The 143,385-nt window shown below is 43.1% G+C and overlaps 2 protein-coding genes across 3 annotated transcripts; one reads left to right on the forward strand and one right to left on the reverse strand.

Annotated features, from left to right (window-relative positions):
• The first annotated feature begins 29,556 nt into the window (after positions 1-29,556).
• Positions 29,557-121,413, forward strand: ABCA1 (ATP binding cassette subfamily A member 1). 2 transcript variants are annotated; one of them, XM_082301598.1, is made up of 50 exons: positions 29,557-29,653; positions 44,575-44,718; positions 50,854-50,947; positions 54,189-54,330; positions 55,208-55,329; positions 73,504-73,625; positions 78,123-78,314; positions 85,427-85,513; positions 89,967-90,207; positions 90,773-90,912; positions 91,147-91,263; positions 93,558-93,746; positions 94,588-94,793; positions 94,886-95,062; positions 95,672-95,894; positions 96,249-96,470; positions 96,844-97,048; positions 97,577-97,690; positions 98,149-98,320; positions 98,853-98,984; positions 99,507-99,646; positions 100,664-100,801; positions 101,347-101,567; positions 101,993-102,065; positions 102,587-102,789; positions 103,797-103,845; positions 104,529-104,642; positions 104,972-105,123; positions 105,561-105,685; positions 106,046-106,144; positions 107,321-107,510; positions 107,666-107,760; positions 108,142-108,174; positions 108,724-108,829; positions 109,544-109,618; positions 110,022-110,191; positions 111,105-111,282; positions 111,824-111,939; positions 112,026-112,170; positions 113,492-113,615; positions 114,213-114,342; positions 114,481-114,601; positions 114,776-114,838; positions 115,294-115,400; positions 115,787-115,928; positions 117,041-117,175; positions 117,406-117,509; positions 117,636-117,728; positions 117,910-118,153; positions 118,357-121,413. In XM_082301598.1, the coding sequence occupies exons 2-50, from the start codon at positions 44,653-44,655 to the stop codon at positions 118,495-118,497; spliced, it is 6,789 nt and encodes a 2,262-aa protein (XP_082157724.1). In that variant the 5' UTR covers positions 29,557-29,653; positions 44,575-44,652; the 3' UTR covers positions 118,498-121,413. The 2 variants fall into 2 exon arrangements, with proteins under 2 accessions (XP_082157724.1, XP_082157725.1); XM_082301599.1 differs by having other exon boundaries at positions 104,975-105,123.
• A 2,418-nt stretch (positions 121,414-123,831) lies between these two features.
• NIPSNAP3A (nipsnap homolog 3A) lies at positions 123,832-135,114 on the reverse strand. Its single transcript, XM_082301970.1, has 6 exons — positions 134,927-135,114; positions 130,474-130,675; positions 126,928-127,089; positions 125,294-125,443; positions 124,831-124,917; positions 123,832-124,720 (listed from the first exon to the last, which is right to left on the reverse strand). Exons 1-6 carry the CDS (start codon positions 134,999-135,001, stop codon positions 124,644-124,646), a joined length of 753 nt encoding a protein of 250 aa, XP_082158096.1. The 5' UTR covers positions 135,002-135,114; the 3' UTR covers positions 123,832-124,643.
• Positions 135,115-143,385: the final 8,271 nt, after the last annotated feature.

The following is a 143,385-nucleotide window of genomic DNA, read 5'->3' on the forward strand; positions in this document are numbered from 1 at the left end:
AGTAATCTAACTGTTCTCACAGAATATTAGTGGGCCTGATTACTCCTGATAGACATGGATGAACTTACTTTAATGCCCTATATGTGTATAAAATCAGGAATCTGTTATAATATCTGTTACAATAAGCACGAAACTATGCTAGCCAAAAATCAGGTTTTTGACTCATGTAAGATCAGAGAAAAATGTTCTTGTTGCTTAATTGCAGAAGTTCTCCACTAGCACATGTGACTCCAATAGACATGCAAATACAAATTACTTGTAAAACTAATCTATGGCATTCATGCCACTTGCTCCCTCAGCCTCGCTCCCCTCACCCCTGCCCCCAGGTATTCTGGAGACTGTGAATAAAACTTTGAAAGATGAAAATGACTTCTGAGGGTTAAGGACAGAAAACGTGGAGAAGCTGAGCTCATGAGCCTATTATTTTTCACAGAATCAACACTGTTGGACTGCCAAAAGCGTCACGAGTTGTTCTCTAGTGCTCCCTCTTGTTGATGCCCTGAACTGTGGCTTCAGGGAAAGCACGTTTGCAACGGGAAGCGGAGGGATGACTGAAACTTACATGAAGTGAAGGGCAAAATGTGAAACATAATGAAACTTCCTGAAAAGCCTAAGGTGCTATCTTCCTCTGGAAATAAATGATCCAAACGGGAGATGACATTCAAACCCGCTGAAGTAGAACTTGCTCCAGGATTAAACTTGACCACACCCACACGTCTTTCATGTATAGTTAATGAACCATGATAGACATACATCAGGTCAATGAGGCTGACACTAATGGAGCTTTTTCTAACAAACTCCCTGAATGTGATGTGCACATGGTAAGTGCTGCAGATATTATATTTCGATAAATGCAACCAGACATAAAGAGTGATAGGAATTTGCTTTAGGGGGCTGACTCATTTATTCAGGAGAAGGAAATAATTATAATCTATTATTTTTATTTAGTATTCATAGACATTCCAAGAATTATATCTCTGTGTTGGGCAAACCTATTTATGTGCTTGAGACTCGTGAAATAACCTAAGCACATGGTGGGGAAGAAGAGAAAAAAAGCACAAATCCATGGGAACTTGTTGCTCAAGGCAGCTCTGGAGTTTATGGTTAAGTGGCTCTTTTTCTGCCCACCTTGATATGTAGCTAGAGGCTCTGGCCCTGTCTTGGCATGCTTCTGTCCTGGCATCTGTGAAGGATTATTTTGGAGAAAGGAAGGTTATAGTGCATGCTGTAATCCCATAATGCATATATGTGAAATAGAAAAGTATCAAGGGACTGCAGCAAGGGCCAAACCTTCCTGTATCTCTGCTAGTAGTTACTTGGGTTTTGAATAAATTTGCTTTGTTTGGAATAAAGAAACTAACTACTTCTCTCAGCACTGGGACAGTATAAGAGATGTTTGCACCATTCTCCCTGTTCTGGCCTCCTGATTCTCTACTAGTGTTTCAAATACTTATTTAATTATAAAACCCAGCAGTAATGGTCAGATGTACCAAGGCAGCTCAGGCTGAAGGGTACAGGGGAGTCCTTCACAGCCAAGTTGCAACAGAATGCCATCACTACCCACCCCTGGTTGACAGGCACAGCTTTACAGCTATTTTCCACCATTCACCAGTGTGTAAAGGCACTCAGGGAAGCACTCAGATGTTTGGACTACTGGGTATTGTCGTTTCACTATTTAAACAAGGGGGTTTGGAACTCAAAGGAGAGTGTTTGGCTGAGGTGAAGGCAAGGATATAGGTCAAATGACTGTGGGATGCCACATATGAGTCCAGCAGGTTAAACCAGTCTCCTGGAGACAGTGTGCCATGGTTGTTTGAATTCCACTCCTCTTTGCACTGAGTTCAGAGTCTTTGAACTAAAGTTTAGCCTCAATCTCAAAGTAAGTAAGGCAATGCCTGTGATTGTTGCACTCTTGAACTTGCAGAAAACAACTTCTAGTTCCTAAGCAAGGATCAGGCAGCTGGCTGCAGGGTGCCTTCAGTCTTCAGAATCACTCTGCCCAGCAAAGCAACTGAGCTTTCTCTAAACAGTTCTCTCCACAAATCCTGTTTAGTTTTCAAAAGACTGTCCTTCTAGTTTGTTTGCAAAATCACGCAGTGAGAAAAAAATCTCCAAAGGAAACAGCTGTTACTTTGATTTGGTAGGTCTCTGCCTTCATCAGATTGCTATTAGAAAATGCAGTCAGTACATTTAGGGCTAAAATTCTGCCTGAGGTGAGATTAGGTAAACATTCATATTTAAAAGCCCTTCTGTTTCTACCTGGTTTGTTGCTATTGCAAAGCAGGCACTTCAAAAGCCTTGGGCTCCTAAACTAGTTTTGGATTTCATTGTAGAGGAGAGCCTTTAAGATACATTTACAGGCAAATAAAAACCTACAAGCTGTTGTGTCAGTGAAGTCCTGTTGGTTCACTGACTGCAAAACTCCTGTCAAAATTTGCTGATAGCACTGTTAAGATGAGCATTATGAGATGATACTGCTAGTACACTAGGGAGAACTACAGAAACACATTTGCCAGAGTATCTCCATATCCAGGCTGGAGAAACATATGTGCCTCTGAGAGGAAGTACAGAGTGCTTAGGAGTCTGAAGAGGCCAGTAAGCTCTTAGGGAGATTTTCCACAACATTGAAATAGCTTTTAAAATTTGGCTCTTCCATCCCTGGAAAATTCCTTACATTTGCATCTAACAACTAGATCATTAGTTCAAAAATGATGCCAGCATGTTTCAGAACCCAGCTGTCCCTTGCCCCCTCTAGCATGTATTACCTTACAAATCAGATGCCTTTTTTGGCTGTTTAATGCTGAAAATAGGATTTTGTATTTCCCTATTTTTGTGACACAAGGCAGGAAGATCTGGTTCTGCTGTGTGGCCTCTTCCAGCACTCATAATAATGAAAGAGTTCTCCATTGGGGTTACTTCAGTTCAGAGATATTACACAAATGCAGCATGCTGCTTTATCACCGAGCACGAATCAGCCACTTCTAGGCTGAAATGGAGGAAGTTCTTTAACAGCAGAGTGCTGAGGATACGTAAGAACAGAAGACAGCTGAGTTAAGAAAGAGAAATACCCTAAGTATGCATGAGAGTAGTGTGTGCCTTGTGCAACAACAGCCTGCCAACAGTGGCTATAGGCAGAACCAATAGAAGCTCAATGTCTGTCTATGTAAAAGCAGCTAGTACCTGGGAGTTTTGCTAAGGAAGGATGAGGAAAGGCTAAGGCCATTCAGTAAAAGCAAGCACTCTCAGTTGAAATGAGATCTCAGTCTTCTGGGAAGAACTTGGAAAGACCAGATATGTAAAACACAAGGACTGGTTCCAGCAGAGCAGATACTTGCATGCTAGATCAATGAGAAGCCTGAAAGTACAGCTGCTTCTAGTGCAGCAGGTATGCGAAGGTCAGGGAACTGAAGAATTCTGTGTGCAATGATCCTTTATACAACACATTTGGTGACTGTCTGACAGGACCCTCTGGTATAAACTGAAGATAATCTAACAGAGCAGCTGCAATTATGGTACAAATACTTCAGGGAAAAAGTAGAAACATGTTTCCTTGACTTGTTTCCTGAGTAATGCCAAAGTGAGCAGGCATCTGGAAGAAGCAAACTCAGGGCAATAGAGACATTTTACTTAACACTGTCATCTCCTTTAGTTTGGTCACTTGCATTCCAGTCTCTTCCCTATCTAAAGTGTCATGGTAAATGCAGCCCATGTAGCTGCAGTACTAGGAACATCGTACATTTAAAAAAAAAAAAAAAAAAAAGCATATGCCTCCAAGAGGTATTTAGTAAATGGGTATAATAATCTCATTCTACACTGAACTCACTTGAGATGAGATGATACTCTCAGCAAGCACAGACTGGGGGTAGGCTGAAGAATATGAAGTGCATGTTCTCACCAGACTCCACCTATTTGTATCAGTCAGACTCCATCTATTCATAAAAAACAAGATGACAGTTTTGCATCTCTCCAGAATGGAAGTACCTATCTTTCTTCTTTTATCAGCAAAGGGATCCCTTTCACTAGGGATATTCACCAATGATGGTGAATCTGATCCCCTGAGGTGACCAGGGTGTGGTTTTGGAATCTGGTTCTCATTTGTTGAAACCATAAAAGATAAGGAACCAATGTAAATCCTGGGATATGACATATGACCATTAAAGAAAAGAGCTGGCCTGCTGAGCCACAGCGAACTTGTCACGATTTTGGAGATACAGCTCTCTAAATAAAAGGGAGCTGGGGTTAAGATAGCAGCAGTAGAGGGGAAAGTTATAGCTCACCTAAGGTAAGATGGATGCTCAGTTTCATCTGTTAGTTCAATGGGGAGAAATGTTTGAAAGTAGATACTGCTACAGTAGTATTGTTATACACAAGCATGGTGTGAAAGCTTAGCCCCTTTCCTCATGTTTTTATATGTACAAGAGATACAGATCCACAAGAATTTAACCAAAACACATGTAGCAGATGCATGACTCACCCCTCTTTTGCTACAGAATTAGTTCTGCGCCTGTCATGTGTCAGCCTGTTCTGTGAAACCACTTCCTTAATTTACTTTGTCTCGATGTCACGGCTTAATCACTTGGTGTTGAAACCAATCTGGGGTTACAATAAGTCATTCACCTTATGTTTGAAAGCAGGCGGTGTGCTCAGAGCAAATTAGAGGCAAATTTTCAGCCTAGCATCCATATGACTTCATCAAGAATAATGTGCTGTGTTGCAGAATACATTTACATTATGTAGGACGGATTTTTTTAACAGCTCAGCACTAAAAAGCTCCAGAGAAATGAAACTGCCAGATATGCCATGCAGCTCAATCCCCACTGAGCAGTAGGCAGCTGCATGGTTGGGGGGGATATGAAAAGAGCTGCACCCTCTCTTCTCATAATGCAATGAGCAGAGGTCAACAGGGCATGAGTATTTGGGCCTAAAATCTAGCACTTTTAAGTTGCCAGATGTGAACTGAGGCCTGTATTTCATTTCCATTCTGTGACTCTCTTGCACGCTTACCTTCCTTTCTCATGCTTTTCTAAATATTCTTCTGTGACTGCCTGGCTCAGCTGTCAACATAAAGGACAGGCGTGTGAGTAAATCACCCTTATGTTCCAGGGGCCTTCCAGAAGCCAAAACAGTGGGAAAAACCATAGAAGGAAGAAGTAGGTTTGACAGAAGGCAAAATCAGCAGCACAACACTTAAGTAGCTGCAATGAGGCATGATCCATCTTAAGGTCAAGAAAACAAAGCTGTGCTTTAACTAAACACACTTAATGGAGGGTCTAATTTTAATGGGTGAGGTCAGGCCAAGCTTTTGCTGTGAAACAGTGCTAACAGGTCCTTAACAGTAAAGTCAGATTGCAACTTTACTGGTATTCAGCTTCAATTCCTAATAACTGAGATTTTCAGCAGTGAATTGGGCGAGATCAACTCCTCTTTCACTGGCTTTGGTAAAAATTTAACCATTCATTCAGGGAACAAAGCAAGCTGAACACTTGGAGAAGTTTTTTGTAAACCCAACTCTGAACCAGCATCCTGAAATGAAATGCTAAAATGTCTGCCATTTACCGCTTTGAACTGAATTTAACATCACTTGCTCCAGTGTTAGAAAAATGGACTGTAAACACTTCAAGCCAGAACTTACTTTCAGATTGTCCTGTGAGGTATCTAGCACTTCCGAGGGTGCTGTAAAAGAGAACTGGTATGCTTTTAGGAATGTCATTGCCCAAATGCCTGGACAAACATGAAGGATTTTGAAATAATACATTTTTTTCCTGAACAATTTGAAGCTTTATTTTTCTTCCTCTACTGAAATATAATTGCAGCCCCCCTGTGCTGTCCTCTGGGGCAGCTGTGTTTTGTTTCAGCATGTTCAGGTTGTGGGAGAGCACTTTGTTCTGTGAGGTTAAACACATATAAATGTGTTTAGGACACATAGTGTTTAGGACTGGCATAGTACCTGGAACAACTGTTTCTGAGGCCTCTGCAAAGAAGACTAGTAGACCCAGGAATGAGAAACGCCAAGTGTGCAGTGAATTTTCATTATAGAAGAAACATGGTCATGTCAGTCTTGGAAAAATGTAGATGATCTCTCTACACTTAAAACAAAAGATGGAAGAAATTCACATAGATGTAATTTATACACAGGTTTAGAAACCTACTGTATTGAGTAATGGCATAATATTTTCTACATGTTGTTACTTTCACCACACCTACTCAGTTTAAGACACATAGTTAAATCAGGCAATGGCCTAATATGCAGTCAAATGCACATTTCGAGGTGAAATCTGCCCAACAGTCTCTTATACACTGTGTTTACAAACGGCAGAAGTGGTGATGTAGGATGAGCCCACCAAGGTTTTCATTCATACAGCTTTACGCACAGCTGTAAAGCACCTGCAGAATTCCTGGCACTGTATTTTTGTTTGGTTATAATAATCACTATCTCCTATCTCTTGATTTTCTCAAAGCTCAAAAAATATTAAACACCAGGGCTCTTTGTGCTCTGTGAACTACAGTACCATTTGAAGGTTGCAATAGCTGCAGTAAGTTATTCACAGTTTGTAGGAATTAAATTCCAGAGGAGGGAGAGGAGATGAAGACAGAGTGTGCGATGCTGCAAGCCTGTCTCTGTTACAGCACCTGTGCCGTGCCATTATTGACAGTAGCAACTCTCCTCCTAATGTTTTACAAAACAAATGCCCCCTACAGCACTGCGTGAAGGAAGAAAGCAAAAAAAGCTGGAGATTTATTAGCGTCCCTGTGGGATTTTAAGTTCCTTGTGTGGCTGTTTACAGAACAGGCAGCTGCCCAGCTGGAGCGCCCCGGCCCTGCCCCAGGCAGGATGCTTCGTCGGCCCAGTCACACCTCTGCTGGCTGGCCCTGCGACAGCACAGCAGCTGGCCGGGGACACCCCTCTCCCCAGCATGGTTTTCACTCCCTAACCACAGTCCACCGGGTACATGTTTAGGACTATGAAGTCTAGCACCTAAGATGCTAATTATATACATAATCATACATACACATACTATTATATGTATATGAGAGTTGATGACTGTTTTTCACATGCTGGAAACTAACATGGAGGTCAGAGCCTCTCTGGGTTAGCAGCAGCATGAACTACCCAAAGCTCCTCAAAGGAGATCATAAACAACTAAAAAATAAGTCTAAAGACACGCCGTTTGTCTTGTCTCTGTCACCTTAGAGATTAAAATCTGTTCAAATGCCAATAATTTATTAAAGATACTAAATACAGCCTTACAGCTAGTAATAAAGGTCTACACAGAGCGGCTCATAAAGCAAAGGCGGCCGCAGCTGCTGCCAGGTTCGGCGCAGTGCGCGGCCGCCCGGAGGCTGGGGCTGGGTTTGAGCGGCAGCAGCACATTGTGTCTGAGTGGGACACTTCTGCAGCCCGGACCAGCGGCAGGTCTCCCGAGAGGGGAGCGTTCGTAGGGAGTCGGTGGAAACAGACCACTGCTTCCCTTTGTCCGGAGGGCTCCCTTTGCACCCCTCGCCCCCATCCCAGCAGCTCGGGGACGGCTCGGGGCAGGAAAGGGCAGGCACGGGGCTCCGGCCCGCCTATCTCCTTCTCCCCAGCAAACTCATGCACCAACCACTTTTTTTTCCCCGTGAACGAGGCTTTTCGGGAGAGGAGGATCGGCAGAAGGCGGGGGCGCTGACTCCTTTGTGCTACGATACCAGCACCCCCTGTTCCGTTGTTGCCCCATCCCCCGTCTCTACCGCTGTTCTGCCTCCCCGCATTTCCTGCCCCCATCCCGGGCAGCCCCCCCGTCCCCGGGGGCCAGGCGGGGCGGGGGAAGCGCTTCCCGCGGGCGATGACTCCGAGTTACTTTTCACCTACTTGGCGGCTGCGCTCCCCGCGGGGTTACTGCCGGTCAAGCTGCCCGAGTCCCGAGCACTGCCGCGCTCCCGCAGCCTGCTCCTCCGGCCACACACCCCGAGCCCATCTGCCACCCCAGTGGCCCCCAGGCCCTCAGCCTTTCCCCCGGGAAGCCACGCAGATGGCAGTGTCACTTAGCAGGGACGCGGACTCTCCCGTGCAGCAGGAGCCCGTGCGTGTTACATTCGTTCGGCTCCCACTCTGCTCCCACGACCACCACCTATTTTGCAGCCGAAAGGTTATGTGCTCGCAGGACTCGCTCTGTGGATACCCTGGAGCTTGCTCATCCCAAGCGCTGGCAAGGGGAGCGCGTGCTTTTGCTGCTCGCCGAGGGCGGCTGAGAGCGGGGTTACTGCCGGTCAATGCCGCAGGGCGTGCGCCGCCTGCGCCGCTCGCTTTCCGCTCCTGCAGAGCGCCTCCGAGCCTGTAAGCCATACTTCTGCATTTCCTTTAAATGCTGCTAGCAAAATCGTAGCGCCAACCCGTCCTGCACCACAGTTACCTTGCAAAGTAATTTTCAGTAGTCCCAGCGGTAACGCTGCCTGAATGACTCTTCTGTTGGGCACAAAGCTTGCAGCAACACTGTATGGATTTTAGCATGAAAGGATTACTTCTACTGAGAATTTTGATCTTGGATCAACCATAAGTGCTCAAAACAGACTTACAAAACCTCCAGACCAACACCAAACCATTCTTTTCTGAGCTTGCAGTGAAGGATGGAGAAAACAGTAAAAAGAATACTTTTCTGAGGTTTTTCTATGAGCGAACTGAAATGTTTGCTCACTCTCTAAGAGCTGGATATCTCTACAGTGTTAAAACCACAGTGGTGAGGCATGCACCGCAATTTTTAAAAGAGCTAAAATAAGTACACTGTAATGTGTTTACTGAGACCAGACATGTGAATCCTGCAGCTGGGTTGCATTTTGTGCTTGAGGAGGCTTAAATACATGCTTCCTGTAGGTAAAATTTACCCAGTCTCAATTTGGCCTTTTGTATTAATTCCATAAATTTACCCTGTGGTCATTAGCCAGGAAAATCAGGTGAGGAGTTTGTTCTTTTTTATTGTATGGAGTTACAACATGGCTGTTCCTACCTATGTTTCAAGGACAATGCTGTAAAGAATGGTAAAGGTGACCCTAAGTGGCCTGTGAACTGAAGATAAGGATTATCCATGGGGACTTCTAGCTCAGTTTCAGGAGTGTTTGTAGATATTTCTGACACTGTAATTACTTTTTTCTTTTTAACTGTCTTAACAAAAGGATAAGCTCTCAAAGGACAACACAACAATTCTCCTTTGGTCTAGAAGAGACCAAATTGAAGGAAATTTAATGCTGCAAGTATTTGTAACATAATACATGTTCATGGTTTTTGTATAACGCTCCATAAAGGAAATGTAAGTACAGTTTGTCATTAAACACAAAAGAAATGAACGAATATTTTTATCCTTTTATGAGGTACAGATTGCTCCTATTTAGCTATTTAAGCTGTGGCATACACTCACAGAAACCACTATATTGGACAGCAATGTAAAATTAAGCAATAAAGAGGAAGAATGTCTCCTCACTCTTAGAAGTGGCTTTGTGATTTGCTATAAACGCTTATGATGTTTTTCCCCCATTTTGTGGGGGGGGTTTATGTGTGTTTTTCACTGGAATCCCATCCATTGTCCCCTTACATACTTTCTTCTCTCCACTTCTAAAGCATTGATCGGCTTCTCTCTCTCTCCCTCTTTCTCTCTGTACTCTGTTGTTACCAGGTTGCTGATTAAGATGTTTACTGGTCATCCCTCTACTGCAAAAAGGCACAAATACAGTGAGGAGAAATATTTTGATTTGCTATAGGAAGTGAAGGGAGGTGGTAGGAAAGTAACCATTCTATTAGGTTTACAGTCTTTGATGTTATTTTCCCCTCCCCCTCCTCTTGCACTGCCCACAGCTGTTGATGTAGATTTTCCACCTGCATTTGTTTTCTTTCACTTCAGGGATATTTAAGGGAAACTGCACAATTGCTGTTTACTAAGTACTGAACTGTCTGGGGCCCGTTAAACATAAAAGTGAATCTTCTGACTTCCTAAAATACAAAGTTTACTAAAGCAGTAATTTTTGTGTCTCTAGTGGGATAATTAGATTGTCTGATTTACAATTATTCACACAATTTTATTGTCTCCTGAATTTTGTAGTAGCTGTGGATTTGTGTACCAGTGACAAAACAGTTTTTATACCTTAAAAGAAGTGTCAGCATGGTTGGGAGGACAGAATTACAAGCTAAAATTGGTGTAGATAAAACAATATTTTGAAGACTAGCATTCCAAAGCTAGTATTGCAGTCACTTTCAAAAGACCCTGCCTGTCATGGATTGTCTTCTGGGTCTCTGCTTGTGAGTGTTTGTATTTTCTGTGCTTCCGTTCCATTCTTTTCATCTGCCCTTACTCTTTGTCCCTCCTTGTGTCACATCAGTGGTGACTCAGACTTGGAGCTAGCAATCCCAGACTGCAGCAGTGGAAAATGTTGTGCTCCAGGCACGTGCATCTCCCAATCCGTCTCACAGTGATTGTGTTGAAAAGCAGGTAGATGCACAGCACTTTCAAACATCATTCCTGTCCTACTGTATTTTAAGATGGTTTTACATTTCTAATTTAGACAGCTTAAACTGCAAGAGAGCTGTTCTTCAGAAGGATGTTTTGTACTGGATGGTAGAAAGCTCATGCCCCTATGATGTTTCTGACAAGACTGGACATGTCTCTTCAGCTTGGAAACTAAGCCAGTTGAGCTGGAATTTTATTGTAAGCTGCATTGTCTTTAAAAATAGCACAGATTTCCAATTCAGTTTCCTTGCAAGTGTAATTGAAGTCCTGTTTAATGGAATATTCATTAGCTGGCCTACAAAGGCAAGAACTCCAATTATACCTCATGTAGAAGTCCTGTGCAGTAAACACAGCAGTTAGGCTCTTTAAGTGTTCATTTTCAGCTTCCCTTGGAGAATTAGGAATTTAGCGTTAGGAACTAGAATGACACATTCTTATCTCAAATGTGGGATTTTTTAGACAGATTTTTTTCCCCGTTAGCAAGAATATCCCCATTAGCCTCTCCAAGCTGAAATTAAGACTTCAGTCACGTAACTAGAATTTTATAAATAGATTTCTGAAATGATTTTATGAAATATATGAGGCTGGGTATGGAACTAAAGAGATTTAATTTTTTATAAAAGTTCACAGTCTGAAAATACAGTGCTTCAGGTATGTGAAAAATTCTTATATGCTGCAATAACTGTCTTCATATTTGGTGCTTACATGGTACATGACTACTAGCTGGAAGTCTTACGTGTTACTAAGTACAGACAATAAAATGTGTTGTGGCAACTATCACATGTAATAAATTAAATGATAATAAATGCTTTTGCATCAGAATGGAGGTAAAATAATAGAGTAAAATATGAAGAATTTGAAGTCAAAAACAAGATAAGTGGAAGTCAATTGTTGTAACATAAACTTTCCTCTCTCAGATAAATGGAGTTCTCTGTTTCTTTGCTCTCAAATGGATGTCCAATGTATGATTAAACTAAGTGGTGAACATTTCTCTGTAAGTGCGAGAAATCTGGGTACTTTTCTCAACTGAGCTCCCTTTAAATTTGCTTTAAATGCTCAGACTGTCCCACAATGTGCACACAGATGCTGCGGATTGAGAGACTGCAAGCACACATGCACTTGCATTCGATTGCAAGAGCAGAGCGTTCAAAGAATGTCTTTTGGTCATGCCCACCTACTGTTTGGGGTTTGTCAGCACAATCATTGGCACTGTACAGGCCTGAAGTAGCAGTGAACTGCAGAAACTTGGCTGTGGATGTGTCTTACCTTGTAAATAATTCTTCTATTAATACTGTGCAGCTTTTCTTTTTTCATGCCAAAATAGTAACATACACTGATGAGCGCAATGAACAAGCTCATTTCTCTGGTACTAACTGTTCCTTACAACTTACAGATCTACACTGTCTAAACAGTCTTGTGCTCTGAACAAAAGCCCTCCTATTGGAGAAGTAACTCCTTTTGACTTCAAGAGCTGTGCTGAACTCAATAATCTCTTCCTGTTCTATGGCTGAGGAATTGAGAGGTTTAATACTGAAAGAAAACTAAACAAAACAAACCTCTGCAGCATAGCAATTTAAAAACACGTGGCTAGTTCAGTAGCAAAATGAATGTGGAGACAAGCCTGTGCCTAGGGAAACAAGCACATTCATTTTTATTTCAGTAAGGGCAGGATTATTGCTTTACATCATATGTTCGTTATTTAACTTTCCCTTCAGAGCCTGTAGCATGCTCTGGGCACTATGTAAGTAACAATTCTTTCTGTATAAAAGAAATGCTGTTCTCTTATTTTTTATATGGTTACCTGTTAGCAATAACTGAAAGCCTTTGCCTGGGTCTGGGACCAGCTTTACAATCCCAGCAGGTTGAGTAGTCTAAAGACAATAAATGCAGCTATCTAGGAGTTGGAAATGTGTGGGACATGCCTGGTAATTTTCTTTCTTCTGATTGCCATTAAAAAATATAAATTAGACATTTTAATGTTGAACTGAACAAAATTCCGAATCTTATGTCTGAACCTCTTATCTTTTAATTTATCCCAAAACCTGCAATGCAATACAGACCTTATCAAGCAGTTTCAAGCCTTCTCTTTGTTCCCCTGATTTCAGTGATCTTGACACTGGTGTGAAGCCATCACAGCTCATCATACCTTACCAGGAATTGTATTATTTCAGGTATTCCTAAAGGAAATACTGGATTGATTAAATGAAGGTAGAGTGCCCATGCCACCGAAACACCATTTGTAGGTTTAATGTATGCTCTTCCTTTTTCTATTCAATTGTTGTGGCAGGGGGGATACATATTGTTCCTGCCTTTACATTACCTCATTATATGACATAGGAATCTTAAATGTGGTGCTTGATATAGTTCAAATGCAGAACGTGGGTAGGAGAATTGTCTTATGTGCTGATGTCAGTGGCATTAAAAGAAAGGTGAAGTATATACATTTTTCCCGGCCTGATATTAGTAACAAATATATGAATGCAAACAGATGCAAGAAGTCTGGATTTGACTGCTGAACTGCATACTGTGATCCTATTTAATAAACAATGTAGAAGTTCTCTATTCATGAGTGATTTTTGGCATTCCTGTCTTGCTACTGAAGCAGTTCTCTGAATTGACCTCTAACATGCTAAGAAGAGTTACAGTAAAGTACACAAGCATCTTGTACAGCTGTGTCCCCCTTGGAGTCACCTGGAACTTTGCAGAATGTAGGGCAAAATCCACTTCCTGAAAAGAAAAGAAGGGAAGGGTTTTGTGGAGATGTTTTGGTACCAGTACAAATTGCCTCACCTGAACATGCCTGAAGGAAGAAACAGATCAAAGTTCCTTTTGATCTGTTTGATGAGGGGAAGAGGAGGGGCAGACACTGATCTCTTCTCTCTGGTGCCCAGTGACAGAACCAGAGGGAACTGCCTGAAGTTGTGTCAGGGGAGGTTTAGGTCGGATATCAGGAAAAGGTTCTTCACCCAGAGCGTGGTTGGACACTGGAACAGGGAAGTGGTCACAGTACCAAGGCTGATGGAGCTTAAGAAATGCTTGGAAAATGCTCTCAGGCACATGGTGTGACTCTTGGGGATGATCCTGTGCAGGGCCAGGAGTTGCAATGATCCTTGAGGGTCCCTTCCAACTCTACTTATTCTGTTATTCTGTGAAGCTTTTTTCTGTCATTCCCGCATATAAAGAAGGATATTGACTTCTGGCTGAGCATATGGATAATATTGATTACAAAGGTTGTCTGTCAGGATGATTCTTCACTGACAGAAAGCTACGTTTTTGTTGCAGTAGTAGCCATACACACTTTGTAAGAGAAGTTCTGTCCATTTCTAGGTCATAGGGCCATCTTAAATGGTGGCCAAACCTTTGGTGACAGTAATGTTTTGCATTTAACAGCATAACATTTTTTGTTCCATACATACACCAAACAGAAAAAATTAATTTGCTTTGCACGTCTTCGCCAATTCTAGGAAGCATTCAACCCGTTTCTGCTCAGTCACTGTCAGAAAAACAACTAAAGAGGCTGTTAAAAATAATAAAAAAATCTCACCCAAGAACAGCAGCATTTTCAGCTTTGTCTGCTACGGTGGAGCCTTTGCTACCCTCTGAGTTCTGAAATGCATCAGTACCTGAAGTCCCTGTGAGAAGGGGAAAAAGACCTACAGTTCCAAACTCCAACTGCACCTCCTCTGCTTTTCAAAAACAGTGGCCTTGCCCAAGGCTTTAAAGTGCATGTGCACTTTTGTTTTTTTAGAACAGAAGGGACATAATATCCTTTCATTTCTTCCGGTAAGTTATTTGGAACTTCCTCTTCGTATTATTTTTAAATTTCCCTTGTGTAGCCTGGGCAAAATGTTGGTTTTGGTTCTGGTTTCTTTTTATTTGTCAGGAGTAAGGTTGTAGGGGACTGAGGGTGTCTGTGAAGGATAGACCTAAACCCATCTTCTTTTACACACTGTTAAGGGATCTGCACTATGCCTAGGGCTCGCTTGTACCATGGCTTTCACAGCAGAAGAAATCAGATTATGTTCATTGTAATTTATATCAGACAGCTTCTTCTGTCTTTTTTGCATCTAAATGTACATGCAAATCACAGAATCATAGGGGCTCTGTGTGGAACTCTAAGAATTTGTGCTAGTCACAGTCTAGTGTTGGCAAGAGAGCTCAAGCTTTATCTTTTATTACTTACAGATCACTCAGAAAGGCACCCCCATGTGCAAAGTGTTCATGAAATCTAAGTCTACATACTTTGAAGCTGTCAGACCATTATCCTCATGATTCCAGACCTCTATTTTAAAAAGCAAAAATTAAGGCCCGTATATATATGAAAATAAGATTATTGTAACTTGTCTTTTGTCTATTTCCTCAGCAGCTTAGCTAGGATTGGAACTAGACTTCACTTGTGATGCGTATGCAATGACCAAAAAAGTGAAGTCAAAATTCATGCTAATTTAATGTTTCCATGTCTAAGTATTGTATGAGTTGCTCTGGGTAAGAATGAAAACTTCTCTGTAACTGATACAACTGGAAGAGAGGTATCTTCAGACCATGCTACCATGTCTTGAAATTATCCACTTCCCACTGAGTACTGGTCTTATTCTGTTATGTTTCAGGAAAGTTTAACTGCTTGCCTTAGTGATAAGTCAGAAAGGATGGGACATCAAATGGGACAGAAAAGAGAAGAGCTGATGGGTAGAACAGTTAAGCTGAAAATAGAAGAGCTGGACCAGTAAGAAGAGTTCAGTTGACAAAGAAATCCTGATGTAAGTTTTAGGAAAGGAATGGTAGAAGGCCAATGGATTTTGCAGCATAGCATGGAAAAGGAAATGAAGCACCAGGAAGGCTTCATTTTCCTTTGAAAATGTAACGGTTCTGTTAACAGCTGCCTGACTAACAGCAGAATGCACCTCGTATGTGCCTGTGCACCTGTGATATAACAAGAGCCTTTGCCTAGGCTGCTTAGGAGTTACCTTTCAAGCAGTTAACCTGCCAACTGTTTGGCAAGCTGCAGAGGCATATCAAGAATGGATTACTATGGGTAATAAACATAACTTTGAAGGAATGCCATGGTTTTCTTCTAGCTTTTTTCATCACTTTTTCAAAACTGCGTGTTTCAGTATGGTCAGCTGATTAGTCTTTACCAGGTCTCACAGGTCTGATCTACATTGAATTGGATAGTGTTCAGGGGTTGAATCCCGAGCAAATATTCACTTAAAGCTTGAATGAGCAGTAGCTTATTTCATGCACACTGAATGTGTCCACAGAAGAAGATTACCCAGCCGTAAATTAACTGTCGTCCTTACTAAGAAGTAACTTCCTTGTGTAGACAAGCTCTGAGTCAGTTTGTGTTTAAACCAGCAATATAATGGTCTATGGAGATGGAGGAATGTCTTGCAGTAATTAAGACATATTTTCAGCCTGTCCCAGCAATTCAGTGATTTGCTGACTTCAAAAAGTAAACTCCCCGTGTATATAAGCCAGCCTTTCACACTGGTCTGGAATGATGTGATGTAGCTAAGGGCACACTGGTTTATCCTTTCACAGAGTCCAGCTTTATGTGCTTCTATTAACTGGTGAGGGATGTTTATACAAGCTGGGCATACGCAGAAAAGAAGTTCATTTTGCGGGGAAGAAGGTAGGAGGAAAGTGTAAGTGAGGGTGAGGGCTGACCTGGCGTAAACAATAAATCACATTAGTTATTCTCTCTCTGTTCACATGGAAGCTTGTTGATATTTGCTTTGGTACTACATTTTTCCTCAGGATAAATATTGATTTGATGGTTTAGAAACCAGTCTTGTCAAAGAGAAAAAATAGGGTGCTCCACATAATTTGAATAGTTGCAGTAACACCAACAGATGAGGAGTCATCCATTTATTTAAAGCTCATTAAACATGTGAGTAATTAATTAAGCTCATGAAAAATTTAAAAGCACAAACTTTGCTATGAGAGATTAATTTTTAATCACAGCTAATATTGTCGTGCAGCCATAGGCATGCAGGATTTGGACGCCATTTTTATGTGGCAGAAGGAAGTTTTTAACTTAGATTGGTTTGACAAATAATTTTGAAAAGGTTTTGCCTTTAATATGCATGAGGCCCAGGTTCTCTAATGCAGATTCATATAAATCAGTAGTAATATTGGGGCAGATGAAACTGTTACTTCCAATTAGAAGAAAATACTGTCTTCTTGATGCATGAATATATGAAAGCCTGAAATGAAGTTCACCAGCAGTTTAGCAACTGAACTTAAACTTGGTTTTGTTGAAAGATAAAGGCTTATTTTTGTCCTCTCCTTTATTTTGTGTTTATATAGAGCTGAGTACAACTTGACTTTGTCTGTAGCTGGTCTCCACTGATATCACAGAATCACTTCTCTTCTCCAGAGCAGCAGGGAGGAACTTGACTCAGAGGTGAGTGACAGTGATGTGTGAAGTGTCAGAAGTGGGGTCATTTGTGTGTTGCTTTGCAGCCCCTCTCTCCTACACTGGTTGCATTCAGCCTCTGCCTCATGGCCATCCACAGCTCCAAGTCAGTCAGTGCATCTTAAAGAAAGGAGAAAAGCCTGCCATCTGCTCTGTACCACTGCTGCCAAAACGACACAGAATACAAACAGCAAGTCAGAGCTTAGCTGCCGGCAGTTTACATCCTCCTAGGACGTGCCAGGGACTGTAAGTGAAAAGATGCAAACACAGAAACTGGATGTCTGCAAATTAGCCCCACGAACAAAAAGCTGGAAGAACCAGGGTTTTGAGATTCTTGTTAAAGTATAGGTAAAATAAGTGTATGCAGGATTTGTGATAACTCAGAGTGTAAGGGAACATGTCGTTTAGTGCAATGTATATTACTATTAATATTTGAAGACACAGGTTAAAAACTAGAGTTTACTTCACAGAAGATTCTGAGTTGGAAGTGAAGGGACCCAGAAGGATCATCAAGTCCAAGTCTTCTAAGTAAATGCCCCATATGAGGATTGGACTCACAAATCTTTTTGTTATTAGCACCATGCTCCAACAAACTGAACTAATCTTGGCGTGAATTGCTGTTTTTTATAAAAACAGCCTTACTTTTTCTTCACCAGTTTTCCACAGCAAACAATTTAGGCATGCAAGAGCACATGTTCTCAAATCTTAGACACATGCCAGAAAATTGGTCAATGAGGATGTTCTCTACAACTTTAAGTGGCCAAGAAATGCAGACTTGAAGTGACAAAGAGGTATGTTTAACTTCTATTACATGCTAATACCAAACAGATGAATTCCATATATCAAACTGGTTTTTTGTGCTGGTTAACTACCAAAACAGGGAGAGCGCCTGCGTACAGCACTGGATCATTCAAGTCTCCGGAATCAGTTCTAGTTGGTGGGGGAGCCAGTGACTCCTGTACTGCTGGAAAATCTTAACCTGAAATGCAGTGGCTTGCATAAAGCTTTGATAGCAGTGACAGCAAGCAGTAGATTTACTCTGACATTCCCAAGGTGGCAGATATGTGCAAAAGGAGGAGTGTTGCTGCCTGCTCTGAGCTTCCCCTCCCCCTCCCAAGGACACATGCTCCTGCCCATGTGCTCCGAGCTCCTTTGTTCCAAGCCCGGGCAAAGCCAAATGTAACTCAGATTCTTTAGCAGTGTCTGATTGGCCGCTCACCCCGGGTCCGCCCCCAGCCCTCCCCTTTCCCCTTCTCCAGATAAAAGATGGCCGAGGGGAGGCTCCACCTTTCTCTCAGCTCAGCGGCTTTCCTGTGAACATCTCTGGTTGTCTGTCTGGTTTGAAAGTTTCTAACTGCAGGGAATTGAGCGGGCAGGGAGCTCTATTTCTCCCTCTTTGCTTCTGCTGATGGTATTTGCTCTGCAGCTGATTCAGGTACCGATTGTAGAGCTACCAAAGTGCTAGATCGCCCTTGCTACCTCTCAAGGCTGCTCGAGGCTTTCTAAGGCATTGAAATACAAGCGCTAGCCGGTATAAAGCTGAAAAGATACCTTCCACAGAGGAGGTGACACAAAACTCCTGACTGCTGGTCCCCCTCCAAGTTACCACATAGTAGGATTTTTTTTACTGTATATTTTCCTGTGAGAACAGGGCATCCAGCCATCCAGTTGGCTTGACACCCCCTCCAGCTCCCTTGTGTGTGCAGCTGAGTGTGATGGTGATGTAGCAGTGTGCAGGTGTACTTAACAGTTATGCTCTGTTCCTTTGCAGGGATAGTAACATGGAAAGACAGAGTGGGAAGATCCCTTAAGAAGTAATTTTTTTCCACCGTGTTTTACCGAAGTAGGATCTACCAAACAGAAACTTTTCCTAATAGCATAGTTAGCCAAATTTCCTCAGAGTACAGGGTGAAAAATTGCCATGGGTTGACACAGTGAGGGAATTAAAGATACACTAACATAAAGATAATAATCAAGATGGATTCCTGCTCTTACTGTCCTTCTGTGGTAGCTTGCAGCCCGTTTCTAAGAGTGGCAGCCTATAGGAAGGGCTAGAATCCTGCTGTAGCCTTCAGGGACACACCTGCACTGGGGCAAAAGTAGCCAAGCTGCTCAACGCATAGAGGATGCTCACTTCTCCGTGAAAAATGCCCCAAAGAAACCCTTGGGGGAAAAAAAAAAATCTTTTTTTTTTTTCCCCTTTTGGAAGGAGTTTGTTCTTGTGTAGGCAGGGTCACACTGCATCCACCAATCACTGCTGTGTCTATGTGTCCACAAGTAACAAGCTAACAAGGAACAAGCTAATTAGACAGAACTAATAAAAAGCATTGGTAATTATTCTCTGAAAGCTCTGATCTGTGGCTGATGCAAAAACGAAGAATTTGTGCTTCTCAATGTGTTTCCCGTTTGCTTTCTCACATTCTTTCTAGCTCTACCTAGATTTTCTTATTTGTTTGTTTTAAATTCCATTGAAACCATGGCAGCAAGGGCAGTGGAAGGAAAGAACAAAGAAGGTGGAGAAGATGGAGTCCTTTTATACCTGAGTTTAGGGTAAGATTTTTTTTTTTAAATTCTGTAGACAGCAGATAATTTTTCATTCTTACTTTGCTGGAAAACCCATCTTTGATTTTTAGAGGCTAATTTGGGGGACAGCAAAACCTGACTGAATTTTCCAGTTATTTCTACAACCTTTGTTCTATCCATGCAGCCTGAGATTTCCCAGCTGTAGTACCCTACAACTCCCATTACTACATATGATCTTATATACAGGAATCTATTCAGGGCACAGTATTATCTATGCAGTGTTACATGTTTATATGTCTAAAGCATAATTGAACATGGAGGAATATTGCATAAGCTTTTTGCTATCAGAGATTTATTTATAATGCATACTGGAACATGTGTAAATAGATCATTAATATTGCCTTTAAACAGCATCCTAATCATTGTGTACAATGTGTGGAAGTAGAAGACAAAAGCAGGTGAGACATTGTGGCTCCAGACCTGTAACTCTAGAGTGTCCCAAAGAAATTCTAGTGATTGTTGGTAGCTTCAAAAGTACTCATCTGTGAGAGGGTTATAAAATCTCTAACTGGAACTGAAAACAACATAGGGAAATGAAACCCAAATGTCCAAACTCAAACATTTCCAAAGCAGTCTTGGAGATCAAGAGTGAAATTCTGAACCTTTAACTCTGAATGGATTTTTTGAAGTGGCAAAAATTGGGACAAGCACTTAATTGAGGACTAAATCACTCGGCAGCATTTAATATCCAGCCTTAGTTTACTTTTCAGAGTCAGTGAACTGCTTTACCTTTATGTGCTAAAGGGACTGCAGAACATTCAGGTGAACTGCAGAGAATCTTTCTCTGTCCTGAGAGAAACACATTGAGCCCAATGAGTAGCAAGCAGGTTGAATCTGAAGAAGAGTCTGAACTTCTTCTGTAGAATAAGTTCGTGGATGATAAACACTTACTGCAAATGAGAACCCTTCTGTATTTTAACAGGAATCCATGTCGTTTCTTGTCTTTTTATGACCAAAAAGTGGTAATGGAATGGGGAAAAGAAAATGTATAATACCTAGATGGGCCTGGTTCAACATGAAAAATACTCTGTGAACAAACTCTGTATCCGAAGTTAAACTACTGAAGTAAAACTCATTTAATCTGAACAGTGTATGCTTAGAGGGAGTAGAATCCTGCAGGAATGGAAGAGACATAAAAGTCCAACTAATTCATTTCTAAAAGCGATCACAACCATGTGTTAAATATGTGTGTGAACACTGAAGGTATATTTAGAGCTATACAAAGCTATATTAACTCCTACCTCTCTAAGATTACCACAAGATATGACATAGAAAGTATTAAGGACACTAATGGAAAAAGATGTTTTTACAGAAATGAGATAGTATAGGTTTCATATATAGTTTTCTTGATCATAGCTTCTTATGAGGTAACACTGTTACTGGCACTTGGATTCCAAAAATTTGTCAAGGTAATATTTAGTTGATTTTAATAAAGAAAGTAAAATATGCCAAACCCTAGAATGCATGTTTATCTTATGGCTAATCTTGGGAGAGCTTTATATGATAGCAGACAAATAAAACTTGTCTTGCATCTTTCTGTATGGTCTGCATCCCCTCCTCTTAACACTATATATCCAGTTGTCTCATGCCTTCCATTCCTTTATACATCTCTTTGGAAAACTGATTGCTAGGAATCATTTTCACTACAGATTTCTTCCTGGCAGGCTACAATGACTCAGTAGATTACCCACTACAAAAGAGAAGTCCTGGAAATCTTAGTCAAAAAGGTTGTCCCTGATCATAACTGCTTTTAGAAAGATATAAATGTCAATACTGATGAGCAGTTTAGGGAGCAGCATGGACAGAGATCACAGAATACAGCAATTGTAATAAAATTCTTCCCTGAATATGCAATAAGAAAGTGAACAAGTTTCTACAGCTATCAAGAAAAACAAACAGGTATCTCATTGCTCTGCAATTCTGATGGGGCTGATGCTGAAGACATTGCTTTTCTCAAGAAGAAGAAAATATTTTACTGGCTGCCTGGGAAAGGCCTGATCTAGTAGATCCTGACTTGGAGGAAAAAATGACCAGAGTATTTTTTTTCCTTTTAAGGTAGTAGAGTCAGCAAAGATAGCTAAATCCTGTACAATTATGAGTGATACTCTGATGCTTACAAAATGGAGGAAATAGCTAATAGGAGAAATAAGAAGCCCCAGAATTACTGTTTTTTGTGGAAGGTCTGTCTAGCATGTCCAGCAGCATGTGCAGCAGGAGAGAATGACTGTGTAAAGACATGAGGACAGAGAAATGGAGGTTGATTGTTTTGTCCTTCTCCAAACAGGGGCAGGTGGGAATATGCTGAAGCAGAAGCACCAAAGTGAGAAGAAGGTCTTCTAAGGTAGAGAGAAACAGAAAGAGCCTCTTTTGAGGGAGGGGCAGGATCTGGATACTGAAGTCAGTGAGTCTGGATGCTGGACAATCACAAGGCAGTATTTCACTTGGGCATGTCATGGTGTAAAGAGGGAAACTGGCCAGGAATGAAAAGGCATAGCTTAGGCACTGGAGCCTCTGTGAAAAGGCATGATAGATTGTTAGTCCATCAAATCCCCAGGAAGTTTGTTGATATCTTGACTAGGGGCTGCACAGACTCTGGCAACAACACTGGGGGCAGGTTAAGGCAGCAACAGCATTAGACTCTCCAACGACCTCACGAGATCCCACAGTAATGGATGGGAGGGTTGAAGGTGCACCAGGGAAGGTTAAATTTTTGTCCTTTTGCTGCAGGTGCTAGAGCGACAATTAACAGACACAGAGATACCTGTTCTTCATATAATGACACAATGTGCAGAAGTAGGAATTGGCCCATCCTGAAGACAGGAACAGGATTGTGTCTGCAGAGCAAGCTGTCCGCACCCTAGATCCAGCCCCAGATGCCTGCAAGCAGCTAAAGAATGTAGAGGTCAAACTGTCTGCCTTGATAAAAGTGCTGGAAATAGTCAGAAAGTGCAGATATTTTAATGGGGCAAAATGTAACAGCTGTCAGAACTCAACAGTTGCCTGATTGTTTAATGTGCAACAACAGCAAACCTCAATTTGAGCAATCAAGTGAGGGGAAAACAAGTTAGGCTCTACAGAGAAGACTGCAGGTCTCTAAGCATGGAAATCAACTGGCAGTTCTAAGCAGCTCTGGAAAGATTTGAGTTGGAATAGAAGTGCATCATTCTGCATTGAGTTTTTCTTGATGTCTGTGGAAAGACAAGATTTGAAAAGACACCTCTAAAGGTCACTTTCTGAATGTATTTCTGCAGATGTATAAAGAGAACAGAAGCAAAACCTGGTCTCAGTCCTTTCTCTGTGAGAAGGAAGGAAGTGTAAAAGAGGCGGTTCTTGCCTCCTGGGAAGCAGTCCTTGCTTGTAAGCATGGACACAAAAAAGCTCAGTAATGCGGGGTACTCATGAGCTCAGTAGAGTCCAGGAGATGGGAGGAGGATATGGTTTTGACAACAGCAAAAAAGGGTGACTCTTCCTTTGAGGGCACTGTAATTTATGCTAGACAAGAGGACTTTATCCTCCCTTCTCATAAACATGGGCACAGGTTGCACAGCGAGGTTGCAGAGTCCTTTTGTGAAGGTATTCAGAAGTCATCTGGAGACATTTCTGAATGACATGCTCAAGGGGACCCTGCGGAGGGAAGGGATGGTGGACTAGATGACCTCCAGTGGTGCCTTCCAACCCAACCCATTCTGCAGTTTTGTGGGATGCTGTCAGAAGGACTGAGGCACTCCTTCCAGCTCCATGAGGGATACAGTGTGAGCTGGGGAAGCTGCTGGAGAGCCTGAAAACATAGCTTAGCTTGTGTGGAGGCCACAAGGCTCACTGACCTGTGTATTGCAGTGAGGCTAGGTAAATAAAACCTTCCAGGGCCTGAGGATAGCTTGCTCTGAGTGTCACTTTTAAGACTGGAGGTGAGGGACAGCACACTTTCCTCCACGGCCTCTGGTCATGCTGGCGCTGAAGCAAGCAGTACACTTACGGGCTAGTTCTGTCCTGTCTTTCCCTCTGGTTCACAGACTGGTTTTGAACACATGATGGTGCATTTTCTTCCTTTCTGGAATGTCATTATCTAGTGAAGGAAAAACATCACTTCCTAAAACTTATCCCCTTTGCCACTAATGTTGTTGTCTGCAGCTCCAAAGCTGTGGGTGAAAGAAGTTTTGTTAATCAGGGACTGACTTTATCTCCATTTAAATCTATAGCCAGCACATGCAGTCAAAATCCCAGGTGCATATCTCCACTGACTTAATTGGGCTGCTCAAATATACACTGTTTATATAAGAGGCTGAAGCTTTTGTAGTACAAACACAATGTAGGAGTCCTTATTCAGGAAAAAGTTGTATTGAGTTCCATGAGAATTGATTAAGGATCTTAAACAGGCAATTTTTGATCTTTAAAAAAAAAAAAAAAAACGTTTAAGAAACTGAAGTAATGCAACTGATGTGGAATGACATTTGGCTGACCTCAAGGAAATTTGGGTAATTGACCATTTTAACTTCTATCTCAAGGGCTTAATTTGGTGAAGTTTATAGCCTGGCTGATCCATGAAGATTCATCCATCAGTACTTAAAGTGAGGTTAGATGAAAATATACTGCATCCTTTTATGGGGCTTTCTTTGCATTTGATCAGGATCTACATCTACTAGGCTTCATTTCTGTTTTGTGATGAATTTTTGCTTCCTTGTTCCATGCACTGGGGATATTATTAGCATTTACATTTATAACAGGAGATGAAGTGCAGAATTTTTGAAGCAGTTCATATTGAACTTTAACATTCTGCATAGCTGTCCATCCAGTTCCATGGCTGGCACAGAAACCCTGGCTCATGCAGGCCAGCCTATCCCTGTATTCCTGTCTGGCAACACACATGTAATGCTGTGCCATTTTTTTTTTTTTCAACCCACTACAAATGCACACTGAAATATTTTCGCAGGAGTTCTATTTTGGGCTAATTTTTAGAAGATAGACAATTGCACAGAGGAAGGGTGAAACGTTAAAAAAACATTCCTGCTGCATGCCATTACAAAGTACACATCTGGGGAATCTGAGAAAAGAAAAAACTTCATATCAAATTAAAATTGCTACCTTATATAAACTTCCAGTATTTTAATTGGCAACTCTACATATTTTCCTTGCTCTTCAAACTATAGGTTAGGTCCGTGGTTGGGAAAATCAGTTTATTTCTGTCAAAGTCAAAGAATTTTTACCACCTAAGTATTTGGCTGCATGTGTATTTTACATCTAAAAAATAGTAATTTTGTTAACAATGAGCTTCACAGCACCCTAGTTTCTACAGCTAACTGCAGATGTAATTTTACTTACATTAATGTTAAGTGTTTGTGAGAAATTACAAGGCAATGCTTGTAGCGATGGTCTTTCTTCTTAAAACAATGTCAGTTATCTGGCAAATAACCCACATGAGAGATGGCTTTTAAATCACCCTTCTTAAACACAAGATAACATTAAAAAGTGTCTCTCATAGCTGCTTAAACCGTAGCTTGCTCATATCTGAGCTACAATATATTTTATTTAAAGGACATAGAACCACCTTATTATAATGACTGCTGCCAGTTTGAAGACTATGTTTATGCTGAAAGATGGAGAGGATGAGCACAAGCTCTTTTGTCTTCGTCAGGCACTGGGACAGGCCTGCAATATTCTTTGATTGGAAGGCAGAAACTTCCCAGATTCACTTCTTCTCATGGCACAGATAAGCACTTCAAAGCTTCCGCACTGCAGGGCTTAGTGGGGGATGTATTTAAACCTTCTGTTTCTTTGCAGGTGCAATAACTAAACAGCAACTCTATTACCTACTTTCTTCTGTAAATAGGATGGGAAGAAAAGTGTGTGTGTAAGGTTGCAGTAAACATCATGATGTAGTCACTTCTACTCACTGGGCTGCAAACCAGGCTGGAGTGACTCACACTTCCATGTTAGGATGTTGAGTGAGAGCCTAGATTGCTATAAAGTAGTAACAATGCAATTGCTTCTTTCTAAAAGTTAGGAAGCTTTTTCTAAGAAGACCTTACAAAAGCTGTCACTATCCTCTGAATCAGGTATTTCAAATCAAAGGAAAGTAAAACCAAGACAGAACAGATGCTTGAAATACAGAATAACCTTCAGTGTGTATCCCAGAGATAAGAGTGAGGAATCTCAAAGCTACGTTTCTGCAACAAGAATGCCAAGTAAAAAAAGAGGTGAGCCAAGTTCTCTGAAAAGTAGGGGTTTTTTAATGGAAGTATTGCTAACCTGCTGTCTTTCCTGCTTGAATTTAGTCCAAACTAGATCATCTAGGGCTAAAAAGGGCATGGATTTCCAGATGAAATATCTTAAAAGCTGACAGCTAAAGGTGTATTAAACTGTGACTTTCTTTATTGCTGAAACATGTCATAGATACCTTTGGTTTATACCAAGACATTTCTTGGTGTGCTTGTCTAAGCCCACAGGATTCTGTAGTATCCTGACATTAGGAAACATCAATCTCATAGAATTAACAATGGTGTGTTTTGCCTTGTAGAAGCTACAAGTACAAAGAAACAACTTCCTCCTCACTTCCTCCTGTGAGAACACAGCGTGTTTTCCTATTTTCAGTTCCACCCCTTCATTCCACTACATAATGTCTTTTCCATGACCAGCAATTTACATGTCCTCTGACCTCTCAGTAATTGGTACAGCTAACAGTCCCTCTGTAGGTCTGTAGCCTTCCCTTCCACCCAGCCTTGGACCCTACTGTGGGCTGCTTGTTCAAAGTCAATGTAACGAGGGAATGGCTGGAAGGAGAAGACTGGCCTTTGGAAAAAGACAAAGGATAGGTCTTATCTGAAAGTGCATGTCATGTAAACTGCATATTGGGCAGGTCTTTAGTATTGGAAGCTGCAAGGGAAGAGGGCATGAACTCCTTCCCCTGTGTCAGTTACAGCTGCTGTCAGCCAGTTTGAAAGGGATGAAAACAATTTACTGCATGCCAAAACCTCAGCTAGGTGAAAGCAGCACATGGTACTTCTGCTCAAACATATTTTAGAAAGAGCAGCCCCTAGGACAGAAGACACTGGAGAAAACATGAGGATATCTGTGAAATGGAGGAAGTGGAGGAGACAGATGGAAGGAAGGGAGACAGTCTTGGAAGGAGCCACTCCATGCCAAAGAAGGGACACCCTGTAGGGAACTGGCACATGGAGGACTCACTGTGAAGCAGTGGAATAGTAAGGCAAGAAGCAGTGGAGGAAAATGAGTAAGAAGCAAGGAAGAGCAGAAAGAACCATTACAAACTAACGCCAACTGTCCACATTGCCCAGTGCCGCACAGAATTGGGGCAAAGGGACTGATTGAAACAGCTATTGAAAGAAGGGGTAGGAGAGGTGCTTAACTGGAGCTTGGGAAGGAAGGAGAAAGGTCTTTCCCTAAGTGTTTGTTTATGTCTGCCTTTTTCCTCTCTGTATCTGAATCAGTATCTGAAATTTTGTGTTAGTCATCAATAAATAAAATTAAGCAGGAAGTCCCATGTGAGACTGCTTTATCTGCAAAGATCTGTCATGCCTTCCACAGGACACATAAGCCAGTGTATTTGCTGTGCATGAAGGAGTTGGGAGGCATAAATGTTTTTGAGAAATCCATAGGGTCTATCCTGAAATCTCAAACCACCTAAATGTAAAAATAGTTATTCTTAGAAACTATTTGCAGTGTGGCTATTATCTTTGTGTTTGTACAGTACTCATTGGACCTAACTGTGCCCCCTTCCCCTGTCATCCTTCTTGTACCATTTGCCAGTGCTTGTCCCTCAGCGAGCTCACATCACTGCCATGCCACAAGGAGAAGCAAAACTGAAGAAATTATATCCCGTGGAGCACAAAGATTTCCCACCATCCTACAGGTATTTTTTTAACAGAACAAACTCAATCAAATGCTCCATTCACTTCTTCTGAACAGCTATATATTAGCTGTCTTGTTGGAAAATGTTGTTCAAATGTTTCAACTGTTGGCACCAATTTCCAGAATTTAAAAAATTCAGCCTTCTGATGATGTTGCAAAAGCTCACACTTTCCTTAGAGGAACCTAGGTTTAAATAGACATCAGTAACAGAGCAATTGTCAGCACTTAGGTATTGACATAGCTCTGTTTCCACTGAAGTTAGATCACTAATTCTTTTAAAAATTCCATCCAGTATAACCTCTCTTTCAAACTCCGTTTTATGCGGGATGAGGCATAACACTTTGTTGATTGTAAACTAAATGTGCTCTTTCTCCCTGTGTACTGACTAACCATGCAGAAATTCTTTGTTTTAGAATTTAAAATTACAATCCAGACTGTTTGGAAATGTGTAAAATGCAAAGCTCTAGCATATGGTGAAAAACACACAGCTGCATTTATACACTAAATAAAGATCTTGTTTTTACATCAGTTTTACCACCAGACGCAGGTACAAACAGAATGAATCTGTTGAAGTCAGTGACATTATGTAGCAGTTACACTGGGGAAACCATGGTCAGAATCAGGAGCTTTTTTATTTTGTCCAGCTCTTAGCCTGTTTGTGAGGTGTTGAAACACAGGTACTAAGGGAAGGAGCTAGGATCACTGTGAAAATTAAAGTGTCGTCTTTTATTCTCTGTGGAAGAGTCTGCATTATTAATTTGAATATTCACTGCTATCTGTGATACTCCAGTGCATTATTTTAGATCACAATCTGCCCGAGCTCTCTGGAATTTGCTTTCAGGTGTTTGTATTTCTGTGCCACTTGAAACAATACCATGGTGGTGGTCTGAGCATGGAAATAAAAGCCAGGAAACTCAAAGATAGGGTTCCCTCAGTAACTGTGTATCATCCAGATTGCTCACAATAAGGCAAAACATTAACAGCATGAACGATAACATCAACTACTTCACTGCAGAAGGGAAATGGCAGTGCATTATGTCTGTAGAAGGAACTACAATTTAGAGTTGCCTGCCTTTCGTGCATTACTTGTTTTCATTCATAGAGAATTTTATGCCTTGAAAATGCACTGCTATACTTTCAGAAATTGCACTGCATGATTTCACAGTACTCCTGACATGTAACAAGCAAAAAATTTGGAAGGCTTTGCATGATGCGTGATTTCTAAGGGAGGACCCCACTTGGGAGGACACCTTCAGCCATCAGACAGTAATTGCTAGGACCAGGCCATTTCTCCAGTAGATAAAACACACTCTCATTTATGGATTTTGTATTTGGAGCAAATCAGCTTGCTGTGAACTATTAAAAATAAATTGAGATTTGTTTTCATAAAGTTTGTGACTAGTTGTAAATTTCTCCATAAACTGACACAACTGAATTCATCCTTATTTGAGGCTATGTATCCAAGTGTTAACATTTCACAGTTCCTCGCCTTTTTATTGCCACAAGTGACATGGAGTACAGGACGTCTGGTCCTGTTGAAACTGTTTGTTATTGATTGATTTCTTTCAGGCCAACACTGTTGGTACACTCAGTACCTCAGCAGCTGTACAGCTGAGGACGGATCTGCGCCCAGTTTGTACCGGCTCAGCTCAGGAGATGCGGGCAGCGGTGCAGGCCCCGAGACGTGGGCGGCTGGAGCACAGTCACCTCGCAGGTAACTCCGTGCCTGGGTTTCTGCTCTTTCTTCCCACAGTCCCCAGGAAGGGACGCCCGGGGGGTAGGGGCGGGAGGCAACGCGAGGGGCTGGGATGCTTCTCGACGCACCTGAGAGCGCGAAGTTTCATAAAAAGCAGCGACCGCGGGCAGCCCACAGAGTGCCGTCCCGCCGTGCAAGGCCGGATCAAACATACCCATCCCCGCAGTTTGTTTTTGGCTGCACGGTGCACTCCCACATGCAAATCGCCGCGCCCTCCCCCACCCCCAACAGCAGCCGCTGCCGAGGGAAAATAAAAAAAAAAGGGGTGCGGAGGACAGGAGACGGGGAAAAGAAGAAAGGAAAGAGCAAAGAGAAAAGGCGACAGAGAGAAGACCCCAGAGGGAGGGGAAAAGCAGTGTGGGGGGCGGCCCCGGCCGTGGAAGGGGCGGGCTGGCCCGCCAGGGGCAGCTCCGCGCCGCCCTATAAGAGGCGCTGCGGGGCGGGGGCGCCCGGTAGCGGCAGCGGGGCCGGCGTCGGGGCCGCCAGCGGGGCCGGCGGGGATCGTGGCGCGGAGCCGGCGGCGGCTCCCCTCGGGACCGACGGCGGCTGCCGGCCGGGGAGGTAGGCGGGGGGACGCATCGCGGGCAGCTGTCGGGGAGGCTTCCCACTTGTCCCCGCTCCGCTTGGAACAGGCGGCACAAAGCGAGAGGAAAAACGCAAATGAGTGTGTGTGTGTGTGCTTCTGTTATTGTTTTGGTTTTTTAATTTGTTTGTTTTCTTACTGTTTTGGGGTTTTCGTCTTCCGGCGTGGTGCCACTCTCTCTCTGTGCCCAGCCTGGCGGGAGCGCGGCTCGGAGGATGGTTTACGGCGTAGCGGGGGATCGGAAAGGCGCTAAGAGTGTTTGTGTGTGTGGGAGGGGCGTGGTTGTGTGTGCTTATTTTTTAAAAAATTGTTATTTTAATTTAGCTTAGCCTGAGCGAGGCGACTGTGACTTGGCAGCGCTCACGGAGGGTGGCTCACCTTACCGCTGCCTCTCCCAGCCCCGGTGGGTGCTAGAAGATAACGGGAGGGTTTTCATCCCCTTCACTCCTACGTGACTCCTGTGAAGTCGCGGGCGTGGGATAAGGGGAGGGCCTTGGGATGGGGGGGAGTGTAAAAATAAAAAATCGATCTGGCTGCCTTTGTGATGGGCAGGAGGCTCAGCTGCATGCAACAAACCATGCTGCTGCGTGCCAGACTGTTGTGAAGTCTGGAGTGCTACGCTGCAACCTATCATCAGGCTGTTACAAAAGACTGGAGCTGCACAGCAGCCCAGATGCTTAAAACGTGCCTGGAATGATACTCTGATTCTAAATAAAAAGTTGGTATTAAACCCTGTTTTTGCCTGGTTTTAACCAGAAGTGTCCCGTTTCCCCCAAGCTGTTTGCCTTGGAGATTTTAAAAGTCTGTACAAAAGCATACTTAAAGGACCAAAGTTGATTTTAAGTGTATTGGAATAGACCTCACTGAAGCCAGAGGGGTGTAAACATCTTCTAAATTAAATTTAAATGAGTTAACTTTTTTGAAAATCACTGCAATGGGTTAATGCATTAAAATTTATTTTCACTTTTGGATATGAGTTGTACTGCAGAGAACAGCCATGTCTTGGGGATGTTCCATTAACAACAGATGGTCAAGCCTGCTGTCGAAAGGCTATTGTAATGGAGCAGTCTTGCTCGGTTTTGAAAGGGGGTCATGGTAGTAAACATACAGTGCAAATGCTTTTTGTGCTTGGTGCTTGTGGCACAGCTTGATTCCCTAACAAGTGGGAATGGCAACGTATGCTGTCACTTTTCTGTCACTCAAATCAGTGTGTGATTCTGTGATGACACAGTAGGATATGAAGCTAAGTGGGTAGCACTTGGGACTCTGCAGTGTTTTACTGATATAACAGATAAAAATGGTGTTGGTGGGTCTTCATTGTGTGAATTTTAATTTTAATGTATGTAAGAGTTGTGTGGTACAGTCCATATCTGGTATGGGCAGGAGTTTGATGCCTTCACTCATGACATGAAGCACCTTGTTTCCCATGATCATAATTTGGTAGGGCTGATTGTGGTGTAGATTAGAAGTCAACCCTTAACAAAAAAGATGGGGATATAAGTTTGGTAGCATGGAACACAAGCATTGCGTGGTAGGATTTAAGTTGAACCTGTTAAGTTGGGAATGCTTAGCATTAAATAATAAAAATCATGGGTTTTTTATGCCCATTATAGGTGTTCGGAGAGGGTTACGAGCTGGCCTCTGGGCTGAAGGAGATCTCAGTTTGCTGTACTTTGACATTAGAGTGTAGGAATCCAGCAGCTAGCCCAAAACTGTTCACAGTAACTTTCCTCTGATAAGTCGTTTCTGAAGGACATGTAGCCGTTTGGTAGTTATGTGACATAAACACCTTGGGTGCAGCTATATGTAAGGTTTCCAGGAGTCTTGGTAATCTTTTGTATATTAGTTCCAAATTTCCTCTGAATAGAGCTACATAGCAGTGCAAGCAGGTATGTTGGAAGTTTCTTAATGGTCTCTTCATACAGTGATGTTGAGGCACATTTATAAATCAGTGTGCCACATGCAGCTGCTAGCAAACATTTTTGTAATGCTAAATTTTTTTCAAACCCAGACATCACTCAGTGCTGTATTGGTGTGATCAGAGACTTGATCTGACACCAGATTTGGTACATAACATCATTGTGTATATAAAGAGTAGCTCCTGGTCAAATGCTGAACTACTGAAGATGAAATGCCATTAGCTTAAAAAAAGGTCAGTAAACTTATTTTGGCCTTTTTTCCAGGAGCAGCCTTTTCTGTAGCACTCCTTAGGCTGAACTTCTCCCTCTCTATACGAGGGTAAACTAGTCTTCTGTGGATCAGGAGTAAGCCTTAGTGACTTAGAAGATCTGCTGTCACTTTGCTTATGCAGATTCTGGGTTGAAGCATTCTCACCTGTTAATCAAGTGTAATACACATGTTTCAGAAGGCAAGTCTTCCCTTGCCTACATCTCTGCAAGCCTGTTCTCTCACCAGTGAGTTCACCTTGGCAGAGTTAGACTCAAAGACAGGGTAGAAGGAGGATTTGTACTGAACTCATCCGACTGTGGCCAAATATGATCAGCTCTGCTAGTGTTTTTTGTGCATTGCACTATGCAGGCACAGTATTTCTTAGGGTGTGGTTTCTCCAGAACTTTAATCCAGAGTAATTGAAGGTTGCTAGTAATGGACCTGCTTCATTTCCCCTGGTCTGCCTGTTCTTTTCTCTCCTTGTCTGTTTCATCCTTTGTGCTGGCACTGGAATTCACCAACCCAGGGTCAGTAATTGAGAGCAAAGTCTCTTCTTTTTGCCTGCTGTTTTTGTTTTTTCACCCCAGCATCCTGTGTTCAGAGTCTTCTCATGGTTTTGGGAGCACTGGTGCCGGCACAAAGATGATGACAGAAGGGAGCAGAGAGGGACCCAAATTACCACTTTGTTTGAGTAACCTTGAAGCAGGCACCCTCAGTGTTTATATAGGTCTTCTAGGCTGGGCAACACACCAAATCCTGAAATAAGTCCAGGGGCTATGGTTAACCAAACATTGTTATGTTTCTCTTAGGCTGGTTATTCTTGATGACTCCTGTGAGAGGAGCTAGAGTCAGGGTTTACTGTGTTTAGCAAAACACATTTTATACATAAGGTATATTTTCCTTGATCATCTGAGGCTGCTGGGGACTCTGCCTGCTTTCTCCAGGTCTGGCATGGCACAAATTCACTCTCTCTAAGATTATTTCATATTTATGTCAGCTGAGGATTTGAATTCTGAATGCTTGAAACTTTTTTTTTGTGTAGTTGATGAGCATGCACATCTGCAGTTACTGATAGTAAGAGTATAGATAAGAAATAACATGGCAAGACTCTGTTTATAGTGTTTAAAAGATGATCACCACAAAAAAAAGTTAAAATGTCTCATTCTCTAGCTACATGTCTTGCTAGTATTGACTGCACAAAGTCATACAGGTAATTCCGGAGAAATACCATGACTAAAACTACTGAATGGAGTACCTGAAGTACCCTGTTCCCTTTCTTTGAAATAGGTGGCAGCAAAGCTGGTCCTGTCTGTTTTAGCATTTGTGATGGGGAGAAAAAGTATTTTTGCTTGTTTGAAGGACTGAGAGAGACATAGAGTAGGATGGAAAACTGTTGATGCAGCTTTCCTGACACAAGAGGCTAACACTGTAGGAAAAATGGGAGCATTCAGATCTTTATTTGTTGGGTCATTAGCAAAAAAAGCCTGATCATACATAATAAAAATGGATGTCAGTTTGAATGGTATAAGTATCCACATACAAGCTGACCTTTTTTCTCTTCTGTTTTTTTTCTGGAGGAGTGTTGCTTAGCAGAGCTCTGTCTAAAGCAGTGAGCTTGGTTTGTGTTATGCTGACTTTGTTAGAGAACAATTGGAGTTGGACAGAAAAAGGAAAGCAAGAGAGCCTTTCCAAGACTGTTCTGGCTTGGGGTAGATAGCAAGGTTATTCTCTGTGAAAGAACAAAGTTAGAGCCTTTTACCGCACAGTTCAGAGATCATTCTGGGGATCTGGTTTCCTTTTTAGCAAATAGCAGGCAGTGCTGTGTGGAAAACAGAGGTGGCCAGAATCTGTTAGCGCTCTGCTTGCTTAACTCTCTGAAACAGTTTGCAGTTTCACTAGCTTGTTTCCAAATGAATGGTTGTTACTGGGAGCAAGCAAGCAAGCAAGCCATGCAGCTAATATTCATTAGCATAGTACTTGTTAGCCTAGTAAAGGTCAAAGTTAGGCCATGTGGAAGGTCTTGGAGCAGCAGTTTTGGTGATGTAGGTAACAAGTGCAAGGTTAGGGACCAGGAAAACCTGGTTATCAGCATGTCTGCCCTTCTTGTGGTGACTTGACTGTTTCCTCTCAGCTGCTTTCACCATTGTTATAATAATGGCATGACCAAAGTTTATATTCTTTATGGTAGAAGTCAAAGTATGTTTCTTCTCACATTCAGCAGGTAACACATCTTTTTTTAAAGACTTCAGGCTGTGTTGCTAGTGACAGCAACCTGGTTTTAAGTCCAATATTTTTAGAGATATGCCTGTTTTTACAGGTGAATTTTTGTGCCTTAAAAAGAAACAAGCAAGTTACCATAAATGTTCTTTTTCTCTGACAGCTGTATTCATGAGGAGTATATTGATATTCTGGGGATCTGTTGGTGGCTTTTTTTCTCTTCCTATTATTTTAATTATACTCCTGCAACGAGAGTTTGGCTATGACTGCCAATAAAAACAGTTAGGACCAAACTTTAAAAAACTCCAGAACTTTCCTCATCCAAACAATAAAGCAGTACTGAGCTTTTCTGAGTGCAGATCCATGGACATTTCTTTCTGGTACTAGTACAGGAACCAAAGTTCAAAATCTACTCTTCCTCTGAATGCAGTATTCTTATTTAATAAACTGAATTAGTGGATCCTGCATTTGTATTTTTGTTCTGCCAATGGGAAGAGTGCTTTTTATTGAATTTATTTGTTTTAAGGTATTTTAGATATTTTAATTATTCTTTACCCTATTAAATCAGAGTAGCAGTTCTTACTCCTTTGTTTCCCATCTGTCTCAAACCTGTATTTAAATATTCATGCTAAAGTAAGCAATAGGAGTTTTTCTACTGTGTTTGGAGAGATCTGGACTTGCTTCTTTCTTCTAACAAACTGATGCAATCACCTGTACACCATCTGTTTTCAGATTTCTACAGATTTTATTTTTCCCAGATAATTGCTTTTTTTATTCTCCTGATTGCCAGCTGTCTCCCAGAGCTGCATTCCTTGTTCTTGTGACATACTCTTCTTATATTCACATCTCTACATCTATCCTCCCAATTATGTTCATATATAAAACCAGACATAACTGCAAAATGGGGTTGTCTGTTGGAGTGTGCTTTGGCTTCAGTGGAACTTTCTCAGCACCATTAAGGATATTCTAAACTTAACGTAAAAAAGGTATGTTTTGGATCCTATATCCGTAAAAAAACTTGAAACATTTCTTTTTGCTGACCTTGCTCTCTTGTAAGCTTATTGCTTTTCCCATTTCATGCTACTTCTGCACTTGCCTGAAGTGTTTTCTGTTTGCAGTCATTTGGCTGAAATTCAGTCAAGCACAGCTCTTCAGTTCTGTGCTTGGTCCCTTGAAGCTTTAGGAGCAAACTGATGGAGCTCTGTCCTGAAAATACTTCTGCATTGTGAGATGTAGCTTAGGACTTGAACAATATCTTTCCTGGATATGTCTGTATATGATGTTGAATTAGGCATATTTGAACAATATCTTTCCTGGATATGTCTGTATATGATGTTGAATTAGGCATACATTAGCCTGCTTTGCATGGCTTTAACTGCCACGCTCACCCTAAGGACTGAAGCTGCAGCAGCAGAGGTACAGCTGGAGCTGAAGAGTAGAATGTGTGAGTAACACCTGTTTGCTCTGTGGATCAGGCAAAATGGGAAGATTGGCACACACTTTCTGGCAGTGCTCCGAGCTAACTGCCCTGTGCCACACCTGACTCAGCAAGTATGCAGGCCACCTTATCCCGTGTGCCAGCTATTTTCATATTCTTCTGTGAATAACTTTAGAGATGAAGTTATAACTTTAGGGATAAAGTGATTATTGAAGTCTGTATGGGTTGCCAAGACTGATCAGCAATTCATTCTTCTTCATAGCTGATACTCACTGATTTCGAAAGTATTTGGGTGTCTCTTTATCACTTCAGTGTATTACCATCTTCCTTATCAGAAGAGTTGGATGGTAGCCACATGGGAGCTGAGGTCTTGTAGCCGTATCTGTTGTTGGCTTTACAGACTCCACCTCTACTCAAGCTGACAATGGCTGCTAAATACTAACTTTGCCAGTTTGTTGCTTTCTTTCGTCAGTGTCATTTCCTTCCATTGTGCTAGAGGCTTTTTCTTGGCTGATGGTTTTCTGCATATTTCAGTGATATTTTTGTTTCATTTGCTGTTCCTTATAGCTGTGCCACAGATATCAGTGCAGTTGTGTAGATACCAAGCTTAACAGACAGCTTATTCTTTATGTCTCTGAATCTCAAAGGCACCACTGTGAAATTTTCTACAGTGTAAGACATGTTGTGTTCTGCTCTGTTACTGGAAACATGCGCTGGTTTATGGCACGATGTTCCCAAATGGCAAAGATGAAGAGGAAGATTACACTACAGTTTCTCTTGATGTTACAGGGCAGGCATGCATCTCAAACTGCAGTTTAATCTTGTTTTGGACACCATTGGTGTCCTCCTCTTGTTCCAAGATAAACAGCAAGTTACAAAAGCAAGATATAGGAGAAGTCTCTCCTTTCCAAAAAAGTCATTATGAATGTGATGACAAAGCTACAAGTCTTCATAACTTTGTGCAGTAGAAGATAGAAATATGCCAGTGATGCTTGAGTGGCTCTGCAGTAGGATCATGGAGCACCTGTCAGTGTTGCACTTTTAAAAACCAGTTACCTGGCTGATTAGTATAAATGATTCAGTGACCAGGATGTCCTGTGGAAGGGGTAGTGATTCAAAGTGTTTTGTGTCCTAACGCTGTATGAGCTTGTGGGTTTCTTCTGGGAAAAGCTGCTTTCTTGGAGGCTGTGTCTTCCTTCCCCCTGTTGTGGTTGCTGCCAAGCAGAAAGGTACCTTTTGCAATGTGAAATTCTTTCCCCTTTTTCCTAGTTGCAGATATATTGTCCTGAAACCGGATGTGTCAAAAGCTGGAAAAAGTGACTGGGGCTGTGTAGCACAGCTTTTTGCAGACTGTGTGCTGACAATACTATACTCGCTCAGAGATCAAAGCTTAATGGCATGAATTGAGCTCAGATGTCGCAATTATTATTTTAGCAGGATGTTCTATTATTTCTACATTCTTCTAGAAAAGAGCCATTCTTTGAGAGCCAAAAAACCAAAATCTGCTAATATGGACTATGGATTTTTGGACATTGGCCGTGATAAAGCAAATCACATTTTATGTTTGTTTTTGCTGAAGAATGGACTAGATTTTTGCCTTTTTTTTTTTTTCTTCCATAGGGAAAGTAGGGGACACAGTGTAATGCTGAAAGTTGAAATGCTTCATGTATTTCACAACCTTCTAGTGGAAGCTATTTTTTTTGTAAAATAGATTACTGCATTTCATCTTGCGTATTAAACTTGACACTTAAGCAATCCTCTTGCCTAAGTGCATGCCACAGACCCTTGCATGTGCATTCTTTTGGGTCAGTCCAGCTATGGTGCATGCAAACTTGACATCTTTCATTGCATTGGAGTTGTGCTTGTTTTCATCAATGAGCCGTGTAAGCACGCTAAAGTCATGACAAAACAGTTGTTGTGGTCATTCTGGTAGGCAGGTATTGCTGACTTGTGACAGGTTTTTCAAAATTACTTGGCACGTTGTATCACAAGGGAAGGTTGTAAAGCAGCAGCCATTTCTGAAAATGTGTGTCTGTGTAAATGTTAAAAGGAGGCACTGAGGACTCTGAAAAATGTAGTCCAGTCTTTATTATGGAGTAGTTTGTAAGCTAGTGCTTTCTTCTGTGAGGAACTATCACATGTGGTTTATTTCTGATTGGTAAGGGTAGGCCCACCAGCATCTCAGAAATACATCCTAGGAGTTTGGCTTTGACGGGAGAAGCAAGTTAGACACTCTAAAGAGTTTAGGGCCAGGAATGTCAGTGCTCATGGTGTTAGTTCTGGGCCGGGTCTTTCAAAATGATCTGCTCATCTGTTCACAGTGGAAGATTCAGAAGAGCTCTGCACATAATATTCTGACTTATGAAATATCCATTTGCTCAGTTCTCATGCCAAGGCTAAATAACTTTAGATGCCCCTTGCCGTTTTGCCTAAAGAGTTGGGAAGCCAGATTTCCACTCCTAACACGACATGTTAAGCCTGAGTGTTGTCAGAGCAAGATCCAGGCTTGCTTCTCTGTGTAGTGCATAGTGCAGCAAGCAGAACCTAGTATTTGGCTTGGGTTGTTTTCATAGCAGCAGTTTGAGCACGTTGTGAATAAGTATTTTATTGTTGGCCTGTGCTGAAAGGAGTCCCTTTCCATTGGTTGTCTCTGGTCTTTTGTGAAGTTGGAGCCCCCTTACAAAATAATGTGAAATAATTTATTCTGTGTTTTGTAGCTGTGTGCATGCTGCCTTAAGGGTCCTGTGGATGAGTGAGAGGCTGCGTGTCTTGGACCAGAGGTGGCAGGTTGCTAGAGGTATTCCATGAGACTGTTTCCTCAGCTTCCTGATATTCTGGTATTATCCTTTAAATGGTGGTTTTTACCAAGTTTTACATGCTCCTCAAGGAGGAACAATGAGTTAAACTGCATGGCTGTGTTTGAAAGCCATGTACTAGTTGCCTTCAGTATTAGTAAACACTGGAGAACAAGACCAGAACCTGTTTACTACCTAACTCCAGGCCAGGTACTCAGTGTGGGAAGTAAACCTGTAGGAGGATCTTTCCAATAACTGCCAGTAAAATATTATTTGTCACCCTAATCAAATTCCTGCCTCTGACCCAGAAGCTCTCCAGTCACATTGCTAGGAACAAGGAGTCGACATAAACTCTGTGACATGACCTGGGTGATTTTGAAGAGGAAAGCACTTCTCACTGAAGGACTCTTGAGAAGGAATAGGAAACTTTGTGTCCTGTATTCGTTTGGCTAAAAGGAAGAGAAATGTCCTCTGTGGGGAGGTTATGAAAGACCAGCTATTAGCGTCTGTGCGCCTCCACTGATAACGATCCTGTGTCCCAGGCAGGAGCTGGTAGGTCCAAAGCTCACACCTCCACTGCTGATCCTGCACTGGTTGTGACTGCTACAGACTCTAGCAGGGCTTAAGCCAGGAGATAGACGTGTGGGATCTGATGGTTTCATTCTAATCTCTGCTTTTGCTTGCTTGTGGCTTTAGGTGAGTTGCCTGAACTCTGTGCTGCTAATGCTTTTTATGGCACCTTCTTGTAACCTATTTCAGGCTCTTTGGGTTAAAAGATTACTTCAAAAGTTCAGTACTGTTATTTATATGGAATTGTCATTGTTCGGGTGGCAGTTTCCCCTCTTTCCTAGAGCTCCAGCAGATGTCATGAGTCTTTTGACTGCTTGAAAGTTTTAGAGGTGGGAATGTCAGATTTGTTCCTTTGGGTTTTAAAAGCTCAGTGTGACTTTGTCACAGAATGGACATTACTTTTCGTTCTTTATGCACTGCCTGTTTCTGCTGGAGATTTTATGTCCAATTAGATCTCTAGCAGCAGAACAAAAAAATTGCTTGTTTGCCCACCGCTGCTCTTTATCTATCCTAATCTTAACATAATTGGGATCAATACTGTTTTTTTGTTCTAGTTACAGCTGCTCTGCTGGAAGAAGGGAAATCTTGGAGTTTGGCAGAGAAGTGGCCAAGGCACTAGACCTTGATTTAGGAGATGGGGATTTAGTTCTCAACTTTAGACTTAGTCTGTACCTCTGTTACACTAATGCCCATCCAGGCCACTAGTCCTCTGGTGGTTTGTCTTGTGTGGCTCAGAATGTCAGTTCATGAGTCAGGCACTTCTGTCCTGCCTTCATATGCACAATTGTTGGAGGGATCTGCTTTCCACTGATGGCATACGGATCGCTGGGGGACTCTAGATCTGGGCTTTGCAGAATTCACACGGCTCATGGTATTGTTTCCTTCGCAACATGCAGCTTAACACTACCTAACACAAGTTAAATGTCAAGATATTATCAGTGTTCATAAAGATGACTATATTTCTGCTGAAATCTGATGTTTGTGCTTTAGTTGCTCATTTTCTTCCAAAATGAGTCTCATTTGACTTGATACTTGTGTAGACAAGATCTATTGGAGTTAAGCAGATGTACAAATTTTTTGTCTAGGGCAGGAAGCATGAAGTGCTAGATCATGTTTGCTTGTGAGAAAGGAGAGTCCTGGCTGTTGTAGCTCATAACATGTAGCTGTTAGATTGGTGCTCTCCATCGCCACTTGATCTGTGGAGAGTTGCCAGTGGCGGTAACTTGTGTGATAAGGAAAATCTGACTGAGAGGATGGAGGCTGCTGGCTTATTTCATGGAGGCCACTGAGCCTTCCATCAGCTGGTGAAAGCTTTTTAGCTCTGCTGACAAGGACTTAGTTTAAATTGCCTATAGTGTCTTGCCGTAGCCCTGAAGTGTTCCAGTTTCGTAAGGTTTGGTAAGTTCACTTTGTTCCCTCTTGAAATAGTGATTTAATTTTTTCTTCTCTAGGGGAAAGGTTTTTTTGCCTCCCAAAAAAAGCAAACAGCTGCATTGTTTGCAGAAAGCTGCTTTTGAAGGCTATTTTATGTTTACTTAGTACAGACACCAGGCGAGGGGGTGGGGAATGGATTTTATGCCACTTGAGCTTTTTATTCTCTAAATCTACAGCTGTAAAAATACATTTATTTAACAGGGATTAGGTCGGGAGACTGTTGGTATACCAGCTAATGGACTTTTCAACAGCCGTTCTAGTTTGAAATAGCGGCTAACACCCTTCTAGAAAGAAAGGGCTGGCCAAAGTATGTGTTTCATTGTCATCATTTTCAGAGGTTGCCCTGTAGCCTAACTTTCTCTTGAGTAATTTTCTGAATTGCAGAAAATGAGATGAAATTGCAGCCCTATTGGTCAGGAGGCTGTGCAGGATTTCTGCAGCAGGGCAAAATGTCATGTGCAGGGAGTCTTCTGCAAAGGCAGACCATGGGACAAGTGCGTGGAATCTGTGCTTTAGTTGTGCAGGTGGGAGTTGTACTGTGGTACTTTATATCACAGGAAAACGAATGCTGTGGGGATGAATTCCTGAAGCTTTTCTTACTCTAGACAGAAAGCAGTATTACTGCTTCAGGGAGTTCTGGGTGAGTGTCAGGAGTGATCACTGATACCTGCTCTTGGCTCAGTTTTACACAGGTGAGACGTAAAAGCCTGCATTGGAAACTTAACAGAGTTTTGGCACAGCAGTACTAAATGTCAGGTTGTATTTCCCAGCTATGTTGAACTTACTGGACTGGTCCGCAGTGGTGATACAATGGGACTTCAACTCTGAGCTGGAAGTGTTGGGTTGATCAGTTTTCTGCATCTCTGGCTTACAGTTCTTGCCTATTGTGAGCTGGAAGAACATCTGAAAGAATGCTAAGCTGTTTTCCTCTGATATTAGTTTGCTGAGTGCTTTCTGATGGATTAGTAATTCAAGTGAATTCAAGTAATTCAAGTTAACTTGTGTCAGCGGCAAACCAAATATGTCAGCCTCTGTGGATGAAAATCAGAGGTGACTACTAACAAACCTGTTCCACAGTCTGTAACAGATACTGGGGCATACACTGTCATTGCAGCTGTCACCCAGCATGGCTGGAAGAACTGTATACACTTCAGGCTCAGGTGTTGTGATCTTGGGGATTAGTCCCCTGTTAGGCTCCATGCCCTACTTTGATGCAGGGACTTAGCTGGTATGCCTGCATTTGGGTAGTCCTTAAAAGTTAGTATTTTTATGTATTTTGAAACTTTTGTTCAGGCAGAACAGACCAGATAATTTGCTTTATTTCCAGTAAAGGTTAGCTAAACTCCAGAGAGCTAAAGTTCAAGCAGATGGCACAGCTGAGTCTTCCTGGCTGTGCATGCTTCTGCTGGTCAGCTGAGATGAGTTAAATGATAAAGTATGTGCCCTTAGCTCACTACAGTTTGCTAATGTGATGTGAATGTTACAACTTCTATAAAGCAGTATTTCCATGTTCTGTATCCTGGGGACTGACTGCAGTTGCAAGGGATCAGTGTCTGAATTTTCGCTGATGTGCGTTAAACCAGCTACCCTTTGATTTGCTCATTCCACAAACTGCTTGGACTTCTGTTTTGCCTCTGTGCAGGGTATTAAGGTGCAGGAGTAGGGTCTAATTCCATTGATGAGAACACCAAAAGTCTCTTCAACTCTCCATGGGATCCTTTTTGTACTCTTCCTGTGACACTTTATTCTTACAGATTTTGGTGTTTGGCTTTAATTGCCGGAAAGCACTGGAAATCAGTTTTTTGGAGAGTTAACAGTATTGGGGGCCTGAGCATGAGGTGTGGAGTGGGTACTCTGAACACCCTTCTGAAGATACAAACCACCTGTTGCATAACTACCAGTGACTGTAGAAGGCTATACAGTCCCTTCCAGTCCTCTACTTCTGTATGCCAAACTTGTACAGTGACTGCAGGATTAGACTTAGGCAGAAGATTTTCCATTTTGTGGCATGGTGGACAGCACAACAAATCAAATGGAGGTCTGTGACCTACAGAGCAGTACCAGTATCCTTGTGGAAAAATGCTTGAAAAGAGCAATTCTCTTAGTGTTCATCAAAAGATTTTTGTACCACAATTGTGGTCAGTGAGTGCCTGTGTACTATTAAGTAGTAACTCTCTTCAGAGTGAATAAAAGTGTTGCCAAATCCCCCAAATTCTAAGCAGAAACTTCACAGCGGAGGTAGTACAAAGGAGATGTAACAATATTCCCTACCTAGTTTTGTTGCTAGGTTGATTGCAGCTTTAGGTATGTAACATTGACATGCAATGGAAGTGTTTCAAAGCCCACCCCCTCCCATATCCAAGCCTGTAAGCAGTGGGGTGCTTTGGGTCCATGAGCGTGGATGCAGTCGTCAGCCAGGATTTGTCCTCTGACATTCCCCACAAAGGGCAGGTTTTTTCCCTACTGTGGGTATGCCAACAGCCTGTCAGCTGCCTTGCTCTAGGTACATCTGGGAATTCAGTCTACCAGCCAGATGTGCATGCATCTGGAATGTGTGAGTGTCAGGGTGCTCCAGCCAGCAGGATGCACTGGGCAGGGAAGGATGGGTCTCCTGTCAGACGAGTTGGGCATTCCTCTGAGAAGGAGAATCTGTGGAGGTTCTGTCAGTGAGTTAGAGCAGCATCTGGCAGAAGTTAATGAGCCCATGCTGACTGTATACTCTGCTGCCCGTGTGCTGGTATGAGGGTCAGTTTGTAAGGTTTCATGGGCATCTATTACTGCTCTTTGGTTCTCTGTACTGGCATTAAGGAGCACTGTTGTCCTATTGTAATACTACAGTGTAATCATCTACAGAACTCAGTGTAATAGCTTTATTTTTGTTAGTCATGTTGGAGATTTTTTTTGTAAAACAGATCTATATTATTAAGAGACAAGTTTTTAATCTGCAAGTCATTGCAATAATGGAATTTACTTTTGGTGAGACTTGAAGACCACAATTGTTCATCATCTCAAAGCTCACATCCAGAATTTTTCATTAGTCTTACTCCGGTGTAGGACTGGTCAGAGCATTTCCTGAGGAAGTCTTATGTTCCTAGCATGTTTGTGGATTTTTTGGAATCTTTTCAATGCAGTTTGCAATCAGACAGGCAACTCTTAATCATAGGGCTAGGGTACTGTTATGTGGGACACCAGAATCAAAAGCCTGTGTGTTCCCAGTTTAACAGGTGTTGGAAAGAGTGGTTCTCTTGGTGTGTGTTTGAATCAACTGCTAGTTGTCTTCTTAATGCTGATTCTGCTAACAGAGTGTATTCAGGTACATAAATCAGAATCAATTTAATGTGGATTAACTAAGTTCCCGTGTGGACACTTATTCAGGATTAAACTGCTCTTAATTTGAAGTGGCCTTAGAACTCAGAAGTAAATTCAGATATGCTGAATTAATTCTGGAAAATTAAATTTAACTAATGTAGTGTAAGCTCATCCTAGAGCTTAAAGATTGAGCTGTGGTGGAAGACTATGTGTACCAATCCTATACTATGCTCTTATTAATCGCCACCGAAGAGATTAATGTATTTTTTAATCCTTTAAACTCTCATACTGTAGTGAGACGCACACTCAGTGCACCTAATTCACAACAGTGTTGGAGGCCAGGTGGTTGCAAGACCTGAGCACTGACTAAATAACAATTTTCCAGGTACTTCAGCTAGATTTGAACAACTCTAGGGTCTTTCTTAGTCACTTACCTTCAAGGGAATGGACATTTCTCCCTTGCCTGTTAAATGCACAGCGCTTTCTCCTCCGAGTGATGGTGTTGACTGGACTTCCGAACAAAGGCTTTCCTAATTTGGCAGCTGGCTTTTCACCATTATAAAAGTAAATATGGAAAGAGATTTTAAGGAAAAGGATTGAATTTTATGGTTCAGTCTTATTCAGAGGGGTCTTTAAATCATTTTTCGAAGCCTGTTATTTTTTCTCATTTGGGGCTATCCTTGCTCTTGGAATTTCTGGGGCAGAAAATAGTGTTGTATTGCAAACCTCTTTTTGTGCTTTGGAGCTTTGAGGTAAGAAACAGTGAGCTGAATCTGAGTTTAGTGAGACCCATGAGACTTGGCTGGAGTCCATGGGCTAAGAAAGAAGACGGTGGGGTGTTCCATGGGGGGGCTGCAAGGTCACAGAGTGCAGCCTCTTGTCTTTCCCTATCTTGTTGCCTTTTCTGTTTTGAATGACACAACTTTTCCCTTCCAACTTTTTTCTTGTTTTTCTTTTCTTTCACTAGTTGATGCCTAGCCACAACATCTGTACTGTGTACTGCTGCTGCTACACAAAGAGAGCTTCTAGGCTTTGCTGAAGGAAGATGGCTTTCTGGACGCAGCTGGGGTTGCTGCTATGGAAGAACTTTACCTACAGAAGAAGACAGACTGTAAGTATTAGCCCAAGGGTGTTCTGGGATCTTAAGTTATAGTCTTGTAGCTTACTTTTCGAGAAAAACAGGGAAACATCCTCTATCTTACTTAGTGTTCCTCCTCTAGTGATTCCTGGCTGAGCAACTGGTCTGGCTTTGAAAAAACCTGTTCAAATTGGAGAGAGTGGTGGGTGGACAGAAACCAGAGGGCTTGAAGGCACTCAAGACTTCTGTCCTGAATTCCAGTGTGAGAGTGTTGGAGTACTGAAACACTGATGTCAGATCAGGCAGAGAGGAGGGTGCACGTCTGCTCTGTGCAGCAAGGAAGATGTGAAATGAAAACCTGTACTGAGACCTGCTCCACTCTGTGGGTGAGGCATTGCCAGGCTGCAGGGATGTGCCCATGAGTCTAAAAGCTTTTGAATGCTGCAAGTTGCAACAACAGCAACAAAATCCTGCCATTTCCTAATGGCAGAAGTGGCAGAGGCAATAGCAGACATCTCCAGTCACTTAAATCATTGAGAGAATCCCAAACCTGCTATGTAACTTTACAGCAGAAGCTATAGATTAAATGGATGGCATGAAGCGTGTTCCTGTATCGGCATGAGGATAAACCCAGGCAACTGATGTTTTCCTGCCAAGGTGTCTTCTGAGTGGCTAAAATGCTGTCCTCACCATATGTTAACAGTGTGGAAATTTACCTGTTAAGAATACACAGTATGTAAGAAGAGTTTCTCCTTGTGATAACAAGGACACAAGAGTGTGGATCCAATGTGGTGTTCTTAAAATTCTTTTGCCTTTAGCTTAGTGAGACCTCATAGGATGCTATAACTCTTGAAAACAGCTAAAAGTCTGAGAAAATATGGTATTGGACCTCTAGCGATTTAGGAAATACCTGTGTTGGACAAGGCCATGATTTGTGCAACAGGCTTGTTCAGAGGATGTGGCCTGCTAGATTTGACCTTGAGGAGGTATCAGTAGGGAATGTGAAGGGAACACGGGTTACTGAAGTGGTGAGTGGAAAGTGGTCTCTGATAAGGTTTTTGAACCCTGCAAATGTCAGGATGCCTGCCAGCCAGTTGGGTTGTGTTGTTTTAGTAACTCTGTGTCACAAGGGAGGGGAGGCTGTCATATTCACCGCTGGTAATGGTGACAGTCCCTGAAGTATTCACTCAGGTGTCTGAGGCTTGTTTTTGTAAGACTTGGGTCCAGTGAATTCAGAACTGGAATTAGTCCATTCTTAAATAAAACAGGCAAAGGGGGCTCATGGCCTCTTTGACTTTTCCTGTATACATCTGTGGTTATAGAACTGCCAGTGATGACAAAGTTTTTGTTTTGTGTGTTTTTGCCTTTCATGAGTCTTGATCTCATGGACTGCCCACCAGAGAGGTCATGGACTGTGTCAACTGCAAGGAGTGAGGCTGTCTGCTCTCTGGATGTATGGGTCACATCCTGGCCTTGTGAACAGACTTATGGTTTAGAAAAATGTTACAAATGAAGCTGGGGAAGTAGTCTCAAGACTGGCTGTGGCTCCTTAAGATTGGCTCTTCTCAGCTATTGCCCATGTAACCTAGGCTCTAAGAGCTAAAAGCACTCTTCCTACCTTGCTACTAGAGGTCTAACTTTTGCCTACTACCAAACTGCCTTTAGAAAGTAGGGCATTTCTAGGATGTTGTAGGATTTTCTGGAGTGATGTTAAACTGAGTAAACCAGGAGGGTGTTTCAGAGCCGCTGAATTTTATGCTGACGATGATAGCTTGGTTTTCTTCAGTAGGATCTTCTGAAAATAATAGAATCGTAGTCATTGTGGTTGGAAAAGACCTCCAAGATCATCAAATCCAGCCTTTGTCCAAACACCACCACACCAACTAAGCTGTAGCACTAAGTGCCATATCCAGTCATTTTTTTGAACACTTCCAGGGACAGCAACTCCACCTACTCCCTGGGCAGCCTGTTCCAATGCCTGACCACCCTTGCAGTGAAAAAACTGTTCCTTATGTCCGACCTGACCCCTGACACAGCTAGAGGCAATGTCCTCTGGTCCTGTCACTGTTTCCTGGGAGAAGAGAGCAACCTCCCTCTTCCTACAACCTCCTTTCAGGTAGTTTTAGAGAGTGGATAAGGTCTCTCCTGAGCCTCTGTTTCTCCAGGCCAAACAACCCTAGTATTGCATCAGGCGTGGAGAGGTCTGAGTTTAGCAGACCTTGTGTCATGTCAAGGTAGCTGTGCTGGGCGCAGGGCTGTGACTGGGAAGCAGGGGTGCATTATATCCTTCGGTGGTGCCAGAGAAATGCAGCAGGCTAACCCTTTTGGATCTGCTTAGCTATTTCTTGGCGCCTTCTGGCGGTTTCTATACCAGTTTCCCATCAAGTACCCCAGAGGGCATGAAACCGCTCAGAATCTCTATTCCCCACTGACTGTTAGTCAGTTAATAATGAAAGCCTGAGACACAGCTTGTTTTTGTGGGGCTCCTCAATTGTGCAGGGGTTTTCTCATTGACAGTTCTCATTTGGGCTTTACCTGAAGATGTCAGGAGGGGAAGGCCACTTAACAGAAAATGGCAGAGAAGGAGCAGAACATCTCTTTTTACCATGCTGTTATCATGGCTGCACAGTTTTTCATCTCTTTGCTTTCCTGGTAGGAGATCATTGTCCTTGAGTTGGGTTGTGGTGATGAAGGCTCTCTCCCATTTGTACTTACTGAAGGTGTAGCCTAGAAATATTTTGATCCTTACCCTTCTTCTCACGAGAAGTGTGGGCTAGCCTTGGCTTCCCACTGAACCCCCTTGTTGGCTGCTGCGAGTTTGGGCTGAATTGCGAAAGCTGGGTTCAAAGCTCACCCTGACGTGTGCAGTTCAAGTGTTACTTTGTACTGGATAACTTCCAACAACACCGGAGTGGGGGGAAAGAGCTCACATGGGGAGAGAGGAAAGAAAAATCATGTTCAGGGGTCACTGTGTAAAAACATTTCTCTCCCTGCTTTCTTGCAAATGAGGAGACACCTCAAAGTTGCATGGAGAGACTGGTCAGCTGCTGGTAGCTCCCTGCACTGAAACTGGATCATAAAGGTGTGGAGGGGAGTTGACAGTGGGATGGGGTGATGGTCTTGCTCAACAGATTTCCTGTTGACACAGTGTAGAGCTCAGTGTTTAATGGCATTCTGCATCATGCAACTGGTATAAATTTGGCATGCTTTAGGTATTAACCTTGGTAAAATTAGGACAAATTTGTTCTTAGCTGAACTCACCTGCTGTGTGCAAATGGGATGTTCCTACTTCAGCTCCAGGTGGAGCAGGGATAGCTGAGGGGTTGGGTGCTTGAAGATTAATTTCATTATTTACCAGGCTGGTCTAGTAGTTGCAGCAGAAAAGTGGCTGAGGAGACTTGATCTTTCAGTATCCACTTAAAATGAAGCTCAGTGAGACGTGTTCCCTTTTTAGTATCTTTGTGTCCTTGTCTGGAAAGGCTGCAGTGGATGAAAAGTGCTGTCATGGCAGGGGAGAGAACCTGCTGGCCTTTAGGAGCAAAGGAAGGTAACTCAGTTTTTGTTGAGCAGCACAAGAGGCTTGCTGAGGAGTCTCTGCAGACATGCTGCTGACCCTCTGATCTTGTCCCTGTGTGAGCCTCTGGTGCAGCAGTTGCCAGCTGTCTCTCACTTGCAGCATTTTGCTGCCTGCTGTGGTACCTGCCTTCAGCTGTAAAGGTGCAGCTTGGTCAGTATGAGCTGCCTCCCTCCTTTCTCTGTCCTCCCTGAGCTTGTCAATCTGCCAAGTTAGGTGTGTTGTGCATGTAGCCCACATGTGTTTACCTTAATGACGGTGTAGTTACCGGTAACTGGGTGTGCAGAAGAGGAGCTGTGTGTGCAGGTGGCCAGTTCCCCCTTCAGCAGCAGGGCCACTCGGGCACTGCTCTCCCCCCCAGTGTCATATGGCTGGGGCTGATATTTCTGTGAGCAAGCCAGGGCTTGAGCTCAAGGGCAGGATTTTCTCATTGGTTCTGTAGCAGTTGCAGGGCTGTGAGAGGCCATCTGTCCACACCGGTCCCCCCAGGAAGCCTCCACAAGCCTAGCTGACAGTGCTCTTCCCCAAACAGTGTAGCAGCAGTTGCTTGGGGTACATGCTGCTTGCCTACAGCCACTGTGGCAGAGGGCTGTGACATGTGCAAGAGCATGACCATTGATGCTGGAAGAGGGAATGGACTTGTCTTGGTTTCATAGCCACTTTTCTGTGAAGAGGAGGAAAAGTCCTGCTATGCCATCCTGGCAGCTGCTATAAGAGTATCCTGGAAACAGAAGGAGTAGACAAGTTGTCAGTGTCCTCGCTCTGAGCATCTTTGATCTCTGGGAGCCATCTTTGATCTCTGGGAGCCATCTTTGATCTCTGGGAGCCAGAGCACTGTTTAATGCAGAAGGAAACAGGCTGTCAATGTTAATGGCTGAGTGTGTGCTGCCACTACATTGTTTGTTGTAGTAAGAGATAAAAGATATGAGGCATCTTCCTGGCGCCTTTGTTAGTGTGGTCTCAGTGGAGTTTCTTACCCAGTAATTGTACAGTGTGGGCATGAAAATAACAGATGACAGAATATTCTGAGTTGGAAGGGATCCACAAGGATCATCAAGCCCAACTCCTAAGTGAATGGCCCATACAGGAATTGAGTCAGCAACCCTGGTGTTATTAGCACCATAGCTGGTTCTAACCAGCTGAGCTAATCTCAGGATCCAATGGGTAACGATATCCCAAAATTATCTTGCAGAGACTGGCACTGTTACCAGGAGTGCCTGGGAGACTGATGCTCAATTTTTATGCCTTTTAGATAGAGCTCCTATTGGATGTTTAATGTCAGCTATTAAGGGTATCTGGGAAAAGCCATCCTGCATCATTTCCTCTGCTGGATCAAGTGGCCTTTGTTTTAATGCCCTATTTTTACAGTGTGAGCTCATTTTGAGGTACCATAGTCACCTAGAAGTCTCTTACCTCAAAGTTTGCATGGAGTGCCTTGTGCTGAGTGTCAAGAGTCCAATTTTAGCTGTTAAGGATGGAACATGGAAAAACATGTTTGTGGGTGGGGATTCTGTCTCCCACTGGGTTGCAGGTCTTACACTTTGGATTTTAAGGAGAATGATGTAGACCTCTTATTAGAAAAGACTGAGTTTTTCAGGAAAGAAGTGGAAAAGATTTTTCTTCACTTGACCAGGGAAGCACTCTGTTCTCTTACTGCTAATGGATGAAAAACATATGAAGTAGCAGCATAAAAAGCTTTCAGGTTTTCCTTGTCTCATAGCTCACTGAAAATAAATGTTTGGGCAGTCTTTTTGGAGTGGGAAAGTAGGGGTGTGGCTAGTGAAGCTCAAGTCTGGGAAGCTTCGCTTGTGTCTCAGAAGCTCTAGGCTGGAGAGCTGCTTTTCCCACGTGCTTCTGTGGGATGTGACACATCTCAGTGAATTTTTCTGCACTTCAATTCTCTGTCTAAGAAATGCTGTGTATTTAATAGCACACTGTTTTTCTTCTTGTCTCATCCCTCTAAATAACAGAATTCTTTCTTTATTTACCTGATACTCACTGCCTTTCTATAGATGACCTGCACCAGTGAGTGCTGCCTACCTTCAGGAAAAAATATACATTAGAACAGAAACTAGATATGAGCCTAATCTTAGTAACTCTGCTTTCTAGATACCAATTTATTTCTGCAGCACTGAAAGAGTTGGCATAGCATGTATCAGCACAGTTTCCATGTCTGATGTGTTAGGGTAGAAGCTTAATGGTCTACTGTGAGAATGGGATACATGTACCCCACTACTTGAAAAAATGGGATAAAAAATTCAGGTTATTGCTAGAAAGATTGATTGGGAGGTTTCTTTCAGTAAGGGGACAGAAAACTATAAAAAGAAGCCAAAAATAGCCCTTTAGCACATCCATTTTAGTTGAATAAGTGGCACATGTTAATGAGAAAAAACTAATTCTTTGCAGATTATCCTCTGAAGCTGGAGGAACAAACTTCTTGATCCGGGAATGCATAGGCAAAGCAAAGACAGTTCTAACCAGCAGAGACAGTGCTTACAAAACTGTTCTGGCTTACAAGTGGATTGTCCTAGAACTTCTATTCTGACCTTTATTTTGAATATAATGTCTTAATACTTTGTCTTTATTGTTTCCAGTTCCAGCTGCTGATTGAAGTTGCCTGGCCTCTGTTTATCTTCTTTATCCTGATCTCTGTAAGACTTTCATATCCGCCCTATGAGCAGCATGAATGTAAGTACCAAACACAGCAGCTGTACCCAGAATGCTTGTTGTTTCATGGTTAGAAGGTAATAATACAGCTGGCAAGATGCAAAGAGCAGTGGTTCCATACTTCAGTCAGAAATCTGCAAGAGGGTTTAATAACTCCTTTGCTTCCACCTCAGGAACTGCAGTTAACTGATGATGTTGCTCCAGGACTGTACATTGCTGCTCTTTTTCCTGCTGTTTCTCATTTTGTATTCATATTACCTGAGAATTCGCTGTACAGCTGTGACAAATCTATAAAACCTGCACAGAACCTGTATCTTATTTTTCATTTTTGATCTGTATGTGACTTAGCATAAAAGAATGCAGTGTTCTGATCACTAAGAAAGCAATTTTGTTTCCAGGTAGTAAAGTGCATTAATGTATCACATTAAAGAGCGCAAGAGCCATTCTATTCCTTCTAGCCATTACAATGTCAGCTCTGCCTTTAGTAAATTCAACAGTCATACATTGCTGAGAAAAAAGAATTCTACTTTTCTCTTTGCACCCTAAATGGGCAAATTTCTGCTTTTCTTTCAAAGGAGGCTTGTTCTTTATAAATGGCTATAGGCCTCTTTGGTTGACATTTGATTTAGGAAGCATGACTTGTTTGTTAGCAACATGCTGCTGTTTTACTGTGTTTGGTGATAGCTTCATACTGCAATTAGCTGATTGTGGAAGAGCTCTTTGTTTATCTTTCCTTAGCCTGATTACTGCAAGGTACGGTTTAAGGGTCAGCAAAACATATTTCTGAAGGGCCCTCTGAGGTGTTTCTTTCTTAAAATGAGGAAAGAACTTGCTTTTACAGCACTTATCCTGTCTTTGCAATGGCTGGGGCATTTTGTGCTGTTTGCTAGGTGTTCAAGCTGGTAAGTGTCTTTTAAAGCTGAGATGTCAGTGTTTGCAGTTTCCCATTACACTTTGGACTCTGCTGGTCCTAGGTACTGCCTAACTTGCTTTTTTCAGCATTCAACAGCACACTTGAAGCTTCCTTAAATATCTTACTTTACATGGTATTTGAACTGCCTCTTCTGACTGAAAGTTACAGTGACATTAGGAGAGATACCTGTAATAAGACATGAAGCTGAAGAGAAGCAATAAGCACTGTACTCAGTTGTTATAAATAGCTAGCAGCCTCAATGGTAGTTTATTTCAGGTACAGCAGGGCTGCATATAAAATCAATCCTAGCAAGAGCTGTGATTTCATAAAACTACTTAGATTGATCTTGCTAGTCAGTAGCCTTCTCATAAAACATTTGCTCTGGCACCATGCTGTCATAAGCATAATTTTGAGTCTTTTACCTGCAATCCTTTTCCCTTCCCATTTATGTTGACTGTTATTGCTTTGTCTGCCTTCTTACGTTGTCCTCAGCAGTTATAGAGTGTAGGGCATCTGGTAATTTTTAATGCACATTTATGGCTAATTCCTCTTCATTTTTTGAAGAGTTTCTGCGAATAGGTTTCTAAATTGTGTTGTCTGGATTGGTTTTACTGAACGTTCACTCATGCTGACGGATGTGGATGTACTGTGAAGTGAAGCAGTTTTTGCTGCATTTTGAGCAGAGATAGAAAGGAAGAAGGCTTTTGGGTTCATGGTGAACTCTTTGGCAACCCTGTGGATGCCTCAAGGGAAGTAGGATTGCTCTCTGTAGTGGCAGTGTTCTATGCTGTTCTGAAATCACTTGTAGGTAATGCCTGGTGATAGCAGTAGCAGAGCTGTGTGCAAGTGCAAGCCTCCAGATAGCCTCAGTATTTTAGTGATAGTGTTTTTCAAGAAAATAGTAAAATTTTCAGTTTTCTTTCCCTGTTTGAGAAGAATCAAGAATTGGACTGTTGTCAGGGTTTCTTGTTTCTAATGGCTGGGCTTAGTGTGAGGAAGTTTCCTCCTAAAATATGGAGGAACAATTAACTTTGAAGTGATAGTTACGTGGCTTTCACCAGACCAGTCAGAGAAGGTATCTTAGATTGCTATTGAGCTAGATTGTGTCTTGTAGAGCTCTTCTTTTCTGTTCCTCTGACTCTTCAAGGTATTCAAAATGCGCTTTATTGGGAGTGGGAGGGAGAGAATCTGACAAGAAGTGACTAATCTTTTCTGTTTTCTGTGTATCTCATCTGATTTACAACCAACAGATTCCCGCTTTACTCTCGGAGAAACTGCTGTTACATGCATCACTGTCTGTAAAAAGTTACTATAAACTCTTGTGTGCCATTCCTCTTTCTGTATTGGCTCTGAACATTTTCTTGGAGTTACTAACAATGTAAAATGAAAGGCATGGAGGACAGAGAAGGTGATTCTCTGGGAAATTTTACAAAAAGAATATGAAAGTCTTAGCATTTTTCTTATTCCTCCACCCTCACCTCCTCCCCAAGCCTCTCAGCCAAGAAGGACAAAAAAAGGAAAATCAAACGAAAGTCAGACAGCTCAGGTAAAGAGCTCTTCTGTTTTAAACAGACAACTAGGAACAAGGGTTCCCTGGGTACTGGAAACAATAAACCTTAGTTTCCTTCATCTTTCTCCTGCACAGGTCCTTGGCTTTCTCCAGGGAGGGCTAATAAGATTCCCGTCTTCCTTCAACCACGTACATTAACCATTCTTGCTGTAATTCAACAGCTTTGATACCTCTTTCTTGGCCTTTGGTACTTCCTTTGGAGTAGTGGAGGAGCCAGCCCCCTGAGTGATAGCAGGCATGCTGGGAGGATGAGGTAGACACCAGAGGGAAGAGTGGGCATCTGATCCTCAAAGTCTTGAGCTTTGAGATACCGAGGAAGGGACACAACCTTCTTCCAGGATTCCTTCCTCGTGCAGGGGTGGGGAAGTGAGCTCACTGCAAAAAGCAGCCTGACAGCTTATCTAACATGCAGGATTATACAAGGGAGGCCTTTCCTGCCCTGTCGTTGGGGGTATGGGATTCAAAAGTACCCAAGTGGCATTACTGGTGGATATCTGCCATGAGTAGTTTGTTACTGCTTTGTTCTTAAACAGGATGTAAACTCTCGCCTACAACTTCAGTAGTTCTTTAGCAGAAGGATTTAGACTTCAGCAAAAAGATTTGAAAGAGCAGTGTGGAGAGTCTAACACAAGCTCAGTCCTTCTTAGTGTTGGGTGTTCTGCTCTTTCATGAGCACTTTGGGGCAATACCCAGTGCAAGGTTAGCAGTGCTCTTCAAATACAATGTTGTGTAGTAAAAGCTTGTATCATTGTCTCCTAACTCCTGTGTTTCTGTTCCAGGTCATTTTCCAAATAAAGCTATGCCTTCAGCAGGAACCTTGCCATGGATACAGGGGATCATCTGCAATGCCAACAACCCATGTTTCCGCTACCCAACTCCTGGGGAATCCCCTGGTATTGTTGGAAACTTCAATGCCTCCATGTGAGTCTGTCTGCTTTTGCCTCATCCCTATTCTGGGGAAAACATGGGAAAATGGGGTATTTGGAAATCACCAGCTAGTTATGAAATCTTATGCTAGTGGGGGTTTTGCAATTTCTACCACCTCTGAAGTACCAGATTCTTCAGTTACCAAGTTCATAGGGCCTAGCAGACAGGTGGTAGGTGTGCAGAATTCTCAAGTCCGAGCACCTGAAGCTCTTGGTGAATGAAAAGCGCTGCCTGGGTAAGGACTGAGTCCATTCTCTTACCTGGGCTCAGAATTTGACCCATAAAAAGGTAAGTCTTTTTAAGATGTTCTTTTTTCAGAGCATCTCTTTCCCTGTTTAATGAGCCTGTGAACAGTATAGAGTGTGAGGCAGTTGAACAGGTTTAGGGGATACTCTCTGACATTTATCATTTATTACTGGCTAACATGATGCGGAAAGCACAGTTGATGGCCAGCTCTCCTATACCTTGCCTTACTTGCTACATTCATACTGTCAGGAAAGATAGGCTTAGTGCAGAGTATAATGTGTCTGCAACCTGGAGAAGCATTTGAAAGGAGCAAGGAGATTCTTAAATTATTGTTCTTCTAAGAAGCCGTAGATTATAGGCAGCAGTAAGCCCTCTCCATCCCAGCCCTAAAAATGCTTTCAAATGCATGATGTTCCCAATGTAACTTACATTGACCTTGCATTAGCAGATATCTTCTGTTGGGCTCCTTGGATTGTCCCAGGGTGTTCACTGAACAAAGAGTTTTTTTGTGCTGGAGTGACATAACCAAAGGGGATTAAAGTTTGGAATTGGTATATAAAACTGTATCTGTGGATGGTGGCTCACAGAGCTGATGACTGCTAGTTGTTTTTCTGTTTTCCCCCAGTGTTTCCCGCCTGTTCTCGGATGCCAGGAGGTTACTGTTGTACAGCCAACAGGACACAAGTATAAAGGATGTCCAGAAGGTCCTGGGAAAACTACACAAGTTGGGAAATTCCTCTGCCTTAGGTAAGAGTCTAAAAGAAAGAGTCAATATCTGGTATTTCTGGTCTGTTTAATTCCATGTGTGTGTGTAAATTTCAGGAATGTGCCATCATGTGAATATATGCAATTATAACTCAGAATTTTTTCGCACCTTTTCCAATCCTGCAGAAGTACCTTAAGCCTCTCCTGTGTCAGAGCTTTTTGTGCTCTTTGTTTGGTGGAAGAGAAGAGGGGCGGTGTGTAATGCCAAGAACAGCAGCTGTTTTGGATGTGAAACTATAATCCTGGGCGCGCTGAAGTTAGTCAAAGTGCTCATTTTCTCAAAGGAGTCCAAGTAGTGTGTCTTTTTGGAGAGTGCTAGTTATTTTGATGTTCTGTCAAGCAGTGAACACAATGTAGCTACAATTTAGTGTTCTAACGCCTGAGCTCCAGAGGGAAGTGTGCTGGAAGAACACAGATGGGGAAAAGCTGATGTTGGCCTCCAATTTACAGACTGAAAGCTGGTTATTTTCTGACAATGAAGTATCCATTTCCCTTCTTGTGTTTGATTTTTGGAGGGGTTTTTTTGTTCCTATAAGACTGTTTGGTGTAGTATACTTCACTGTCTGATACTGTCTGGCAGGATTTTGAATGGCAGGGTACGAAAGAAAACTGTCTAGGGGGCTTTCACAGCCCTATTTCCCATGAAAAATTAGAATCCTCCCATTTTTAGCTTGTGAGAAAAGATGATGTGCCTTCCTGTCCTGTGCAGATGAATGAGTGACTAGTGTGAGATCGCATGGGAAGCTTGCAGCAGAGCTGGGACGTGAAAGAACTCTGTTCCGTCTCAGGAAATGTGGCAGATCTCTTGCTATTGCCAGGTCTCTCTGACATGATACCTTGTAAAAGGTTTTTGGGATATTCATCCCAGAAAGATTATCTATCTTGGCTGCTGTTTTAGTGTGGCATGTGTCTAGTGGAAGTGATGGAAAGTAATGGTTTAGAAAGAAATGGTTTAGAAAGACATACAGCAGGGAAATAGAAAAGGGAGCACAGCCATTGTGGGTCTTCACCTACCACCTTTGTGCAGCATGTGGAGCTCTTTGGACACAGGTAGTATTTTAGTGTTTTGTGAAAATTGTCCTTTGTTTCACAGCTGTAGTTCTTCTTAGCTCTCTTCATTTGAAGATGGCTCAGGCAAACTGCAGGAAGAAAAATATCTGACCTGGTATGATGTGAATAGTGTCACATAGTGTCTGATGTGTGCTGAGCACACTTTAAGCAGAGATGGTGTTTTTACATTCTTTCCTGTGTTGCTCAGTACATTGCAGGTTGTCTTGGAATAATCTGTACTGTTAGTGACAGGTGGACAGGTATGTGCTGAATCTATGTTCAGACATGGACTGCGCAAGGTATTTGTCTTGAGTATTTAACCCTCCTCTCTCCCCTTCAGGGCTGCGCAGAATCCTGATGTGACCAGATCTGCACATAATACTGTGGTCTACTGACTCTGAGCATTAGTTGATACTTGTGTATAAAGGGCACCTCTCCTTGCTGAGGAGCTCAGTATCCATACCACCAGGCCTCCTCTCTTTTTACTCAGAGAACTGGTGAGCGGCATCCTCAAGCTTTTGTCTAAATCTGCAGCAGCTTCAGAGGGGAGAGGATGCAGAGTGAACCCTTTGTGCAGAGATGGACGCATAAGGAACACAGCCAAAATGAGTTAAGATGACTGTTTCCCAAGGAAAAGTTTAATATTGTTTTCTTGGATATCTTCAGTTGTTTGGTTTGATTTGCTGGGAACAAGCTCTCTCCATCAGAATGACAGATATTGTTGTTAATGGTTTTACACTTCTAGCTGTAGTATTTTACACTTTAGTAGTACTACTTTTACACTTATATTGGCAAGTTAACTCTTCCAAAGAGAGTAGATGCTGGTGTGGTATTTTTTGTTAGGACTTGCGGTGAATGTCAGACATGGCCATTTATAAGAACACTATCCAAGCCATAAGCTGAAGCTCTTGCTGCTGGGAAGGTTTGAGGGGGAGGAGTGATTCCAAGAAGAGTTTTGCATATGGAGTACTGTACAAGTTGAAAGTCAGAAGGCTCATGTTTCTCTCCACTGTAAAGATTAGTGGACTGTCTGCAAAAACAAGCCTCAGACCCAGTCATCAGATTATATTTCTACAATAAAATATTTCAAATGTGTAATCAAAAAATCAAGCCAATGTGTCATTAGAATGACAGAATGTCCACTGTTGGTAAGGCTTTTAGAGAACAAAGCCTGTTTGTCCTTCTTATGCTCACTTACAAAGCCTTCCAGCTTGATGGACCCTGCTGCCCACTTCTTGGCTGTGTGATTCATTCTCTGACAGCATGCATGGAACAGCATCCTCTAATCTTAGAAGTACTCATGTATTTATACTTAGCAGTGCTTAGATTCCTGTGCGAGGAAGGTCAACTCTCAGTTGCTGTTGACGATGAGGTGTGAGAGATGCAAATCCTCTTCACTCTGGGGCATTTCCTCTAGTGACTCTGGGAACCTAAGGAGACAGTATGAGTGGATGCCAGATGTAAGTGCACCACCCAGCCTGAAAGCACTGTCTGTATACGTGTGTTTCCCCCAGTAGCAGGAAGGCTAATTATCAATAAGCTAATAATTGAAAGCATTATAATATTCTGTATGTTTTAACTCTGGCCTGGACCTGAATTTGTGTGAATTGGTGGTGCAGACAGGTGCAGCTTTGCAGCTTTCCCAGTGGGATGGACTGTATGCTCCCTGGTGTGTGACATGGGCTCTGTTGGAGTGTCTTCAGCTCCCTTCTCCCGTCACACATTCTTCCTGCTGCTGCCTGATGACTTTGAAACAGGCTTCCAGGAGTTGATCCCTCATTGCCAGCATACAAACTGGAGCTAATGCTAGTCACGCAGAGTATTCATGTCTGTATCTGGCTTCTGACACTGGAATCTGTTTAGAGACCATTTGCCAAAGTCCTTCTGCTTGAACCTTCTTTAAAACAACCCTCACAAACTAATGGTCAAGGTGTGACTCTGTCGTCTGATCTGAAGTTACGCATGAGCTGAACCTTGGGGATGAGAGACCTACTTAAGATGGGAGGTTGCTTGAGGTGCTTGCACAGGTCTTTGTTAAAGACAAGGTAGGACACTAAGGTTTTGTTCAGGCCATGCTATGCACTCATTCCAACAGGCTTTGTCTCTTAGGCACTTCTTGATGAGGTGGGAGATAATTCCTCATAACAGGCCTGTTTGTGCAGGAGTTTGAGAAGGAACAGCAGAGAAGAGCTCTCTGTTGGAGAGGAAGGTGTTACCAGTAAGGAACAGTCCAGTGCTGCTTCATGTAGCACCTTTTTTGGCCAGGATAAAGTGCTAACTGGTGGTGTGAGGGAGTTCAGCACATGCAGCTGTCACGTTCTGTGGGCAGTGCTGTTGTGCGGCCGCTTCCAGCAAGCCCTGGGCAGTGAAATCTACGTGCAGGCGCACACATACCATAACATGATCAATTTTGCAGGCAGGTGCCAGGTGCCCTCTCTGTTCCACTTGTTACGTGTCTGTCCAGCAATGTCACCAAGGTCTTTAACACTCATGATAAGGCAGAGTGCAAATCAGAACAGAGAGTCAAAGACCTTGGTGGCGGCACTTTCAAGAGCATGACAAGGTTGCTGGGATTGCCAGCTGCAGTAGGTTTGGATCGCTGCTTGCAGGCACTGAATTTGCAGCTGGCCTCAGTGTCATTTTATCAGGTTAAGTGTTTGCAAGAAATAAGCTTTTTTTCTGTTTTGAAAGATGGAGATACAGCTTGCTATTGATACTGAAGTACATTTCTTTATTTTTCCTTTCTGTTTTCAGGACTCCAAAATACTTTGTTCTGCAGTGCCACAGGGTAATAAATTATCAGGTATAATTAAAGCCATCTTCTTTTGTTATCGCTGAAAGTTGCAAATATAAGCCAACCTGGCTATATTTACTCCATTGCTCTTAGTTTTCAGTGATCCCAAAGGGCATGTTTCTGTTTTTCTTGAAGCCAACCCAACTAAACAAAAATGGAACAATGCAATAGGCAGAGGGAAACAAACATTGCCTAAGAAATTGTATCAGATCTCAGGCTATTACTCCACACGTGCCCTGCCTGTCCCTGTTGTTTGCTGGATTAGTATTGCTCGTGGTAGGAGAGAAACATCAACTGGGTGGCATTCTTTGCTGATGTTGCACTCTGCTGCACAGAGAGATGTTGAGACTGAAGGAGTTTGCAGCCTGTCTGGTCAGTGCTATTAGTGCTTCTTTTATTTAACAGGTGAAGGATTGTAGAAGGCTTGGGCTAAAGAACAGCCTTGGGAGGGGTTTTCTGGTGGCTTGTGTATTACTGTATGATTACAGGCTGCTCAGGGAAACAGGATGTCATACATTACCTGCTAGGTGACATTAAGGTGATGGCTAACTCCCTCCTCAATGTCTTGTCCCTAACAAAATTGTCCCCACACCCTCAAGCTAAACATTTAGATTGATTCTTATACCCTAATTAAACTGTTTCCTCCATGACTTCCTTTGGGAAGAATCCTAGCAAAAACCAGCCAGGCTGGAATGAAGACTAGCAAACCATGCGTCCAGGTGGCCTTCACCCCCAGAAACACCAACTGTGGCAGGGTGGCATTCCTGTTGCTGTGCATAAATATACACCTGGATTCTCTGGTAATGTGCTCCACAGTGACATTCAGGTCCTTGCCTTTCCTTTAGGTCGAGAAAAAGTGTTGCCAGAAATGTTGCCCTGTGGTATCAGTAGAGAGATCTTGATTTATTAGGGTAGGTAGGAAGGCTACTTTACCTTTTTCAGTACCAGTTACCTTGCACTAGCCCTCAGCAGAAATCCCTAGGATATTCCTGGCTGCTACTTCCTCCCAGACCAAAGCACCCCTCCAGGAAGGGGAGCCTGGGACCATGTGGGGAACCACTGTGATTTCTGCTGCAGTCAGATGCAGCCTGTCACAATGAGCAAGTGGAAGAAGCGGCCAATACTGGGTGCTTGGATTATGCAAAGATTGTGGTGTGCCATGTCGATTGGGTAGGGGATTCAGGTACACATGGAAGTTTTCCCACATTTGTCTAATTAATTTTTTCTTCAAATCTGTGTTGCTGAGCAGGCACAGATATGAATGTCCTTAGATTTTATATTTTTAAGTAAATGGAAATTGTTTAGGCAGCTGTGGATCTTCTGGAAAGACATTTCCAAAACATTCTTGGAAGGGCGCTTTAAGTCCCTTACTACAGGTAGTGAACAAAGCCTCTGTGTGAATCCAATGGGTCTGTTATTTCTTCTGTCCTAAACTGAAACTAGGAGGCTGACAGTCAAGAGATGTGCAAAGGTGGACAGACTCTTACGGCAGCGTTTTTTATAGGGCAGTTAGTTATGTAGCTTTAATTAGTTAGGTGGCATGATATTTGCATTATTCAGAAAATAGCATCCTGTGACTACAATATAACTGCATATGGAATTACCACTTTCAATGGAGCCTGCTTCTGCTTTCCTTATTATTTGGTAGCCAAGGATGTGATTATCAAGATAATAAAATTTCTTGATAGAGGTCAAGGTACAAAGGTCTGCTGTACTTCTAAATCTGTTCCCAGGCAATCATCCTTGTTTTCCATGGGGCTGTTCATGAGCAGTTGTTACTATGTGACTTTGCTTAGAGGTTGAGATGGGTAAACACATATAGCAAAATGTATATTGCTGTATTCTGATTCTGTAGAACTGGGCTTTAGTGTCTGCTTTTGGTCTAAACTTCGTTTCTACAGAGATGCTTTGGAAGAGATAAGTTTAGAATTATGTCAGCTTGGATTCTGGGTGGTAGATATGTATGGATGTGAGAGAGTAAGGCTCAAATCTCTTAGAATGGGGAATTGAAAAAACACATGCAGTGTTAAGTTAAATCTGGCCTTGCTGTAGTGTCTGCACTATACTAGGCGACAGGAGCTTGAGAAAAACGTTTCTGAGAATCCTGTCGCAGAAGATGGTGTGAACCCTGTTGAAAACACACAAGGAGAATTGCGAGCTTGTCAGCATGAGGCTGTGCTGGCGGTTTGGTTACTTCAGAACCAGCTAACCCAATAGTGCCCGTTAATGGTTTGACTGCATGTAGGGGAGTCTGCAATGCCCATAGCTACAATTAGCAACAGAACTATTCAAATAGATACCAAATTGCCGTTTCTTGAGGGCACCACCTTTATCTTTCTTAACTTAGCTAGATACAGACACAATGATAAAACAAGAGTTGCTTGCTTGGCTTGTCAGTAATTAATACAAGTATGTGCCTCAGAAGCAGGACCATCTTAAAAAAGTTATGGGTGTTTTCTTTAGTCTGTAGCCTCGTCTGTCAACACTGACTTTTACTTTAAATCAGCAAATAAAGTAGAGAGTGTTAAGTGAACAGTTAAACCTCTCACACTTTGCTATTGTCTCCCTCTTTGTATGCAGCCTTGTCAGTACAGCTTGCTAAATGTCAGGACTATGTTGCCAAAACTTACACTGTTTTAGCTTCAATTTGCATTTATTTTCTATGTTTTCCACTGTGGCAAATTCTGCATTTGTTTTCATTGACTTCTAATCTCAGAATCTTAATATAATTGCCTGATTTGTGGAAGACTGCGTTCAGTTTATTTAAGCTACAGTCTGAGGTTGGTTGAGACAGCAGGATAGTGACTTTTCACATCGAGCTTAGTGTTAGTAGTCCCCTAGGAAATTTGTAACACTGTTATCTGATGAAAAGTTCAGCTTTCTCAGGGGATTTCCGTGTGCCTGAGCTCTCATGCGAGTGGAGATTATGAAATTGCCCCATTTGGAAAAAGCCCTGTGCACTTCTGTGTTTGATTGGTACTGAGGCCAGAGTGCCTAATTTGGGTCTGACCTCCCATATCTTTCAAGTTAATATTCAGCTTTGGAGCTATACCTAGTAATCATACATTTTATCTTCAGCATTCATTACAAACACTTATTACCTAATTTTTACAGCATTCCTGTGAGCTAAATAAATAAACAGCTGCCCTCATTCTGAAACGCAGCAGGATGTGGCAGTTTTCAATGCAGTCAGGAGGCAATAAAAGCTGATGTCTTTTAAAAAATGTTGATGATGTATCAAGTTCATTTTTACACAGGCAAGAAGATAGAGCATTGATTGACTGATTTTTTTGAAAATATATGTCAGTTCAATTTTTGGGCAGTCTTTTATGTTCTAGTTAAATATTTTGGGTCATAAAATAAGTGAGTGTTAATACCAGGATCCTGACTAAAATCAAGCAAAATATTCTGCCATCTGTTGCTGAATTTCTTTGCGGCTTCATTAAAATGCAATAGTCTCTACTTCCAGTCCTAGAGTTTTTTTGCGGTTTCTCTGTTTTATAGAATAGCAGTTGTGAATTGTTTGAAATACACTTTTAATTCACTTTACAGGTTTTGTGCTTATACTTTCATATGTTTTGTTTTCAAAATTCTGGAAAAATCCATTGAATTAAATGCAACAGTTGCAGAATTTTTAAAAAATGCATCTGTTTATGTATTTACTAAGTGTCAATAATTGAGTTTGTTAAAACTGCATATTGCTTAGGCCTGTGTATCAGGAATCCTCAGCTGGTGAATTGGTGTAGCTCTGAAAATTTAGTGGAATGTAGGTCATCTATTAGCTGAAGATCTTGCCCTAACTTTTTTTTTATGCTGACCTGGCAGCACTCTGTGTGCTGTATGTGGGGGAGATTCATGCTGTTCTCTGATACACATCCTCTGTAAACAGCCAGAGTTTCTTTCCCTTTCTAATTTAGCTTTAGTTTTAAGGATGGTGCAATAAGCGACCCTTTAAAAGGATTTAAAATAAGACTCTTTCCTGTGAGTTTTGGTGTTTTGTGGTGGTTTTTTTTCCTGTCTCTGAACCTTTCTGTTCTTCTAAACATATATTTTTAGAGGCACATACTACCTGAGGTAATATTTAGATGTATTTTTGCTTGATGTTGTCAGAAGGTTTACATAACCACAGACAATCAGAACTCAATAAACATAAACTGTTGTATCTCGGAACATCTTTTCCTTATAGTTCTCTATCTATTCTAACATGTGCAGCTGAAACATAACTGGACCATATCTGAAGCTGACTGAACATAGATACATGCCAGAAGGAGATTTGCTTATGGGACAAAGACAGCTTACTGCAAAGATAGCAATATCTTAACTCTGAGTGCCTGTTCTGGCTTGTGCCAACCAACTCCTTAGGAAAGCAGCAGCTGCTGCCTACCCAACAAAACGTTACTTCAGAACAGTAGGGAGGAAAAAAGAAAAGTGGTTTTGACACTTGATACATTATGTGAACTTGGAAGTCCCTTGTCCCAACAATTTCCATTGTAGCAGAGGCACAACTGTATGAGAACATGGTCAACAGCCATCACCTATGGTGTTACCCTGCTCTGTTCCACATGCTTGGTGCCTAGCAGGTGGGGAACAGTGTGCTGTCAAGCCAGAGAACACAAATCAAGACAATGAAGTAGCCCTTTAAGACCTCAAGTGTCCTCACGTACCTGGTCTTTTTCATTGTTTTTCATCTTATCTCTGCTGCTACCTTAAGGAAGTGTAAGGAATTTTACCAGTGTATCCATAGAAATAATGCATAAGACCTCTCCAGCCGTACACATTCCATTTTCTTCAGGTAATTCCAGTGCTTTGTGACTCTGGTACATGGAATCAGGTTCCTAAAGTACTAGCGAGCACTGTTCTTCTCTGTGTCTAGAAGTAATCCAGCCCTCTGTGTAAAACAGTGTGGTGCAAATGCTCCAGGGTGTATTTTCAGCCAGCAAGTTCTGTCATTACCAAAGGGAAGGAATGGTTAGTATATTGACAGTCCAATAGAAAACCAGCTGGAAGGATGAGCTTCTGAAACTACCAAGACAGGGTCTGTTGGGACCATCCTGATGTAGTGTAGTATAGTGTCATGCTCAGAATATGAGAGACACGGTTTCCAGTCAAAACTTCTTGTGAATTTGGGCAATCCTTATCTTCTAACATCTGTTTTTCAGTCTTTCCCAAAGATTGAGAAAGTTCTTCAATTATTTTGAAGTGCTGTTGCTCATCAATCTTTTCTTTAGTGCTGAAGTTTGAGGGTTTTATTTCCATCCATTGGACTTGAGACTCAAAAGCAAACCCAAAGAACTATCCATAAGGGTAACTTTGCAATGACCAACTAAATTGAAATGTAGGGAGCAATCATGGGAGGTTGAAATAATTTAGATGTAGGTATGTTTTCAGTGGAAATAGACAGTGTTTCTGGTTAAACTAAGTGCAGTATAATGATTGGCTTATTGTTGTTAATCTTTAGCATGTTAATCTTGGTTGCTTTTACTCTTTGTTCTGAAGGTGGCTTGTGCTGCAGTGTGCTAGATAAGGAGCATTAGGACGTGGCACTAAATTCAGAGCTGTCAGGTCTTCCTGAACATAGGAAAAGTAAGAGCTACTATGATCTGCTGACTGCAGACATGGTATCTTGCTAAACTATAGAATAAGTCGTATGTCAGCCAGGTTCCCCGAATTTGTGACAAGTAAGAGGAACAGATATCTTCACACCCAAGGGAGGGGCAGCTTTTTCTCTTCTCATCAGCCTTTCTGTGTAAGAAAGAACAAATACAAGTGCAGGACAGTCAGAGTGCTTTGATCCTGGAAGGCTCTGCCTGCCATTTTGCTTGCAGGTCCTCATTACCCATGCCAGTTTCATGGGAGAAGCTCTTCAAACTGGATAGGTGGTGCTGTGATAATTTTCAAGTTGGAGGGTACTACTGGATTCGTTCTACCTGCTTGTTTTGGGGATTCAGAATGATTCTCATATGTGTCTTCTAGTTGCATTTGAACCAGCAGTCTCACAGATGCATGCTTACATAGCTGGCTTATGAAAACACTTCATTACTATTAGTAATGGTCATTTGATTAAAATGTCCAGTCCTCCTTTTTCCTGTGATTTGAATTTCTACTAAATTTAAGGTCACTTGCTCAAGTACAAAGAATTCTGGACAGGGTCCTCCTTGGTCACAGCTTATTCTGTCAACTTCTGTTTAGCTCCATGCATATGCCATATGCATAATGCCATTCCTTATAAGCTTGTTTGCCATTAGAATAGTGGTATGTGACTGGATGTGACCATGGCATTTGGTTTTCGGTTTCTCTATTGTTTGGGGTTTTTAATATATTTTACTTTCTGAGTTGATGTTTTGAAACATCTAAAACCTGCATATTATGTAGAGCATTATATTCCTCATGCAGTGAAAATCAAATCCTAACAGCAAACCCTTACTTTCTGCCTCTGTAGAAGGACCCATCCTGCCCTGAGCTGGGTTTGACCTTTGGAGGACCTTCTCCATAGTCTATACCATCCCTGAATGTGTTCCATTTACCACTCCTGAAAATACTTTTATTGTAATAATGAAATACATTTTATGGTCACATCTGTGGTCTGTTATCTCTGTAACTGACAAGCCTGTTCAGAGGCTAATAAATTTGCAGTTTGTCCTTATATTGTGAACATTAGCAGGAGAATTTTCGACCAGTTATAATGCCATGCAATTTGGAGCTCTGCTCAGGATCTGCTTCTTAAAGCAATACAGTGACTGTTCTTCTGTTTCCTTTAAGGTTGCTTTTTTTTTTTTCCCCACTGTTAGATGTATAATTTCTGCATAATTTCTTTCTGCTTTTTTCTTTGGCAAGCTCTATTTCGTGGTTGTCTGTGTTGATAACAGAATTTGCCTTGCAGTGGGGAAAGTAATGAGAATATCTGTTCTGTGGCATAACGTGAGGCTTAGGGAGGTGGTTGGGTGTGCCCCTCCGTAGGCAGGAGCTCTGCAGGCTGTGTTTGCCAGCAGGGCTGTGGTAACCAGACTGAGGCTTTTGACTCTGCCTTCTGTCTTGGCTTTCTGACGTAGAGTCTTTGTCTTGTCATGTGTGTCATACAGGAAGAGGGCTTGATGGCTTTTGGGACTTTACCAACTGCACAAAGGGATGTATTAGCCCCGTGTTTGCTGCTGGCTTCCCATGCAGGGTGGAGATGGGATCTCAGCTGGCTTAATGGGCTCTGTATGCCTGAAGTCAGTGTATCCCCAGTGAAGGCTAACTGAGGACTGGTTTGTGTGTGTGCATTAGTACATGCTGAGAGCTGTGCTTTCTGCCAGAGTAATTGTGCTGGACTATATTTAAAGCTCTTTTGAGCAAAAATAGTGACTTAGAGAGGAATGGAGGTAGTCCCAAGATGAGAGGGAAGACCCGGGCCTGTTGCACAGCATTCCCTCTCAGGAGAGATGCTAGAAGCTGGAGATGAATGGCAGGCTGCTTCCTCTTGACTCACATCACCATTTGGCATGGCAGATATATGAAGATGATGGACCCTGGCTAAGGGGGTGTTCACTTTGGTATTTTCTAGTGTCTGCTGAGGCAGCACTGTTTGATGTGTGATGGCCTCAGAGCAGAGAGCTATAGCCTACTGTAAAACAGGTCAGGCCATGGCTGCAGAAGGAGCAGCACTTGACTGTGAGCAAATTAGATTTGTATTTTCACACTAGTAAATCCTGCACAACAGGCCTGCTGAGCTGCTTGATTTCTTCTAAGCAAATCAGGGCATGGCTGTCCAACTTTTTCACAAGACAGTTCTAGCTCTTGCCAGCATTAATAGGTACACAAGCAGCTCTGAGAGCTATTCTCACCTCACAGGGGGAAAGCTGCCCTAGAGGAAAAGAATAATTAAAACGTAGTAACTGCTTAAGAAACGAAGACCAAAAACCTTAAAAAATATTACTTTGTCATGCTTTTTGGATGCGTTGTCCAAGGTTAGGGGTATAATGAAGGCAGGTGAAAACTTGTTGCCTTGCCCAGCACTGTAAAAAGTTTGCTTTTCATATTGTCAGTCAGTGTCATTGGCTCAGTAGGGTAGCATGGTTCACCATTAGGAGATTGCTGTTTGCTCTGGGTGATCGTCAATTTGCAAGTTGTTCAGTCTTTGTTTTGTCTGTTGAAATTATTTGAGAGCCCATTTTTATTTTTATAGGATGTAGCTTCAGACATCTTTTGTCATTAAATCACAGTGATAGGTAATGTGTGAAAATCACACTCATTGGGTTAAAGTGCACGTGTTCAAGAGGAATACTTCCCAGATAATGAAAAATTAGTACAAAGTTCCAGTGTACAAGGTAGTTCTGTGGCAGCATTTGACTTGCCTGCCCTAATTGTCTCACCATGTGAGGGTTTCCTGAAAGACAGGTTTCTAGCCAGAGTAGTGTGTGCTACTAGGAAATGCCCTCAGCTGCTGGAGCTTCAGCTCTTGGTCTCAGCTTCAGCATCTCCATAGGCTTGTGTTATCCAAATCTCCTGGAAGTATGACCAGTGAAGAAACAGTGCCCTGGGTGAAGCAGGCCTGTGTGACCAGGGTGCCTTGCGACCTTGTTCTGCAGTCATGCCTAGGCACAGTTTTGCACAGACTTGATAGCCAGCTGTGCAGTCTGGCTGGGCTTTGCCTTCCTGTAGAAGTGCAGTTTTACCTGAATGGGAAATTGTGAATCTGAAGTCTTTGTACAGGGAGAAGGAAATGCCTTGTTTGCTCACTTGACATTCTTCCTTTCTTTGCTCCTTCTGTTAATTGGTGGAGATGGGTGCTGAGCTGGGAACCCACTTCTTTTTTTTTCTCCTTTGGGCACTTTTGGAACCTTGCTGATTCTAAAGAATGAAGCTAAGGCATCTCATGCCTCATTCTATCTCACTGTTTCGTCTCGCTGTGATGCCTTAGTTGCTGTTACAAAAATGATTGGGTTGCCCTATGAGCAGTCTCTGTGGTAAGAAATAAGGGTCAGAATTTAATACCAGCTTCTGTGTTACAGTGATATTTGGCTGTGATGAATACAGGCTTAGCCAAAGGCTAGCAGGTCTCCCCGGCTGCAATGGATATAAAGAAAATAACATAATTGTTTTCAATCTTGCATGTTTAATCAGTAGAGAGTGAAATCCCCTGATGACAAAAAGCTGTGTCTGTAGATCAGACATATTGCCCTACTTTCCTCTTAGCTGCTGAGCTAACTTAAGGCACAAAGCTCCTTCTCCCCTTTCCTTCATTTGTTTTTTGTAGGGAGTTAAGGTATGTGAAGCTGGGAAGTAGATCTGAATGTCACAGTGTTTTCACTGAGCTTGTTAGCTTTAAAGAGGCTGAAAACCTGCCATATTGTAGATTATGGGCACAAACCCTTTGGGTAGAAAGTCCACAAATTAACATTAGACCTGGTGAGCTTTTTACTGTACAGGATTGAGATAATGTTGAATACCATTTGCATGCCTTTTATTTTTAGAAAGCAGTGTTCAGGATGTGAAAAACGTAGCCACAATTTCCATGGGGTTCTGTTTTCCCACCCTATTTAATTTGAAAAGACATTGCACCATTAACTTTCTGGAGGAAGGTATGAGCCCTCTGCACTTCTCAGTGAAGGAAGAAAGAATGGGAAAGAAGTTTGAGAAGAGTCTTGTTCTGTAACCTGCCCCTAGAAGCTTTGGTTTTTTTTCCACTTGTCTGTAGATCTTCCCAGTATTGTTGGAAATTATCACTGCTTACTATGGGACCTGTTAAGATCATACTTGTAGTAAGATCAGCAAATAAAACTGATTCCCAGCCGTGGCTTCTCTTGCACTTTGACCCAACTTTTGAGCTTCTGAAAGTAACTGGGGATGTGTTTCTGGAAAGAGGGAACTAAAAACCTGTGGCTTTTGGACCACAGATACTTCTTCACTACACAATCAGCGTTCAGTTGTGGTCTGCATTGAACAGAGACCCCATAGCACTGATTTGCTATTTTTTTATAATGCATGTTTTTATTTGGATGTTCATTTTAATCAGCAATATAGCAAGCATCGAGGTTGTTTTTCTTCACTAATTCATGTGACTGTCTTGAGCTCTTTGATTACATTTTGGGTTTTGGGGTTTTTTTCTGTTATCACACAGATTTGATTCTTAAGCAAGAACCAACTGGCCTACCACTGTGGCCAGACATGAAGGTGCTGGAAAACGTTAGGTTGTCAGTAAAATGCTAATCTTAACATGTAATACAGTGCTACAGTCCTGTAGGAGATGCTCTGCCGTACGAAAATCCAAGAGTTTCTGGTTTTGATGCCCAGAATGCAGTCCCCAAGGTTTGTTTGAACTGCATGGAAATGAAGGACAGCTGTGCCTTTTGTGAAGACAGTATCTGTGGAATGCTGCCATGTGTGATTTTCTAATCCTGACTGGTGTCTTCAGAGAGGAAGGGAAGCTTTGTGGTTAAGGCACAAGACCTCCAGGTCTGGGAGTTCTCAGTTGTGCAGGAAGCTTCCTTATGTGACCATATGAAGGATCTTTCTCCCTGTCCCACATGGGATATGGACATCTCTTCTGCTTGTTTCATGTGGATGGGGATGGTCTCCTTGTTGCATTGCCATAGTGTGCCCAAACTGGAGCTAATTACAACACAGGCATTTCAGCCCTACTAGACCTGTTGGTTTGGGGGGTTATTTGCATGGTTTATAAGCAAAGACTCTGTTCTCTGCTGTTGCTCCCTTGGTGTCAGAACTGAAACTGTTAAAGTAGTCTGCCATGGGGAAAAGCTGTCTCAGTATTATTTATGCTGACCCACCAGTGCATCAGCAAGATGGTTCACATCAGATTTGACAGTCTTTGAGTGTGTTTGCTCAGTCTGACCTCAAGTTTATCTCCCCATTTGCGCCTAGGGCTTGGCTTGCTTGCTGGGGCCTATGGTTTTAGCCAGGAGGCCAAACCCAGGGGTGAGGGAGCATGCAGGGCTGCAGCTCCCTTGGTTTTCTGTGGAAGATGAAGGGGAGGGGAAAGGAGAGGCTGCATGTCCATGTCAAAGTACATAGAGAGATTGGTCTCCAGTGTGCTGCCTGGTGTTGTTCTGTACCCACCAGCTTGCAGTAGCTGATTGTAACACTGCTCTTGGCCACTCTCAAGCAAGAGAGGAGACATGCAAGTTATATAATGTTTGAGCTGACATTTTGTCTCATGCTTTTTGAGTAACTTGATAGTGTGTCTAAATTTTTATGGCAGGAAAATACTACAGTAGTAGACCTATGGTGGTAAAAGGTGTTCTTCCACTCTGGGTATTTGCATTATTAAGTAAGCTTGGTATTAGCCTTCGGAAGACTTGCCCGTTTCTTTTGTTTCCTGTTTTTGGAGGGTTGTTTTTTTTTTAAATAATGTTCTTTTATTTCTTTAGGCCCAAGTGGGCAAGCAGTCATCTTGGATGGGAATGGCTGTTTTCAGGAGGAAACCTCTCTTAACTCTTGACTTTTTGAGGTATCCAGAGAGAGAATTTAGATGCATTGCAGTGTTCAGTGCTGTTCTGTGGTTTCCTGTGTGAGCTGTTATGCATGCCTCCATGACTGAGAGGGATTGCATAAGACACTGACCCACAAGTCCTGGAAGTAGGACCAGATGGGGTGGGGGAGAAAATGCATGGTACAAAAGGCTGGCTTTGTGCTTAGGGTACTGCAGGCAGGACCGTGGTATTGGGATTCAGTCCCTTGGTCTCACAGAGTTTTCAAGTGTGGCCTTGGGTAGTGATCACAGGCTCATGATCAGCTGTCAGGAAGCCAAACAGTACCCCACAGTTTTGGTAACCTTTTTCTATTTCCTTCATGGTTTACTCCAAATGATGATGAAAACTCCTTCAGATGTTTGTAGGAGCTCCTTGGAAGGCAGCATTGATTTTCAGCAAACTCTAGTGCTAAGCAAGTCTGAAAATGCTTGGCATGGCAAAAAAGGCAGGAGATTAATGCTCTTCTAATGCTGGACTGGTTAATTACAGCTGTGGAAGATGGTGACTCTTTGTTACTCCCCCTCATGATTACAGGCAGGTCAGCAGGAATCTCAGTATAGTTCAGGTTGTGTTCTTGCAATTGCCCATAGAATATCTCCCTGACCAGGAAAATCATGCTTCTATATGCCAAAAATCCTCCAAGCCAAGCCCAGACAAAATAGACGAGCAAAACCCAAAAGTACCAGAACAATGAGGAAACAGAAAAGCGGAAGAATTATTGCTTGGCTACCTTTTTTTTTTTTTTTTCCTCCCAAAAGGCATGTGGTCCTTTAAGAGAAGCTTGAAAAATATCTTAAATGGGGACAGATTCAATGAAAAAGCTTGCAAATATCTGATCTCTGCATGCCAGTGTGCCTTCAGGCAGCCATCCCTTTGTCCATCTGACTTTCTGAACAGTCGATGATCTCACCAAAAAATAAACAAGCTGCAGAAGTGTTTAGGGAGTTTGGCACATTTAGGAAGTAACCAAGGAATCGGGGTGGGGGAAGTTTTTCCTCCAGTTGCAGTGAAGCATAGTGCTTTAGCCTCTGCTGGAAAGAAAAGGACGGGTTTATGTTTTTGCAGGAGCCAGATCTTTTCCTAGGCTTTCCCCGGGTGGGGATTGGGGTTGATGGTCGATTTTCGGTAACGGGGTTCGGTGGAGCGTTTGCACGGCGTGCTCACAACCAGCATATTCATGAGTGGTCCTGCTGCGTGGGAGAGAGGAGGGCGAGGGAGAAACTTTTGCCCCGGAGTAACCTCCGCGTTGCCTCAGCAGAGGCGGGTGATTTACTTTTTCGTGTGGAACAAAAAGGCAACGGGGAATTTGTAACTGGATATGTAGATGAGGGAGCAATGACCGTCAGTAACCCCGTGTACTTGCTGCCTCAAGAGCAGAGCGCCTGGTTCCTCCCCTTTGCCGGCTCCTCCGCAGGATCGGGCTGGGAAGCAGAAGTGGCACCCGACCCGCCCGTCTCCCTTGTCACCTCCGGTGGCACCCTGAGTGCCGACCGTGCTTTTTCCTGAGGGGGCCCATTCTTGACAGTATCACCTGCCCAAGTTAAGTCAAACCCACCCCCTAAGAAACCAAAACCAACCAACCAAAAAGAAAAAGAAAACAAACCCAAAAGCAACCAAACAAAAAAAGAACAACCAAAAGACCCCTCCTGCAAAAGAGGCATGAGAAAAGGTTGTTACAGCCGTCCCCTATAAGAGGGGGGAAGGTACAAGGCCCTGGTTTTTCCATGTCATTACTTTCTCTTTAGAGGTCATGGTTTTCCACTCTTTGCTCTGGGTTGTGGCATCGTGTCTCCTAGAGTAGAAAATAGAGCATGACACCTAGCTAGTTGTCTTACCTCGGCCTGGAAATCTTCACTCTGGTAAATCCTATAGGACCTGGTCTCTCACCTCCTCCTGGCATAGCTGCTTTACTCATCACTGCTTGTTTAAGCAATGTGGAGATAGAATTGGCCTCTCTCTCTTAAACAAAACAGCAACAACAAAAAACAAACTAAAACTAAACACTGCTCCCCCCCTCAAAAAAAAACCTCAACCAAACCACAAAACAAAAAACCAAAAGAACCCACACACAAAACCCAAGAAAACAACCCAGAACAGTGTGAGAGTCAGCTTCTTAAGATCCAGTTTTATGGACTTTAATAGTTTGCTTGGATTATAATTTCCAGATGGTTCCCCTCTGCTGTGATGAAGGTACAAATTGGTTTTAAATCCAAGAGCTGAAACACCAATGCCTTGAGAAGGTGAAGCATTTGGGAAAGGAAATGGAAACAATGCTTGCAAATGTATTTTTTAATTCCAAGTAGCTAAGATTGTTTCCTAGACCTGCGTGCTATTCTGTATCATATCTGTGTGTCTGCATATGTCAGACTTTGAAATTTATGGTAGAGTACATCAGCTATTAACAAAATTAACCAAAGGCTAGTAAATCCCTCAGTGGCCCATGCACCAGCTCAGTCCCATGCTCAGTAACAATACAGGGATTAAGTGCTAATGCTGTAGTAGGTTTCAGATCAGGGGAGCAGCTTAATGTGCCTTGCTTCTGTGTAAGTATGAACAAATTGAGCTGAAGTAATGATGTTAATGGGAGTTGTTTTTGAAGGTTGATTTCTTTTCTTCTTGTTGGTTTGGGGTTTTTTTGAGACCAAGGCACCATGGACTGAGATTTCTGAAGCCTGCCAAGTTTCAGAGCACTTTACCAGCAGCTCCTCTTTTCCCTTTGTGCTATGGTGTGTGTAATTCCCTCTCCCCCATTTGTCAGCTTGACTTTTCCTGTTCAGAGATCTCACACGAGTTTCCTTTTGGCTTTGCTGTGACCAGAATGTTGCTTGTTTTGTCACTTTCCAGACCTGAAACTTCGGGATTTCCTGATTGACAATGAAACATTCTCTGACTTCCTCCATCATAATATGTCCATGCCATCATCTGCAGTAGAGGAGCTGCTGGATGCAGGGGTCAACCTCCAGCAGGTAAAGAGTACTTTCAACTCCTAACATAATGCTTGTCTGTTGTTTGTTTAGCTGTAGTGCCAAGAGCCACAGTGCTGGACCCCACGTATGCCAGGTGCTGTAGATACACAGAGGAAAATGTATTCCCTGCTTCTTTCCTCTTTTTCTCAATTTACTGTGTTATTTGATTTTAAGCTGTAAAATGGCGCTGGGAACCCATGAGCAAACGTTTCAACCTACAGAAGAAAATAGTACCCTCAGGCTAAACTGAATTTCTTCCTTCTGCATTTTTTTTTTTTTTAATGGAAGTAAAACATTAATTAAGCTGCTAGCACTGTTCTGACTGCTTTCGGTCACTCAGCTTGGACTAGAGCAGGGTTTCTGTGTCTTGCTCTGCCTTACATTCCTGTGCAGCAGAAGGAGCTATACTTTCAGGTTTGTGGCCAATGCGTCAAGACAGACACATTGTACATTACGTAGTACAAGAGTCCTGATATCCTGAGTGTACCATGATTGCAGTCATAAACATAGCCAGTCGTGACAGTGAGCTAGACCCTTGTCTTGCAATGGCTGTCTGCCATTGTCAAGGTTGTAACATGTTTTTTGCTAGGCTTGATTGATTAGTTGACCAGCATCCTTTCTAATGCAGAAGCCAGAACAGACTTCAAAGGAAGACCCAGGGTTCTCTTGGAAGAGTGCAAAAGATGGTATGCAAAAGGAGGAGGAAATCCATTTTGCTCCTCAGCTCCAGAGCAGATCTTTTCATTGAAGTGGAATGGATTAATAGTCCTTTTAGTCTTTGTTTTCCTGTAGTTACAGATGCTGTCCTGCAGCTGCACATCTGTTTTAGCACAGTTAGATAAGTTATCCTACAAATTAAGGATACATTCTACTAAAAAATGTAAAGCGGAGAAAAAATTCTTATCCATTTTAGGCTGCATGCTTTGTTTTACTTGAATCCAATTTGCCTGAAATTCAAGCTAGATTAAGACAATCATGCTACAGATGATTCTAGAAGGGTAACTGGAAGACTGCAGCAATAGCATTCTAGTCATTCTCCCAAAGTTAGTGGTGAGGCAGAAAGATTTTCAAACAGGCGAAAAACCTAACCTTATATTGTATGACTGCCATACCGTATTGGTTGTATAATGGAAGGACAAAAAAAGCTTAGCTTTTATCTACATAGTGTGTTGGAAGGGTGGTGAAAGGCTGGTCAGTCAGCTAGTTCTTCCTTGAATGCTTCAAGCTGTATTCTTGTTTATGTAATTCTTGAGTTGATTCTGCTAGAGCACTGGGAATGATGCTGCTAAGTAATAATAGCATTTTGTGCTCAGGGAGGGCAGGAAGAGCTAATCTGAGCAACAGGACACTAAGCTGCCGATAAGTGGCCCACCGAATTTTGTCTGAGCACTTCCTAATACAGATGGTAACTAGAGATTCAGACCTCTCCCTTCCTGCAGAATGACTTTATCTGACTCACAAAATGGATGTCTTTGATTTTGCTGGAGATCTGGTTTGGAGAACTGTTGCTGCCTGCTCTGAGCTTCCCCTCCCCCTCCCAAGGACACATGCTCCTGCCCATGTGCTCCGAGCTCCTTTGTTCCAAGCCCGGGCAAAGCCAAATGTAACTCAGACTCTTCAGCAGTGTCTGATTGGCCGCTCACCCCGGGTCCGCCCCCAGTCCTCCCCTTTCCCCTTCTCCAGATAAAAGATGGTCGAGGGGAGGCTCCGCCCTCTCTCTCAGCTCAACTGCTTTCCTGTGAACATCTCTGTTTGTCTGTCTCATTTGAAAGTTTCTAACTGCAGGGAATTGAGCGGGCAGGGAGCTATATTTCTCCCTCTTTGCTTCTGCTGATGGTATTTGCTCTGCAGCTGATTCAGGTACCGATTTTAGAGCTACTGAAGTGCTAGATCGCCCTTGCTACCTCTCAAGGCTGCTCGAGGCTTTCTAAGGCATTGAAATACAAGCGCTAGCCGGTATAAAGCTGAAAAGATACCTTCCACATAGAACTGACCTCTCTGCTGAGCTGACTAGTGACTTCAGTGTTAATAAGGCATTATTTGTTAGGTCTCTAAATGAGTGGGTCATAGCTTCATTCAGAAGTCATACAGTAGAAGGGCCTATCCAGACTATGCTAACCTTTCACAGCAAATACAGCCCTCTTCTGCAGTCTGTTGGTGTCCTGGGGTTGTTCAACAAGGCCAGAACTTATGATACACAAGTAAGGACCTGAAGTCACCAAGGAGATGGGACAGTTCAGTGGCGTTGCTGTAATGACAGCACTCCAGCATGTCCAGCAGGGTTGTGTATCCGACATACTGAAATTAGTGCAGACAGTTAAAAGCAACCAAATCCTTGTCTTGATGGGTACGTTGCTTCCTGGGGCAGAGTGGCTCAGCCTTCTGTTTTTCCAGTTGTGGCAGGTGTGCTCAGAAGGGTGTGGGATTTGGAAGGTGCCTGGGTCAGCAGTGGGCAGGCAGCTATGTAATCAAGTCTGGTATGCTGCTGTTGTCCAGGTGTGGCCAGACAGCTCTTGTGTGGCTTGGAGGCAGGAGTAGGTCCTGTCCCTCTGAAAAGTTGAAGGCACAATGAGGTCCTGGGCCAGTGCTGCAGCATGATGCACTGAATAGCAGTGAGGAGTAAATAGTAATGGGCAGTGCATATTCTGCTTGGAACAAATCTCTGTTTCATGAAGCAGAAAAAGTCCCAAGGAGAGAATGATATGACCTGTAAGGACAAAACAATTACGTATGACTACTTTCAGGCATGAGCCTGGCATCTTGAGAGTCCTTAGGGGATTTAACCTGTCATTTAGGATGTATTTTTGTCTGCTGAAGACACCATGGGTTCAGGTGACTGCAAGTGGATACAGAACTTGCTGACTTGGTGAGACTGGGTGCTTTAGTTTGGGGTGGATAGGCAGAGTGTTTTTCCTAAGGTCTCATGCTGTGGAGCTCAGTGCTTGAAATGGGCAGCTTCTCTCCAAAAGAGTTTAAAATCTGGGTGAAAAAGGTGGACATTTTCAGAATGGTGAAAGGTTGGTCACCGTCACTTTTTGTGAGTGAACACTGAGGCACTGGGAGACACTGTTTTTTCTGTAAGTCCACGCAGGGAAGCTTGTTTAGACTCATTCTGGGAGTGTTATTTCAGTGCCCCACAAATATCTCCTTTTCAGCATGGCTATAACACTGGTAGTAGTATTTCTGCTGGCAAAAGAAAAAGGCATCCCAAATTTTTCAAAAGGCCAACCTTTTTGATGTGAGAGCTGGGTGTATGGCATTAAAAGATCATATTTTTGGCATATGGATACAGACCAAAGTTAAAGGTTTGCATGAGTATTGCATTAAAAACCTCTTTTCTCTCCTGTCAGCTCCATTTGCTTGTTTTCTGAATGTAATGCACTTTCCCCCCCAGATTGTGCATACCGCTTTGATTTTGAAAGACAACAAATTTCAGACTTACCAGCCTGGTTCATGAGCTGCTAACTCTTCTGGAATGTAGATCAATCCTCCTTAGCTGTTGTTGTAAGTTGGGCAATGCACACCGAGTCTTATGAAATGACAGAAAGAAGACATTAAGTGTACAGCTGCTATTACCTGTGCATTTACAGTAAAATTGTTGCATCTGTCTAGCCCCAAGGCAAACAAAAATTTCTTTCCAATAGTAGACTCTGGATTTTTCATTGTTTATCACCTTCAAGAAGTATGCAGCTTTTTGACATGCACTTCGTTGTTCAGCAAACGTGAAGTCAGTAAATGACCTTATTAAAAGAATTTGGTTATCAGGCCTGAAAGGGTTTGGTGATAACTCAGAGGGATTTTATAAATTTTGTTAATGAGGTGATTGCTTGTGGATTAGGAAACATTATTGACAAGCAAACCATTACCTTAAGAAAAATATGCCTGTGAAGGAAGACTCTAGGATCTTATCTCACTTGTTGCAGCCAGTAAGATAACTTTTTTTTGCTGATACATTATCTGCTCAAAAACACTGCAAAATGTTTGTCTCAGCAGTTAGTGAGTAGATACTTCAGAGTTAAGAGTGATGATTCTGATTCAGAACTGCATAGAAAATGTGGCTGGCAGATACATCTGAGTAGTTTGGGACATAGGTCTTTTGCCCTTCACATAGATTTGCCAGACTTGTGTCTGGTCACAAGCCTTGTTTTTGTCTCAGTGGCTCAGTTCCCAGAAGACTGAACATTAGGCAATGCATGTACCCTTGGCTGGAGGAAATGGCTGCTGTGGAGGACAGGATCACTGCTGCTTTGTGCGTATTTGCGGGGAAGTTAAGAGAGACCTGCCTCCCCCAGGACTTCTCTCCCATGTTCTCAGCAGGGAAGGGTTTTTCTTGGAACTGAGTTGCATATGAATCAGGACAGCTCAACCTGTAGAGAAGAATGCCCCTCACCTCTATCTGGAAATGTTATGAATGGTTTGCTTTGTCTAGGCAATAACCAGTTTTTTGGTTGGAACCTTAGATGAAGGGAGACTTACATGCTTTCCCCACTTTTTTAGGTCATTGTGTCTGGTTATCGAATGCGACTGCAAGATCTCTGCAAAAACTCAACATTGTCTGAATTTCTCACCATCCAAAATCAGACGGCAGCCACAGACTCTGAAGCCTTCATTTGCACCTTGTCAAAGGAAAAACTCCATGCAGCTGAGCAAGCCTTCCGTGCTAACCTTAATCCTTTGAAGCCTCTTCAGGTGAGTTCGCTGGCTCCACCTGTAAGAGTGTCGTTGACACAGTGACATTTTCCAGGGCTTTCAGTCTAGGAACTCATCCCTGCATTTGCAGAACTGCTTAGAGGCAGTTAGAAAGAAGAAAGATGGTCAGTCTTTGTCACGGGAGCATGAACAACATTGCTTCTTCCTGTCATTCTTACCCTTCCAGTTCAGTCTGCTGTTTGCAGAGCATAAATGTGTATGGTCCACAGTTCCATTTTAAAAGGAAAGTCTTTGCTGTGTCGTAACAAAAAGGCTCTTGGTTGTCCCTTTGTTTTAGTCAAATGTTGTATCTTGGCTGGAACAAGCCTAGATATAAGACTGGCTTGTGCTGAGCACTAAAACCATTGCACTCTGCCCTTAGCATGGCGCCACTGAGTGCGGAAGTAGAGTCAAGTTTTAAAGTCCTGTTTCAAAAAATTAACCAACTGAATGGGTATTGGGGGAAGAATTCATTGAACTTCAAGAACATACATTATTTACAGGATGACTGGAGACTAGAGCAGACTTGGATCTGGGACAATCCAGTGACGTTTGCTACAGATCAGCAATATCTGTTAAAATATAGAAGTTTGAGGAATTCAGTGCTGGAAATAACAGTAGAGTGAAGAAAGGACCACAGAACCCACTCTGTTACCCACTAAAACAAATATTCTATTGTTTGCTGTGTGAGTTTTCAGATTTGATGAGTCTTTCAGTACTGAAAGTCATGTACCACTTGCTTGGCTTTGTCCCCAGTCAAAGAGGGTCATTATCAAGTACTGGAATCATTACTCTGCTGCACAGTACGTGGCGGTCAGTGACTTCTCTCCACAGCTCGTCTTCTGTTTTCCACATGTCCTCCATCTGCACTTTCTTTACTGCTGGAAGAGCAAGACAACCCATAAGCATTAAGAGATGTGGTAGCGACACTAGAATTGTGACAAAGATGGGCTGTTCAGAGAGGAATGGCTATAATTAGTTTCCTGTCTTCAGTTGTATGTGTATGTGCACATATATACATATTTTACTTTAAACCATTCAAAGATGCTAGAATTTTGGGGTCTTAAAGGGAAGAAAATAGCCAGCTATTGTACCGCTCAGAATTGGTTTTCTGGGCTCTGTGGAGACTCAGTCTTATTTTTCTTATTTACAGAAGCTTCTGCAGTGTAGCTGACAGAAGCAGGTATTGAGTGTGTCTGTGTCATTAGGTCTGTATTGTTGGTTGATGAAAGGAAACAGTCATAAGCCACTCTGTGCCTCTTGGCAGCAGCAGTATCGATTTAAGACATTATGTGCAGCTTTGGGGGGGCTTCTGAGAGGCTGGGTCATGATCTTGTCTTCAAGGGGAAAAAAGCTGGAGTCCAGAAGCCAGCAGTTCTAAACCTGCTGTGCATTGTTGTCTGGTAAAGGTCCACAGTTTTCCTCAGAAGTGTGTCACAGTGTACCCTCTAGTTAAGCTGCTGTAATACATCAGTGAATGAAACAGAAACTAACTGGCTTCAAAGTGGCCAGGCAAAATGGATAAATGAACTGTAGGATCACAACCAATGCATTTGAAACTTAGTGTCTTTAGAGGCTAGAAAGCACCGTGACCTGCAGTAACATCTTTGAACAAAGAGAGAACTTTCTGCTCATGAACAAAGGAGGCTTTTGACGCAACTTTGAAGGCACTGTGTGTCAAATCTTGGACATGCACACTGAAGATAGCATGCTCTGTTATCTACTACAGAGTCTGTAAACCAATGCCAACAATTTGTCCAGGGATTAATTTTTATTTTTTTCACTTCATCTCTTTGATGTACTTCATAGCAAGGCATATCAGTAAGCAAAGTAAGGGCCAAGTCAAATGGAGATGCAACAGTGATTTAGAGACAGGTTTTTAGCTTGTGTAATTGGACATGAGCTTCACTGGTTGCACTGTTTTGCGATTTATGGAGAGGCAGCATCTTAGTACAAGAAGGTTAATACAAGGGCTTGCAACTGTGTGCAAGAACTTTGTAAATTCAACACCAAGGGCTTGAAGTGTAAACTGGAAATTTGTGCCTCTCTGATATCTGGGCAGTGAAGTGGCTATGGTTTCTTGAAATGTCTTAATACATATGACTTAGCCTGGCATGCACCTGCTTGTTTTTGTCCCTGTGCATTCCTGTTTGTTACTCCCTCTGCAAGGTGATGCAGTAAATTTCATCATGGAATTGATCCGGATTAAAAGTCTCTGACCTGATTGTATGTTTATACAAATATTTATGCTGAAACTTGAAGGGGAGGGTGCAGGATTGAGAGCCCTATGATCAAGGAGTGAGTGCGTGGGTTGAGACCCTGATGATAACACTAACTTCTGCTGGCTTAAAGTGTGTGTGCATTTGTAGCCTTGGGGAAACTCTTTAAGTGTTCTAAGTAGCTCGCAAAAACGCAGTAATTGCTAGCAAATTATGGACAGATGAAGGTTTTAAAAAAGAAATTAAAGTACTTGCATAATGAAATGCATGAGCTTGAAATGTCACAGCACTGTAAGTTTTTTTAAAAAAAAAGGTAAGGAATTAACACTTTACATACCTGCTCCTCAGTTTTATCCAGAACACCTAGAGTGTTGCCCAAAGGGCAGTGGTACAGTTAAGACAAGAACTTCTAATTAAAATTTCACACTAGGATTCTAGCTCTGTCACTGATCTTTTGTATTACTTCAATTTAGCCTGTTCTGTAATATGAGAAAACAGAGCCAAGTACATTGGAGGTATGGTAGGGAGGTTAAAGTGTGTCTCCTTACTCTTTTTTATGTAAGAACCTATTTGAGGCAGACTGTTTGGATCAAAACCCAGCAGAAAATCTGGGTGTGATCACAGGGCACCAAGGTGGAGGATCAACTTTCCTTATTCTGGGTCTTCACTCTACTAGAAGACAAAAGTGTTTCAAAAAGTCAGATTCCCTTTTCCATCATCTATGTCTTAGCCTGCGTCCCTTCTCTGAAGCCTTTTGACCAACAATACTACAGGACATAGAATAGGTTGTACAAGCTCGTTGTGTGGACACATCACCTCTTCTTGAGGCTTGCCTTGCAGTGGGTGAGTGAGACTGAGGCAGGAGAACCTGGTTTGAGAACAACAGTGAAGCAGTACATCTGACTGCATGCATGCAAATTTCCTTCCTGGCCTTTTCCCAGTGGTAGGCCAGCAGTTGTCCCATGGAGGAGCTACCCAGTTTGGGAAGGACTAACAAGAGCAATGACAGTAAGTTCCCAGCCATCACAATGCAGTCCAGTGGGACATTTCTGACTGTCTTATATTACAGAAGTACCTGTTTGTATTTCCGTCTGCAAATCTGCCCAGTTTTGAATGTGATTTGGTGGGGGGGGAAGGTTAAATGACAATTCAGATTGCTCATGTGGGGTTTCATCTCTTGGACAGCACTGCCTAAGAAGGGCTTTGCTATACTCACTTCCAGTGGTATGGTTCTGTAATAAGCCATAAATATTCTGTGTTGTGTAGTGCAGTGGTCCTTGAAAGAGTGTGGTTGAGCACATGAAAATCCAATTGTTTCTTCTCCCTCTGTAATACGGGTGGTATTTTGTCAAATGGTTAGCATGAACTAAGCATTAAATAATAAATGCATTGCAGTTGAAAAATGGCTTTTAGTAAATGTCTCCTAATGTAAATATGTGTTGCAACTGAACTCATAGCTTTCCTTGGTCTTTTGAGAGCATTTTCAGTCAAGCACAATGATATCATCCTTCTAAGCAGCAGTGGCTTGAGACTTCCACTCTCAGGAAACAAAAGCAGAAGCTTAAAGCACATGATTTTTCTGCAGAGGCCAGTGGAAAGTTTCTGCTAAGATCAGTATAGAGTTGTAATAACTATATCAAAGCAAAAGTGGCAGAATGGTCTTCATTAAGCAGAAACAGTTAGCTGTATGATGCAGGCTTAATTTTTTGACTTCCCAACACTTTAAACCCATGCATTCTCATGTATGTTAAAGAATCAGATTGTCCATGCCCTGTAAGTCTCACCTGAATTTATTCAAGGCTTGTCTGTCAACTCCAGCCATCTCAGGTATTCTTCACTAGAGTAAATCTTGTAGCATGCACCTACAAGCACAAAGAGTCCCCCCCAGTGCACTCAGTGTATAATCTGAGTATACTCGAGAGTGTTGTAATGTTGGCTGTCCCAAAAGACAAATTTAGTGACTTGCTAGCCACTGCGACAGTAATCTTAGAGGGCAGTTGTGTTCAAAACCTGTTAGAGGTCTGTCTTTCCACAGTGTGCCTAGAACAGACAGGTGATGTTTTTGCAGCACATTACCAGTAAATGAGTCATTGCTCTCCCCAGTCCCAAGATGTAGTGCAGATACCTGCTAAAGACAGTCTCACAGTAGGAACAATCTTCCTGGATCTATCCTGAATCTAGAGGTTTCTTATTATGTAATTAACTATGTAGTGAGTCACTACAAAGATGTATATTACAGGGGAATTAATGACATGCTCATCTCTTCAAAGAAGACTGGCCCTTGTGACTGACTTTTTTCGTTGTTGTCTCTGGAGATGACTTGTGAGAGGCTTCCTGACTGGGCTTTGAGGTTCAAGAAGTGGTAGAGGGAGTAAAATTTCCTCCATATCAATGATACTACTGCAAGTTCTGGTGACAAATGACCTTGAAGTGATATGAATTTGTTAGGGAAGAAAGGTCAGGGTGTTGTGTATGAAAGGATAGATGGGTACTCCTCACATTTCAGCATAAGGTTTGCAAGCTCCTTGAATCACCTAAGACTTACTTAGGAGGTGAGGAAAAAGTCCTGTTGAGCTCAGTGTCCTTGACTGATAGTCCAGCAGTGGCCCGTAATGGATGCCTTTGAAAGGGTGCAGCCACTGTGCGCTATGGAACAACATTTCCTCAGTGTAATGTTCTTCAGTAGTTTGCAACCCAGACTTTCTCAGCTGAGTTCTCCTGCTTCTCTGGTTACTCCTGGGATCTTGTTGTTTAATAGAATTTGGTAAGACTTTTACGTTCAATGAATTCTCTTAAGTCTTTCTCAAACTCAACACTTTCAACATTGCATAGAGTCTACTGATTTTTTCCATTTTGACTAACTCATATATGCAGAAGCTCATTTGGTTTTGTTTTAAATTGATCATTTCACTGGAAGTTCTCTAGCCCTATATGATGAGGCACAGTGGGCAATCATCACATTTCCATTCCCCATCCCACCTGTAAGTCTACAGACCTCTGTCATAACCTCTGTTTGTCTTTACACGTCCAATTGGAAGAACTGTGGTCTATTGTTCTTCCCTCAAAAACCATTCTTACCTTGAATCATGGCCTTTCTCTGTACTTGAGTTTCTTCAGAGATGGAGAACCCAAAATTGCACGTAGTACTTGAGAACCAGGAGTGCATTGTAGATTTATATTGATGTTGATCTGTTTTATCACTATGTTTCTAAGATCTTTTCTTTTGAGTGGCAGTAGCTAATTCAGAGCCACACAAGAGGTATCTTAAGGTAGCACTGTCTTTTCTCCATGTATTTTACTTTGCAGTGCTGAATTTTGTCTGGCACTTTGTAGCAGTGTGTCAGTAGGAGGCTGTTCACTAATCCTTTGCAATTGGATTTTGACTTTTCACTGTTCAAAACCAATTAGTATCTTCAGAAAACTTTTCCTCGTCTACCTTGTCCCTGAATGACCTCTGAGTGCAGCGAACACAAATCTGTGTAGAGATTGATGAAGTATGTGGAACTGAATAAGCACATCTCTTGTTGTGCATGAATCTAGAACTTTCTACCTCATCTTACTGCTAAAGTAGTAGTGGTAGAGCAGATACGTGGTTTTGATGCTTGCTGGCTAAATTTCTTTAAATATGTCTTGCAGGTGTAAGCCTGTGGGGATTTTTAACTGCTTTTCTTCTAGATAATGTTTTTATTTATCTAAACCTTGAGGACTGCATTTAGTAGAAATCCATAGAGGTTAGAGAGATCCTCCCTGAATTTGCAACTGGCTGTGGAGCAAAGACTAACTGTGCACTCAGAAAAGTTAGCTGAATTTTAAATGTCCCAGCAGATCAGCAGAACAGTGCCCGCTTACACCAGCTGGCACTGACCAGGTCTTACTGTTCTCCAGCAGATTAAGTACAAAAAAAGTCGTCCCAGGAAAGACGTGAAAAGGAAGAGATTCAGCTCAAAAGATGCGTGCTAAAATCAAGGGCCTTGGCTGTTCATCTGTGTGTTGCAATGCTCTAACTTTAGTATGCTTTCAAATGCTGTAACATGGAGCTACTAATGTGAAATTGTAGGAATTTATTTTAATCTTCATTCCCTCGAAAAAAGGATTGTGCCCAAATGTTTTCCATGCAAGATAATCCAGATATGTGAACAGAACAGGAAAAGAACCCCACAAACTGAACTCCAGGCCACCAGTTACATGTAGAGCAATTGGAAACAAGGAGTTGTCTTCAGTGTGACTTCCTGCTAGGGCAAATAGTTCCCTGAAAGCTGTGCCTTCCATTTCTGGATGCCTGTCAGTCTTGCTCTTTGGTGACAGTGCATAACAGCTATTGGAAGCTGTTTGTTTTAAAATACTCCCTTGATTTAGACAAACATCAAGGCCTGATGGGAGGACTTGAGTGATGATGATGTACACTGCACTAGGGAGTTCTTTATGCCTGAGCTGCTATCTGTGTACTCTCACTGAAAACTTGTGCCCACCATATTGTCTTTCCCTCCACTGTACTGACTTTACATCCCCTTCTTAGCATTGGGTAGCAGGATTTCAGGACTGTCCATATGCTGTCCCTTATACTGTGCTTGTTTTGTGACCTGGGATGCAAGTCATCCTTTGCATTGTAATTGTATGTGCATGCATTTAACATTTCGTTGGCATGGTTCCGGTTATAGCATCTTTGTACTTAACCTGTGAAAAGAGAAAGGGGTGATCCTATCACATTGCAAGGTACAGAAGCCCATGGTATTTTAAGTTCAAGGTTACACAGATAGCCAGCTCTGTCTTCCCCACCAACCACTTTGCCATATAAACAGTCCTTACTGTTCTATACGAGAGTGTTTACAAGAATTTAATTTCTTTGCTTGTGCTTTGCAGTAACTTGTAGTTTCCTTTTCTGTCTTCCTGCAGAGACGACTTTCTTTCAATTCCTCCTTGTGGGATCTCTCAGAAACTGTGGAAACTTTGAGAGAGAGCATTGGGAAACTTGTTAAAGAGGTAAGAAGAGCCTTTGTGTCAGGAGAACATATCACTGTGGTTGCTATCTTAACCTGTGATCAAGTACAAGAGGCAACTCAAAGGCAAATCCCTGGCTTGTTTTGAAACTTTTCCCCATCCTACAGCTATTTTCCCTGTGTCAGTACAGGCAGCATGCACTTTGCAGCTGCTTGGCACTTCAAGTTAAATACCACAACAGGAATTAGGACGTTTTCTATAGTGTTTTGCCTCCTCAGCAGTGGCACAACTGTTGGGCTTGCAGTACATCTGCTGCCAGGTAGTGCCTTGCAAACTGCATGTTGAGGCTTTCCTTTTTATTTTTTTCCATTCAGTTACCAACCCATGTCAGGGTTATTACTTGTTTGTAACTACTGGGTTTCATGTGCAGTGAGGGTATGGCATGTGGAAAAGATACTGTGGCTGTTATAATTTAGATTAGTAGCTATAGGCTACTATTTCCTCTTTATCTATCTTGCTTTTTGGGCCAGAGATTGTTTTCCAGTCTTGTGGGGCACTCAGCACAATGACATCACAACACTAAACATAAACAGCGATTTGCACAGTCAACTTGACATTCCAGAGACTGCAAGTATTTGTTTGTGCAGGTGAAATTATGGATTAGGGAAAAAAAACCCCCTGTGTACCTCAGTGTGAGTCAGAAGTCCAAATCTGGGAGGTAGTGGGTGGGTGTTGAGCCAGAAACTTACCCTAGTTTTTTTGTCTGGCTCTGACTTTGAAGTGCTGCTATTAGTCAAAAACATTCTCTCCCTAGAGCAGAAATCACAACCATCTAAGCTAAACAGTGCCACCGCCTCCATCTAAGCTAAACAATGCCGCCGCCTCCTCCTCCTCCCTTCGCTAGTCTTCAGTCTTTGCATCAGAGCAGAGCTCCGCGCCCGTGAACGGCAGTAACCTCTGGGAGCATGCACAAGAGCGGGTCACTCCAGGTTAGCGTGCGCCTCACTCCCACGGAGGGGCAGCTGCCGGGAGCCTGCGCCCTGCCAGCCAACAATTCCTGGCACGCACCCCTCCCCGAGTGCTACAACCTGCCATGCAATCCCCTTCACATTGAAATTAAGACGATTCCAGGATCAGCTTCAGTTAGGACCATGGCAGAGCTTTTGTTGCTAGCAGGGAAGCTGCCCTTCAGAGTTTGACTACAGCTGTTTCCTGTTACGTCATTTAAGCTTGCCTTTTTTTCTTGTCTGGGATAAAAATAATTGAAACCACGTGATACTGAGTTTGCTGATGTGGCCGAAAACGTCCCAGGGTAACGTGCCTTTTGCTTGGCAGCTGTTTTGGGTAGGACTACCTTTTATTCTGCCCTGCTGTGCAAACAAAGGCAGCTTTTTGCTCTGTGTACAGCATGAGCTGCTCCAGATGGCGTGACCGAAAGTTACTTCTTATTGTCTGTTAGGCAGATTTCTGTGTGAAAAGGAGGGACTTGCTCCCTTGTTTCAAACGGCAGCAGCTTGAGGGGGTGGAGAGAACTATTGTTTGTGCCGTGTCTAGGAGCCTTTCTAGCAGGGAATTTTAATTAGAAAATAGTCTGAACAAAATATTTGTCCTGGAGTATGGGGATTGATGGGATCTGTGTCCTTGGACTCTTTAAATCAACTTTTAGGAGGGCAGATTTAACACCAAGAGCAAGGATGACTAGTTAGAAACACTTAGGGAGCCAGGTCTGAGGTATGGGAGAAGAAATAGCTTAGTAACCCTTCATGTTTGACATACTTGCTTCCAGAGGTGTAAAAAGATCAGCTGTGCATGTAAGTTGTAAAGTTGCTGGTGCCAAAGATGAAACAAAGTTCCTTGCTCAAGCCGTTTCAAATAATATATAGAAATGTATTTGCCAATGCAATCCTTCTTCAAGATGATAAACACTTCATATGTTCATGGGAATTAGCTGTACTTCCTATTTGAGTACCTTTGCTCATCATGTTAGGGAGTTTATAGTACTTTAGCTAAAGTAGCTGCCTTTTTGCTGAGGAAAAATGAGCTGTTTTACGTAAGATACCAAAAACTCCCTAAGGGATCCCTTTGAATTGCGTACTCAAACTGTCACACCTGAAATGCAGCCTTGGCCATTTAGGTGAGGAATCATCAAATCCAAAAACTACGCGAGCATATGTAACAACCAAAAGCTGTTGTGTGACACTTTTCATTCATGTCCCATGATGCTGGTGTCCTGTATGTCACCCTGAACCTGTGGAGCCAGGTTGAGTGGCACCAGGCTGCAGGCAAAGACAGCAGTGAGTAGCGAGGAAATGAAAGTATGCTTGAATCAGTCACTCTGGACATAGGCACTCAGGCTTTTGCTGTTCTCACAGCTGTCTTCCATTATATCAGTGTGCTGTGTGCTTTTAGCATCTGAAAATAGAGGCTCCTTGTGTAGGTGACACATAGTAGCTGTTTTTTAGCATCAAGAATTTTTCTCCAGATGTTGGCACATCTAAAAATGGCAGTGCTACATGCACAAAGGGATGAGCACAAAGGGTCAGGTTTACCTCCCACTGTAAGGCCAAAGAGTCTTGAGTGTGTTTTCCTTGGGTGAACTTGGATTGAATTGTTCAGCACACTGCTGCTTTCAGCATTGTTGCTGGCTGGCTTTGCCAGCTGTCTTAGACTTAGTTATCTGCATTGTATTTAAACAGAAGTGACAGACCGATACACAGTGAGCAAAAGTGGCAGATGGTCTTTGACTCTGTTATTGTCTCTGAAAACAGGGCAGTTGGACCATAGCATCTAAAGTTGTTTCTGAGATGCAGTGATGAGAAGTTACAAATAGGTGTCTCAGCAGTTCTGCTTGCCCTGTTTACTGCATGTGCCTGTTCTGGGCAGCACAGTAAGAACATCCAAGTTAATGTCACCTGATATTTCAGTAGCAGTCAGGGGATTATATAAAATTCAGGAAAATGCTTAAAAAGGGATGGAGAACCAGCTGTAGCATTTTACCATGATACTATATAAAACCCTTTGATACAGAACATAGATCTAGGCTCTCACTCTCTGAAAACGGGTAACAGAAGGGGAGTAAAGTTCAGAGAAGGCCAGTTAGGACACTTGGAAGTAGAATGACTTTCACAAAAGGAACAAGGGAATAGGCTGAGACTGTTCAGCTTGAAAAAGAGATGAGTTGGAGATATGATGGAGACCTGTAGTGGCACATGAAGAGATAGGGATTGAATGTTTACTGTCTCTTGCAGTAAAAACAAAAAACAAAGCCACATGACACCAAGTGGAGCTAACTGTAGCCAAATTAAGCAGAGAGAAGAGGTTCTTTCCTGTGATGTTGTCTGTTAAATACTTGCGGATGTTCTAAATTCTAGGAGTTTACCATGGAAGAAATTAGTTGAGGATTAGGAAATACAAGTTTTCTGAGCTGAAAATAAATAGAAACTGGAAGGTTACTTAGAGGAAGTATCCTAGATTCTTGCCTTTATCTTATTTTTTCATAATATCCACTTGCTGTTGCCATCAAAGAGGTGATGTTCTGACATCTCCAGACAGGAGTCTGAGAGCAACACTCCAGTGCAGCATGAAATCAGTTCTCATGCAGGTGGGTTGCTTTTCTTCTTGTGGTGAGCTTGGCCATGCCCGAGTATGGCAGCATTAATGCAGCGAGTGTCTCAGGCTGAAGGCAGGGTGCTTTTGTTCATGACACATTGCAGGCATATTGTCTGGCTTATGGCACTCAAAGGTGTCTGGAGGTACTAATGGTTCTGGCTGGTTGCATGCTGTCACCTCAGGCCTGGTGTCAGGTCAGCTGGGCAGGAGAAGGCTCCTTGCTGTGACTGGCTGTGTGCATTATGCTGTGATTCAGGCTCCTGGCTGCAGCAGGGCTTGTTTTCAAGGATTTTCTGGGAATGCTGTTCACAACGGGGTAAGGAGTTTCTGGGGCAGGGATAAGCCATGCCAGTCTGGGAGGTCAAACTGGCTGCCTGGTGTAAATCAGCGGAGGCTTGGTGGAATTGTGCCAGGTGACACTGCTGTGGCCTGTAGCTCATCCCATGAGTTTGTGATCCATGAGCTGCAGTCATTTGGTGGTGTTCCTTTAATTCCTGTTCTGACTCAGTGTACCCCACCCCACCTGTCCTTGTGAGGGTACTCCACTGGAATGTAAGCCATTGTGCAAACAGGAGGAGAAGCAGCTTCCATGTTGGAGGGCAGGGAGGCCAGGAACCACCCACAGCACTGGACAAGAAAACTCAAGAGTAAAGAACTTGGCAAGGATACAGTCCAAGTACTTGCACAGAAGAGACTTCCTTCTACAATCTCCCACTGTGTTGGTGGGGAAATGTTTTCCCTGGTTCTTACCCTTGATGTTGTGTTCAAGGGGATTCTCATCTGTTTAGAAATCTGTTCTGTGATTTGAAGGCGCATGGAAAGAACTCCTTTTATTAATGCTGTTTGATAACTTGCTTCCATTCTTTTCTCTGCCCTTCCCAAACAGCTGCTGACCATGAAGAGCTGGAGTGACATGAGGCAAGAGGTGATGTTCCTGACCAATGTGAATGCCTCAAACTCCTCTACGCAGATCTATCAGGCTGTGTCACGCATCGTGTGCGGCCATCCTGAGGGTGGAGGGCTCAAAATTAAATCCCTCAACTGGTATGAGGATAACAATTACAAAGCACTGTTTGGAGGCAACAGCACTGAAGATGATGTGATTAACTTCTATGATAACTCCACAAGTAAGTGTAACAGTGGCATGGTCTGATGTCCTATCTACTTCAAGATTGTCATCACTAGTGTTTTCCAAACTTCTGGAGATGAAAGCATGTGGTCGTGAGGAACATGTTCACTGCTGTTTCAGAAAGGCATGCACATATTGTCCTGCATGTTCCCTTAAGGCCAGTAAGTTATCAACTTGCAGAGTCTCCCAAGGACCGTCTGTAGAGTCCACAGAAAGCTGTGCCATGGACCTACTTCAGTGGGAGAGGGAGCACAGTCATGTGGAGCCTCTGGAAATCTGACGTTTTCTGGACAAATTTTGTTTGTGCCATTCATCAGGGTTGTGGGAGCGTTGCAGGACCAGTAGTGTGGCTCTTAGTGTTGGAAGCTACCTGGTTTCTCCATGTTCACTGGGCAGACTGTGCAGCCTTGGGCTAAAAGGGGCTATTTGTGGAGCTTTGCAGTAAAGGAGGGGTTTTGTGTCTGAAAAATGCTTTGCTTTCAGCTTTGATTGTTCTTGATGCTCTATGCCTTCTGCACTTGTCACTGTGCTGTTCAGCTACTCACTTTTGTGCTCTTCCTCAGCACCCTACTGCAATGAGATAATGAAGAACCTGGAATCCAGCCCGCTTTCCAGGATTATCTGGAGGGCTTTGAAACCCTTGCTGATTGGGAAGATCTTGTACACTCCAGATACGCCAGCTGTAAGGAAGGTCATGTCTGAGGTAACTCTAGCCCTGTCCTCTGATATGTAGCATGAACTATGTCCTCTGGCTGTGCAGCTGATCCTTGCTAGTTAAATTGGACCCAAACACAAGCCTAGAAAGGATTGCCTGCAAAAGCACAGCCTCCCTAGTCTCTCACCTCCCATGCGCTTACTGTTAAAGGCTCAATGCACCCTTTCAGCCCATTATGGGTCTCTGCTTTTGGAAATAACCTTCCTCTCCTTTTTGTGACAGGTGAACAGGACATTCCAGGAGCTGGGTGTGTTCCGTGACCTCGGGGGAATGTGGGAAGAGATAAGCCCAAAGATTTGGACATTTATGGAAAGTAGTCAGGAAATGGATCTCATTCGGGTCAGTATGGTGTCCTTGCCAGAACCACCACTGTTGTTTTTTGCAATAAGTGATGAAATATTTGTTTTAGATGGTGCTTCATGGTGCTTCAGTGCTGAATTGGGCAGATAAATATTATGGATGGGACCCCTTCTTGAAAGAGACTTTGATTGTACAGATCTTGCATTATGCTTGTCATTCCTTCCTTCATGGAACAATCCCCTGCAAACAGGAGCAGTGCACATGTAACACTCGTTTCTAATCTGCCTCTGTTGGAAAATGTACTGTTTTGTCCACAGTGTTGCCCTAATGTGTTATGAGAGAATCACCATGGTTCCTCAGGTGCAGCTCTGAGGGGTGGATCTTTGGACCCTGTGCTGATGTCTTTGGAAGCACAGTGATGTAAAACTGGGATCGAGAAACAAGAGGGACGACTGTAGAGTAGTTTTTCCAGCTGTCTCTGCAACACAGCTGGTTGGGTATCATAGTGCACCTTCTTGTGTTTAGAGACCTCCCCAGGTCTTATAAACCTTAAAATTAATTCATTTTTTACCCCACTGTAATGGGGGTAAATGCTCTGTAATGCTCTGCTGAATAATCTGTGACCTGCCCTGTTGTACTTCTCCATTAACATGACATACTGGAGTGCCAGAGACAGTTGAACAGATTGTTGCAAAGTTCAGCAGAAAGGAAGGTCCAAAGCATTGATTTGCAGTGATGTCCTCTGAAAAGTGAATGTTGATCCTAATTTTTTTTTTTTTTTTTTTTTTTAATTTTAGTGAGCCTTGGGCTTTTCTGGTTTTGTATTTTATGTTGCCTGTTAACACTATTGCCTCTGGTAGTTAATTATTGATCTTCCCAGCAATCTGGTCTTCTCTGTACCAATGTAGTAACGGGGGTCCCTTTGTTGTCACCTGTTGACGTTCACACAAATAGGAGTCATTCATTGTCAGTGCCTTGGCAGCTCCCAGAGAGCATCCCATTCAGTTGCCATGCTGCTGGATTGACAGCCAACACCTCTCAACTTTCTGGGTTGTACAGTCTGTTTGGCATATTTCTTCCTGCAGAAGGAGAGGAAAGTGCTTTGCTTGCCCATCCCTGCCACTTCTAGCTTGATGCTAATGTGCCTGTGAACTTCAGGAAGGGTGACATGTGTCCCTGGGGTTAAGGAGCTTTAATGATGGAACTGAATAAGATGAGGTTGAGCTATTTCCCTGCAGGCATGGTGTCCTTTCTGCTGGGGATGGTGGCAGAAGTTAACCTTGAAGACCAAATGAGAAGAGAGCACAGCACAGCACATCCAATTCTTGTTTGCTTGGATTTCCTTTTTGTATGTTTTCCTTTGCTAGCTTGGTCTGTTCTGTTTTTCCAGTTTACTAAGCTGTTCTTATAACTGAGTGACACACTACTTTCTGGTTTGCTGGTAACAGCAGAGTATGGGGAAGCTCTTTACCTCTCTTTAATTTTTGTTGTGGCAAAAAATCCATTTCCTGTTCTTAATCATAAGGATTTTTGCAGTTTTCTCTCTTGTGCATGTTTTTCTTTTTATCTCCCTGACTTCAGTTCACCTGTATCCTTTACAATTACTGCTCCCTTCTGCCTGGCCTTACATTGTCTGCCCAGTTGACTGGTTTCTGCTTCAGTGATGGGTGCTTCTGCCTGGCACTGAACCTGTGCTAGGCATTCTGCGTACAACAGCCTGTCCTCAGAAAGCTAGCAGTTAATCCGGGTGAAGAAAGCACTGTCCCTGACAGGAGGACAAAGGCAGGACATCGTGGCTGTATAGGGCTGCTTCAGCCAACTCTGGTGGCACAAAAGCAAAATATGAGAATCCCCTGGCCTCTGGTCAGCACAGTGACCGTTGAGCCTTCGGCCATGCCTCAATCCCTTTCCATCCCAGCCGGGAGCAGAGATTTGTCTGGGAGAAGTGAGGAGATCTTGGCAACCAGCATTAGCCAAATGCATTTCCGCTGAGCAAGCATCTCCCTTTTCCCTGGTTTGCGTGTGTGTGGGGGTGCAGAGCTGTGCATGGCTCTCTGCTGCCCTCTCCTTGGGAGAGGGGTGGCAGGACATGGAGGCAGACAGCCTGCAAAGCACACCGATATGGTTTAGCTGTACCGAGGGAGGCATATCCTTCTCAACGGGAAGGTGAGAGGAAGGACCCCACTGCACTGATCCTCTCAGTATTGCAGAGGGCCTCTCCCTGCACCTTTTTAACAGGTGTTTTCCCTGGTAGTGCTTGTTTTCGTTATGAGAGAGGAGATCTAACATTAATTCTCACAACTGTTTCTCCTTTGAAAACAAAATATCTGCAGACGTTGCTGAAAGGCAAAGCCCTCTGGGACCTGCACTTGCCAGCTTCCAACTGGACAGTGGAAGATGTTGCCCGTTTCCTGTCAAACAATCCAGAGGACTTTGAGACAGAAAATGGCTCTCTGTATACCTGGGTGGATGCCTTCAATGAGACAGACCGGGCTATCCAGACCATCTCCCGCTTCATGGAGGTGAGATCCTGTTAGTGTGGGCAAGGAGCTGGGGGAGGGCAGCAACTTGGTCTCCACTCACGCAGTTTGTTGTTCTGGAAAGGGAAGATAGATGTTCCTCTGTCCATTTTCTGGACACAACCAGCCATTAGTAGGGCTGAGTAGCGTGTGAGAAAACTATCATTTATTCAGATGCCTGAGTATAGATATCAGAACCTAACTGTAGGCCTTGTTTTTGAAGTTCTTGCTTTTGTCACTGTGTGTGGTTTCCTGCCCTGCTGTTACTGGGTGACTGACAGCTGCTGCTGTTTCCAGCAGTGTAGCAGCTCATACTTCAGTCTGGGGTTTAGCTGGGGACTGTGGTGAAGCTGCTTTAAACTGAGGGAACAAAATTAGTTTTTAATTGTTGACTCATCATATTGGGAGGTAAGTGTAAACAGAAACAGGCCATGGCCTGTTAAGGGCCTGGTCCAAAGCCTTCAGATCTCTCTGCTGATGTTTAGAGGCTTTTAATCAGACTTGGTTTATTGGTAACAGAAGAAATAAGACTATATATGGAAATTGATACTTGGATAAGATCCCGTAGGCACTACCTAACCTCTTGCACAGAAAATCCCTTTGCTGGGGTATTTCTCAGTGATATATATTTGACTGGTAGGTGACTGTCAAGCAGTCAGCAATGACAGCTCTTGCAGCTTGCTGGGCTACAGCAAACCATTGCAAGATAGTCAGATGCAGTTGTCTTTTTCTTGGGCATGGCATTACCACTGGAGAGTTCTTTTCCTCTACCCCACGTCTAAACAAAGTACATTATGCTTTGGCAGTGTGTCCCATAAATGCTTCCAATTGTGTCCCTGTCTAGTGTGTCAACTTGGACAAACTGGAGCCTGTGCCCACAGAAGTCCAGCTCATAAACAAGTCCTTGGAGCTTCTGGATGAAAGGAGGTTCTGGGCCGGCATAGTCTTCACGGAAATAGCTCCTGACAGCACAGACCTTCCTCAGCATGTGAAATACAAGATACGCATGGACATTGATAATGTGGAGAGGACAAACAAGATCAAGGATGGGTGAGCCCTGACATCCCGCCTTATGAACAAATGCTCCCAAAGGATGTGGTGAGGAGGATTTCTAATGGAAAGGTCTTATTCCCTTGGTGCAGGTACTGGGATCCTGGTCCCCGTGCTGACCCCTTTGAGGACATGCGCTATGTCTGGGGAGGCTTTGTCTACCTGCAGGATGTGGTAGAACAGGCCATCATCAGAGTTCAGACAGGCACAGAGAAGAAGACAGGAGTTTATGTGCAGCAGATGCCCTACCCATGTTATGTGGATGACGTGTATGTATGCAGGCTGCTTCAAAAGCTCCCAGGAGGAGGAGCTTGGGAGGCATGGGCTTTTGTCACTCCTCAGACATGGTTTATGTTCCTGTTATCAGTGAGGAGGCAATCTCCATAGTGTTCCTAATCCCTGGAACTAGGGCACCCACATGGAGGATTTAGAATACATGATGCCCTGCAGAGTCCTGCCCAGGAGAGGGACTGTCAGTAATAGACTTGAACATACAAAGTACCTTCCTGAGGTGTGACTATGTGCCCACACCTGATGCAAGCAAAAATAGCACTGGGGAAGAAAGCAGACAGATAAGCACAGGAGAAGGGGAAGAGAGCAATTGAGAGCAATCTCCAGGCAAGGCAGCTCTTTGCATCCACTCTTCTACTGAGTGACAGTTGCAGCTCCAGCTCTCATTCCTAACTGGTGATGTGCTCTAAACCCATCCGCCTCACTTCATGGTGAGACACGGATCCTGTGTCAGGCTTTGCACATCAGTTGCTTTGTGCAGTGAAGGCTTAGCTGTCACCATGCTCTGATAGCCCTTGAAGTGGTACCTGAAGTTGCAGTGAAGTTTCTCACTCAGTTCTTCTGGCCCCTTCCCTTCATTTTCTCAGATTTCTGCGTGTCATGAGCCGCTCCATGCCTCTCTTCATGACTCTAGCTTGGATCTACTCGGTGGCTGTGATAATTAAGGGCATTGTTTATGAGAAGGAAGCCCGCCTGAAAGAAACAATGAGGATTATGGGACTTGACAATGGCATCCTGTGGTTAAGTTGGTTCATTAGCAGCCTTGTCCCTCTCCTGATGAGTGCAGGATTGCTGGTGCTGATCCTGAAGGTGAGTAGTCTGGTTTGGCCTGTGGCAGCAGACTCTAGAGTCTTTAGAGCCTGCTAAGCAGTGGTCTGCACTGACACACTGGGGAGGAGTTTGTGGATGTGTGTTGACCAGTCACTTTTTGGGAACAGGATTTTGGAACAACAGGACTATGTGGCTGAAAACAACAGGAGGCAATGTTGTAGATTCAGTTTTCTTGAAAAGAAGCCTCTAGTACTGCCTCACTTCTGGGAAGGCTGTTGTGCAAATTGCAGGAAGCTCCACTTCCCCTGAGCAGCAGCTCTGCAGAGCTGGCTGTAACAGAGGTACCTTGAGGAGCCCTTTCAAAGCCTGATGCACTTGTTGTTCTCCTGCCAGATGGGGAATCTGCTGCCCTACAGCGACCCTAGTGTGGTGTTCATTTTCCTCTCAATCTTCGGTGTTGTGACCATCCTCCAGTGCTTCCTCATCAGCACCGTGTTCTCCAGGGCCAACCTGGCAGCTGCCTGTGGGGGCATTGTCTACTTCACGCTGTACCTACCTTATGTGCTGTGTGTTGCCTGGCAGGACCATATCAGCTTCTCACTCAAGATTTTTGCGGTGAGTCTTGATAAAATTCTTCTGGGCACTAGGTCTCCACGACTATGGCACTCAGCAGCTCTCCAGCTGGACACTTTCTTACCTGTGTGGAGAGGGTGACTGTTAGCAACCTGTTCCCTTGCAGGAAAATCCAAAGAATAAGGGAAAGGAAACAGGAAAACTTATAATTCTGGATGGAGGCGCAGCAGAGATTTCAGGCCTTATTGGATCCTAGACCAAATCTGCCACTCCATACCTGTAAATACAATGATGGTCCTTGGAACTTCGACTTTTCATATGGACAATGTCCCTTAGCTTTGTGCTACAACTGAGATGACTAGTTGGAGAGTAGATGTAAGAACACTGAGTGCATGTTCATGCCTTCTGTTTTCAGAGCCTGCTGTCTCCAGTAGCCTTCGGTTTCGGTTGCGAGTACTTCGCACTGTTCGAGGAGCAGGGAGTTGGTGTTCAGTGGGACAACTTCTTTGAGAGCCCATTGGAAGAAGATGGCTTTAGCATCACCACATCGGCTGTCATGATGCTGTTTGATACTTTTCTGTATGGAGTCATGACCTGGTACATTGAATCTGTCTTCCCAGGTGAGGTCTGCTTCTGAGGAATAATCATGTCTTAAGGCTTTTTAATAAATCCTTTCACTCTTCTCACTTGCAAAGGTGCAAATTTGGCCCATTTCCAAGCAGAGATGTAGAAAGGTCGTGGAACAAAACCAGCATCAGAGCAAGGTTGTTGCTTGCTGATAGCAGTGAGTGTTGCCCAGCACAGAAGCATGACCCCATGGTGGCCATAGCTGATCTGGCCCCAGAAGCTTTGCTGTACTTCACTTGTTCCCTCCTCAAAAGTTCACAGACTGTGCTGGAAGGGAGGGGTTAAGAGTATCAGTACCTCGTGTGCTACTTAGCACCTTCCAGCAGAGGGTTTTTAACCCTAAAGTGAAGTTAGATGTCTCTTACCCAGAGTCTGTCAGTGTCTTCATACAGAAAGGTTTCTTCTTAGTCTTGCCTCACCTGGAGGCTTACTGGGGGTGGAATACTTCCCTTCTTGTCCTGAAAGCTAAAAGACGAAAAGGGACAGATGCAGTCAGGCTCATGTAATGCTTTTCTTTTTAGGCCAGTATGGGATTCCCAGACCCTGGTACTTTCCTTTTACAAAGTCCTATTGGTTTGGGGAGGAACCACAGGACAGGCAGCATCCCCATCCTGACCAGAAGGGGTCTTCAGAAGGTAAGTGCTGGACACAGAGCCTTTCTGAAGTGAAGTGTTAAGGTCTTTCTTCTTCTGAAATGAGAGTCTAAGGACAGCATGAGCAGGACTGGCATGGATAGGTGAAATTGGTCATCCTTTTTTTATCACAGTTTGGATATGCTGATCAAGTGGGTATATCCAGATGAACCCAAGGTACTTTGCCCACCTGAGTGCAGCTGGGCTCATGGAGTTGAGAAGCCCTTGTATTTTTGCTGAGCCTGGTAACACTGGAGATCTCCAGCTCCCAGATGAGCCCAGGAGAGAGAAAATAGCTAAATGACAATTTCTGTGAAAGATTCCTGTCTCTGAGGAAGAAACATGGTCAGTTCTTCATATAGCTCATTTCTCCACTGGCCTGGGGGAATGTGATGTCTGTTAAAACTCCATGCAATTTCTGTTAAAACCTGTCATATCTCTGTTTTCCTGCTTTCTTCCAGTCTGCAAGGAAGAAGAGCCAGTGCATCTGAGTCTTGGTGTTTCCATCCAGAACCTGGTCAAAGTTTACCGTGATGGGAAGAAGGTTGCTGTAGATGGTCTCACACTTAACTTCTATGAAGGACAAATCACCTCCTTTCTGGGACATAATGGAGCAGGGAAAACCACTACCATGTAAGAACAAAATAATGATTTAAGACAGTGGGAAGTGACTGAATACTGCAACTCCTATCCGTATAGTAGAGGTAGCTGTAGGACTGCAGTGTGCAACCTGGTGCAGACTAGAGTGCTTCTGCTGATTTAATCTAGTTGTGCTGCTGCCTCACAGACAGAGGGGACTGGAACTGAAGGGAGTTCAGGTTAAGGCTGGGTCAAATGAATCTGTAGGCAGTGTTTTGGAGTAATGCCATTTGTGATTCTGACTTACCAGTGAAAGAAAGCAAGTGGGTACTGAAAGAACAAGAAGCTTTTAGAGGAAAAAAATCTTTCCTTCAAGGAGCCATGTGGGTGTTCTTTGATCACCGCTGGAGCTGGTTTGTGTTTTCGTTTTTTTTAAACCCATTAGTGAGATGTTTCTCAGGCTACTTTCTTGATACGGGATTTCCCCAGGGTTTCCACCTACTCTTAATTCAGCGATCCTGTCATGCACAGCAGCTGTTTCCTAGTGGTGGAACCTACCTGCTTACCTATTCTGTTTTTCTTCCAGGTCGATTTTGACTGGCTTGTTCCCCCCAACTTCGGGTACAGCCTTCATCCTGGGCAAAGATATCCGCTCTGAGCTGAGCACCATCAGGCAGAACCTGGGAGTATGTCCACAACACAATGTGCTGTTTGACTTGTGAGTATCATGTGGGAGACACAGGACTGGTGCTATCCAACAGATGTTTGGATTCTCTAGGATACAGCAGTGGGCTTTTGGCTTTGACAGTCCTTTTTTTTGTGTGTGTGTGGTGCGAGACAATGGGGTGGTGTGGGATTGGTGCAGGAACATTTTGTTTATTAGCACATTCCTAAGTGCCCGGGGAATGATCAGCAAGAGCCTATACTTTAGTCTGTCATGTCTGTTAATAATCTACTCCACTTAGCTAGGTCAAGTGTTTCTTCAGTGCCTAGTGATTTGGGTTGTTTGTGGTACTGTCAAGCACCCTTAAAGAAGGATTATTTACATGGGTGCTGATTAGAGCCACACCCTGAAGTCAGGCCCAAGCTGAGCGCACCCAGTCTGTAGCTCCTTCCTGAAACCTCAGCCTTAAAATATGTTTTTCTGAGCAAACAGAAATGCCTGCAGTAGTGCTAATATAAGGGACGAATCCCGGCATGGTGCATTCAACTGTGCCCTGAGGCTGCATTTGTTCCCTAGGCTGACTGTAGAGGAGCACATCTGGTTCTATGCTCGGCTCAAAGGGCTGCCAGAAAAGAAGGTGAAAGAGGAGATGGAGCAGATGGCAACAGATGTTGGTTTGCCTCACAAACTGAAAGCTAGGACAAGCAGACTCTCAGGTAGGTTCAGATCTTTTATGTTTCTCAGCCTCAGAAACACTCCATTGGCTTTTGCAGAGGCTGCATTATGGACCTTGATGGGATCCTGCAATTATAAATAGACTACTATGTTATTAAGCATTTAAGGAAGTCAGTTAGTTATTAAGTACCTAATCAGTATATCATAGTAAATGTCACAATCTTGCACTATCACAAGCTATCTAGTGGCCATAACAAGTCACTCACTTTCTCTGAGTATTTTGTATTTGTTTCCGTCATGACGTAGTTCAGCTGCATTTACTGTGTATTCTCCAAAGCTACTAATATATTTCAGGTTTATGGGTTTAGGTGAGAGTGACTTGGACCATAGTCTCTTAGTCCCTTGCTGTTTGTGAACCATACATGCATTCCTTATGCTGACTTCTGCCCCTTCAGTTGGTGACCTGGAGTGTCCTCCTTTTTCAGGAGGGGCAGAATTCCTGTATCAGTCTGTACCAGATACTTGAGGGACTGAGATGCCTTTGTCTTACTCAAGTATCAGTACAGACTGCACATTTGACTTCAGGGAGGAAGAGCAGACGACCACAGTTGGCTTTAGTATTGAGGAGTGCAATATAATTCCTTGCTCTTGCCTCTGGAACACTTCCAGAGGGAAGAAAGGGGAGCGTCATGGCAACTTATTTCTGCAGGTCAAGCTCTGGAGACCTGTGTTCCAGATCCTCAAATATGGTTAGGCCTCCAAGCTGGTGGCTTGCTACCCCTGGTGCTGAGATAGTATAATTCACTTAAGGGAGGGCATGCAAGGTGTGGTTCCCTGCAGTAGAAGGAGACTCAGACTCCATTGAGGAAAGCCTATCCAGATGAATTATCCATTGCCCAAAAAGTGGTGGGGCCCTGAAGGCCTGAAACAGCAGCAGTACTTGTTCTCGACTCAGTCTGCTTTCTTTCAGAGAGCTCGTTATCCACCATGCTGCAAGTATTGCTGTTCCACTTGTCTCTGCATCAGCCTGAACACCTCTTTCTTCTTGTGCCTGACAGGTGGCATGCAAAGGAAGCTCTCTGTTGCCTTAGCGTTTGTCGGTGGCTCCAAGGTTGTCATTCTGGATGAGCCTACAGCTGGGGTGGATCCTTATTCTCGCAGAGGGATATGGGAACTGCTTCTGAAGTATCGGCAAGGTATGTGGTCTTTTTCTCCACTCTTAATGCATGTATTGTGGAAGGCAAAAGAAAAATCAATCTGATTCCTGACTGTTCTCAAAATAGCAATGTGTCTTTGTAAATCTATCGTTGCCTGCACCAAGTAATGAACAAAGACAGTGCAGGACCTCAGATGCTCAGGTCTCTCATCTGTATTCCTTTCTCCTCCTGTTCATGTCAGAATTCATGAACGAACTTTGTTACTGGGTTATGAGGGCAGCTGAAGTCAGAAAATCACCCTTGGTGTTCAGCAATGTCCTGTTCTGCTCCATGCAACCAACCTTGCAGACATGAAATTAAACCTGCATTTGCTGAGCACAACAAGAGCCAGCAGACAGTGGGAGGAATAAACCCCTGATAGCAGTTGTGAATCTTCTCCATACTCCTAGTCTTGTTAAAAGGAGCCAAACTTGCAGCATCACCCTTCCATCCAACTTCATGGCAAGATCCAGATAATGGTGGCTTTAGCGTGGAAACACACGTTTGTTTGACTTACCAGCAGTGTCTTCTTTGCTCTCTTCCAGGTCGCACTATCATTCTCTCCACACACCACATGGATGAGGCAGACATTCTGGGGGACCGGATTGCCATCATTTCTCACGGCAAGCTCTGTTGTGTTGGCTCTTCTCTCTTCCTGAAGAACCAGCTGGGAACAGGCTATTATTTGACCCTGGTCAAAAAGGATGTGGATTCCTCTCTAAGCTCCTGCCGAAACAGCAGCAGCACAGTTTCCTATCTGAAAAAGGTACAGCTGCCTTTTCTGCCCATGTTTATTCTTTCTTCATGAAATCTTAGGCTTTTTGGAAGCAGCAGCTTTTACATGGTAGAATGTCTCAAAGAAAAATCCCTTGTTCTTTGAAAGAAGTGTTACTTGTTTGGTGGGTACTGTGCCAGACCATGTCTGGTTAAACTATTGCATGGGACATACATCTCCATTATAGTTTTTTTGTCCCAGTGGTCCAAAGCTAATCAGAGAAACACAAAATAGGTGAAGTACACTTTTGTAACACTCACTTCTATATCCGTGACCCCTTACTTCTATTTCAGCCCTTTGCAGTGCTGTGTCACCATTTGCAGCTTCCGATTGGACTTATTTAGAGTGTAGCATCTGGTGGGGCCCATTTTGAATAAACAGCAGGAAATGATGCTTGTCTTCTCTTTTGTGACCAGGATGACAGTGTCTCTCAGAGCAGCTCTGATGCTGGCCTTGGCAGTGACCATGAAAGTGACACACTGACAATAGGTGAGGCTTGACAAAGAATTTAAGATTGAATCCTGGTTGACATTGCTTTGTATTTCACCTTAGACAGCTGCCTTAGCCTTGTTGTCCCTATGTAGCTACAGTCTTGGACAATTACTAAATTCGCAGCAATGGTATTTTAAAATCAGTAGATACTGGAATGCTTTTCTTGAGTAAGCCATTTTGAATTCAAGCTGTCCTGAGAATTAGTAAGCAGAGATTATGTAGTTGCTTGGCCTGTTAGTCATATGTAATGCTGGTGAGCGCTACATCAATGCTTTGCAGATCTTCCAGTAGCATGTCAAAGCTCTATCAAGTTCTGCACATAAAAAGTATAGCCAGGCTTGAGTCCAGGCTTGTATTAAGTTAAAAAGAAATTAGACTTTTTCATGGAAATGAGCTTCTTTCCAGAGATGTCCCATTTGTCCTCTTTTTCTTCTGGCAAGATTTTTCAGGCTGAGCCTTTTTTCCACATAATGAGCAGTAACCAGAACAAAACTATCTTCTACATTTGGTTTTTCTAGATGTCTCTGCAATTTCAAATCTCATTACGAAGCATGTTCCTGAGGCAAGACTAGTAGAGGACATAGGCCATGAATTAACCTATGTCTTGCCATACAAAGCTGCTAAAGAGGGAGCTTTTGTAGAGCTGTTCCATGAAATTGATGACCGTCTTTCCGATCTTGGCATTTCCAGCTATGGCATCTCCGAAACTACTCTGGAGGAGGTTAGTGAGCTGGTGATTCTTTTGTCTTAAACTAGGTGAAATAAATCATGGCAGAATTAAGAACGAGATGAAGCCTTATCGCTTCCTGTAAAAATTTATGGAACAGGCAGCTTTGCATTCCTCTCCAAAATGGATTGTCTTCTGCCCTGTGTTAAGTGTGTGCTTGTAGAGGGGTGCATTAAAAACTGAAATGTGGTACAGACAAGCACGGACAGGTCCTGTGTACTCAGTTGCACTTTGCTGAGATGTCGTGTGTAGGTTGGCCCCTGATTTGGCTTCTACTCTCTGTTATTTTTAGGGATGCTTTGTGTTGCACTTAACTGAAAACATACATTTCTGTACTGGACACCATAGATTACATAAAAAATTTAGACATATGTCCTTGTCAGGGACGTTCTTGTGGTTTCAGGGTTTGTTCCATGTGACTGTGTTCCAGCTGCCAAGTCTCCCTTTTTTATCACGGAAGTATCATGCGCTTTATCTCTATGTGGAATGTCTTTATTTGTTTAGTTTTGAAGGATGACAAGGGAAACTGAAACAGTGGTGTTGTCATTTACTGACATTGCCCTCCAGGTCCTTCACAGCTGTGAAGACCTTGGTTATTATCTGCAATTTGAAAATGGGTTGTTTCTAGTTTAGGAGAGTCCATGGGTCAAGCTCCATGAAGATGCCTATTCAAGCAAGAGTTAGCACTGTTAGACATGGGGAAATCAGAGACTCTCCATGTTTGGTTACTAGGTCTGTTTCTGAGACATGGGAAAGAGCTCATGTTTGAGATGCTCCAAGAACTGACACTGGAAAGGGGCAACAGCTGGTAATAGGCTGGCTCCTGGAAATTGGAGAGTAGCCACAAAGTCTGTATCTCCATCGTGCAGATGATGAGCTCAGTATCCTCTGTTCTCTTGTTGCACCTCTCAGTCTTCTGTTCTCTTGTGGCATCTTCTGAAGCAGTACCCACAATATCTCTCCTCTTTTGATTTTCATGGACACTTATCATTCCTTTTCAGATCTTCCTGAAAGTGGCTGATGATAGCGGTGTGGATGCAGAAACCTCAGGTGGGTATAGTTGTCCCTATATATATATGTATATATATACACAGAAGTGACACATGCCAAGGTGTGACAGATGCTGTTTGAGGCTCAATTGAAGCTCTTCTATCATAGTATTTTGAATGACCTGAAGTAGCTGGGTTTAATGCATGCTTTTATGTGCTGTACACATCAATTGACTCAGTGGTAGTGTGTTTATTTTGTAATAGTGAAGAGTTTCTAGTGTTTGAGTATATTGCAAATTACTTGACTGACACTGTTGTCTGCTCTGAAGAGCTCCTGACGCATCAGACCACAGGAGGGTCTAAATTACTTTCTGAGAGAGGATCACTGCACTAAGTGCTCATAACAGCAAATTACACTTGTCATATGGCTACATATGACTCTTCATATCTCAAGTGAAAGTTTTCTTAAAATGAGAGAAGCCTGCTGTTCCCCTGGGGGAAAAAAAGGTGTCATGTGCACTACAAGTTTCTGGGACATCACACAAAGTATGGTGCAGAAAACATGAAGCACTGCAGAATGACTGTCTTGGTTTTGCTTTTAGCTGCACTGAAGTCACTCCAGGTCAGCTCTTCAGTTTGCAAGTGGAAGATATGTAAAATGAGAATGCTATTGCTTTGGTTTTTCTGGGACTAACTGGAGAGTAACTGAAGCGGTTCAGATAACCTTAACTGCATTATTTTCAGATGGGACGTTGCCAGCCAGAAGGAACAGACGTGTGTTTGGAGACAGACAGAGCTGCCTTCGTCCATTTACAGAAGACGATGCATTTGATCCTAATGACTCAGACATAGATCCAGGTATTGTTCAAACCTGTTTTCTTCTTGTTGATGCTCTTTCATATTTTAAGTACCGCGTATCTGAAGGTTGAGAGTGCCAGAGGATTGGTGACGTATTTGCCTTTAGGAATAGTGGACAATGCAGTGGACAATAGCCTGCTCAATTCTCCCATTCAAGGCTTGGAGATAAGGGAGAAAATACATTCATGTACATTTCTGTTATTGCTGCTCGCTGTGCTTTTTTTTTTTTTTTTTTGATGAGTGAGAGTGGCTACTCCAGCCATCACCTTGTGTCTTCAGCACAGAGAGCAGCTCTGAACTTTTGAATGAGGGTCATTTCTTCTTGCTAGCAGAATCCAGAGAGACAGACCTTCTCAGTGGCATGGATGGGAAAGGCTCCTACCAGATGAAGGGCTGGAAGCTTACCCAGCAGCAATTCATGGCTCTGTTGTGGAAGAGGATGCTCATTGCCAAGAGAAGCCGGAAGGGCTTCTTTGCCCAGGTGAGAGCATCCAACATGAGCAGAGTCCCTCAGCAGGGACAGCTCAGTATTGTAGTCTGAGTTGATGGTGGGCTGAAAACCTCAAGGGAATGCAGATAACCAAAATTAGCCTTCACTACACATGTGGGCAGAAGGAGGCCTGTGCAAGTGAAAGGAGTTGCATGATAAACCAGGTGGTTACAGTATTCTTGCACAGTAGAATGTAATTTTGCCCTTGAGAACAGCATTTTCAGGCTAAATCCTCTGCATCTGAAATGAATTCCCTGATTGAATCCCAAGATAGATCTTGGTGTCTAGCACTGTTTTGGTGTAAACAGCAGAGTTATTCCTGGGAAACTTCGGAAAATTTTTGATCCAATAAGTGATTCATATGTAACTCCTGATGCCTCTGGAAACATTTGCTTTAAAAAAGACTTGCTCTTTTCTTGCAATTTCAGATTGTGCTTCCAGCTGTCTTTGTGTGTATTGCTCTCATGTTCAGCCTGATTGTTCCTCCTTTTGGGAAGTATCCCAGCCTGGAATTACAACCCTGGATGTATGATGAGCAGTACACTTTCATTAGGTATGTTTTGTGTGGCTTATAATTTCTCCTTCTTGCAAACTTGAGTTACTGAGTTCCTTAACAGGTTGGTTTGAGTTTTGTGCTTATCTTAGAAGCATGTTTTAAAAGAGAGTCCAGGTGTTTTCTTCTTTGACCTTTAAATGCCAGCTCTAAGTACAGGCAAGGCCATATCCATTTCTGAATGGTGCTATGACTCTCCTAATTCCATGTACAAAGATTGGGAATGTGTGTGTTAGGCCAAGCATTCTTCAAGGGAAAATCCCCCCCATATCCTTTCACTGTGCACTTGGGCTTACTCTGTTGCTGCTTTTTCTGTGTGCTTGTTATCACACTGATAGTGTTTTTCTGCTGTTCCCATAGCAACGATGCTCCAGAAGATGTAGGCACTCACAAGCTGTTGGACGCCCTTCTTGATAAGCCTGGGTTTGGGACACGCTGTATGCAGGGACATTCCATCCCGTAAGTAGAACTCTGGTCTGGGAACAGGAAGTGGATTCCTGGTAGTTCTAGCTGGCTTTAGGAAATGATAGTAATGCATGGCCAGAGAAGGATTAAGCTAAAAGAGATGTAATTACGTTCAGTTTTTCTGCTCAGGCCCTTTTTAAACGTTGCCAGTCCTCAGTCTGGTGAGGGAGTGAGGTTTGAGTGCACATCCTTGCTGATCAGGATGGAAAGGAGAGAGCAAATGACTCAAATTGTTATTTGGTCCTGAACACAGTAAAGGACCTATTTATGTTGCTGTATGTTGTTGACTGTAGCTATTCCCACTCCATAATTCTTTGTTTCCAGCTGCATTAGAAACCTAAGTTAGCACCCCACAAACACCAGCAGGAGTGGAGAGCCAGACAGCATTTGTGTTGTTTCCTAGCTCTGCCACCTGGCTTGGTGCATGGCCTTGGGCAAGTCACTGAAGATCTAGTCTGTGAGTGCAGAAGAGGTATACACTCCAAGAGTCCAGGATGGTGTGTCCAGAAGAACTGCAGCTCATGTTCACAGGATGATGGGGAGGGAGGCAAGGTGTCTGATACACTGGCCATTGTGGAAAGTAATCTGCATCTTTCAGAACAGGCATGAAAGCCGAGTTATTCCACCAATGGGCCATGGGGAAAAAGCTGCCCACTGCTGCCTTGGGGAAGAGCAGTGTTTTGGTGCCCCAAAGGCAGAAATATTAGCCAAGGAGTTATCCAAGAAGACTGTCTGCTGTGTTCTTAGAATCATAGAATATCTCAAGTTGGAAGAGACCCATGAGAATCACAGAGTCCATCTATCTGCTCCTCGCAGGACTACTTGAAACTAAACCATGTGACTAAGACCATTCTCCAGATGCTCCCTGAACTCTGGACACTGTGCCCACTGGGACTGGCTGTAACAAAGCATTTAACTACAATGCAAAGAGTGGAGTGTCTGGCACTACTCAGTGTTGGCCAGCCTCAGTTTCTTTGGAAGTGGGGTCTGTTAAAAGCTGCAGAGTCTGATCTGTTGCTCTGAGCTGTTTGTTTCGGTGAGGTCAAGCTCCTTTGAGCAACACACTTCCTCTTCAGGGGACTGTGGAGTTTGATCTTTAAATGCCTTGTAAGCAAAGACCATCATATTTGTCCTAAAAACTACTTTTGTCTTGCCTCTTTTCAAACACAGAGACACTCCTTGTACTGTGGGGCAGAAGGAATGGACCACTGCTTCAGTCCCAGAGTCAGTCCTGGACACCTTCTTGAAAGGCAACTGGAGCATGGAGAACCCTTCCCCATCTTGCGAGTGCAGCAGTGAGAAGATCAAGAAGATGCTGCCTGTGTGCCCCCCTGGTGCAGGCGGGCTGCCACCCCCACAGGTAGGAGGGAGCTCAGTGGGACTGCAGTGAGGAATGCTCATGAGGAGCAGAGAGGCTAGGTGTGATTCTTGCATGCAGCATTGCACAAGATTTATTTCACTCAGCATCTGTGTTTTCTGATGAGCATGTATCTGTGTTTTCACTGGGGACACCAGCGTGAGCAAGACACAGCTGACATCCTCCAGAATCTGACAGGCCGCAATATATCAGACTACCTAGTGAAGACCTACGCACAGATCATTGGGAAAAGGTAGCTGTTGAACACTCTCTCTTCTCTCTCCACCAAATGCTGCTTGCTCTGTGGGGAATGCACAGATCAGGGGAATAAGCCTGAGCAGCCCAAACTCTTCAGTAGTGTGCCAAATCCACTCAGGTCCTCAGATAGCCCTGATCCTCAGCTCAAGTGATGCTTCTGCTTTGTTAGTGATGCTGTGTCCTGACCCTCACAGGCAGATTATGGGGAAAGTCTGGGCACCAACCCTAGGGATTACACTGAAGAGGAATGGTGGGACCAGTATCAGATGTGAGAGGCCATGGCAGTCTTTTCCCTGGCCATGTGCTTGCAGCTTTGTTAGGTCTGTTTCTCCTCTGGTGCCATGTATTACTCATCAATTCTTCTTTCTCTCTGCAGCTTAAAGAATAAAGTCTGGGTGAATGAGTTCCGGTGAGTTACTGCCTTTTCTTTAGCTTGTATGTGTCCACTAAACCTTGAGCACAGTATTAAGCAGGACACATCTACCCTGCTTTGCAGTTTGTGTTATATGACTCTTAACTGCCAGATGTTGTGAGGAAGATGTTTAAGGATAAACTGGGATGACCCTAGAGCATTGGACAGCATGTCTGCTTTATGCAGAGAGCAGTCTTGAAGATTTGCATGACCAGTGTGCTGGTACTCTATCCTGGGAGGTGCTGTTCTTCCAAGCAAGGGCAGCAGGGAGATGTCCTGCTTTGTCTGCAGCAGAGAATAGCTGCCTTTATTAAATGGACAGCATGCTGAGGAATTGTGATACTTAACTCCAGAAACAAAGAGTAGAAGACTTCATGGCTAAGCAACCATGTAGGAAAATAAAAGTCATCCCTTCATGTAAGAGTGGAGACAGTAGCCTTGGGTGTATGCAGGAAGAGGAGACATATGGACAGGGATGAGGAGTGGCATTTTCTGGAGATGAGTGAATAGTCATGTGTTAGCATCACTTACTATCTGAACTTTCAGGTATGGTGGCTTTTCCTTGGGAGCCAGCAGTTCCCTCGTGCTTCCTCCAAGCCATGAAGTCACTGATGCCATTAAACAGGTGAAGAAAATCTTGGAGCTGGCACAGGTGAGCAGTTGTCCCCCATAAGCCCAGGACGCATTAATACTGAGTCTTGTTACTTGGGAGATGACTTGGAAGCCATAAAATGAAGAGCATGTGTGTGTTAGCTGTGTCCAGTGACTTCTCCCCACTACCTCTGAGCTGGGATCTCCCAGGCTGTTGTCTGGAAGTAGCAGAAGGCTTGAAGACATGCTCAACTGAAGCTTATCCAGCCCATGTTGCTGGTGTGGATTCTGCCCAGCACTAGTTGCAAGCTGGTGGGGATTGCAGACATCTGAATGTTTTGTTCCAGGACAGGGTGGGTTGTCTTGGGGAATTAACAAGTGGTTACTGCCATCTTCAAAACCTCAGCTGAACTTTCCTGTACTGAGTCTGCCTTGGCTCAGAAGAGAATTTTTGCCACTGTTTTCATCTGAGACTGCCAGCCTGTGGGCTGCAATGTCTCTGAAGATTGCCTGCAACTTTGGTTAATACATTTTGCTGAGAAAAAAGTAGGTGTAAGACTGACCTCTCTTACTGGTGAGACTACAGAAAGGAAAGGGTGGAGGGAGGATGCAGTTATTCAGCCTTCTTACCACCTCCACTTCGGTGGGTAGAGGCTGTTGAATTGGAAGAAAAATGTCAGAGCTATGAAAAACATTGTGTAGTCTCTGCTAGACCCCAGGGCATGAATTAAGGTATTCTTAGAGGGGAAGTTAACTGTCTGCTTGCTGTTTGCAGGGCAGTTCTGGAGATCGATTCCTCAACAGCTTATCAAGTTTCATGAAGGGCCTGGATACAAAGAATAACGTGAAGGTAAATTAAGAAATCCTTACTTCTGTGCCTGCTATTTGAAGCTCTGGTGACTGGGAGTCACAGCAGTTTGTCTTGGAAAACTGTGTAGACCAGAATTCTCTGAATTTACTAGTGAAGTAAATGTAGTTTGTAGTTTTCTGTGGGTTTTCTCAAAACTTGTTTCTCCTGTGGAGTCTGGGCCTAAGTGCCAAAAGGAGTTCAGTGCTGGATCAGTGGTAGCTTCCAGCAGCCTCTTGTGCTTATTGATTAAACTGTGTGTTCTGCCCCTCAGCGAGTTAGCTGGAAGGATGTGGAAAGAAATTATGTGCCCTCAATAGAGGAAGGGGTGTTCTGCAGGGCTTAGGAAGCTTTTGGGTAGCTGATGTACCTGGTGCCTTTCTGATGCTGATGCGGTGTCTTGTAGGTGTGGTTTAACAACAAGGGCTGGCATGCCATTGCATCCTTCGTGAATGTGATCAACAATGCCATCCTTCGGGCCAGCCTCCAGCAGGGTGAAAACCCCAGTGCTTATGGGATCACTGCCTTCAATCACCCACTCAACCTCACCAAGCAGCAGCTCTCTGAAGTAGCCCTGTAAGTTGTGACATGAATATGGATGGATTTGGGCTCATTGCTGATGACAGGAAACAGGTTATATGGGAGGTTTTGGCCTCACTGATGGACAGTCAGTGGCCTCTGCCATTTAGGCTCTAACATGCAGGCCTTATTTTCTCTAGCCTGGGCAGGTGGCAACCTGTGCTGCTGAAAACTTGCTGTTGAGCAGCACTTCTGTACAAACTTCCTCTGTCTTCAAGTCCCTGGAAGCTGCAGTTTCTAGGAACCAGACCTTTCTAGGAATCAGACCTTCTGCCACTTTAGGAAATTCTTCAGAAAGGTGTTTTGCTCTGAATATGGTCATTCCTTTCCCCCCACCATATGACTAGGAACCACTAATAGGTGCTGTTCAGTTTTTCCCACTCTCTCAAGCTGGGGGACACAGTAATGCACAGGGTTTACTTCACTGAGGCATTGACTAGTCCACTCCCACTACAGTCAGAGTCAGGACTCATAATCTGTGTGCATATACAACCTTCAGTCCATAAAACAGTGGCATATGATTGGCAGAAACCTCTGAACTTTGAAACAACTCCAAAAAGAGACAAACCCCCAAAAACCCCGGGAAATGTGGGAAACAAAGTGGTGGTGATAAGGAAAGAAGAAAGCAGTCTATTATGCTGAAGTTATTAACCAGTCTCTAGGTTGTGATGCTGTTCTTGAGATGCCAGCAGACTGTGTATGTTTCCTTTGCTATGTGGCTGGAGAAGAACGGTGCAGTTAAAGAGAGTCTTTCGTGGTAATCCTTTACTCAGGATTCTGAGTATAAGGGAAAAATAAGAACAAAAGATGAACTAGTTTCTGCCCCTACCCTCATGAGCTACCTCATTTCATCTCAAAGAGGCCAGCACCAGCAGGCAAACAATTTGCTTTTTTTCCTTTTTTTGTCCAGGATGACCACCTCTGTAGATGTCCTCGTCTCCATCTGTGTGATCTTTGCCATGTCCTTTGTTCCTGCCAGCTTTGTGGTTTTCCTTATTCAGGAACGTGTCAGCAAGGCTAAACACTTGCAGTTCATCAGTGGTGTGAAGCCTGTGATCTACTGGCTGGCCAATTTTGTATGGGATATGGTAAGGACTTAGGCTGGGCTAAACTTTTCTCCATTCTGTTTTTCTAGGGTGTCTTGAAGTGCAAAGTGCAGTTTGGGCCAGTGGGCACCACATTATTTCAGTGAATAATAACTGTGACCATGACTTTTGTGTTTACTGTCATGGGCAGTGGTTCATCTCAGTGGGTCAAGGAATACAACAGAGGATGGGAGGATAACCATAAGCTCAATCATTAGCATTTATTACATCACTCTGAAATACTTGCCCAGAAATGTTTGTTTGTGTAGCCCATTGTTCTGCTCTGTCCAAAGAAGGTTTTTTCAACCTGTGGTGTCCAGAACCTTTGAGAGTCTACTGACTACTTCCAGAGGGACCAAGAAATGTACATTCATGTGTACTGTATTATGGTTCACGCATATGGCACTTTTAAGAGTCTCCCATTGAAAACAGCTTTGGGAACACTGAAGAGTTTTGAAAGCTATTGGATTAGAGCAGAAAAACATCCTTCCTTTTTTTTTTGTCATCTGGAAAGAAATCTAAAGTCATGTTTTTCACCTTCCAGTGCAACTACATTGTTCCAGCTACACTAGTTGTCATCATCTTCATCTGCTTCCAACAGAAGTCCTATGTATCCTCCTCCAACTTGCCTGTGCTGGCTCTCCTTCTGTTTCTCTATGGGTAAGGATTTCTCATCAGAGGATGACTGGGAAGGCTCTTAGACTTGGAAGGTTCTCACCTGATGTTGCCGCCTTTTTTCTTGCCAGGTGGTCCATCACCCCTCTCATGTATCCAGCCTCCTTCGTGTTCAAAATCCCCAGCACGGCATATGTTGTGCTGACCAGTGTGAATCTTTTCATTGGCATCAATGGAAGTGTGGCCACCTTTGTCCTGGAGCTCTTCACCAACAATGTATGTTTTTCCAGAGGCTCCTCACTGTCTTGTGCTGCTACAATGTAGTTTCATGTTGGTTCCATGTTGCCTTTAGCAGCCAGCTCTCCAGAAAAGCTATGTCCTGGCCTGTACCCATTAGCTTCAGCAGCAGTTTAAACACAGGTTCTGGTGGAAATGGGTTAAAGGCCCGTTTAGAAATGCTTACAGAGTAGTTAAGGTGGGGAAAGGACTTCCTGAGATTGTCTAGTCCAACCTCTGAGCAGGATCAGCTACAGCAGTGTATTGGGTTTGCATGGCCTGGTTTTTGGTAGTGGGGGACCAATGTCAAAGCGCTACAAGCAGGTTCCTCAGGCCCATCAGATTTTAACATTTCCAGAAGGAGACTCCACAGTCTCTCTAGAAAACCTTTTCCACTTCTCAGTCATTCTTAGGGTCAAAAAAAAACCAACAAAAAAAATTTTCTAATGTTCAAATGGAATTTCTTGTATGTTCTTAATGAAGGGCATTTTCCATCTACTAAGGCCATTTAATCACCCAACCATTTAGTTGCCCTCAAATTTGCCTCCTGTTGTAGATACCTCTCTAGCTATGTTGGGGAGCTTACACACTTCAGTTTTTCAACACCAGATGCTTCCTAGGAAAGGTACACGTTCCTCTCATATTTGTATACAACACAAGATGTCTTAGCAAGCACTGTTTGACCCACACTGGTGTGAAGTGTTCCTTGTGGGAGGAGGCTCAGGAGACACCATGGGAGTTACTTGTTGATTGTACCTATTCCTGTGGGCATAAGGACACAGTCCTTGGTGATGGTTCCTTTTGTTACAAAGCCAGTTCTAGTTCAGTAAAAATGAGTACATGCTCAAAGATGAGTACCTGGCAGAACAGGAACTCAGGCTTCTATCAGTTTAATCCATGGGCTAAGCCAACTGGAAGACAAAGCAAAAGTATTAGAGCTTCCAATATGGGATAGGGAGGAGCTCCCTACAGCCACTGACATAATCAGACTGAGCAAGCTCAACTTCCCTGTGTCCTCAGCCTGTAGCCTTTTTGCATTTCATTGTTTGCAGACGCTGCCTTTTAGACTGTGAGCATTTGGAAAAAAACTTCTGTTGTGGTTTGCTTGTGTTAATAGCATCGTGAGCAGCACAACACCACTGACTATCCAGAGGAGCCAGGGCCCTCACTTTTGGGGGAACATTTCTAATCCTTGAATTTTTGTGGGGTTGAAGTGTTGGGGAAGGGACGGTGAGGTCAATGACAACATGGATCACCCTTGGGCAGTGGTGGGCTGCTTTCAGCTCAGCTGGCTCACGGGCACTTGATTTTTTCTTAACAGAAGCTGAAGGACATCAATGACATTCTGAAGTCTGTCTTCCTCATCTTCCCCCACTTCTGCTTGGGGCGGGGACTCATTGACATGGTGAAAAACCAGGCTATGGCTGATGCTCTGGAGAGATTTGGTAAGTGAAATTGTGTATCACAGAGACAATGGCCTGAGGAACAGAGAAATTTCTAGTCTGCTCCAGATGAGTTCCTCTAACCTTTCAGGAACTGAAAGTGCGCAATTTGCAGCACAGATCTGATCAAACGTGGCAAGTCTTCATAGCCTTCCACTTTAAGTTATTAAGAGAAACTGGTGGATAGATCCAAAGAGTGTTGAGTTAAGAGCAATAAATAAATATGCATAAAGGCAATTGTGTGGTGATCATTAGGCCTAGTGTAAGGAGTGGTTGAGGTTCTGGAAAGCTGGATATTTTTTTTTCTGGCGTGCAGATGTCAGGTCTGAGTCATAGTCTTTCTGTGCTTCACTAACCTTTTGGAAAGGTGGACTAGCTCTTTGGCAGACTGATGTCTCTGGGCCTGAGTCCCAGCTTTGCTACAGTAAGAAATGTGCCTGCAGTTACAGCTGGCCCCTTGTGTGGTCTAACCCTTCCCTCCTGCAACTGGCTGATAACCAGTTGTCCCAGTGCCCAACTTGGTGAGCTTTGCTGGAAGAAATGTTAGCCTGCTGCCCTTGCTCTGGAAAAGTGATTGTGCCTTTAATCTCATTTTGGCAGGAGAGGATCGTTTTGTGTCCCCTCTGTCATGGGACCTGGTGGGAAGGAATCTCTTTGCCATGGCAGTAGAGGGCGTTGTCTTTTTTCTCATCACAGTGCTCATCCAGTACAGGTTCTTCATCAAACCCAGGTAGGTTGTCCTCTCTGCACTGCTACAGGCAGGTGAAGTTTTCATTGGTGTCACATATCACCTATGAAATGGGGAGAATATTACCTGTGAAGGCCCTGTCATCTTCTACTAAGGCTTTTATCGTGTTGCTTTTTTCAGGCCTGTCTATGCCAAGCTGCCTCCTGTGAATGATGAAGATGAGGATGTAACCAGAGAGAGGCAGAGGATAATTAGTGGAGGAGGACAGAGTGACATTTTGGAAATCAAGGAGCTAACCAAGGTGACAGAACTTCTGCATTTGTACTTCTTAACACAAAACTATGCAGTTCACTGTGCCTTATCAGAGGAATTCAGTGGGGTCAAAACTGGATTGAGTTGGGAGCATTGAATATGTACAGCTCTAATTAGAATTCTTTGACATTGTCCTTCTCATTCTTTTTTCTTACGGTTTCAGATTTACAGAATGAAGAGAAAACCAGCAGTTGATAGGATCTGTGTTGGAATCCCCCCTGGAGAGGTAAGTGTATTTGTCTAATGCATTGTTTTGCTATTACTGCAGTATTTAAGAGCCACAAGACAGCACAGGGTAGAGTAAGATCAAAACCAGATGAATGTTCAAATTACACCAGAGGAAATTAGAAGCTGAAGCAGTTTCTGATTCTGTGTGTGTCTGCCTTTGAAGAAGATATTTAAATCAAGTGTCTGGGCCTAGAGGCCAAACTCCAGCATGCAAGGTTTGGCACACTAAACTGTGGTGACAGTGTACCAAGGCAGCACCACAGTTCTTTCATCTTCCCAGCCTAAGGCTTTATACTTAAAATAAAAGCCCAGAATTTTTTTTTTCCCTGAGAATGGACTTGAGTCCCTCTAGATGTCCCAAGGGTCAAGTTTGCTTCTTCCCATCTTGTCAGTGCTGAAAATGATGCAGCTGGATCCTGTTCTCAAATACACTGTGCTCATTTATATCCCCAGTGCTTTGGACTCCTGGGAGTAAATGGTGCTGGCAAGTCATCCACTTTTAAGATGCTAACTGGAGATACAGATGTGACAGGAGGAGAAGCTTTCCTCAAAGGAAACAGGTGAAAGACAATGCATCTTTTCTCTGCTTTCTCCTCCAGTTTTAACAGCTTTTTTCCCACATCAAAACTCTCTTCCACTTTTCTTGTTACCACTCCTGGCATCTGTTTCAGCCCTTGTTCAACTCTGGTAAAGTAATTTGGTGGCTTAGGAAAGCTGATTTAGTCTGTTAGTCATTTCTGAGTAACAGCTCTTCCACATTTAAATGTCCCTTTTTTAAAAAAAGAAGGGGAAAAGGGAGAGAGATAAGAACTTGATCAAGATGGACTTAGAATCCTGTATTTTTGCTAGATCAGTGATTCCAGAAACACAGTTTCACACTGTTTTTAACATCTAAAATAACAGCATGTGCTCATTAAATCCTAGCAAAGGTTTTTTTCTTTTACAGTATCTTGTCCAACATCCAAGAAGTCCATCAGAACATGGGCTACTGCCCACAGTTTGATGCTGTTAATGAACTGCTGACAGGGCGAGAGCACCTGGAGTTCTTTGCACTCCTGAGAGGTGTTCCAGAGAAAGAAGTCTGCAAGGTAAATGAAATACCATGGGACCCACCCCAGCGACCAACTCAAAAGTTCTTGCTTGCATGCACCCTCCCTGCAACTCATGTAATGCCATGATGTGAGGCTGTTGAAGATACTGTATGGTGAAATCTGCCCTCCTTTCCTTCAGGGCAACCCAAGAGCTGCCATGTTTTTTCAGTGTTGCCTGGAAAAGTGTACTAAATGGAAGGGCAGATAATTTAGGTCCTATGTTCTCATAGTGAATGCTCTTCTCCACTAAACTTTATTCCTTTAAGAATTTAAGGGCTGTAGGTTATCCAGAACCTCACCTGGTGCCATGTGTTAACATGAGGTTACAATGATAGTCTTTAGGCAATTGATGACAGCTGCCAGTACCATGCAGCACCCTTCTCAGTTCTGTTTCCTGGAATTAACAGTTTTTACTGAATGACACCCGGGTACTGCAGGTAGATGATATCTAGGGTATGTCCAAGGAGCTTGTATCCTTCTGTGAGGGTAGACATGATGGATGAAACCTGCAAGCTCCTCTTAAGATAGCTGCCAAGTTCTTCCACATGATGTTCTCACCAGCTCCATATAAAAAGGGGACCTGTTTCTGGGTGTGATTTAAGTAGTAGCCGAATCTTCCCCACCATAACACATTTTAGTCTGCAGGGCAACAATGCCTGCCTGTTGGCACCATTAGGGATACTACTGAGTAACAAACCAGATTCCACCTATCCAAAGGGCTAAGATGCACCACAGTGTGATTGCTGTGTGTCAGTAGTATCCATGTCCCTGCTGTAAGCCCGCAGGAATAGGAAAGCTCGCAAAAGCTGGTGCTGCTAAGAGCATTAGACTGTTGGGTAATGTGGCTCAGCTGATGTTGAGCTCATGCCCACTGGCTGATAAGCAGCAGCCATTTGGTTTTTCAGGCCTCCCTTCTCAGGGGACAGGGTTATGTATATCCTGATCAAGAGGTGCACAGGGTGTTTCACAACCCATATCCATGCTACATTAGATCCTCAGATGAATGGCCCTTCTCAAAGCTGTTTTTGAAGCCAAAGCTTGTAAGAAAAATCTCTCCGTGTAGACGTTGCTATGCTTGACTCAAGGTGGTGGTGTGCTGTCTGTCATAGGTTGGCGAGTGGGCAATTCGGAAACTGGGCCTTGTGAAATATGGAGAAAAATATGCTGGGAATTACAGCGGAGGGAACAGACGCAAGCTTTCCACAGCCATTGCCCTCATTGGAGGGCCGCCTGTGGTGTTCCTGGTGAGTCCGCAACCTTTGCTCATCAATGTTTTTCTTGTAGAACAGAAAAACAAGTTCAAATGATGACTAATTTAAAATCTGGAGCATAAATTATTTTCTCATTTTAGAAAATGAGTCAAACGTGCTTTTTTTCAATGATTCCATAATCAGAATGGACAGGTAATTTCAAAGATGAGGTATTTGTCAGTAGAATGTAGCAGTGTCATCGGTTTTTTGTGTACATTTTGCAGGATGAGCCAACAACAGGGATGGATCCCAAAGCACGTCGTTTCTTATGGAACTGTGCTCTGAGTGTAATCAAGGAGGGGAGATCGGTGGTGCTCACATCTCACAGGTAAGTAGCAGCCCACTTGTGTCATACATGGCTTTGACATCTGCCAGGGCTGGATGCTAAGCTTAGCCTTTCTGCTCTGCCCTTCAATGCTGTTTGCAGTACTAATGAAGTTATTTCTACCTGCAGCATGGAAGAATGCGAAGCCCTGTGCACTCGAATGGCAATAATGGTCAATGGGCGATTTAGGTGCCTGGGCAGTGTCCAGCATCTAAAGAACAGGTAGGTGTTTCCTTTTCACTTACACTAGAGAGTTGCTTGCATTTTTATGGAGATGTAGTTAGGCTTAGTTCCTCATGCCGCATTTCCATTGCTATTCTGACTATGGGAAATGCTGCTTGATTTTTAGCCTCACTTGTATTTCAGAAGCACTTAACTCTTGTGCTGACATTTTTGTTTGCAGGTTTGGAGACGGTTACACCATAGTGGTGAGAATTGCAGGGGCAAACCCAGACCTGAAGCCTGTTGAGGAGTTCTTTGGGCATGCCTTCCCTGGAAGCGTCCTGAAGGAAAAACATCGGAATATGCTGCAGTACCAACTTCCCTCTTCACCATCCTCCCTGGCCAAAATATTCAGTATTCTCTCCCAGAACAAAAAGAGACTCCACATAGAAGACTACTCCGTTTCTCAGACCACGCTTGACCAAGTAAGTTTGTAGTAGCCTGGATGCCAAAAGCTCCTTTTGCAGATGTAGGAGTAAATCCACCAATTTAATTGACCTGTCTTAAAAGGGCATTTAAAAAAAGGAGAGTACTGAATCGCAGGACTATTTCAGGATACCCAGTGCTTAAAATGCCATGAATTAATGAAATACTATGGTGGTAGGTGACATGGCCTTTTTTCTTGCAGGTTTTTGTAAATTTTGCTAAGGACCAAAGTGATGACGACCATACTAAGGACCTGTCACTGCATAAAAACCAGACTGTGGTAGACATTGCAATCCTTAACTCCTTCCTGCAAGATGAGAAGGTAAAAGAAAGTTGTGTGTGAGCCAATTTCTTCAAAGAAATTATGAGCAGAATGCAAACTTCCTTTTCCATGGGATAGGATACTCCCAAAGAAGCTAGAGAAAAAGCAACTGGACACTCTACTGGTAACCATTCAATGCAATGCAATTCAATGCAATGAAAACAATTCCTTTACAGGGGCAGTGCCTCATGGAGTCGTCTTGTACTGTTCTCAAGTGAAAGACTTGAACTTAGCTCATTACAGTATAACTCTGAAGCTGTGGTAAAGCACCTACGAGATGCTGTGGGCTTTCAACCATACTGTATCTTGTTCTGTACAGTATGTTTGTATTAGGGTTGCTAAAATAATTCATTGAGGAATCATGGCCAGTGGTTATTTACAGATATTTTAGACATGTGTGTTTTAGTCTTTAGAACATTCATGTCAGGAGTGGGAATGTGCTGGTGCTATATCCATTGCTGGCAATGAATGCACCAAAACAGTCAGTGGCAAGAAAGTCACCACCAGTGTTGTAGCCCTAGGTTGTGAAAACTTACCTGACCAGCTGGTTTTCTCTAGACTGGTGTAGGTTGGTGGTGACAGATCTGAGGCCACAAAGCAGTACTGTGCAGGTGGGATGGCAAGACAGGCCATCATAACCATAAATCAGCAAGTGGTGATACGCAGAACTGTGAACCCTCCAAATGCATGATTGTCCCACCAGCATCACAATCAACAACATATTCTGACTAGGTGTTTGTGCAGTTAAGTACTTTCCTGCTCCTTTGAGGTACTGTTGCAGCTGCATGAATGTCTAGTAGGAAGAGGTGGGTGAGAAGCAGACCTCGGGTTTGGACCGCAGCAGCAAACTCAGTAGTTGTACAAGCTGCTAATGCCAAGAGCAAATTCTAAATCATGAGCTGTCACTCAGATTTGTAATATCTGCTCTTTAACCCCTGCTTTGCACCAGAAAGGTACCCGTCATCTGGAATTACTGCTTAGCACAAGCATGTCGCTGTTCCTGGCTTTGCCAGATAAAACTAGAAATGAGATGTAGATTTTTTTTTTTTTTAAACAGTATTATTTATGACTTTAAATAGGTAGGTAGCATAATTAGGGATTGAAAATGCTTTCAGTTGATCTTTGTAGCCACGGTATTTCTTTATATAATGCCTGTAATACTATGCTCTCTTTCTATCCATGTGGTGGATAGCTGCATTCATGATCTGACCATGTTCCAGATTCTAGCAATCAGCTGCTATCTGCAAACAACTCCAAGTTGTTCACCTAAAATTTTCCTGTCTGGAAACTGGTATAACATTAATGTGTAAGTTTCTGCTTCTGTTGTGCAGTGTAGTTTCAGTCATTAGGTGATCCCTAATTGGAGAATAACACCCTTATTATACATGTGACAAACAACTGTTTCAGTAAAAATCCCCCTGAAAAAAAAAGAGTTCAAAATGATAGTGCTACAAGCAGTTCATCAGTCAATTTTTCAAGTCTTATGAAGCCAGACTCATACTAGAGGGGAAATTATATAGTAAGAACAACCCATTCTTGTTCACATTGTGCAACAGTCATGGGACAGTGTGCTTTTAGGGCCCCTCTGTGTTGCTTTTGCATTTGGAAATTGGTTCAGTAATGTGGTTTGAACACAAGTGCAGTTCCTTGTATGTCATGCCTCTGCCTTAAATACTCACACAGGTTCTGCACTAGTTTTGATGCTACTCCATGAATCAATCATGGACCATTTTCTTCTGTGAATGACCCTAGCAGCCCAGCAAACACTGAAAGGGCTGGCATGAGCCTGAAGAAGATTGATTACATATTTCCAAGTATACTTGGTAACACTGACCAACTCAACATTTTTAAAACACAGTTAAAAGAAGTTCCTTGTCCCTCTGTGTCCTGCCTTGAGGTAAAGTAAGAGCTTACTACAGGCTCTGCTGAAGTGCCTTTTTCATACTTTTTTTTAATCTGTATAATTCATTGCTTAGGGGATTGAGAAAAGGAGTGTAAAGGGGATTGGTATACCTCACTTAAAACATGCTTTGTTATTACCTTTATGGCATCGTCACTCTATGGGGATGAGTTACAGGGTGATGAGTACACCAGAGTTCCAGGTGCAGAAACAGCAGACCTACAGCCATGGCTACTCCAGAATAGGCTGCCACAAGTATGTTGCGGTATCACTGAAACAAGTAGCATGTACTGGAGGCTTCCCACCGCTAAAAGTCACTATTACAAATCAGCATTAAATAACTGAAATGAAGGGCTAAAATTTTGCACTGCACCAAACTAGTGCATGTAGAGCTAGAATGAGTTCTAGGAGGATTCAGGTTTGGTCCTGAAAGGGCTGTGGTTTGCTCTTGGTAACTGCTCATTTAAATTACTTGTGTATTAGGAAACAACAGTTACATGGTCATATGCTTTCCTTAGCCCACCAAAAAGATTCTCGACTTCTATTGCCCCATGACTGTCATGCTTACAGGGCCTGCTATCTGTGACAAAATGTTGCTATAAATGTGGATATTAACCAAACTACTACACAGCTCTGATCTGCATTGGTTGTACTGAACAGACAACATAATGCAACACTGGCATGAAGATTTGTCATGGGATTTGTTCAGACAGCCACTAAGTTTTACTCATTCAAGTATGTGTTGGGGAAAAATCACTCTAGAGTCACACATTATATGAACCACTCTTGATAATGAAACTGCACTGAGGTGTTAACTTATTTTAAATTTCAGTACTATCGACATGTTGCATCCCTCTTTGTAGTACATTTGTATTTCAGTAAGGAGTTATATTTTCCCCATGGTTAAACAACCACTTTGTGCTTATCTTTCCCTCCTGAATTATAGTTGGTCCTTTGTTCCAAGCACTTTATGCTATCTGTAATGGGATCTATTTTTGCACTGGAATATCTGTTAACTTTGCAAAAATCTAGAAAGATTTCACAACTGAAATTTCTAAGTTAAATCCTTAAATGGACATTTTCATTAAAAGCAAAAAAAAAAGTATATATATTTGTATTTGCTAATATCTGTTATGTGAAGTATTAAAAGGCACTCTAATTGCCTTGTATTAAGTAAAAAATAAAGCTGTTGTAGCACCATGGGTCTTCACAAGTGTAATTTTTGCATTTTTTATTTTGAGGAGTGCTGCTAGAAACTTTTGTTTTGACTGGTTTTATTTCGTTGGGAACTTTGCATAAGATTTCAGTAGCTCTGAAACTCAGTATGGAGTAGATGTACTATTTTCAGGTAAATGAGGAGGTGCAAGTTAAAAAGGTAAGTGCTAGGTTAAACTTCTGAAGTTAGTAAATAAAAAGGTCTCTAGCAAGTGATTGGTTAACTGTCATATCCAACTTCTCTGGATGTTTAAATCCCAACTCAAGTACCTGCCTCTGAATTTTTATTACAGAGATGTAAGTTGCTGATTGCTCCTCCTTGATAAAAACACCCTATACACTCAGTTGATTTTGAACAGCAGTGTACAAATGAAAGCAGAATAATGATGTGATTGCTCAAGGAAAAACTGATACTAAAATGTTGTCTACTACTGCCTATAATATCACTATCAACCAAGTTCCAGTATCCAACCAATTCTTGAAGTTACACTCATCAGGAAAATTCATCCTGAGATAAGAAGCCAATTAAAATTTCACAGAATCACAGAATATGCTGAGTTGGAAGGGAGCCTAAAGGATCATCAGGTCCAATTCCTGGCCCTGCACATCATCATTCCCAACAGTCACACCATGTGCCTGGGAGCATTGTCCAAACACTTGTTGAACTCTTGTCAGGCTGGTGCTGTGACCCCTTCCCTGGGGAGCCTGTTCCAGTGTCCAACCACCCTCTGGGTGAAGATCCTTTTTGTAATATCCAACCTAAACCTCCCCTGACACAAATTCATGCCATTCCCTCAGGTTCTGTTACTTGGGTGCCAGAGAGAAGAGCTCAGTGTCTGCCCCTCCTCTTCCTCTCACGAGGAACTGCAATGAGGTCTCCCTTCAGTCTCCTCCAGGCTGAACAAACCAAGGGACCTCAGATGCGCCTCATTTAGCTTCCCTTCAGGGCCCTTCATCATCTTTGTTGACCCTCTCTAATGACTTTGTATCTTTTTAATATTGTGGCACCAAAACTGCCCCCAGCACTCAGGGTGAGGCTTCCCCAGTGCAGAGCAGAGCAGGACAATCCCCTCCCTTGCCCAGTTGGCAGTGCTGTGCCTCATGCATCCCAGGACACGGTTGGCCCTCCTGGCTGCCAGGGCACTGCTGACTCATGTTCAGCTTGCCACTGACCAGGACCCCCAGGGCCCTTTCATGCTGCTTTCTAACATCTTGCTCCCCAGCCTGTCTGCGTACCCACGGTTGCCCTACCCCAGGTGCAGAATCCAGAACTTTCCCTTGTTGAACTTCATGTGGTTGATGATTGCCCAGCCCTCTTAATTTCCTGGGTGTTCTGTTTTAATCTAGTGTCTAGCTGGCATCTCAGGATAAAGCACACCTCTAACATCTTGAATGTTCTTTACTTTCAATGCTGGTGTTAAGGAAAATAGTTTTAATTTAAAAAAAGTAAAACAACCAAACAAAAAATCCCAGTAAAACAATTCTTGCATTTAAATGAAAAAAAAGTCTTCGTAACTCTCTCTCCCCATTTTTCAGCTCATTTTTTGTTATTAAAAAAAGTCTTCCTTTGAGAGAACTGTTGTAAGGCAATGTTCTGAATGATAGGCTGGTTCATCAGCTCTTTGTACCTTAAAAAGTTGATCTGTAAAATGTAAGACAGGGTCTCTGAAGACGTGTTTGTTCTACCCTGAGAATGCTAAAAACATGGCTTTGGAGGGAGCAGTGTATGAAGACATAGGTATAGCAGCTGGGACCTGTCACACTCCCTTAACCGTAGCAGCCACATCCCATCCACCCACCTTGGATACAGGCATTATGGCCTAGAGCTGGTTTTAGTGCTTTCTGTGAGATCTTAACGTGCTTTAAAGAAGCAATAATCATTAGGCAAACAGCACAAAGATACTTCAATACTCCATTGCTCATTGCAGGTCCATGATTAACATGTAGAAAAGCCTCCCAAGCACTCTGCAATTTACAGTCAATACCTATAAATTGCAGTAGAGGGTGCTCTGTACCACTGTACAAAAAATAGAAGTTTCACTTCTCAAGCCCATGTGTCCTCTGCCCAACTGCTGTTCACTGTAGCTTACTGGTTCTAAAGCAATGTGTTGTTGACCAAAAGACAAGACCTGCAAAATGAGTACTGTACTTGGAGAATGCGATTTATAATTTCATAGTTTAAAAAGAGTAAGAGCCTGAGCCACAAACACTAAAAATTAATGCTTTATGCTGATTTATTTAGCTTTTAACAGTCTAACAAAGCGTGCTTCAAAGAATGCCAGCACATGTACATCAGTTGAGTCCGATGACACAATTGAACAAGAAGAGCTAATCAGCTTTAGCACCCTAAACAAATATTAAAATACCCAAGAAAAAGCTTGTGTAGGTAACTCACAGTTTTGAGGCAGTGTTTAATGGACAAAGGAAAAAGCTGAAGTCAACCATAACAAGTTACCAAGTAAAAAGGTTCATGGCAGAGCTCATTAGGTTACACTACCTAATCAGCCCCACTGCTGCACTTAAGTGCAATTCCAGCAGCACTGATGTTTTATATTGCTCAGAATTAACATAAAGCATCCCAATGAGAAGTCTGATTAAAACGTAATTGGGTAAGATACATGTGAAAGCTTTCCTTCTTAAACTGTATGGAATAACTAAGATATGATAAGAGGCATCAAAGTATGTTATAAAAATGATGCCATCCCTGGCTGGAATGCTGGACAAGAGCACTTAACTTACTCGGTTTGATAATGATCCAGCTGTGCAAAAAAGTATGAAGAATTTAGGGATTAAAACAAAAGACTGGTGAAGCATGGTTTATGGCATGATACGGCTTAAGTTTTTTTTCTTGGAGATGTAGGAACATCACCACAAACTTCTGGTTAACAATTGGTATCAGAGTGCTGATTTACACTGCTAGTGGATCAGCATTTTGCATCCATTTTTTGTTGACTGAAGAACAGCGCAGCTCATGAGGGTATGGGGATCCATGCCACTTGCTGACAGCACTTCCATCTTGTCTCTTCTGCTGTCAGTTACATCCTATAGAAGGTTACTTCAGCGGTGAGCATTGCATAGGAATCAGAAGCACATTTTGCTGGGACTCCAAGAATCTGACGCTGTCGCGCACTAAAATGAAATGCATGTTAATTAAGACAGTATTCCAGTGAAAAGTAATACCTTTCTCAGTGTGCACACAGGTATTGCAGGTTGAGTTCTCTGGATCCATCATGTCTTACCAGCTGCTACGACTCTGGCATCTTCATGGGCACTGTGTCTGCCTGCTGCCCGGTGATCTGGGCTCTCGTTCCACCATAACACATGGACTGAGAAAGTAAAAATGAAGTCAGCTGAACACTATTACGCTGCAATACAACATGTACTAGTCCTAGCAATCTGGATTCATCTGTTACATGCCTTGCAGTTAGCAGAAACAATTCTCCAGGCACGCCAGTGGTGGGATGATCTTTTACTGAGCCATTACACGGTTTGACTTTAACATCAGATCTGAGAGTGTTTTAAGATTGTGGCAACTGGCTTAAGCCTATAACCCAATACACAAAGCTGGGTTCAAGGACTGTTTACAGGACTTTGGTGATCCACACCAACATTTTCAGCAAGCTGGCAAATCCTGATCCAGGATGGGGGCTTGCCCTTCTGCCCCTTCCCATGCCAAAGTCTGTATCAGAAATTGGTGAGTACCTGTGTTAAGTAATCCATATTCTGTATGGAAAACACCGATCAGCCTGGTATATCCTGTGTTGATGTGAGCGTTGATTGCAGCTTGAAATGCTTCACCCCACAATGCTGGCCCACCAGGCTTCATCTGGAAAGTAACCCATTCATATACCCCTAGAAGAAAAGGCAAACACTACCATAAGGAAGGAAATACGAATTAATACACCAGATCTTAAACAGTTTGTCATGGCCACAATGTATTTGCTGTGAAACCAGTATGATGTTTCCCTGCCATCTGGGGACAGCAGGAAACTGCCCCTTCCTCCTAATACGCACAAGAACTCACAGCTTCCAGAGGCTCACCAGAGCACAGGCTCACTAACTGCAGTTAGTTCAAGTGTAAATGTAAGTACTAGGGCCATGAAGAACAGAAGGCTTCACACAAAGCCCAACTTAGCAATTGTCAATGTTGCATGGAAACTTTGAGAGATTCAGACTACTTTGCAGATATCACAAGTGTTCATACTTGTTTGAGGGATTCGGGTGGCTGCTTGAGAAATGCTGGGTGTCTTTTCTAAGACTGGTGATGTTTTCTGGCATTGAAGTGGTTTATGACATTACAAACCCCTTTGACTCCTAGCAGTTGGTCACAGTAAGATCTGACAGCATAACCAACACAGCAGGACTAGTTTAGCATCTCTGCTGTGCCAAGCAATCTCCCTTATTTGTAGAGAAAAGGCATAATTTGGTAAAAAACTCCAGTCCTGCTAAAAGTTACTTGTCTTCTTTCCGTTCAGGTAGTTACTTCAGATGACAGTTGCTGACACAGTACTAGGAAGCCAGACACTTGCTACTTGGCAGTGTCTGGTGTCACTCTCCAGCAATGGGCTGGAGACAAACTACAACAGTGTTTGAAAGTCACCTCTCCAGATTTTAGAGAAAACTGGACTGCTTTCAAATTCAACAGTAGCAGCATAAAATTCTGAATCCTGAGGAAATAAAGAACAAAGGTTACTGTATCTATACATGTGCTGAAGGCTGAAGCAAGGTCTGTTCCCTGTCACTTCATGCAACAAAGTCTGCCAATGTTCATAAATTGGGGAACGATCAATACTATTAACATCAAATTTGCTACAGAGAGAATTAAAATACATAGGGACATCACTTCTACACCTAACCTATGATTGTTACAAAGTGTGTTGGACTTTAATGTATCTTTAAAGAAGTAGGGAGTCTTTTAAACTATTATGTGAAGAAGCAGTAACATCAAAGCAAACTGGTAAGAGAAAATCTCTGTGAAAGAGAACAACAATTCAGGAAATACCCTCCCACTGATGGATAGACAAAGGAAGTCCGGGATGACTGCTCTGACCGATACTACGGTATTGCCATTTTGCATGTTCATTTAGCAAGTCACAATCCCAACCATTAACAACCTTAATGATCAGGACTCTAGTCAGTTATTCATGTATGTTAGTGTAAAATCCTTCTTAAAAACTCTGTCCCTTATCTGTCTTATGTCACCTTTTCCACATGGGTGAATGTACATGCATTTGTTACATAAAGGATCATAAAACTATGCAATACCTGGTTTAAACTTTAAGCCATTATTTGTTAGTGTTGCTAACTTTTATCAACAAAAGTAATGATAAGCTCACCCCCTTCTTTTGGAGGCTTCCCAAGTTGACACCAGGGTACCAGATAAGCAACCTCATTGTGCTGCTTCTCCATCATGGGGCGAACCACAGAGATGAATTTTCCCTGCCAGTCTTTGTCATTGGCTAGTGCATGCCGGACTGCTGTTCTGTGGGCAAAATTATCTGTAAGGAAGGAAAAAAAAAACCATGAAAAAATGCATTTAATGCCACATCAGACTCAATCAAAATGTGTAATTACAAGAAGGCAAACTGCACTTATCTAATTTTGGAACTGGTATTTTTAGACATCATATTAGCTCGTAGCAGATGTGGTAAGTTCCCTTTAAATTCTGCAAAACTTCCTTTAAAATCTGCTTTAGCTCTCTGATTAAAATGGATTCAAGCCAAATGAAATTTTCCAAGAAAGTTTACAAAAGAGTTAAAATAGATTAAGTAATTTTACTGTTAAAAAAGATGACAACAGTTACAGAGGAAAAGATTTGGAGAAAGCACAGTGGATACAGAAGTGAAGTGGAAAAAAATTCAGGAGAAGTAATAGCCTACCAAGAAAAAAAACTAATAAATGTGGTTTGGCTTATATAAAGTGACATTAAAAGTGTAGAAGTAATGTTTGTGTGTTCAGTTACATAAAAGGTGTTAAATACCCAAAAGCTAAACCTTTTCTTCTTTTTTTTTTCTTAATGAAAAACAAATCCACTTAATTAAGAGTGTCTGAATTTCAACTCCTTAGGCTGCAGTGGCATCTTAAGCAGTGTATTTATGCAGCCATCTCCCAATATTACAAAAGAAAAATCAGTATCTTGGGATTAAGAGGTAAATATAGCAATTATGTAAGCAGGGGTCTGATGAATCAAGGAGGAAGGATGTTGTAAAGTTTGTTCATTTCTCAGATCACAGTGTGGTCTCAGGGTGAGGGGGGTGGGGAGATAAACTGCCACAATTAGACACGTCAAACACTGTTAGGAAAAAAAAGGTATAGGTTTTCCCTTGCTTTTGCATTTTAGAAGTTTCCCATAGATTATTAATTTCTTTTTAATTTAGAGATAGTAGCAATAGCTAAGACTAAAATGTTCTGAGAAGCGGGACAATTTATAAATTACAAGTGAACTCAAAATAATGACAGATGAATAGCCCTCTCTTGAAGGAAAAGGAAGACATGGCTGCCCAGGTGATGAAAAATGCTGAGATACTCAAGTGTCCTTTTCTGCCTTGGTCTGCACTGGCAAGTGCTCCAGCCAGACCACACAAGTCACAGAAGGCAAAGGCAGGGACTGGGAGAATGAAGAACCACCTGCTGTAGGAAAAAAGTCAGGTTTGAGACCATCTAAAGAACATGAAGGTGCACAAGTCCACGTGACTCGATGAGATGCTTTCATGGGTTCTGAGGAAACTGGCAGAGGAAGTGGTTAAGAGACATTTCATAATATTTGAGAAGTTATGGCAGCTCCTTTTAAAAAAGGGACATAATGAAGAACTGCAGAACTAGAGCTTGGTCAGTCTCAGCGGTTTGTCTGGCACAATCAAGGAGCAGATCCTTCTGGAAACTATGAGAAGGCTCATAGAAGATCATGAGGTGATTGGTGACAGCCAACATGGCTTCACTAAGGGCAAACAGTGCCTGACAAATTTGGTGGCCTCCTGTGATGGGGTTACAGCTTTGGTGGGAGAGGGAAGAGTGACTGACACTCATCCACCAGAGAGGAGGCCACAAAGATGATCCAAGTGCTCAAGCACCTCTGCTGTGAAGACGGGCTGAAAGAGTTTGGGCTATTCAATCTGAAGAAGAAAAGACTCCAGGGCGACCTTACAGCAGCACTCCAGTACCTAAAGGGAGCCTATAAGAGAGCTGGAGAGGGACTTTTTACAAGGGCATGTAGTGATGGAACAAGAGGGAATGGCTTTAAACTGAGAGAGAATAGATATAGAATCATGGAATGGTTTGGCTTGGAAGGGACCTCTAAACATCACCTAGTTTCAACCCCCTGGTCATGTGCAGGGACACCTTCCACTAGACCAGGTTGCTCAGAGCTCCATCTAGCCTGGCCTTAAATACCTTCTGGGATGGAGCAATATTTAGATTAGATATAATGAAGAAATTCTTCACTGTGAGAATGTTGAGCCACTGCAGCAGATTGCTCAGAGAAGCTGTGGAGGCCCAAAACCTGGAAGTGTTTGAAGCCAGGCTGGATGGGGCCCTGAGCAACATGGTTGAGAGGAACCAAACCATCCTCTCAGTCTGTGATTCCATGATTCACCCCTCCAAAACAAAAGGGGCAATCCTTTAATCTAAACAGGTACTGTGAACACCCTGGACTTTAATGAGCACATTGGCTCAACATGAAGATATACCTGGACTGCAGCAGGTGTTCAAGGGGAATTATACCAGTGTGCCTTCCCACTCCTCTATAACCCAAGTATCAACTTCCCTTGGGCTCCACAAAAACCACAGCCACTACACCTAGTTTTTGGCGTAATTGTAGCTTTTTGTGGCTCACCTGCACCTTCCATGTCAGCACTAACTCCAACAACTTAAAAAGTTGATTATACTGCAAAAATCCTATTGCTAGCAAGGCTAAAGCTGCAACAAAATCACTCTGCTCACTTGAGAAGTCAGATGTGGTGGAGTGGTGTTGAGAAATGGTTAAAGGATCAGGGGCATGGATCATTGGAAAAGCTGTGGGAAACAGAACTTTAAAAGAGCTGTACAAGCAAATGCCTACATGAGAAGAAGCCTGTGTGAGAAACAGGCCTGAGAACAGAAAAGGTGTTTTAAGGATGTAGTACTGTGCTTACAAGATGTACTGACCGTGAGGTAGGAGGTAGAACTCCGATTTCTCAAGCTGTAACATTAATGTATCTAATATAGGCAGAAGCTTGCCAATGTAGTCTTTTATCTAACACCAATCAAGCAGAAACAAGAAAGTGTTCTCATAATTGTAAGCCAATCAAGAACTGACAAGCATATATACTAATACTATATAAAGTGCCTCTAGATTACCAATAAACGAAGCTTGCATTATCAATCACGTTGATTGTTTGCATGTCTTCCCTCGCCGAAGTCAGCGACAGAGTGGGCTCCTACCTCAGTACAGGCCCACTGCAGAAGGAGTTTAAGCATGCAAACTGCATGCTCGTTTTTATATGGGAGTGACTGGTACTCTGAGCTAAAATACAAGAACAATTATACATACATATAAACACACACAGACTGCATATGTGTGCGTATTTCCTTTTTTCCATTCTTTTTGAAAGTTTCAAGACATTTGTGGAACTGGCCCTAAGTTAAAAATATTTACCATGAAGGAAACAGTCTGCCACAATTCCTCTATTATACCTGTTTTGAGCAGAGACTGCTGTTCAAGAACATTTGTAACTTTCTCATCCCACCACATCAAAGTTGTCCTGACAAGCTCTGAAGTGTTCTTGGAGCACCTCCTTACAACAAGAGCAACAAATAAAAGCCAGGTAAGCATTCCCCTCACCTTCTTGCCTAGGAAACAGGGAACACACAGAGAGCAGAGCAGCGCAAAGGGATGCTGACCATACCGTACTTCCAAATGTGAAGCACCTTATTCAGTGCTCCCAGGTCCGTGTACCAGAATCCTACCAGCTCCGAGCGAGCTGGACAAAAGTGAAAGTGCTCGTTGGCCAATTCCAAAAACTCCTTCATCTTCGCTGGCTTAATATCATATGTGCGAATTTCATAGAAAATTCCATTATTTTGTCTGGGCCCTGTAGCAAGGCGTATCTGAAAGAAAATAGAAAGAAAAATTAGTAAAAATAATTCTCAAGCCAGAAAGTTGTATTCTGACTGATATTTTTAAATTAATGCAATACTATAGAAGGATATTTTACTGCAGGCTGGGAGAGGGGTACTTATTTCATGATGTCCACTACAAAAAAAGTACCTTTTGACACTTTTCTTTGAAAATACTTCCCATGTGCATTATTTGCTGCCACTCCTTTTTGCAATGCAACAGACTTTGATGTGTCTTTTATGTGATGCACTCATCTGTTTGATTATTAGCTCATAACAAAGCAGGATTTTCCTTTTCTCAACCCCTTCCTCAGGAAGTCAGCAGCAAGATGTGTCAGGGTCTCCTCCCCCCGCCGTGTAGCCCTGGCAGAGGGGCCCTGAGGGGAGGCACAGGGGTTTCCCTGCCCCTGCTCAGCCTCGTTCCCATGGGTTGGTTTGTGTTCCCTGCACGGGCAAGGATCCTCCGCCGGCACTGTGGGAGTTCCTCGGCAGAGCCCCGGCCATGCGGCTGGAGAAATAAACATCTCTGAAACATCTACCAAGGATCTGTCCATATATATTTCTTTCTACAGGCCTCCTGGTTTGATACATCGTGTTACAGAATGCCCGCTGTAACAAATGGTGGAGAATTGTGGGCAAGACACTGATCCCTAAGGACAGAAAATTCATGAGTAAAAACCATTCTAGATCTCTCTCTTCTCACCTTGGTTTGGATATTCTCTCTGGACTGTGGAAGAATCGTGGGAAATGTGGCTCTCTGAGCCACAGAAAGAAATGTATCTAGAAGTAAAAGGAATCCTTGAACAGCAAAACAAGAAAGTGTTTGTTCTGGGAGATCTAGAACATTTTTTTAACTGGCTTTTCAAAAATTTCTTCTATATTTCTCGAGACATACTTTTTCATATTGAACCTCCTGGAACTAGTCATGGGTGTTTTTGGTACGGATCTGGGATAAGATAAGGGATCAAACAAAACATGGACTAGCGACAGAAGCTCTCCGAGGACTAATTGTAATCAGTGAAGCTCTTGAGGAGCATTTATATGGTCCCATTACCCCTAAAGCAGAAGATCATACTAATCCCGTGGCCAAGACTGTGCGGCCGCCATCCCGGGAGCACATGACTGCAGCCCTGCCGGCGGAGGTGCCTGTGCTGGATGCGCCCGACCCCCTCGGGAGCGCGCTCCTTATCACGGACCCCATCCCTGTCTCGGGGTCCCCAGCCATGCGACCACGATCGAGGGAGCGATGCCGCAGGCGCCGCGGGTGCCGTGGGCCACGAGCAGCCAGGAACCGGCATCGGCGTGGCAGCCCGCTCTGAGCACACGGCTCGGAGAGCCCTGCGGAGGGAGAAGCGGCGGTTCCCACAGCGACACGAGAAGCCGCGCAGCGCCGAGCCGGAACGGGGCCGCACTCAAAGCAGCGTGGAGTTTGCGGAGCAGAACCGCTCACAGGACAGGGAGCCAGCGGTGATGGCAACGCGGGGCCGCGCAGAGCCCGGACACGCCGGAGCAGCGCCGCTCGGAGAGCGCGGAGCAGCCGCAATGCGGGGGCCCGGCAGAGACGTCGGAGCCGGCGAGGCAGCAGCCACGTGGGACCAGCAGCCACGACAAATACACAAGGAGAAGTTATAGTGATGAAAATCACAGGAACTGTGAAATGGAACAATGTAAAAAACAACTATGGATTTATAACACGAGATGATACAGGGGGAGATCTATTCATCCATAGAACTGCCATTAAAAAGAATAACCCTAAAAATTACCTGCAAAGTGTAGGACATGGGGAAGTTGTACAATTTGATATAGTGCAAGGAAAGAAGGGTTTACAAGCAGCGAATGTTACTGGGCCTGGAGGTATTCTAGTCAAAGGCAGCCGTTATGCACAAAATTATAAACAATATCCATCCCAGCAACTTCCCTACCCACAGCCTACTTTCCCCTTTTACCCTATACCCAATATGAACCCCTTCCTAACTTTACCCCATCCCCAGTTTATTCCTAATCTGTTTTTCACCCCATGGCTTCCCTATACAATTCCCTTTCCCTACAATTCCTCTCCGATGATGAGAGGGGGATGAAAAGGGGGAGGGAAGAAATTAAACCCTCTCCTGCCTCAGTTTGCCCACAAAGCATGCCCAGAGACTTCTGTCTCCCTTCTGTCAGCCTTAAGATGTTCCAGAGAATCTGTCTGGACATTTAAAGGCTCAGGAGGGTGGGTTGTATTATTTTAAAACTGTTCTTGTTATGTTTATCCAGTTGTTTTCATTCTCCTTTTATTAAAATAAAATGGGTGAGATGTTGGGGTCTCCTCCCCCTGTCATGTAGCCCTGGGAGAGGGCCCCTGGGGGACAGACACAGGGTTTCCCTGCCCCTGGTCAGCCTCGTTTCCCATTGGTTTTGTGTTCCCTGGTGTGGCCAAGGACCCTCAGTCCAGACTGTGGGAGTTCCTCGGCAGAGCCCCGGCCATGCGGCTGGAGAAATAAACATCTCTGAAATATCTACCAAGAATCTGTCCTTATATACTTCTTTCTACGGGCCTCCTGTTTTGATACATCGTGTTACAGAATCCCCGCTGTAACAAAGATGCATTTGGCTAAACACATTTTTCAAAAGCACGGCTGCTGAGGTGCCACCAAAGAGGAAGCAATGTCAACATCTGCCTGTGTTGTGCTTACCCAACCAGCTCACACTACTGCATTGTGTTGTCTACTTAAAATCTTATATCACTATTAGCAAATCACATATTATTGGCAAAGAAAGAAAAAGATACCAACACTTGGGAAAAGAGTGATTCATTCCAACACAAGATTGCTTAAGTCTGCATCCTAGCCCTTTATTGGCTGCTTCCCAAGGGCTGATCAAGAACTGTTTTTCTATTCATATTAGATAAAACCCTTTGGGAGTCCCACACTTAGTGTACTTTTGCGACTGCCTCAATAGCTACTCACCTCTTAAATAAAACATGAAAAATTAAGGCCAAAACACATCTTTGGCCTTAGCCCATATTTGCACAGAGGCAGCTGCAGGATGGATTTTGGACATGTCTTATTTCACAAGAATCTGCAGGCACGGGCACCATGCAGCTCAAGCCACAGAACAGAATTGTTTAAGTTTATAAAGTACTTTAGGATCATGCTATCCACCACTAACCCAGGTGTGCCATGTCCACCACTAAACCATATCCTCAAGTGACATATCTACCTGTTTTTCGAACACTTCCAGGGATGGTGACTCCACCACTTCCCTAGGCAGCCTGTTTCACTGCTCCACAACCTTTTCCATGAATAAATTTTTTCTAATATCAAATCTAAACCTCTCCTGGTTTAGACAGCTTCAGGCCACTTCATCTCATTCTGTCACTTGTTACCTGGGAGAAGAGCTCAACCCCCCAACTGGCTGCACTCTTCAGGTTGTTGAATACGGATGGTGAAGACCAAAGGCCTTGTTTCTCAATGGCCCTTTGCAGCATGACACATCTAATACTGGCTGCCATGAGTCACAGCTCCTTGAGGCTGTTGTAAAGCCCCGCAGGATCCCAATGGAGTGGTGAGCCTGCAGTAGCAACCCATTCCACTCTGAATTTTTGTGGGGAAAGAAAGGCCCTGAAATTTTCAGGCACTTAGGCAGATACTGGGACACTGCAGGACCACTTCTGTTCCAGAGAAGGGCAACGGAGCTGGTGAAGGGTCTGGAATACAAATCTTATGAGGAGCTGAGGAAACTGGGCGTGTTTAGACTGGAGAAAGGGAGGCTCAGGGGTGACCCTATCACTCTCTGCAACTGCCTGAAAGGAGGGTGCAGCCAGGTGGGGATCGGCTCTTCTCACACGCCGAGGACACTGGCAGGATAAGTGACCATAGCCTCAAGCTGCACCGGGAAAAGTTCAGACTGGATATCAGGAAGAAATTCTTGAAAGAAGGGCTGTCCAGGGTGGTGGTGGAGCCGCCGTCCCTCGAGGTGTTTAAGCAAAGACTGGACGTGACACTTGGAACCACGGTCTGGTTCACAGGGTGGTGTACGGGCATGGGTTGGACTGGCTAATCTCAGCAGTCTTTCCCAACCGAATCTATCCCATGATCCGGGGTCGGGTCCCAAAGGATCCCACAGGCTTCTGGGCAGGGCCCGGGGCCGGCGCTCGGCGCGCTCGTGCCCGCGCCCAGCCTCGTGACAGACGTGTCGCGACAGCGACAGCCCCGCCCGGAGGTCTCGCCCCCCCCGCCCCGCGCCTGCGCCCCCCGCTACCTGTGGGCCGGCGCGCGGCAGGGCCAGGCGGGCGGCGGCGGCGAGCGGCCGGCGGAGCAGCGCCGGCGGAAGCATGGCGGGCGCGGCCCGGCCACAGACACAGACACAGACACAGACACAGGCACAGACACAGACACAGACACAGACACAGACACAGACACTGCCCCGCCGCCGCCGGCCGGCGATGGGGGCGGTGCGGGGGGCGGCGCGGGGGGCGGTGCGGCGGGCGGTGCGGCGGCGAACCCACCCTCCCGCGGGAGGGCCGGCCGCTGGCACCGCCTCTGCAGCCCGCCCCGCCGCCTGCGTACCGAGCCGCGGCTGGACGGACCGGGGGGCGGACGAGGAAGGGTGAAGGCACAGCTGTTGTGGTTTTAAGCTCAGCTAGCTATGAAGCAGCCGCTCGCTCAACTTCCCGTCGCTCCTCCCTTTCTTATCCCCTCACATCGGTGGAATGGGGAGGAGAATCGAATTAAAACTTGTATGCTGACATAAGAACAGTTTAATAATTGAAAATAAAGTAAAATACAATAATTATAATAACAGCAACAACAACAAGCGATGCACAATGCAATTGCTCACCACCCACTGACAGAGCTAGACTTCCCCTTCCTGAAACCAGATCCTCCGCCCTTCCAGGTAACTCCCCCAAGTTCATATACCGGGCATGACGTTCGGTGGTGCGGAACATCCCTTTGGCCAGTTTGGGTCACCTGTCCCGGCCATGCTCCCTCCCAGTTTCCTTTGCACACCGCCTCCCTGGCAGAGCATGAGACAAGGGGGAAAAAAAAAAAGTCCTTGACTTAGGGTAAACACGACTTGACAAAATACCAAAACATCCGTGTGTTATCAACACCATTCTTATTCCAAAATCCAAAACACAGCCCTGTAATAGCTACTGAGAAGAAATTAACTCTACCTTAGCTGTGACCAGGGGCAACAGCTGAGAATTGCTCGTTTAAATTACTAGGCATCAGTGCCTGCAATATGATATCTGTGTCTCTGCCCATGCACCTGAATACAATAAAAAGTATCCTAACTGCTTGAGGAGACCTGAGACCTTGTTCGTCACAGGCTGCCCTGGGGCAAATCACTCAGTGAAATCACCCACACCCTAGGATCAAACTTCAGATTGTTCCAACTGACCTGAACTTTGCAGGATCAAAATTCAAATTGTGCAGATACAAATCCTTCATCTGCAGTTGTCCTCCATAAGAAAGTTGCATGGCATTCTTCTGTGGTGTTCTTCTGGGTGAAACCAGAGGTCCCAGCGGTGCACAGCACCACAACTCTCACCCTATTACAGCTCTGGGCCCAACTGTATACTTCTTCCAACCACACAGTGTACCAAGGGATGGGATCTTGTGGTGGCTGAGACTGTATCTTTGCAGGGTCAAATGTTGGCTAAGATGAATATAAAGATAACATTTCTTCTGGTATCAGTGTAATCTAGAACTTTACCTTGGGAGACAATTCAGGTCCTAGCAAAGGATGCTTTATGGAAGACTACCTAAATTTACAAGGCATCTTTTATGATTCCCCTTAATAAGGGGAGCACATTCCTTCCTCTACACCAAATAACTGCCTGGAAGTAAATGTGATAAAAGCAATTATGAATTCACGCGTATGGAGCTTTCATGCTTTTTCTACAGTAAACAAATTTTCATTTTGTTAAAGACAAATTCAGGAAGAAAGATTGTCTAAATTAAAATAAGATAGAAAAAGTTGTTCTAACAAACACATTAAAAGAATATTGTGGAAAGAATGAAGCGTCTACATTGTGTATGTGTATATATGTTCTTTTGCAAGTGGTTGCATTTGTTATAGATTTTTTGCAATATGGCAGGAAGTCAGTCTCAGAGTTACTACAAGAGAATCACATAATCACAGAATGACATGAAGTGTGATTACTGACGCAGTTGCTGCCAGTTTAAAATTGGTTTAACATGGAGGGTTTTTTTCACTTATGAACAAATTGTGTTTCAGCTGAAGGCAAGAAATGAGATGGCAAATTCCAAAATATTTAAACTTCTCCACTGCTTATCTCATTGTTTTGTTGAAGTAATGCTCTTCATAACCATGTCATAGTGGAATATTCTTTTTTAAGAATATAATACTATATATTAATAATATTATTTTTAAAAAAAATTTTCTTTGTTTGTACATTTTCTGTGTTTACTTTCTCATCACTAAAGTTCACACAAGCCAGGATTTGAAGTGAGTAGTCCTAAAAAGCAGGTTTTGTTTTTGCTTACCTGAACAGCCAAGAAGAAGCTTTGATTTTATATTTATTTTTGTGTAGTCAGGGAATACCAAAGTGAACATGGTTTTCATAATTGAGCATAACTTTTCAAAACAGTGCAGAGTTAAAATGTACAAAACTGCTCTGGAACTCAGTGAAGGCCTGAAATGATTCCCTGAAACAAGTCACCAAATGATTTTACACAGCAAGTAAATCTGAGAAAACTGTAAGTCAAGGAAGTGACTAAGATAAAATTTGTTGAGAAGACTGTTCTTTCAGCCCTGCAATTTTGCCTGGAATTTGGATTTGCTATTCTTCCTGGTATTTTCTCATTCATATTCTTCTAGAAGTCCATGGATATCTCTGTACTTCTATGTGGATGTGGCAGAGACAGTGGTGAAGAGAGAGGATTGTAGCTCCAACTCCTGTCTGCCACTCGAAAGTCTGTCTACCAATACACAGAATGGTGAATGGGAGCTGTGCTTCATAGACAGCTCACAGATGGCACTGAACATCTGGGGATGACAGTGTTGATCTTGTGGAAGAACTCATACTAAATAGGATTTGGGTTTTGATGGGAAGTTTTTTGTTTGGTACTGAATTGATGAATCATGTGCAATGTTCAATTTGTGTAACTGTGACTGGCAGAGCTGCCCAAGTAAAAGAGGTTTATTAAAAAGTTTTCTTTCTATTGGAAGCCAAAGCTCCATGGAGGCAAAATGTAAGGTGGTGATTTGTGCACGTTGTACTCCCTGCATGAAACATTTTCATCCATTCTCATTTCCTCATGGAACAGGAAACACTTTTAATCTCATCTGTATGTGTCTTTTGAATGTGGGCAAGGTCTGGGTAGGGGTTTTTTATTTGCTTTATACTCCGTGTGAGATGGTGGTAATAGAAGAAAGACAACCATCTGTACCAAAAGGTTTTATGCTTTCAAAAGCAGCTTAAACTTCCTTTGTGATGTTTGCTTAAACACAGAGAAAGTAACTCAGAGTTTTGGAAAAGAAGAAAGCACAATACCCTGCTCCTTAGCGAGGGGGATGTTTCCGTTTGCAAATCACAGCTTCCAGTTTCCTATTGCATGAATGATAAAACAAGGACATTTCCTTCTATTTTTCTATTTCTCTATAAATCTTTCAGCCTTTCTTTCTCAGAAAGGTGGTTTTCAAAAGTACAGGAGGGTATAACCCACCACGCATTTTCTTTCAGTGGCAGTAGGGTTTCCATTACATAGTGCTGTGCTGCTTGTAGGCTTGAGAAAGGTGTGCAACAGGCTTGTTTAGTGTGTTAGACATAGGCTTTCTGCTATTAGGTTTTCACAAATCTCTCATACTGAGTGTTTCCCTTCTTCTCTCTCAATCTGCTGCTGTGTGAGCAAGCAACAAGTGGTTTCCTGCTATGCACACAAGGCAACATTCCTGAACGTAATGCAGCCTCTTGGTATGTTCCCAGTAGGCCAGAACATGTAAATATCCTCTAGTTTCCATTCTCTCAGCTGTTCCATATGAAAATCTGGATAACAACTTAGCCAACTTGGTACTTTCTTCCTTGTTTTTTCTAGCCAGTATGCATTCCTCATCTCATTAAAACAATCTGTATTGTGTATAAATATTTATTGTGTAGAACTGATTAGAATGCCTAAAAGAATCAATGTCATCTTTGTGTTTAACAGGGGTGAGATCACGTTAATGTCCTTTGTACCTAGGCCCTGGGGACATGGTTGAACGAGAGTCATATGCAGGTGCCCTAGTGAAAGAGCACAGAGAAAATTGGTTCCATGTTTTTGTTTTGCTGGGGAAGGCAGCAGGAGAACAACGCAGCACTTTTTCTCTCTGAGAAGCAGGGTCTGTGTTGTTCCCTCTGGATTTATCCACTCCACACCCAAATATGTTCTGAGGTTTGACACATCCCCTGACCACACCAGAATGGAGCCCATCAGCTGTCTTGGCCTGGCTGAGAGACTGTCTTCCAGAGCTGCACGGCTGGAAGAAAAAGGACAAGCAGGCGCTTATGGCTATGTGGAAGGGAATTCATACTGCTTGTGTTTTTTTAAACACTTAAGTCTGATGTTTGTCATCATGACACTTTGTGTCAATGCTTATATCAAATCTCAGAGGAGATAAATTCTTCTGTATCAAAATGCTCTCTGCTCATCTTTCAAGTAGCTGTAGCACAAACCTGGTAGCAGGCCACTATGTCCATTAGAATTAAGCTCAAAAGAAAACATTCATATATGTTCCCAGTTCTTTTTTTAGAAGGTCTGTTTCTTACACACTTCATTAATGGATTTTTCCTTTCTTTTTATTTCCTGGGAAATCTGTAAAAGTTTAATGATTCCAGAAGAAGGACATATTAAAGACAACATGCACACTGAAATCCTCCATTTGTTTTCGTACAAATAGTTTTATTCAAAACTTCTGAATTATATATATTAAAAAAGCTCTTCCCTGTCAACAGGCCAAAAATATTACAATATTTTAAAACTATTAATTGTTTATGCCTATTACTTGACCACTCTAATTGCAGTCGTTCCTCTCAGAATATCTACTTGGGCTTTGCAGATTATATTTTTAAAAGTTGAGAGTGAAATATTCCTTTTAGTAAATCCATTTTTAGTTAATTGGGAAAAAAATGAATGCTCTGTTTGCATGTCTTCACAGATGGGGTGACATAAGGTAGCTTCTGATGCTGTAGATATTTAAAGCACAATGCAGCTGAGAACTAGAAGGTCTTTACTACAAAGAGCACTAAAAGGATTCAACATGAGATGGAGGCTTACACAAGGAAGACCTAGCTGGGTTGACTTTTTACTTCACGGGTACTAACTAGCTCAATTAACATTTTCTCTAATAAAATTGAGGCCTTAAAGGATCCTGATAAATCACCCAGATCCTCTCTCCTTAGTTAAAACTCTCTACAGGCTTATTTGCATCTCCTTTTTGTGTATGACAGGCTCTCTTCTGGAAGTGGAGAGTGAGATTTTTTCTAGGATTCAGTCAAGTTGCACTTGTATTCTTCTTGTCTTGAATGCAGCACCGATTTACGCACTGAGACAAGTATTTCTGTTTCTTTATTCTAGTTTGTGCAAAGTATGAGCTAGATGGTAACCCACAAAAGGCTGCTCCCCAGTCATCAAAATTTTACACCATGTATACATTTTAGCAAACAAAGAAATCACGGTTCATTGGCTACAAGCTACACAGTTGCCTTATAATTAGCATTATACCTTCTACTGGTTAAATTATTATCTCATTTGTCATAATAATTAGTCCACATGTGCAGATTTTCTCTTCTTTTGAGTTGGTGGGTTTGTTTAGTTGGTGGGCTGTGAGTCAGTGATCCCAGTCTCCCTCTGCCAGAATTAAGTTTTACCCAGCTGGAGCTGGGCTCAGCACAGTTGCTGTGTTTGCTTTACTAGTTTCTTCCTTATCTTAGGAGTTCTGCCAAAAGTCCTTGTGGCACATAAATTCTGCTTTGTTTTTGTCCACTATCAGCAGTACATCCTTCTCCCCAAGCTTTGTCAACCTCCCACTAGCTCTGAGATCACTGAAGCATGTCAAGCCTTAAACCTTAACAAGGCAGTTATACCAACAAGTAGTTTGTCTTTCCTACACCTGGACATCATTCTGAAACCATGTTTTCTTGAAGAGAAGTGAGTGTAAGATGGGAGATAAATATTGCTTTATACCAGGCTCTAACATCTCTTGTATGAAAGCAGGTAAAGCCAGGTAGCAGAGATCATTATTTTAGGGCATTCCTTGGGCCTGTGTTTTCTGTCTTCTACACAGAGGCCTGGCCATATCTAACCTGGAGAAATCCTGCGTGGTTTCAGCTGAGGAACAATATTGTGCCCCCTAACCTCCTAATCTTTCTGAGGCCTTATGTGATAGAGGAGACAAGCAAAAATACCCATTGCATCAGATTTTTATAAAGGAAGAGAGAGTCCAGTGTAAGGCAGCTGACTGGAGAAAGCCCTTTCTTAACTTGCAGTGTCATGCCAGGCCCAGCCCATAGGTGGAGAAAAGACACAGTCCTCTACAGGCATGACAAGTGTGTGCGGGCGTGTGACTGACTCTTGCACTGCCCCAAGCCTGAAGACAGCACTGCTGATTTACTGCGGGGACTCATCCACCTGGGTGGAGATCCACCAATGCTGCCACACAGTAAGCATCTAATTTCTAGGTATTTTGTTCTTTGTCTTTTTATCTGTGACCTGCTGTAATACCAGTAATAATACTTATGATACTGTCCCAACGCCTGTGTTAATGAAAGGAACTCCCTGATGGCTGTAGTTGGCCTCCTTAGGGTTAGAGGCAGCAAGCCGTGTTACTCTTTTGTTGTGAGCAAGCTCCTCTGCCCTAATTCAGCTCCTAAGTTTGGGCTAAAGTCCTAAAAGATTTTTCAAAAATGAAAAGCCAAAAATAACAAGTGAGATTTCTAAGCAAGGCTTAATAACTGCAGAAGCTCACCTCTTCTAATTATTGATACATTGCTTAAATAAATATACGTATCTTATAGAAAAACAGCCTTGTCCCCCTTGCCTGGAAAAGTTAATCCTTCTTCCACTCTCTGTAAATAACCTCTTTCAAGGCTTCCTTTGCCTGAAGTTGCATTGAAATGAGCACTGATAATAGGAGTCTGTTTCTGCCTTGGTTGCTCTTCCCTCAAGCCTTAAAAAACTTGCTTTTCTTGGTATTGCAAGATGAGAGGTTCCCTGTTATACAGTGTCTCCTGCAAAAATTCAGGAGGCTGATCGTTAGGGTAATGAGCTCCAGGTTGGTGCCAATCACACAGGGCAAATTTGCAGCAGTACTTGTCAGCTACCTCAGCATCTATCCAGCATGGTGCCAGCCCTGTCCTTCTGATCTGGATCCTTATGCAATGGGCAGAGCTGAAGGCTGAACTACTTCATCTACCTGTGAGTGAGCTATGGTTAACACAGGTTAAACATGCTGAGCTGGGTACAGCTCAGTTAAATAAATCAATGGGCTAAGAGGATGGAGACTGGGAGCAGAACAGACAAGTTCTGCCACCATGCTCCTCAAAGCAATCCCTAGAGTGTATTAGGCAGAGGAGCTGTGAGATTACACCTCAGCACTCCTGCTATCACACAGGAGTGGCTGTAGTGCAATAAGTGGACGTGCAATGTGAAGAATGTTTGCAAGTGGGCTTGGCTCACCTGGGCATTGTTAACTTACATCAGTGCCCACTCCCTTTCACAAAAAAATACAGACTTCTTTTTGCTTGCTTACATCTACCCATGTGGGACACATTCTTTCAATAAAGAGTTAAACCACATTGGTGTCCTTCAATATGCCTGCACTATTTCAGAAAATGCTCTGAAATGGTGCTCTCTGTGAATGCTCTGAAATGGTGCTTCTGCAGAGAGATCTCTCAGAATTTAATGTATTAAACCCAGAACAAATAAAATCCTTCTTGTTGTAAGTTAGGAAACATGTATGAAGCTTTGATACAGAGTCTCTCAGCTAGCACTACTAAGGGAAGATGATTTTATGGGAAGTTCCAGGCTGGAGAAAAAGTCTCATCAGTAAGTGTTTTTAGTGATTCCATGAAGATCTCTCCTACAGTGAAATAAAAATCCAACAGCCTACACTGGAAAGGATTCTGTTACTTGTAATCAACTGGTAGGAAGGAGGAACTTGTAGGAAGGAATACACCTACTATAGAGAGAATCCTCCTAGTAGGCTTGGATGACTTGACATTGGGAAACACATGGGTCACAGCAATGTTAGGCAAATTGGTTTAATCATTCACTTGGAGAGCTTCAAATATCAATACTTACCATGGGGGTTCCTGGTATTCTGAAGTCCTCAACTTCCCCATGTTTACTTGGAAGCTACTGATATCCTAACAGTTTGATGTAGTCCTCTAGAAGAACTTTGATTTTTAAAAACACCTGGAATATTTTAGAAAAAAAAAATTAAAATAACTTCTAAGAGAAGACACCTGTCTACCTGGAAGACTGTCATAACAGTAAGCTCTTCCACCACAAGTTACAACATCTGCACAATCTCCAGCTTTATAATACTTTGGCCATCCTTTGCTAGGTAAAGCAAGTTGTTATTTCTAGACCTGTCTGTCAAGTGAAGGAGCTGTGAACTGGGATTCAATTTGCCCAGGGTCAGACAGACTGGCAGCAGCAGAACCTGAGTTTGAATCCAGGTATTTCTAGCTCCATGTCCCAAAAAATTTATAA

This window comes from Coloeus monedula (genome assembly GCF_965178545.1).
Source record: "Coloeus monedula genome assembly, chromosome: Z".
NCBI lineage: Eukaryota > Metazoa > Chordata > Aves > Passeriformes > Corvidae > Coloeus > Coloeus monedula.

Excerpts from the sequence above, each read along its gene's own strand:
- NIPSNAP3A (XM_082301970.1), bottom strand. The coding sequence starts at position 135,001 with ATGCTTCCGCCGGCGCTGCTCCGCCGGCCGCTCGCCGCCGCCGCCCGC. Across the intron at positions 127,090-130,473 it reads GCTTCACATTTGGAAGTACG|ATAATTTTGCCCACAGAACA; the intron begins GTATGGTCAGCA and ends CCTTCCTTACAG. Across the intron at positions 124,721-124,830 it reads TGCCAGAGTCGTAGCAGCTG|TGCGCGACAGCGTCAGATTC; the intron begins GTAAGACATGAT and ends ATTTCATTTTAG.
- ABCA1 (XM_082301598.1), top strand. The coding sequence starts at position 44,653 with ATGGCTTTCTGGACGCAGCTGGGGTTGCTGCTATGGAAGAACTTTACC. Across the intron at positions 100,802-101,346 it reads GCTTCTGAAGTATCGGCAAG|GTCGCACTATCATTCTCTCC; the intron begins GTATGTGGTCTT and ends GCTCTCTTCCAG. Across the intron at positions 115,401-115,786 it reads GCTTTCCTCAAAGGAAACAG|TATCTTGTCCAACATCCAAG; the intron begins GTGAAAGACAAT and ends TTTCTTTTACAG.